The sequence below is a fragment of the Mobula birostris genome, chromosome 5 (assembly GCF_030028105.1).
Source record: "Mobula birostris isolate sMobBir1 chromosome 5, sMobBir1.hap1, whole genome shotgun sequence".
In the NCBI taxonomy this organism is placed as follows: Eukaryota; Metazoa; Chordata; class Chondrichthyes; order Myliobatiformes; family Myliobatidae; genus Mobula; species Mobula birostris.
In genome coordinates this window covers 201978271-202083889 of record NC_092374.1, presented here as the reverse complement: position 1 = coordinate 202083889, position 105619 = coordinate 201978271, and the positions used below count along the sequence as shown (strand labels likewise).

General features: G+C 45.7%; 3 protein-coding genes across 3 annotated transcripts in view; 1 reads left to right on the top strand and 2 right to left on the bottom strand.

The window, feature by feature from the left end:
* LOC140198280 (V-type proton ATPase subunit G 2-like) overlaps positions 1-10076 on the bottom strand; it is an 18420-nt gene extending 8344 nt beyond the window's left edge. Inside the window, exons 1-2 of the mRNA XM_072259338.1 lie at positions 9719-10076; positions 2381-2481 (exon numbers count right to left, since the gene is read on the bottom strand). Of these exons, the coding sequence (XP_072115439.1) occupies positions 2381-2481; positions 9719-9800 (183 nt within the window). The 5' untranslated portion in view covers positions 9801-10076. The remainder of the gene's footprint in view (positions 1-2380; positions 2482-9718) is intronic.
* Positions 10077-20043: 9967 nt separating this feature from the next.
* neu1 (neuraminidase 1) lies at positions 20044-76548 on the bottom strand. The gene is made up of 6 exons (XM_072259337.1): positions 76318-76548; positions 54905-55094; positions 44805-45067; positions 39388-39570; positions 27306-27525; positions 20044-20482 (listed from the first exon to the last, which is right to left on the bottom strand). The coding sequence occupies exons 1-6, from the start codon at positions 76426-76428 to the stop codon at positions 20280-20282; spliced, it is 1170 nt and encodes a 389-aa protein (XP_072115438.1). The 5' UTR covers positions 76429-76548; the 3' UTR covers positions 20044-20279.
* A 65-nt stretch (positions 76549-76613) lies between these two features.
* Positions 76614-99098, top strand: LOC140198278 (nuclear factor 7, brain-like). Its single transcript, XM_072259334.1, has 7 exons — positions 76614-76907; positions 86851-87502; positions 87581-87676; positions 90088-90321; positions 91514-91536; positions 91633-91751; positions 96852-99098. The coding sequence occupies exons 2-7, from the start codon at positions 87092-87094 to the stop codon at positions 97382-97384; spliced, it is 1416 nt and encodes a 471-aa protein (XP_072115435.1). The 5' UTR covers positions 76614-76907; positions 86851-87091; the 3' UTR covers positions 97385-99098.
* Positions 99099-105619: the final 6521 nt, after the last annotated feature.

The window sequence follows — 105619 nt, the reverse complement described above, 5'->3', positions numbered from 1 at the left end:
GGGTGGAGTGGTGGGGCAGGGGTGGTCACCCACCTCTTTGCAGGCTGTGCATGTGCGAAGAGGATCTGGAAGTGGATGCAAGTCCCCGTGTCACAGTTCATCCCTGCCAGCTGCCCCACAGAGGACTCTCCGATCTACGCACTGACACACAGGGACAGACGTCCAGTGCTGCCGGCAGATCATCAACTCAGTGACAGGCACCTTCGGGCTGCCCGAAACTTGCTGGTCTGCCAGCACTGCCAGATGTCCGCAGGAGGGTGTGCTGAACGACAGACTGAATCTCGGTGTGGCCAGTACAAAGACTCAGCAGGGAAGGATCCCAGTCAGGGCTCCTTCTGCCACTGCAGGTAGAGGGGCCTCTCACCCTCTAGAGATTAAAGGGTGTAATTATTAGCTTTATTGCCCACCCTACAACAACACGTACAGTGAAACGCACCGTTTGCATCAAATCAAATCAGAGAAGATTGTGCGGGCCAAGTGTTGCCACACATCTGGTGCCCACATAGCACGCCCACAACCCTAACCTGTACATCCTTGGAGTGTGGGAAGGAACCGGGGAGCCAAGCAGAACAGAGAGAACATACAGACTCCTTTCACTCAGAGGTGGGAGTCGAAACTCAACCTCCCGTTACAGTAAAGGAACGTGCTACCCGCTACACTGCTGTGCTGCCCTGAAAGAGTGTACTACCCCAGGAGGGCCACACGAGTCACAATGGTGCTATGGTTTTTAAATGAAGATAACACTACAACATTGACCACGAATGGAAAAGTTTTGAACTGTTTCTTCTTTTGTATCGATATATTTTTATTATGAATTAAATTTTGTTTTGAAATATAAGAAAATACTAATGCATTTTCCTTCAGGTTTCAGTCAAACCGGCACTCCAATGGACTAGATGGGCCGAGGGGCCTGTTTCTGTGTTGCACTTCTCTACGGCTCAACCCGAGAAGTTTCTGGAATACACCTTCATGCAATTACAATGACCAGGCCGGTTAATAACCACAGATCTCTTTCCCCAGGTGACACACACACAAAGTACTGGAGGAAATCAAAAGAAGGCGGAGCTTAGCGGGTTAATGCCACATAATGGTACCTCCTTTGCTTGCTCTATTTCTACCTTTAATATCTTTGTTTTCCCTTTCAGGGTCCTTTTGAAGACCCTGACCTGGAGTTACACACTGACTATGGCTCTTTGCAGGAATGGGACCCGCTCACGGGTTTCCATAACTGGCTGTTGATCTGCATGCCAAGGGCTTTTGGCCTAAGAGTCCAGCTTGAATTCTGAAGCCGAGGATGTCAGGGCTCTGGAGAAGGGCAGATCGAGGGTTGGTATCACAACAGGAGACCCGTGTGTCGTCGGGGGAATCGGGATATCTGCTGTGTGCCTGGAGACCCGGGATCTTTGTGATCTTCAGGCACAGAGCTTGAAAAGAAGCAACATAACGGACTTTTAACATCATAAACCAGTGAGTTCTTTGTTATGTCTCCCTGCCCGCTGGGAAAATGGTGACACCTCTTTCTCCGTTATTAGGGAGAGAGAGAACCTGCGGTATGTCGAATACCGGGTGAAACGCGAAGTCTTTGGGGTAACCGCAAGCTTGTGTCTTTGCTATTGCTTTGCTCATGCTTGAGTGCTTAGTGGTGGAGCTGATGCTGGCTTATTTTTTGCTGGTGGGGCAAGGGGGGATTTTTGCTCACTGCCGCTTACACGCTGGGGGGGGCTTTGGGGTTCTAACATTTGACTTTTCATTCTTTGGGGCACTCCTCTGTTTTTGTGGATGGTTGCAAAGAAAATGCATTTCAAGATGTATATTGTATACATTTCTCTGACATTAAATGTACCTTGGAACCCTCGTAATCAGCAGGTCAGGCAGAGTCTATGAAGGGGAGTAGACCATTGAGATACTTCATCAGGTCTGGAAAGGAAGAGGGAAGAAGCCAGATATATATGTACAATATCTGAAATACATCTTATGGAAGTGTTTGTTTGATGATGAACTTCAATAAGAAATAAATTACAAAAAAAAGATACATGGGGAGGGGTAGTATACAAGCTTCAGGTGACAGGTGAGACCAGGTGAGGGGGAAGGTGGTAGGTGGCAGAGAGGGGATGAAGCAAGAAGCCGGAATCGGATAAGTAGAAACAGAGTTGAATGAATTTTTTTTCTTGTGAATGTTGTCTCTGTCATCCGAGGTGACTGTGATACTGGTGTATGTTTTCCAGTGTTCCTTCTGCAAATGACAATACACTTGACTTTGGAAAATTGTGTTTTGAAAGTTTCTTTAGAAACCCCAACAATTACAAGGCGCACAGATGAAGCCATGTCAGCTTGCGACAAAGGCACATCCCTATGGCAGGCTTTGCCAACGGCTCCTTACCGCTTCCTGCTTATGCCGAAAGTCCTTCTCCCTCTCCAAACGGTACTGTTCGATCTCACCCTGTGCCTCTTCTTTCGCCTGCCTCAGCCTCCGGGCCTTTCCTGAAATTAGAATCAAGGCTGGTCATTTGCTTGAGCTCATCAATAGGAAGTAGGTGAACCCTGTCGAACGGATTGGGAGGATGGGGCCAATTGATCACACGGTGAATTTCATCTTGCCAGGCCCATTCATTGCTCCTACATTGTAAGTTGCCCAGTGCATACGTGAACCCACGAAAAGCATCTGGCTGATGGGGTACCTGGCCAAGTACTAAAGACCTGTGCTGGTCAAAGGGGGTAACTTCACTTGCCCCATCATTGAACTGTCCGCAACCAATGGACTCACTTTCAAGGACTCTTTATCTCATGTTCTTTATATTTATTTATTAATTATTATTATTTCTTCTTTTGTACTTGCACAGTTTGTTGTTTTCAGCACTCTGGTTGAATGCCCGATCTTTCACTGATTCTGTTATAGTTTTTTTTAATGGATTTATTGAGTCTTCTGACAAGAAAATGGACCTCAGAGTCATATATGTACTTTATAAAAACTTACTTTGAAGTTTTGAACATTTAGAATACAGAACATTAAACAGCACGGCACAGGCCCTCCGACCCACGTTGTTCTGAACCTTTAGCCTTTTCCAGGGTGAGTCTCACCCTCCTCTTCCACATAGCCCTCCATTTTTCTTTCATCCATGTTCTCTTAAATGTTCTTAATGAATCTGCCTCTCCCCCACCACCCTGGCAGGATGTTCCACACACTCACCACTCTTTTGCATACGAAAAGCTACCTCAAGCATCCCCAGTAAAATTACGTCCCCTCGTAGGAGTCACTGCTGTCACGGCAAAAGGGCACTGCTGACCACTCTACCTGCGTCTCTTGTCAACTTGTATGCCTCTATCAAGTCATCTCATATCCTCTTCACTCCAAAGAAAAAAGCCTGAACTTGCTCAACCTATCCTCATAAAACCTGCTCCGTAATCCAGGCGGCATCCTGGTAAATCTTCTCTGAACCCTCTCTGAAGCTTCTAAATCATTCCTGTAATGAGGCAACCAGAACTGAACACAATATTCCAAGTCTGGTCTAACCAGGGTTTTACTTACTTAGTAGCCATTTGATTTGGTATCTGCTTTAGATAATGAAGTGGCTACTAAGTGTATGTTTGTGGCCTTCTGCTACTGTAGCCTATTCACTTCAAGGTTCAATGTGTTGAGCGTTCACACATTGTAGCACATGGTTACTTCAGTTACCAAACTGAATTGACTTTATTTCTTACTTCCTTCATATACATGAGGAGTAAAACTATTTATGTTACGTCTCCATCTGAATGTGCAATGTGCAATTTATAGTAATTTGTAATAAACAGTATGTACAACAGGACAGTCAATGTAACATAGAAATACAATTGTATCAGTGTGAATTAATCAGTCTGATGGTCTGGTGAAAGAAGCTGTCCCGGAGCCTATCGGTCCTCGCTTTTATGCTGTGGTACTGCTTCCTGGATGGCAGCTGGAAGAGTTTGTGGTTGGGGTGACTCGGGTCCCCAATGATCCTCCGGGCCCTTTTTACGCACCTGTCTCTGTAAATGTCCTGAATAGTGGGAAGTTCACATCTACAGATGCACTGGGCTGTCCGCACCACTCTCTGCAGAGTTCTGTGATTGAGGGAGGTACAGTTCCCATACCAGGCAGTGATGCAGCCAGTCAGGATGCTCTCAATTGTGCCCCTGTAGAAAGTCATTAGGATTTGGGAACACATTCCAAACTTCTTCAACCGTTCCGATGTTTGGTCTGAACAACAACTTAACCTCTTGACCATGTCTGCACACTTTTGTACAGAGTTGCTACACCAGGAAGTGTGGTCACTGAGTGTATATGTATCCGAAATCAGAAATAAGGGATTTAGGTAGCAAATTAAAAATATTAAAACTAGCAAATGTTAAGCCCGGTAAGGACCCCTTGGAGTGTGCCAATTACCATCCAATCTCCTTGATAAATGCTGACCTCAAGATATTTTCCGAAGTCTTAGCCAGAAGACTTGAGACAGTAGTTGGGAAAATAATTAGCCCAGATCAAACGGGCTTTATCAGGGGGCGTCTCGCATCTGATAATATTCTCCGGCTCTTATACATACTGAGTGCAACACATAAAATCCCGCCTGCCTGTGGCCTGCTATTTCTAGATGCTGAAAAAGCATTCGATCGTCTTGACTGGCTATATCATTGGAGAGATCTAAAAGAATTTAAGTTCAGTGATAAATTTACCAATATGATTCAAACACTGTATGCTAATCTTTCAGCACGGGTATGTGTGGGAGAAGGTTTCTCAGAGTTATTTGACATAGGATGGGGCACACGACAAGGGGACCCTTTGGCTCCTTTAATTTTTACTATATCTATTGAACCACTTGCACATTTAATTAGAAACTCTCCTCAGATCTCCCCTATTATAATAGGTACAACATCACATTCAATATCACTTTACATGGATGACACGCTAGTTTATATGGCAAATGTTCAACAAACTCTCCCCTATGTTTTAAAAACACTAGAGCAATTTGGATTTCTTTCAGGACACAAAGTTAATTTGTCAAAATCAGCACTGATGCTGATTAATACAGATAAAAGTAAGGTGTCTCTCCCTCCCCAGGTTAAAGTTACAAATGAAGTCCTCTACTTGGGTATTAAAGTTAATACTTCCCTATCATCTGTGGCTAAAACAAATTACTCTTTTAATTTTGAAAAAAATAGAAGATATTAATAGATGGAGACTCCTGCCAGCATCAGTCCCAGCCCATATATTGGTCATTAAAATGAACATCTTACCCCGCATTAACTTTATCAGCTCAATAATCCCACTTGCACCTCCAGCAGGATATTGGCAAAAACTGGACTCCTTACTACGATGCTATATTTGGAATGGTAAACAACCTAATATAAAATGGTCAGCTCTACAATTCAAAAAGTCGGATGGGGGATTGGCATGTCCAAATTTTAAATTGTATCACTGGGCATTTGTATCAAAAAGTCTTAGCTATTGGATGGAGGAGGATAAAGTTTCGTCATGGAAAAATATAGAACAAGAGCTAATAGCACCAATAAGGTTGAAGGACTTTGTCCTTATAGGTATGTCTACCAAAAAATCTGATTTGTATTACAGTCCAATTTTAACCCATACACTACAAGTGTTTAGAGCAGCAGAAAAATTCCTAAAATTTAAAAGCGTATGGTGCAAATCATCTCCATTATGGAATAATAATCGTTTTCTATCTGGGGGAAACCATTCACTAACAGAACTTGGAAGGATAAAGGTATTACTATTCTTCAAGATATTACGGGGCAAGTACTATCCGTAGCTTTCAAGAACTGATATCTCGATATAATATTGATAAACACTCTCTTTTCTTCTATTTTCGAGTAAGATCAGCTTGTAAAGCCTACGGCGTTCCCTGGGGGTCAGATTTAAAGGACCATCCCATTTTAAGTTGGATACAGAGTGCTCCAGGACAGATAGTGTCACGTATCTATGATAAATTAGACTCCCAGAAATCTATGCCCACATCAGGAATGAAAGCCTGGGATAGGGACATATCTGAATTGGGACAAGATTTAGACTGGGATGCGATTTGGGATAATGCTGCCGGTGCTTCGAAAAACCCAAATCATCAGGATATACACTTGAAATTTTGTCATAGTGCATATTTAACACAGAGAATTAGACATCAAATGGGACTGGTTCCTGACCCATATTGCTCATTTTGCCCCCATGGAGCCATTGGCTCTTTTATACATGTTGTATGGGAATGTTCAGGGGTTTTTGATTTGAGGGGGAAGGTTGTCCTCTTACAGAACTAACGGGGGTACAATTACCAATGGACCCCGCTGTACATCTTCTAAATGATGACTCCCACCTTTCCCTTACGGAAAAAAACACGCCAAGTCTGGCTGGCAGGCCTGACTGCAGCTACGAAGATTGTAGTCCAGCGTTGGAAACCTCCCCATGATATTTCAAATACTCACTGGCTTCGGAGCTTTTTGGACATTTCTTACCTGGAACTTTCATCAACAAGAGTAAATGATGCACGACCAAACACAATCTTAATGTGGACAAATTTGATATCTAACTTAAAAGATCTTTTGTTAAAATAGGAATGCTTCGTCTGTGTATGCACAGTTGGTTGGTGGAGGGGAGAGGGATGGGGGGGAGAGGGGTGGAGGGGGGATGGTGATGAAGGTTGGGGAGTGACTGGGTTAAACAGTCAAAATGTAATTGGCAACTGGTTGTATTGAATGTAATTTGTTGGTGTTGCAATAAAAATCAGTAATAAAAAAAAAACTAGCAAATATAATAGTAGAAACACAGCAGACTCTTTCGCATTCACCACCCACTGTCTTATCTGGTGGCCGACATCTCCAGAAGAGCAAATCTCTTAATCCTGTTTTTTGCTTGGAAGGTGACACTGAAATGTATCAACAAGGGAACCGATGGCATTAGTTCTTAGGGCCCATATCTGTCCACAACAGATGTTTGCACACTAATAGTTAATTTGGACTGGTTTGCAACCAGATAGTTAATCGTCATCAGCGATCAGTCATAGTCGAGTACGAATCTCCTCCAGGTGGTTGGTCTGGTGACTTGTGGGTCTTTAGATGATCCAGTTTCCCAGTCCCACCTTACGTTGAAGCGTTTAGTCCCAGCGGCATGGTGGAGGTATTCTTTGAGCTGTGCAGTTCCCTCATAGACAGTCCTTCTCTAGCTTTCCCAGTCCTGGTTAATTTCTCCCATCCATTCAGGTAGATTGGCACTTCCTCAGGTCAACCTTGATATTGTCCTTGAACTGCTCTTTCTGCCCTCCAGGAGTGCACTTTGCATCCTTGAGTGGGCCGAACAGGAGTTGTTTCAGGATGCGGGAGTCAGGTATACAGATGATGAGGCTGACCCATTACAATTGGTGTTGAATCATGATTGTGGCTGTGGAGTTAATGTTTAGCTTCCTCCAGGAGGCTGGAGTTAGTATGCCTGTTGTTTCAGCTAACTCTCAGAATCTTTCAGAGGCATCTTTGATGGTAAATTTCTAGGGATGTTATGTGCCTGCTGTATGTTGTCCATGATTCCTCTCCACACAGCAAGGAAGGGAAGACTATAGTTTTATAGACCAGGAGCTTAGTGTTGGTGTTGATATCCCGATCTTCAAAAACCCTCTTTCTCAGCCTGGCAAAAGCTCCACTCATACAGCCTATTCTGCGATTTATTTCAGGGTCAGTATTGGCTTTTGAAGAAAAAAGGCTGCCAAGATATGGGGAATGATCAGAGTTCTCCAGAGGGATTTTGTCAGCTTGGATGGCTGGAGATTTAAAAGCTTGATCTGGAGCAGGTTGGTGCAGGACTTGGGTTTTCTTGATGTTTAGATCAAGTCCCAGGAGCTTGTATGCTCTGGCAAAAGCACCCATGATGCACTGCAGATCCTCTTCAGCATGAGCTATGATGGCATTGTCGTCTGCATATCGGCACTCCATGGTGGAAGTAGTTGACACCTTGCTCTTTGCCTTGAGCCTGTATATAGAGAATCTGGACTCCTTGTGGGAGGTCTTGGCCTGTGAGATGAAGTATGGTTGCGATGAGAATGGCAAACAGAGTTGGGGCAATGATGCACCCTGTTTGATTTGAAAGGTGCTGTTTTAGAGCCGCCGGTTGCTGATGACTGTTGCACTCGTATCATTGTGCAAGAGCTGCAGGACCTTGAGGTATTTCTCCAGGCACCCGATTTTGGACAGTACCTGCCAGAGGGCAGGATGATTTACTGAGTCAAATGCTTTTGTAAGGTCTATGAAGGCCACATTAAGTGGGAGATTTTGTTCCTGGGCTTTCTCCTGCAATTGACGTGCTGTAAAAATCATGTCAGATGTTCTTCTGGTTGGAGGGAAGCCACAGTGAGACTCACACAGGAAATCTTCTGCCAGAGGAGGAAGCCAGCCACATACCCTGCACCCTGATAGATAATACAGACTGGGTTTCACACCTGATAGTTAATATAGACTGGTTTATACCCTGATCATTGATCAAGACTGGTTTGATACCAGCAGTTAATGTAGACTGGTTTGCACACTTGACTGTTAATACACACTGATAGTTCATATAGACTGGTGTGACATTGACAATTAATACACACTAGTTTGCACATTGATAATTAATACAGGCTGGTTTGCACACCTGATAGCTAATACAGGCTGGTTTGCGCACCTGATCGTTAATACAGGCTGGTTTGCACACCTGATCATTAATACAGGCTGGTTTGCACATTGATAGTTACTACAGACCAGGTTGCACACTGACAATTAATAGAGACTGGTGTGCACACACACCAGACAGTTAATTCACACTGGTTTGCAAACTGATAGTTAAAACAAATTGGTTTGCACACTGACAGTTAATGTAGACTGGTTTGCACCCCGATCAATGAATCATATTAGGTTTTATTCCATAAGACATGGGAACCGAATTAGGCCACTCGGCCCATCGAGTCTGTTCTGTCATTCCATCATGGCTGATTTATTTTCCCTCTCAACCCCATTCTCCTGCTTTCTCCCTGTAACCTTCGATGCCCTTATAATCGGCGACCTATTAATCCCCGTTTTAAACAGACCCAAATGCCTTGCAAACACAACTATTTGTGGTAATGAATGCCACAGATTCATCCCCCTCTGGCGAACGAAATTCCTCTTCATCTCAGTTCTAAAGGGAATTCCCTCTGTTCTGAGGCTGTGCCCTCTGGTCCCAGACCCCCCCCCCCATCATAGGGGGCATCCTCTCCACAGCCACTTTATCTATAGGTTTCCATGAGATTCTCCACCCACCCCCACACTCATTCTTCTAAGCTCCAGTGGCCCGGGACCCTCAAACGCTTCTCATATATTAATCCTTTTATTCCCAGGAATCATTCTCCCTTATCCCTCTCCAATGTCAGCACATCCTTTCTGAGCTATGGGGTCCAAAACTGCTCACAATACTCCAAATGCGGCCTAACCAATGACTCATAAATCCTCTGCATCACGACCTTACATTAGATGCGCAGCCCTCGATTCGCCCTGATTATTCCATGTGGAAAATTCATTGTTACGTTTGATTTTTTTTTTGTTAATTCATCTGCCCTGTGCCACGGGCACGAAACAAGGCTTTTGCTGTCTGGTGAGATAATATATGGTTGAAGAATACCAACTAAAGCAAAAGGCAGAGATGCCATTTTCATAATGACCGTCTATTTTACAGCGCCAGCCAGAATAATTATAAAAAGCTTACGTTTCCTAGCCTCGGCAACTTTCTCCGCGGCTCGTTTTTCGGCATGAAGGAGTTGCTGTATTCCTTGCGACTGACTGGCCATTTTATTTTTCTCTCAGAATCCCTTCTTCCCCTCCGGATCAGGTACCAGCCGGTGCAGAAAGACCAGGATTCCTCCTGGTCCTAGCGCGCATCGGATTGTGTCAGCCAGCTGCTGTTGCCCATTACAGTCAGGCCGTGAAATTTACGTTTTTTTTTGCAAATTAGTAATAGCACTTTATGTCACAGGTATAATGGATGTGCCAATATAAATTTGTATTCCTTCGACAGTAAACGTCAGGTTTGCAGAGCAATAGGATCTGGTGATAGATGGGAACAAACTGGGGAAGACCAAAGCAGGAGCGAGAGCAGGGTGTTCAGGAGTGACGTCAGGAAATGCAATGCATATTAATACCGTTTGTGTTAGGAGTCCAAAGCATTTCCACAAAATTTTATCAGGCTAAAAGCCCACGATAAGGTTTCAAAGTTCAAAGTTGATATATACATCATCATATACAACCCTGAGATTCATTTTCTTATGAGCATTCTTAGTAAATACAAAGAAACGCTACAGAATTAATGAAAAGACTACACACAATAAGACGTACAAGTAACCAATGCGCAAAAGACAACAACTGCAAATACAGAAAAGGCTCAACACCAGTAAGAGGAAAGAGCTGATTGTGGACTTCAGGAAGGGTAAGACGAAGGAACACATATCAATCCTCATAGAGGGATCAGAAGTGGAGAGAGTGAGCGGCTTCAGGTTCCTGGGTGTCAAGATCTCGGAGGATCCAACCTGCTCCCAACATATCGATGTAGTTATAGAGAAGGCAAGACAGCGGCTATACTTTATTAGGAGCTTGAAGAGATTTGGCAATCAACAAATACACTCAAAAACTTCCATAGTTGTACCATGGAGAGCATTCTGACAGGCTGCATCACTGTCTGGTATGGAGGGGCACAGGACCGAAAGAAGCTGCAGAAGGTTGTAAATCTAGTCAGCTTCATTTTGGGCCCTAGCCTACAAAGTACCCAGGACATCTTTATGGAGCGGTATCTCAGAAAGGCAGCGTCCGTTATTAAAGACCTCCAGCACCCAGGGCATGCCCTTTTCTCACTGTTACCATCAGGCAGGAGGTACAGAAGCCTGAAGGCACACACTCAGCGATTCAGGAACAGCTTCTTCCCCTCTGCCGTCCGATTCCTGAATGGACATTGAAGCTTTGGACTTTTTAAAATATACAGTATTTCTGTTTTGCACATTTTAAATAATATATTCAATATATATAATTTATTTACTTGTTTAGTTATTATATTTTATTTTTATTTATTATTATCTCTCTCTGTTATGTATTGCATTGAACTGCTGCTGCTAAGTTAACAAATTTCAAGTCATATGCCAGTGATAATAAATCTGATTCTGAAGAAAATAAAAACAGACAAAATAATAATAATAATAAATAATAAGCAATAAAGATCAAGAACATGTGATGAAGACTCCTTGAAAGTGAATCCATCAGTTGTGGAAACGATTCGGTGATGGGAGTGAGTGAAGTTGCGTGAAGCTATATCCTCTGGTTCAAGAGCCTGATGGCTGAGGTGTAATAACTGTGCCTGAACCAGGTGATGTGCGTCCTGATGCTCCTGTACCAACTTCCTGATGGCAGCAGGGAGAAGAGAGCATGGCCTGGATGGTGGGGGTCCTTAATGATGGATGTTGCTCTCCTGCAACAGCATTCCATGTAGATATTCTCAATGGTGGGTAACCTGTGATGTATCCACTATTTTTTGTAGGATTTTCCATTCAAGAGCATTGGTGTTTCCATACCAGTCAATATACTCTCCACCACGCATATATAGAAGTCACACTAGTGTCTCTAATAGAAATCAAAGTTTGTAGAATCAGTGGATGAGCCAGACTACAAATCACTTGTGATCAAAATGAGTGGTAGAACAAGCTGGAGGTCTGTCTTGATGAAGACAAGACCCCATGTTTGCAAATCTACAAGTCTGCTAGAGACTAAAGACGGTCTGTCCTGGGGTGAGAGGACGATGTACGTGTATGGGTGGCAGGGAGGAATAAGGCTTGATTTGCTGCTGTCGTTTTGTTGCTTGTTGTGATCTGTGCTGTTCAGCTGAACATTGTGGACATGCTTGGTTGGCACCAGAACACGTGGCGACATTTGCTGGCTGCCCCCAGCACATCATTAAGTTGTTTTGGTTGTTAACACATTTCCCTGTATGTTTCAATGTACAGGTGATAAATAAATGAACCTGAATAGCTTGTTTTCCTGAGTCACAAGGATGTACTGTACAGAAGTAGGCTCTTATTGACTATTACTTATCTGTTGTGTATTTAATATTTCAGTAATATTTAATTAATACTATTCTTTGTTTGCATAATCCTTTACTGGTTATATGTAAAAGTACTTGTGTCTGTATGCCACTATGTTATAAGGGCATAACTCACTGCACATCTCTCGGGCTCTAGTATTTTCCTTTCAACTAGTTTTATGTTTTGAAGTTATGAAACATAAGAGCGATGACAAGGAAGTTTTAAAACAAACCTGACAAAACTACCTACCTGTTGAAGTGCAGCTAGACTTCTGAGTTTAAAAAAAGCACAGCATGTTTTATTTCTTCAGAAAGGGGAGAGAAAGTCATTTGAGTTTTTAAAAAAGGCAGAAAACAGATGAAATTCATGGGTTCATAAACAGTGAGCAGCAGGTAATACAAATAATAAATAAATAAAAAGCAGAAATAGCTGGCTACATCTGAAAAAATAGATGTGTTCAATTGCCCAACATATAACTGGGTCATGTATACTGAGCAAATAGAGCAGTACGTTAAAGCAAATGGTATAGCCAATGAGAAATGAAAGCCAGTTTTACTATTGCAATAGGTGGAAAAGCATACAGTTACAACTCAGCTTGGCTGGAGATCCATTCCATATTTGCATGCAACAGAATGTGCATTTCCTCCTTTTTTTTTAAACCAGCGCTGGGATGAACTTGCCCTTGACGGGAATTGTCTTAACTGGGGATTGAGAGTTTTCTGTATCATCCAAGCTGAGAGCTAGGTGCGGTCAAAATGAAAGCACTGTCTTGAAGTTTGTCTGGTGGCCTGGGATTGATCAGCAGATCAAGCAGCTTGCCATGCACTGTTTGGGATGCCAACACATCCGGAAGGAAGGTGTCCAGAGCTGTTGGTACCACTTCCTGGAGTCCCTGAGTCGACACCAGCAGCCACCGCAGAGGAGGCTCCTGAATCTGTGGTTGTTCCACAGCCACAAGTCTCACCTCCCAAGCGGATTGACCCCCGCTTGCCAGGAAAGATGTTATCCCACAAGAGTGAGAAATTAAATCTTTAGGCCTGAATGGGACTATTTAAAATTTATAATGCTGTAGTTGTATTATATGTAGTACTCTGTATCTCTATGAATGAATATAGAAACATAGAAAATAGGTGCAGGAGTAGGCCATTCGGCCCTTCGAGCCTGCACTGCCATTCAGTATGATCATGGCTGATCATCCAAATCAGAACCCTGTACCAGCCTTCCCTCCATACCCCCTGATCCCTTTAGCCACAAGGGCCATATCTAACTCCCTCTTAAATATAGCCAATGAACTGGCCTCAACTGTTTCCTGTGGCAGAGAATTCCACAGATTCACCACTCTCTGTGTGAAGAAGTTTTTCCTAATCTCGGTCCCAAAAGGCTTCCCCTTTATCCTCAAACTGTGCCCCCTCATTCTGGACTTCCCCAACATCGGGAACAATCTTCCTGCATCTAGCCTGTCCAATCCCTTTAGGATTTTATACGTTTCAATCAGATCCCCCCCTCAATCTTCTAAATTCCAACCAGTACAAGCCTAGTCGATCCAGTCTTTCATCATATGAAAGTCCTGCCATCCCAGGAATCAATCTGGTGAACCTTCTTTGTACTCCCTCTATGGCAAGGATGTCTTTCCTCAGATTAGGGGACCAAAACTGCAAACAATACTCCAGGTGTGGTCTCACCAAGGCCTTGTACAACTGCAGTAGTACCTCCCTGCTCCTGTACTCGAATCCTCTTGCTATGACTGCCAGCATACCATTCGCCTTTTTCACCGCTTGCTGTACCTGCATGCCCACTTTCAATGACTGGTATATAATGACACCCAGGTCTCATTGCACCTCCCCTTTTCCTAATCAGCCACCATTCAGATAATAATCTGTTTTCCTGTTTTTGCCACCAAAGTGGATAACCTCACATTTGACCACATTAAATTGCATCTGCCATGAATTTGCCCACTCACCTAACCTATCCAAGTCACCCTGCATCCTCTTCACAGCTAACACTGCCGCCCAGCTTCGTGTCATCCGCAAACTTGGAGATGCTGCATTTAATTCCCTCATCTAAGTCATTAATATATATTGTAAACAACTGGGGTCCCAGCACTGGGCCTTGCGGTACCCCAGTAGTCACTGTCTGCCATTCTGAAAAGGTCCCGTTTATTCCCACTCTTTGCTTCCTGTCCGCCAACCAATTCTCCATCCACATCAATACCTTACCCCCAATACTGTGTGCTTTAAGTTTGCATACTAATCTCCTGTGTGGGACCTTGTCAAAAGCCTTTTGAAAATCCAAATATAGCACATCCACTGGTTCTCCCCTATCCACTCTACTAGTTACATCCTCAAAAAATTCTATGAGATTCGTCAGACATGATTTTCCTTTCACAAATCCATGGTGACTTTGTCCGATGATTTCACCACTTTCTTAATGTGCTGTTATCACATCTTTGATAACTGACTCTAGCATTTTCCCCACCACCGATGTTAGGCTAACCGGTCTATAATTCCCCGATTTCTCTCTCCCTCCTTTTTTAAAAAGTGGGGTTACATTAGCCACCCTCCAATCCTCAAGAACTAATCCAGAATCTAAAGAGTTTTGAAAAATTATCACTAATGCATCCACTATTTTTTGGGCTACTTCCTTAAGCACTCTGGGATGCAGACCATCTGGCCCAGGGGATTTATCTGCCTTTAATCCCTTCAATTTACCTAACACCACTTCCCTACTAACATGCATTTCCCTCAGTTCCTCCATCTCACTGGACCCTCTGTTCCCTACTATTTCCTGAAGATTATTTATGTCCTCCTTAGTGAAGACAGAACCAAAGTAATTATTCAATTGGTCTGCCATGTCCTTGCTCCCCATAATCAATTCACCTGTTTCTGTCTGTAGGGGACCTACATTTGTCTTAACCATATATGACTAGAGAGCAATACATACCGACCAACAACCAATGTGCAAAAGATGACAAATTGTGCAAATAAAATAATACTAAAGAGTGTGAAAAGTAGAGTCCTGGAAACTGAGACCGAGTTACATATGCCTGTTTGGAGGCCTGTTAGCCGTAGGGAAATCCCTGTTCCTGTTTTCATCTCAGGTTTCTAGCATCTGCAGCTGTTGACTTTCGTAAACATTGACAAAGGGCATCAACGATGAGAGGCCGTACAGAAAGGAGATGAAGTAGCTCGAGGCCTGGTGCCAGGCAAATAACCTCTTTCTGAATGTTGTCAACAAGATTGTTATCAACTTCAGGATGACTCACAACACTCCTCCTTTATTACCAGTGGCACAGCAGTGGAAGGAGCGAGCGGTTTCAATCTCCCGGGAGTGCACATCACACAACCCTCGTGGTCCCAGATCTCATCCTCCACAGCCAAGAAAGTTCACCAACACCTCTGCTTTCTGGACGTTGAAGGGAGCTGAACTTTGCACAACCATACTCAGGTCATTCTACAGATGCACAGTGGAGAGCATCCTGATGAGCTCCATCTCTGCTTGGTACAGAACCTGCATGGCGGCAGACAGGAAGGCCCTAAAACAGATAGTCAAAGCTGCTCAACTCTTCAGATGAAGAAACGAGATCCCTGGGCACAACTCAGCGCATCACAGGAACCAGTCTCCCCTCGTGGACTTGGTTTACATTTCCGACTTCCTCAGTAAAGCAGATAAGATAATCAAAGACCCTGCTACCTTGACATCTCTCCCAAACACAAAATAATCTGCAGATGCTGGGATCAAAGCAACACTCACAACACACTGGAGGAACTCAGCAGGTCAGGCAGCATCCGTGGAAATGATGAGTCGACATTTCGGGCTGGAACCCTTCGTCAGGACTGAAGAGGGAAGGGGCAAAGGCCCTATAAAGAAGGTGGGGGGAGGGTGGGAAGGAGAACCTTCCCCCTTCAGTCCTGACGAAGGGTTCCGGCCCGAAACGTTGACTGATCGTTTCCACGGATGCTGCCCGACCTGCTGAGTTCCTCCAGCGTGTTGTGAGTGTTGACATCTCTCCCATCAGGTAGAAGATACAAAAGCCTGAAAGGATGCACCACCAGGCTCAAGGACAGATTCCACGCTGCTGTTATCAGAATATTAAATGGTCCCCTAGATGGACTCTTGGCCTCACGATATACCTCATTATGGCCCTGCACCTTATTGCCTGCAGTTTCTCTGTTGTTTTCCCCTGTACTACCTCAATGCACTGTCATAATAAAATGATCTGTATGGACGGGATGCAAGAATAAGTATAAATTTTTCTCAGTAAATGTCATAATAATATTAATAATGATAAAATCAGGCATGTTGAACATGCCAGGGATGGCAGGGAAAACATACAATAATTGTGTTTAAGAGGCTTTTAGAAAGGCATGAATGTGCAAAGTTCAAAGTACATTTATTATCAAAGTATGTATACTTTATACAACCTTCAGGTTCGTCTCCTTACAGGCAGCTACAGAACAAAGAAACCCAATAGAACCCATTAAAAAAAAGTGACAAACGCCCAATGTGCATTAAAAAAAAACAACAAATTGTGTAATCACTGTGTAAGCAGAGCTGAAGTTCATGAAAGCGAGTCCACAGCCACGAAGTCGGTCGTCACTGCACCCAATCCAGGAGCCCGGTAGTTGTAGGCCACAGCCTCAGTTGAGCACAGAGACAAGTAAACAACATGGAGCAGCGAGCTGAACCCGCCCATCCTTGCCTCATACCGTGCCTTCTCGCTGCTGTCACACGGAAACTGAACACCTTTCGGACTCGGACTGAACGACAGAGGACGGGGAGGAGGTCTGGCCCCTGCACACGTAGCACGCAGGCCCAGCGGTGTGTGGACACGCCCTGGTGCTCGTGAGCTGGGTCCCCAGCTATGGGTAAATAACCCCACTGCCTCGGGGGAGAGACGAAGGCTAGGGGAGTAAACCCGGATAGAGTGGAGCTGCTAAGGTGGCCGGACGTCACTGAAGATCCTGCAGGCCAGCTGGTGCCAGACGTATTGCTTCACTTTCCTTTACACTACACCGGTGAGACCGAGAGGGGATCTTGTTGACCGGACATCCGGGATCGCCATACTTCCCACTCCCAGGTCTGTTCCCTGGAGAGGACACTGCAGTGCTGCTTTTTGAAACAGACGGACGCGATCATCAATTGCCAATGCCAGTTGCAGTCGATTTCACTGGGCAGCCAGAGCAAGTTAGCCTGTAATTGCTCTCAGCAGGGACTGACTCCCAATTTTACATGTGCAAGAAGGTAAAGGTGAAGAAAATCTTCAGTGCTCACGTGAACATCATACAGCGAAATGGGTCATTTGCGTCAACAACCAACACAGCCCGAGGATGTGCCGGGAACAGCCTGCAAGTTCTGCCGTGCTTCTGGCATCAATGTAGAATGTCCATAACTCACTAACCCTAACCCGTACGTCTTTGGAATGTGAGAGGGAACCACAGCACCTGGAAAAATCCCATGTGGTCACAGGGACCATGTACAAACTCCTTACAGGGAATCCAACCCCAACCACCATTTTTTTTTTAGGAATATATGGGTCAGCCCAACATTGAGGGTCAAAGGGCCTGTGCTGTGCTGTAGTATTCCAGTGTCTAGTGACCATGCCACATAGATTTTTAATATATTATTAAATTACTGTAACTTATAGTAATTTCCTAACATGAAATTGAAATAAATTACAGCTTGGGGTGTCAGAGTTTGGAGTTCAATTCCAACATCCTCTGTACAAAGGTTTGTGCAGTCTCACCATGAGCACAGGGATTCCCCCCACATTACACAAATGAACTGTTGAGTAGGTTAACTGGTTAGTGAAATTTGTCCCGTGATTAGGCTGGGGTTTGGGTAGGTAGGTAAGTGGGCAGTTGGGCATCTGATTCTGCATTACTTGAGGCTTATTCATGTTGAAAAGAGGATAACCAGCAGGCCTGAGCCAGTAACATTGTGAAGAGGAGACTAAACTGCAAATATTGTGGTTGTGGCTTGCAAATATCAAACTGTACAAGATGCTATGAACAAGAACACTGAAAAATGACATTGTACAAATTATTTAGCAGAAGTAAAATGCCATGAAGCCAATAATTATGGTAGTCAGACTCCCATTTTATTCTGAGGTAACCCCATTCTGAGGTAACTGCGCATAGTTTAAGTCATAATCACAATGAGTGATCCGTAATTATGTTAGCACCACTGGGTAAAGGAAATCAATTTTTTTTTGTACTGGGAAACGTTCCTTATCCCAATCTTATTGCTGAGATTCAGATGTTTTCTCTGTGGAGGGAAATTTACCTTAACCATAAGATATAGGAGAAGAATTAAGCCCAATGAGCATGCTCCGCCATTTCATCACGGCTGATCCATTTTCCCTCTCGGCCCCAGTCTCCTGCCTTAAACCTGTGACCCTTCATGGCCTGACTAATCAAGAATCTATCAACCTCTGCCTAAATGCACCTAATGACTTGCCCTCCACAGCCATTTCTGGCAAAGAATTCCACAGATTCACCAACCTCTGGCTAAAGAAATTCATCCTCATTTGTTCTAAATCGACATCCCTTTATTTTGAGTCTGTGTCCCCTGGTCATCAAACACCCCCCCCCCCCCCGCCACCCCACTATAGGAAACGTCCTGCCCATATCCACTGTACTGAGGCCTTTTAACCCCTGGAACAATAATGCCCATCACCTTTGTAAAACTTGTTAAAAATATTGACTCAACAAATGTTATTTGCTTTTCCCTCTAGATGTATTTTTGTCCTCTCTTCTCGTCAACTGCTCAAAAAGAACCTTACTCCATTTGAATGTATTGTCATCAAGGCAATGGTTATCAAGTCATAGAATTCTATAGCATATTCGACTCATATAGTCCATGCCTATTATTCTGCCTAGACCCATCAGCCTGCACTTGGACCATAAGCCCCCGATCCCCCTCCCATTCCATGAATCTGTCAAACGTTGAAATTGAATGCACGTCCACCATGCATGCTGTGACCACCCTCTGCGAAGAAGTTCCCCCATGTTCCCCTTAAACATTTCACTCATCTCCTCTTAACCCATGACCTCTGGAAAAAGCCAGCTTACGCTTTCCTTCTCTATGTCACAATGCTAAGATCTTGTTGGCAAAAGTGGGGACCAAACCTTGATGACCACTTTGGCAGTTTTATTCAGGATGTCCGCAGCAGAGGCTTACTGTCATGTCACTTGGGCCTCCGAATGTGCTCAGCTCTGGATAAGGCAAATCACCAAAGCTTTGAGCAAAATCCACAACTGTTTTTGTGAACCCTCAGCTGCCCGAGAATGCTGTCGCCATTCATTGAGCCTCGATTATTTCTCATTTCCCATGGAGAATGTGCATTTTGTACCAGCACCTGATTCATCAGCCAGAGTCCCTGAGATTTCATCATGTAAAGATTTTATTTTGATGACTCTGTCTGCTCAGCAGACGCCACTTTGAGGAGCACCACCTGAGATCTACAGACTATAATAAAATAACTAAGGGCACTTTATTCAACTTTTTTTTTTTAAAAGTCACATAAAATAGCAGCTCCCAGTGTCTTCATTTTCTGCCAACATCTCTTAAAAGAATCTGTCTTCTTAGTGGGTTTTCCTGCACTATTCCCAAAGCTCTTCCCTACTGGAAAATACCGACTCTAGTGTCAATAGCTAGGAATAGGTCCCAGCGGACAAATTTGGTCTTGCCAAATTTGGGTGGCAGATGGAACTCTCTCTCTATGCACACGTTGACGCAGGGGATCCCAACCCTTTGCTTAACGGTATTGGTCCATGGCATTAAAAAAAAAGGATTAGGAACCACTGCATTGAAGACATACTGATGGGTATTCACATCAATAGCCTTCCCATCAAGCTCTTGACCCAAGTAAAACATCGAAAGCAACAGATTCGTTAACTATCTCCTTGTAGACCCGAAGATGCTGTCAAAAGGACCAAGCTCTCATCAGAGGACAAAATGCAGCACAGCCTTGAGAGGAATGGATCTGATTGGTTACAGAGATTAGTAAAAGGAAATTTAAAGTTTTACCACATTGATTTCATCTTCAAAGAGGGAAAACCCATTTTGCTATCAGGCAATGAAAATCAATCAACTTGGGCAAAGTTGAAAGAAAATTTCTTTCTGGTAACGAGCATTGATTAAGACTCATTGAGATTGCAAACTCTTTCCCCACAAGGTGACAAGAAGCGACATGGGGACTCTCTGTCAAACGAGTCCAATCTTCATGAATGAAATGGATTCCCTGGTGTCCACCTTCCCCTTCTCGAACACCAGGAAGATGTACTTATCATTGCTCGAATTGCTGAAGGTCGTCATGCAGGAATAACCACTCGCACCACTCCAGATCAACATCTTATCTTCCCACGTCTTCCCGTGATCATAACTCCATCTGAGGGTCAGATTTACACCTGAGAGGAAAAATTAATTGAAAGGTTAGGTACACAATTAGTACATATTTCGTCATGTGTGTTGGAAAGGAGTGTGAGACATCCATTTTTATTTTATAATTTATTTATTTAGACATACAACGCAGAGTTGGCCCTTCCTGCCGAAGAGCCACACTGCCCAGCAACCTCGATTTAACCCTAAACTAATCACAGGACTATTTACACTGACAAGTTAGGCTACTCGGTTCACCTTTGGACTGTGGGAAGAAACCAGAGGACCTGGAAGAAAGCCCACGCATTGCACAGGGAGAATGTACAAACTCCTTATGGAACTCTGAGCTCTGACACCGCAGACTGTAACAGCGTCATGCTGCCAGGCTACTGTGGCACCTCTCAAGCCCGCAGCACAGCAGAGGAGGGGTTATGATGCGAGTCGGACGGCCTTCACTTTTGGCAATGTCAACTGGTAATTGGCACCCCACTATTGACCACTGTCGCAGGCGAGCGGCAACCATCAAGCACCCCACTCTTTGAGCCCTAGTTCACAAAGCCAGTAAAACTTGCAGAGCAGCAAGCTGAACACTGGCCTGTCCCTGACATCCTGATCTTTTTAATCTGGCCAGGTATTTCAACCGTCCAAATCTTGGGTCATTCCTCGCACTCAGGGCTGGACCCCACCACTTCAATATACTGCCTTGATTTGGCCCGTACCAACCTTTCCAATTTGGCCCGGAGCTTAAATTGATCAAACCACGGGTCTTTCCACTCTCTCAGGCCCCACCATCTCGAATTTGATTCGATACATCAGAACCAAGGCGCCACATATCCATGTCTGCTCCAGCAAGGGCCGTACATTGGTTCAATATCCTGTTCCTAGGCCCAGACCCCACTGCCTCGATTCGGCCTACTCATGTCCGCTCCAGCAAGGGCCGAACATTGGTTCAATTCCCGTTCCTAGGCCCCAGGCCCCACTACCTTGATTCGGCCTACTCATGTCCACTCCAGCAAGGGCCGAATATTGCTTCAATTCCCGTTCCTAGGCCCCAGGCCCCACTACCTTGATTCGGCCTACTCATGTCCACTCCAGCAAGGGCCAAACATTGGCTCAATTCCCGTTCCTAGGCCCTGGACCCCACTGCCTCGATTCGGCCTACTCATGCTACACAGCGACTGTCCTACACTTTCAAGACTGCAGTTCACACCACTAAAATGCCAGGTCATTCAACAGCTCAGCTCCAAAAGGGAAGTTACAAGCTATTGATTGCAGTGTTCCTATCCAAGAAAAGTGTGATTAATACAGTAATTTTATTTTGTTTTGTTTGCTGCCAGCAAGTCGCCCCTGTGCTTCACCAGCGCCACTTTAAACTGCAATGCCCATAAAAAAATGAATCTTAGGGTGCTATTTGGTGACACATATCTAATTTGATAATAAATTTGCTTTGAAACTTATTGACAACCAAACCTACCTTTTCGCTGCATGACATCTCGACAGAGCATTCTATACACAAGTACATCGAGGTAGTTCAAATGGAGAAAAGAAACTCGCAGAATATCAAAGTCAAAGTAATGCATTATCAAAGTACATACATACATGTCACCATATACCAACTTGAGATTCATTTCCAGAAGACCATGAGGCACAGGAGCAGCAGTAAGCCATTCGGCCCATCGAGTCTGCTCTGTCATTCGATCATAGCTGATATATTATCCCGCTCAACCCCATTCTTCTGCCTTTTCCCCATAATCTCTGACGCCTTCCTAATCAAGAATATATACTCAATGACTTGGCCTGCACAGCCATCTGTGGTAATGAATTCCACAGATTCACCACCTCCTGGCTAAAGAAATTCCTCATTTCTGTTCTAAATGGATGCCCCTCAATATGTGCCCTCTGGTCCTGGTCTCCCCCATGATAGGAAACATCCTCTGCACATCCACTCTATCAAGAGCTTTTAAGATTCGATAGGTTTCAATGAGATCTCCCCCCCCCCCCCAAATTCTTCTAACCTCTAGCGAATACAGCCCTAGCGCCATCAAACACCCCTTATGAGCTCTTTCATTCTTGGGATCAATCTCATGAACCTCCTGTGGGCCCTCTCCAAATCCAGCACATCTTTTCTTTGATAAGGGGCCCAAAACAACTGCAGTCTGACCAATGCCTTTTAAAGAGATCCCGTTCAATTAATAAATAAAATCGAAAGTATAATGAAAGACAGAACAAAGGAAATCTTTCACGTTTCGTAAACTTTTGCTGGCTGCATCCAGTTGAAGCTGTGCGGCAACAAAGGCTATGTGCGTGGGAGCTTTTCATAGGGGTGGAGGGGACAGTGCTTATAGAAGTGGGATAAAAGCGATGCTTTCCCCGAAGGATTGCAGGAAAGAGGGTAGCGGGAAAATGAAAGACTTGAGATCTGTGTGGCACCAACTTTGCACCTCTTTAATAACTTAATGTTGAAATCGTGAAAGAGTGACAACAAACAGAGAAGGAAATCAGCTCAATGAGAATTTGGGTACGGGGGAAAGAAAAAGAGGAGGAAGAAATAGACGAGGACACGATAAAACAATAAAGTTAATCTCACTACTTGCAGGTATAGGCCTCCTTTGTTTAAATTGCCCCCACCGAACTAAATGCGTATCAACTATTACATCGCAAACATGAGGAAATCTGCAGATGCTGGAATTTCAAGCAACACACATAAAAGTTGCTGGTGAACGCAGCAGGCCAGGCAGCATCTCTAGGAAGAGGTACAGTCGACGTTTCGGGCCGAGACCCTTCGTCAGGACTAAGTGAAAGAAGAGCTAGTAAGAAATTTGAAAGTGGGAGGGGGAGGCGGAGATCCAAAATGATAGAAGACAGGAGGGGGAGGGATGGAGCCAAGAGCTGGACAGGTGATTGGCAAAAGGGATATGAGAGGATCATGGGACAGGAGGCCTATGGAGAAAGATAACGGGGGGGGGCAGAGGATGGGCAAGGGATATAGTGAGAGGGACAGAGGGAGAAAAAGGAAAGAGAGAAAAAGAATGTGTGTATATAAATAAATAACAGATGGGGTACAAGGGGGAGGTGGGGCATTAGCGGAAGTTTGAGAAGACTCTCGCAGCTATCCGGACTATTCCTCTTCTCACCCTGTCTCTTGCAAAAATGCCATCCCCTTCTCGCAATTCCTCCGTCTCTGCCGCATCTGTTCTCAGGATGAGGCTTTTCATTCCAGGATGAGGGAGATGTCCTCCTTTTTTAAAGAAAGGGGCTTCCAGTCCTCCACCATCAACTCTGCTCTCAAACACATCTCCCCCATTTCACGCACATCTGCTCTCACTCCATCCTCCCGTCACCCCACTAGCAATAGGGTTCCCCTTGTCCTCACCCACCACCCCACCAGCCTCCAGGTCCAACATATAATTGGCTTGTCTCCACAGGGGACTGTCTTGTCTCCCTTTCTCTTCACCATTTACACCTTGGACTTCAACTACTGCACAGAGTCTTGTCATCTTCAGAAGTTTTCGGATGACTCTGCCATAGTTGGATGTATCAGTAAGGGAGATGAGGCTGAGTACAGGGCTACGGTAGGAAACTCTGTCACATGGTGTGAGCAGAATTATCTGCAGCTTAATCTGAAAAAGACTAAGGAGCTGGTGGTAGACCTGAGGAGAGCTAAGGTACCGGTGACCCCTGTTTCCATCCAGGGTGTCAGTGTGGACATTGTGGAGGATTACAAATACCTGGGGATACGAACTGACAATAAACTGGACTGGTCAAAGAACACTGAGGCTGTCTACAAGAAGGGCCAGAGCCGTCTCTATTTCCCGAGGAGACTGAGGTCCTTTAACATCTGCCGGAGGATGCTGAGGATGTTCTACGAGTCTGTGGTGGCCAGTGCTATCATGTTTGCTGTTGTGTGCTGGGGCAGCAGGCTGAGGGTGGCAGACACCAACAGAATCAACAAACTCATTCGTAAGGCCAGTGATGTTGTGGGGATGGAACTCGACTCTCTCATGGTGGTGTCTGAAAAGAGGATGCTGTCCAAGTTGCATGCCATCTTGGTCAATGTCTCCCATCCACTACATAATGTACTGGGTGGGCACAGGAGTACATTCAGCCAGAGACTCATTCCACCGAGATGCAGTACTGAGTATCATAGGAAGTCATTCCTGCCTGTGGCCATCAAACTTTACAACTCCCCACTTGGAGGGTCAGACACCCTGAGCCAATAGGCTGGTCCTGGACTTATTTCATAATTTACTGGCATAATTTACATATTACTATTTAACTATTTATGGTTCTATTACTATTTATTATTTATGGAGCAACTGTAACGAAAACCAATTTTCCCCGGGATTAATAAAGTATGACTATTTCTCCGTAACTTCCACCACCTCCAACAGGATCCCACCATTAAGCATATCTTTCCCTCCCCCCACTTTCCACAGGGATTGCTCCCTACGCGACTCCCTTGTCCATTCGTCCCTCCATCCCTCCCAACCAATCTCCCTCCTGGCACTTATCCTTTTAAGTGGAACAAATACTACACATGCCCTTACACTTCCTCCCTCGCCACCATTCAGGGCCCCAGACAGTCCTTCCAGGTGAGGCAACACTTCATCTGTGAGTCGGCTGGGGTGATATACTGCGTCCGGTGCTCCCGATGTGGCCTTTTATATATTGGCGAGACCCGACGCAGACTGGGAGATAGTTTTGCTGAACACCTACGCTCTGTCTGCCAGAGAAGGCAGGATCTCCCAGTGGCCACACATTTTAGTTCCACGTCCCATTCCCATTCTGATATGTCTATCCATGGCCTCCTCCACTGTAAGAAGCCACACTCAGGTTGGAGGAACAACACCTTATATTCCGTCTGGGTAGCCACCAACCTGATGGCATGAACAATTGACTTCTCTAACTTCTGCTAATGCCCCACCTCCCCCTCGTATCCCATCCGTTATTTATATACACACCACACATTCTTTTTCTCTCTCTCCTTTTTCTCCCTCTGTCCCTCTCACTATACCCCTTGCCCATCCTCTGGGTTCCCCACCCTCCCCCTTTTCCTTCTCCCTGGGCCTCCTGTCCCATGATCCTCACATACCCCTTTTGCCAATCACCTGTCCAGCTCTTGGCTCCATCCCTCCTCCTCCTGTCTTCTCCTATCATTTTGGATCTCCCCCTCCCACTTTCAAATGTCTTACTAGCTCTTCCTTCAGTTAGTCCTGACAAAGGGTCTCGGCCTGAAACGTCAACTGTACCCCTTCCTAGAGATGCTGCCTGGCCTGCTGCGTTCACCAGCAACTTTTTCACCAGCAACTTTGATGTGTGTTGCTTGACTATTACATCATTGCTTCTGGGACCTCGCTGCAGAAGTTAGGACGTAGCAGTTAGAACATAACACTTTACGTTAGCAATCATGGTTCAATTCGTGACACTATCTGTAAGGAAGTTGTACTTTCTCCCCCGTGACCGCGTGGATTTCCTCCAGGTGCTCTGGTTTCCTCCCACATTCCAAAGATGTACAGGTTAGGGATAGTAAATTGAGGACCTTCTATTTTGGCACTGGAAGCATGGTGACATCTATGGTCTGCCCCAGTTGATTTAAACGACGTATTTCACTGTATGTTTCAATGTATATGTGACAAATAAAGCTAATCGTTAATCTTTACATTACAGACTCCACTTCAAAAATACCTGATTGATTTGGTGCTTTGGGATATCTTAAGATTTTTGTATCACCATGCACATTCTACATTTCTGTTACTTTATTTTGATTTGGAGAGTGCGCAGAACAGACCTCCTTGGCCCAACGAGCCACACCATCCCATTAACCCTAGCCTAACCAGAGAACAACTTCCGATCTTAGAAATTAACCTACTACTGGGGGAAACTCACACTATCTTGGAAAGAACATACAAACTTTCATACGGAGGATGCTGGGATTGAACTCTGACACCTTGATTTGTAATAGCGTTGTGCTAATCGTGATGATACCGTGGCACTAAATATACCTGTCTTTTGCATTGACACAAGGAAGCAGAGTTTGTCATTTTGGATCTTTACACAAAATTTGAGGCAGTAAATATGTGGATCTGATGTCAGCTGGAGCAAGTCCAGCTACTGACTGTGTTGCCCAGCAAGCCAGTCGCATCTGCCCACCTCTGACCCTCTCCCATGCATGCCTTTATCGACATGGCTTCTTAATGTTCACTGCTATGCCCACCCCAACCACTGTTAATGGCAGCTCATTCCAAATGCACTGGGTGTGAAGAAGCCGCCCCAGGTCCCTGCCTGGGGGAGAAAAAAAGACCATGGGCTTTCAGCTTGTCTTTGCCACTTACGATCTTAGATCACAAGACAAAGGAGCAAAATTAGGCCATTCGGCCCATCAAGCCTGCTCCACCATTCCATCATGGCTGATTTATTATCCTTCTCGACCCCATTTTCCTGCCTTCTCCTTGTAATCTAGACTAATAAAGAACCTATCAACCTCCGTTTTAAATATACCCAGTGACTTGGCCTCCACAGCCATCTATGGCAATGAATCCCACAGAATCCCTCTAGATTCCCTGCTCCTAGATTCCTCCACTACTGGAAACATCCTCTTCACATCCCCTCTTTCTAGGCCTTTCAATATTCAACAGGTTTCAGTGAGATTCCTCCCTTCATTATTCGAACTCCAGCATGTACAGGGGGGCCAGAACCGTCAAATACTCCGCATGCATTAGCTGAGTCTGTCGTAATGTCTTGGCCATCCTGTCTACCGCAGTTTGGACTCTATCGCTGCTGGTTACGATTTAATCCATTCCACGGTACTGTGTACATGATAACACTGTTCAGGAGCATAGCTATGAAACTCACGTTCAGAAGGGTTGGCGGGATTGCTGAAGAAAACGACGTTGTTTTTGATCAAGGCTCCTGCCGCTACGGCCGGGTCAATCAGGGTCTCATCGAAGAACACGCTTTCCACGGGAAGCGTCTCGCAGCCATCATAGCTCTTCACTATTATTCGACAGTGACAGTGGTAGAAATTCTGGTTCCTTGCGTTGATCACCACGGAGCCATCTGGAAGTTCATAGGGCTTAAGAACAAACACATTCATTGGACAGTAATATCTAAACTTCAAAGTAACATTTATTTCCAGAGTACAACCCTGAGATTCTTTTTTTTTCCTGCAGGCGTACTTAGCAAATCTAGAGGACAGTAACGGTAAACAGGATCAATGAACAACAAACAGTACAAATGCAAATATAAATAAAGAGAGCATGAAATAACAAGATGAAGGGTCTTAAAGTGAGATAGTCAGTTGTGGCAACACTAGAAACAGAATGAGGTTAGCAGTCCTCATTGTTCAAAGATGGTTAAAGGGTAGTAACTGTTCAAGAACCCAATGGTGAGAGGTCCTGAGGCCCCCTGTGCCTTCTACTTGATGGCAGCAGCGAGAAGAGCATAGCCTGGGGGGAGAGGATCTTTGATGGTGGATGCTGCTTTCCTACACCAACGTTTCATGTCGATGTGCTCAGTGGTTGGGAGGGCTTTATATGTTCAAAGATTCAAAAAACTTTATTGTCATTCTAACCATACCTCAGCTCTGCAGGGCAGAATGCGTTTCTCAGGGGCAGTGCAATCCTAACATAACAAACGCAACACTAAATAATAAATATAACAATAAATAGTAAAACACAACAGTCACGTGTCAGTTAAAATCAGTTATAAGGGTCCAGTGCAAGTTAAAAGTGTCCAAAGCAGAGTCAGGTGGAGCAGCTATTTAGCAGTCTGACTGCCTGTGGGAGGAAGCTGTTTAGTAGCCTTGTGGTTTTAGTTTTGATGCTCCTGTAATGTTTGCCTGATGGCAGAAGAACAAACAGTTCATGGAGAGGGTGTGAGGCGTCTTTAATGATGTACCATGTCTTCTGGAGGCATCAACTCTGAAAGAGGTCTTGGACAGAAGGCAGGGAGACCCCAATAACCTTCTCTGCTCCCCTAACCACCCTCTGCAAGGCTTTTTTGTCGACAGCACTGCAGCTGGAGTACCAGGTTGTGATGCAAAAGGTCATCACACTCTCTACCACGCCTCTGTAGAATGTAGTTAAGATGTTAGTGGGGAGTGATGCTTGTTTAAGCTTCCTCAGAAAGTGCAATCTCTGCTGGGCCCGTTTCACAATCCCAGTGGTGTTCCTGGACCAGGTGAGGTTGTCCGCGATCTGCACCTTAAGTGATGCACTTGGCCAAATCCACTACCTTTTGAAGGGATTTTCCACTCAAAGGCGTTGGTGTTCCTACACCAGGCCGTAATGCAGCCAGTCAGCACACTTTCCACCACATCTATAGAAGATTGTTAAGATGTTTGATGACATGCTGAATCTCTGCAGAATCCTGAGGAAGTAAAGGTGCTGTCATGGTTTCTTTGCCATTACATTTATATGATGGGTCCAGGACAGGTCCTCCGAGACACCCAGGAATTTAAAGTTACTGACCCTCTCCATCCCTGACCCTCCAATGATTACTGGCTCATGAATCTCTGGTTTCCTTCTCCCGAGATCTACAACCATTTTCTTGGTTTTACTGACATTGAGCAAGAGGTCGTTATTACTACAGCAGCCGCCCAAATTTTCAGTCTCCTTCCTGTATCCTGATTCATCAGCACAGCGACGTCACTAGCAAACGTGGAGCTGGATTTCAGACCACAAAGAACAGAGAACAAAACCAAATTAAGTCCTCTGAGGGACTGGGCAACTTCAAATTGTGTGGGTCGGAGTCAGAGAAGTACTTATTTCCCTTTGCACATGGAATCCACTGCCTGAGGTACAAGGCAGAGTAGCAAATAGTTTAACACTATTACAGCACCAGTGGGGAAGTTACGTCAGGGGGCGGGAAGGGTTGTATGTGGCGAGGGGGAGGGGCGTACGGGGCGAGGGGGTTTGACTTGGCCTCCACAGCCGTCTGTGGCAACAAATTCCACAGATTCACCACCTTGTGGCTAACAAAATCCTTCATCTCTGTTGTAAAGGGGCATCCTTCTATTCTGAGGCGGTGCCCTCTGATCCTAGACACCCCTCCTCTATAGGAAACATCCTCTCCACATCCACTCTATCTATGCCTTTCAATATTCAGTGGTTTCAATAAGACTGCTCCCCCCCTCCCCCACCATTCTTCTGTCCTCCAGTGAGTACAGGCTCAGAGCCATCAAACACTCATTTGTTAACCCGTTCATTCCCAGGGTCATTCTCATGAACCTCCTCATTTACGAGAACTTTTAAGAGCGTTTGTTTTCTTCTGATAGCTCCATAAACAAACAGATCAAAATAGATGTCATCTACGAATGGCACTGCATCCTTTCTTAGATACAGAACCCCCTACGCTTCACACGAGCAAAAGGAATTTCATTGCACCCTAGTGTATATGAGAACCAACTAACTGGAATCCAATTCTGAAACTAAGGAAGTTCTCCCTCACGTTCTGTCCATAGTTCCTTTTCAACTAACACCACTCAGAACATGCGTACGTCACACTTCTCCTTGTGAAACCATCGAAACCAACGAGATAGCGAGGTTGCTTCCTATATCCTCAACACAAATGACCCCCAGAGGTACGGAAACTGCCAGACACAGTAGTGAAACCTGATCATATGCTGAGTTGTTCACAAGTCAGAATATATTCTGAGAGTTCCTCCAGCACTTTGTGTGCCTCAACATTTTCATCATCTGCAGTTACACATGCTTATTTATTTTCTTATGTTTAACAAATTGTATATGAATTTTTTATTCTCTACCCCAGGTTGTTTTTTTTTTTTAAAAGCAGTGAGTTGTGATTTTGCAAGGGGGAGTGTCAAGATGGTGGTGGATGTCGGTAGCTTGGGTTGGAGCTTTTGAAGTTACGGTGTTCGCCGACCTTGGCAAATCTCTCGCAGACGTTTCATCACCAGTCGACATGACACATCCTCAGTGCTGGGAATAGCCTCCCCCCACCCCGTTCTCTTGCCTCAGTCCTGGCTGGCTACCTCTTCAGACGGCTAAAGATTCTCATGCCTGCTTCGTGTTTGCCTGTGCCAGAACCTCAGCAGCGTCCCAGATTAAAGTGGTGTCCCACTCGGTCTTCATTTACGAGAATCTTTAGGAGCGTTTGTTTTCTTCTGATAGCTCCGTAAACAAACGCATCTAAATAGATGTCATCTACGAACCCGTAAGAGCCACACAAATGCGAGCTAACAGAATTCATAGGTCAGCTGAAGGGGGTAGTTAATCTGGGCAGAGGCAAGCAAATCGGTGGGGGGGGTGGTGCGGGCACTCCCAGAAAGACCAACTGAGGATGTCACCTCAACTGGTGACGAGTGTCGGCAAGCTAATTGCCAAGCTCGGCGAAGACCGCAACGTCAAGGGGGAGTGTGTTACCCAAAACTGCTGTAACACAGAGACCACCACTACTTATCATTTAAACTGCTTTAAATTCCTACAATTAATGTAAAAGCACAAATATAAGTCCTCAGACAAACATCCTACTGCAACTGCTCATGGACTGATTGTCCCACTGCACCTGCGTAGCATCCAGACCAGGACCACCAGACTCAAAAAGAGTTACTTTCCCCAAGCAGTAAGGCTGATCAGTGTTGGCGCGTGGCCCAGTGGTTAAGGCGTTCGTCTAGTGATCTGAAGGTCGCTAGTTCAAGCCTCGGCTGAGGCAGCGTGTTGTGTCCTTGAGCAAGGCACTTAACCACACATCGCTCTGCGACGACACCGGTTCCAAGCTGTATGGGTCCTAATGCCCTTCCCTTGGACAACATCAGTGGCATGGAGAGGGGAGACTTGCAGCATGGGCAACTGCTGGTCTTCCATACAATCTTGCCCAGGCCTGTGCCCTGGAAACTGCCGGTCTTCCATACAACTTTGCCCAGGCCGGCGCCCTGGAAACCATCCAAGGCGCAAACCCATGGTCTCACGAGACTAACGGATGCCTATAATGCTGATGAATACCTCCACTCACTAACCCAACCCTCTGCGACCCCAAACCCGCCAGACACCAGTACTTCATCATTTCCTGTTAGTCACGTTATGTACAGACACTCCCGTGCCTAGCATCACTATGGACATACAATCAATTGATGTATAGTATATAAGCTAACTAACCCACAACATGAAGGCAAAAGAACACTCTAAGCAACTCCATGAAAAGGTCATTGAAAAGCAGAAGTCAGGAGATGAATAAAAGTAAATTTCCAAGTCACTGACTATCTCTTGGAGCACAGTTAAGTCAATCATCAAGAAATGGAAAGGTGGTATAGCTGTAAATCTGCCCAGAGGAGGCCATTCTCAAAATTGAGTGCGCCAAAAGGGGACTAGCGAGAGAGGCCACAAAGAGACCTATGACAGCTCTGGAGGGGTTGCAAGCTTCAGTGGCTGAGATGGGAGAGACTGTGCACACAACAACTGTTGCCTGGGTGCTTCACCTGTCGCAGCTTTATGGGAGAGTGGCAAAGTGAAAGCCACTGTTGAAATAAACTCACATGAAATCTCATCTAAAGTTTGCTACAGGCACGTGGGATACTCTGAAGCTAGTTGAAAAAAGGTTCTATGGTCTGATGAAACCAAAATTGAGTCTTTTGGCCATCAAACTAAAAGCTATGTTTGGCGTAAGCCAAACACCGCACATAATCAAAACCACACCGTCCCTACCATGAAGCATGGTGGTGACTGCATCCTGCTGTGGGGTGCTTCACTGCAGCAGGCCCTGGAAGGCTTGTGAAGGTAGAAGGTAAAATGAACGCAGCAAAATACAGGGAAATCCTGGAGGAAAACCTAATGCAGACTGAAGACAATTGCAGCTTAGGGGAAGATTTGTTTACCAGCAAGACAATGACCCCAAAGCTACACAGGAATGGCTTAAAAACAACAAAGTTAATATCCTGGAGTGGCCAAGTCAGAGTCCAGACCTCAATACAATTGAGAATTTGTGGCTGGACTTGAAAAGGGCTGTTCACTCACAATCCCCATGCAATCTTACAGAGCTTGGGAATAGAGAAAAACTGCAGTGTCCAGATGTGCAAAGCTGATAAGACACTTATCCAAACAGACTCAAGGCTGTAATTGCTGCCAAAGGTGCAGCTACAAAATACTGACTTGAAGGGGGTTAATACTTATGCAATCAATCATTTTGTGTTTTATATTTATGATTAATTTAGATCACTTTATAGAGATCTGTATTTCACTTTGACACAAAAGAGTCATTTTCTGTTGATCAGTGTCAAAAAAAAAAGCCACATTAAATCCGATGTTGTAAAACAATAAAACATGAAAACTTCCGAGGGTGGGGGGGGGGGGAGGGGGTCGGTGAATACTTTGTATAGCCTCTGTACATAACAAAACAATGTCTTCCGGACCATGGAGCACCCAACAAACATATAAACCAAACAGTATACTATAAATAAGTTAACAAAAGAAAAAACATAGAAACCATGGAAACTACAGCACAGAAACAGGCCTCTTGGCCCTTCTTGGCTGTGCTGAACCATTTTCTGCCTAGTCCCACTGACCTGCACACGGACCATATCCCTCCATACACCTCCCATTCATGTATCTGTCCAATTTATGCTTAAATGTTAAAAAAAGAACCCGAATTTACCACCTCATCTGGCAGCTCATTCCATACTCCCACCACTCTCTGTGTGAAGAAGCCCCCCCTAATGTTCCCTTTAAACTTTTCCCCCCCTCACCCTTAACCCATGTCCTCTGGTTTTTTTCTCCCCTTGCCTCAGTGGAAAAAGCCTGCTTGCATTCACTCTATCTATACCCATCATAATTTTATATACCTCCATCAAATCTCCCCTCATTCTTCTACACTCCAGGGAATAAAGTCCTAACCTATTCAACCTTTCTCTGTAACTGAGCTTCTCAAGTCCCAGCAACATCCTTGTAAACCTTCTCTGCACTCTTTCAACCTTATTAATATCCTTCCTGTAATTTGGTGACCAAAACTGAACACAATACTCCAGATTCGGCCTCACCAATGCCTTATACAACCTCATCATAACATTCCAGCTCTTATACTCAATACTTTGATTAATAAAGGCCAATGTACCAAAAGCTCTCTTTACGACCCTATCTACCTGTGACGCCACTTTTTGGGAATTTTGTATCTATATTCCCAGATCCCTCTGTTTTACTGCACTCCTCAGTGCCTTACCATTAACCCTGTACGTTCTACCTTGGTTTGTCCTTCCAAAGTGTAATACCTCACACTTGTCTGTATTAAACTCCATCTGCCATTTTTCAGCCCACTTTTCCAGCTGGTCCAAGTCCCTCTGCAAGCTTTGAAAACCTTCCTCACTGTCTACTACACCTCCAATCTTTGTATCATCAGCAAATTTGCCAATCGAATTACCACATTATCATCCAGATCATTGATACAGGTGACAAATAAGAATGGACCCAGCACTGATCCCTGTGGCACACCACTAGACACAGGCCTCCACTCTGAGAAGCAATCCTCTACTACCACTCTTTGGCTTCTTCCATTGAGCCAATGTCTAATCCAATTTACCACCTCTCCATGTATACCTAGCGACTGAATTTTCCTAACTAACCTCCCATGCGGGACCTTGTCAAAGGCCTTACTGAAATCCATGTAGACAACATCCACTGCCTTCCCTTCACCCACTTTCCTGGTAACCTCCTCGAAAAACTCCAACAGATTGGTCAAACATGACCTATCACGCACAAAGCCATGTTGACTCTTCCTAATAAGTCCCTGTCTATCCAAATGCTTGTAGATTCTGTCTCTCAGTACTCCCTCCAATAACTTACCCATTACCAACGTCAAACTTACCGGCCTATAATTTCCCAGATTACTTTTTGATCCTTTTTCAAACAACGGAACAACATGAGCCATTCTCCAATCCTCCGGCACCTCACCCATAGACACCAACATTGTAAATATATCTGCCAGGGCGCCTGCAATTTCAACACTAGTCTCCTTCAAGGTCCGAGGGGAATACCCTGTCAGGTCCTGGGGATTTATCCATTTTAATTTGCCTCAAGATAGCAAGCACCTCCTCCTTTTCAATCTGTACAGTTTCCATGATCTCACTACTTGATTCCCTCAATTCCATAGACTTCATGCCAGTTTCCTTAGTAAATACAGACGCAAAAAAACCATTTAAGATCTCCCCCATTTCTTTTGGTTCCACACATAGCCGACCACTCTGATCTTCAAGAGGACCAATTTTATCCCTTACAATCCTTTTGCTCTTAATGTACCTGTAAAAGCTCTTTCGATTATCCTTCACTTTGACTGCCAAGGGAACCTCATGTCTTCTTTTAGCCATCCTGATTTCTTTCTTAAGTCTTTTCTTGCACTTTTTATACTCCTCAAGCACCTTATTTACTCCCTGTTTCCTATACATGTCATACAACTCTCTCTTCTTCTTTATCAGAGTTGCAATATCCTTTGAGAACCAAGGTTCCTTATTCCTATTCACTTTGCCTTTAATCCTGACAGGAACATACAAGCTCTGCACTCTCAAAATTTCTCCTTTGAAGGCTTCCCACTTACCAATCACATCGTTGCCGGAGAACAACCTGTCCCAATCCACGCTTTTTAGATCCTTTCTCATTTCTTCAAATTTGGCCTTCTTCCAGTTCAGAATCTCAACCCTACGACCAGATCTATCCTTGTCCATGATCAAGTTGAAACTAATGGTGTTACGATCACTAGAACCAAAGTGCTCCCCTACACACACTTCCGTCACTTGTCCTAACTTGTTTCCTAACAGGAGATCCAATATTGCATCCCCTTTAGTTGGTACCTCAATATATTGATTTAGAAAAGTTTCCTGAACACATTTTACAAACCCTAACCCATCTAGACCCCTAACAGTATGGGAGTCCCAATCTATATGTGGAAAATTAAAATCCCATATCACCACAACTTTATGTTTCCTGCAGTTGCCTGCTATCTCTCTGCAGATTTGCTCCTCCAATTCTCACTGTCTATTGGGTGGTTTATAATACAACCCCACTAATGTGGCCATACCTTTCCTGTTTCTCAGCTCCACCCATAAGGACTCAGTAGACAAGCCCTCTAGTCCTGCCTGAGCACTGCTGTAATATTTTCCCTGACAAGCAATGCTACTCCCCCACCTTTCATTCCTCTGCCTCGATCACATCTGAAACATCGGAACCTTGGAATATTAGGCTGCCAGTCCAGCCCCTCCTGTAGCCAAGTTTCACTAATTGCTATAACATCATAATTCCACGCGTCAATCCACGCCCTCAACTCGTCTGCCTTCCCCGCAATACTCTTAACATTGAAATATATACACCTCAGAAGATTTTTACCACCACTCACAACCTATTTGCGGCTTTGCTTGAACTCTTAACATAATTTATTTTCACCCCAGCCACACTGTCAGCTCTGGCACCCTGGTTCCCATTCTCCTGCAAATCTAGTTTAAAGCCTCCCCAATAGCACTAACAAACCTCCCTGAAAGGATACTGGTCCCCCTGTAGTTCAAGTGTAACCCATCTCTCTTGTACAGGTCCCACCTGCCCCAGAAGAGGTCCCAATGATCTTGAAATCTGAAACCCTGCCCCCTACACCAGTTCCTCAGCCACTTGTTCATCCTCCAGAGCATCCTATTCTTACCCTCACTGGCACCTAGCACAGGTAGCAATCCTGAGATTACCACCCTCAGGGTCCTGCTTTTCAGCTTCCTACCAAGCTCTCTATACTCACTCTCCAGGACCTCCTCACTCTTCCTTGCTATGTCATTGGTACCGATGTGCACCACGACATCTGGCTGGTCACCCTCCCACTTCAGAATGTCATGCAAGCGATCAGAGACATCCTTGACCCTGGCACCCGGGAGGCAACAAACCATCCTGGATTCTCTGTCACGACCGCAGAACCTCCTATCTGCACCTCTAACTATCGAGTACCCTATCACCACCACTCTCCTCTTTTTCCACCCTCCCTGCTGCACTGCAGAGCCAGACTCAGTGCCAGAGATCCGGCTACTGCAGCTTGTCCCAGATAAGTCATCCCCCCAACGGTATCCAATGCGGTATACTTGTTGTTGAGGTGAATGGCCACAGGGGAACCCTGTTCTGCCTGCCCTTTCCTCTTCCCTCGCCTGACAGTGACCCAATTTCCTGTGCTCTGCTCCTTTGGCATAACTACTTCCCTGTAGCTACTATCTATAATCTCCTCATTCTCCCGAATGATCCGCAGGTCATCCAGCTCCTGCTCCAGTTCCCTAACGTGGTTTGTTAGGAGCTGCAGCTGGATGCACTTCTTGCAGGTTCAAAATGTGTGCAGTAAAGTGCAGCACGGGTAAGCAGTAAACAGCTCGCTGTCCCAGTGACAAGACTTCGGTGGTGGCAGAGTATTCATTCATCTCAGAGCCCAAGGGAAAAGCTGTCGCCCGGTCTAGCAGTGCTAGTCCTGATGCTCCTGTACCTCCTTCCTGATGCTAGTGGGTCAAAGAGATTGTGGAACGTGTGGTAAGGATCCTCAACTAGGCTTTAGATCCTTCATCTGCAACGCTCCTGGTAAGTGTCACAAATAAGCGGGGAGGGAGACCCCAAAGGTCCTCGTGGAGCTTTTCACTGCCCTCTGTAGGGTCCTGTGGTCCGATGCCTTCCAGTTTCCTTACTATACAATGATGCATCCAGACAAGACCCTCTCCATGGTGGTCCTGTAGAAAGGGGACGTAGGGAGCTCTGCATGGCTCAGTATCTTCAGAAAGTGTAGACTCTTCCACGCCTTCTTGACTAGTGAGGGGTTAGTCCAGGTTAGATCATCCATTATGTGCACACCGAGCAACTTCGTACAGCAGATCCATTGATGTGCAATGGGGAGCGGTCGACCTGTGCCTTCCTGAAGTCCACAGACATCTCTTTTGTCTCGTCCATGTCGAGGTTCAGGTTGTTACTCTTGCACCACTTGACAAGGAGCTCTACCTCCTCTCTGTATGCTGACTCATCATTGTTGCTGGTAAGGCCATCACTGTCGTATCATCAGCAAACTTGACGACGCGGTTGGACCTGAATCTGGCAGCAGTGAGTCTGCAGCAGACTTTGTTCGCCTTTACACAGGAGAACAGGAAATAAGACTAAACAACTTTGTTATGAACAGCCCTTTGTAACTCAAGCATTCACTGTCAGACAGTAGATGCAGAACGACCTGAAAGGGATTTGGTGCAGCCCAAGAATAATAGGGGAGAAATCAGCCAGGATTTAAATACTGGCCCATGTTATTGCTTCATTGATGGACACGTGGCCAAGTGGTTAAGGCATTGGACTAGCGACCTGAAGGTCGTGAGTTCAAGCCCCAGCTGAGGCAACGTGTTGTGTCCTTGAGCAAAGGACTTAATCACTCATTGCTCTGCGACAACACTGGTGCCAAGCTGTATGGGTCCTAATGCCCTTCCCTTGGACAACATTGGTATCATGGAGAGGGGAGACTTGCAGCATGGGCAACTGCTGGTCTTCCATACAACCTTGCCCAAGCCTGCGCCCTGGAGAGTGAAGACTTTCCAGGCGCAGATCCATGGTCTCGCAAGTCTAACAGATGCCTGATGGACAAGGGCTCAATGTCACAGTGTCCATTGTAGAGTCTAACCAGACACAGAAACAGTACCTTTGGCACATCTGGCTCGTGTTGATCAAGATTCACACTTGCCTGCGTTTAGCCCATTTTCCTCAAAACCTTTCCAATACACTGACCCTGTCCAAGAACCTTTTAAATGTTGTTTATTTTCAAATGGTTTCATTTATCAGAAATTGTACATAGCATACAACCTGAAATGTTTGTCTTTACAGACATCCACAACAATCAGAACCCCACAGAATAAACGGTAGAAAAAGGTTAGAATTCCAGTCCCCTCTCCCCCCACCCCACAAACAGTAGCATCAACCTCCGCCCCCCACCCGTTTCAGCAAAAAAGCAACAAACACACTCATGATCTGTAGTCAACAAAAAAAAGACTTGTTTACCTGACACTTGGACCTCTCCCTCTCCCAAACATGGACAGAGAGTTATCACCTGTTTTTCATGTCGAATGGGGAGACGACAGTCGCTGTTTTGGTGTTACAGGTGTCGTACCGCTCTTTTATTCGGAGATTCCTGATGCAACAAACTCTCCCCCAGTCAAGAGGAAAAGGGTGGGAATGTGACCGCTCGACTACAAAGACCGCTATCCATACATCCGCCACAGTGAAATCCCGATGTTCCTCCTCCCGCGACACTTCAGTGTGAGCTGGCATTGGTTGCCCACAGGGCTGCACCCCAGAGGCGCCATCTTCCAAGCCGCGTACCTGCTTCAACCACTCGCTCCAGCAGCTTGTTTCATGCCATGACCATCAGGGTGGAAGCGTTGCCATTCCATTAAATCTCTTCCCTCTCACCTTAAATCTATTCCCCTCAGATCTTGATTCCCAAACCCTGGGGAAAAAGCCCACCTATGCCTCTGCGAACTTGATATAACGCTACAGGGATACAGCAAGGTAATAGTCTGTCTGCACCAGTCCACGTCTGCACTACCCAATTAACCTACCAACCCGTACGTGTTTGGACTGCAGGAGGAAGCCGGTGCACCCGGAGAAAACCTACAAGCTTCTTACAGACAGCGGCAAGGACTGAACCTGGGTCACTGCCATTATACTAACTGCTAATTTACCATGCTTGCTCAAACTCTCTGCATAATTCAACCACACAAGACGCAGCAACATCTTTGTGGATCTTCTCTGCACTTTTCCCAGCATCTTTCCTTTAGCACGGTGGTCAAATCTGAACGATTTAGCATCACCAACAAACTGCATCCGAAGTTCAGCCTAAACCAACCCCTCTCACATCCCCAAGCCCACCATTTGAAAACTCCAACACCACGGCTCATCTGCCTCGTTTTCCCCTCTGCAGCCCCCACACAAACCACGCAGCCCGGCATTAGTACCTGGTTCTCGTCCGGGTTGAAGTCGCTGCGTCTCTTCGGCTGATTGTATGGAATTCCCTTCAGGCTCCCGCCATTCCTCCAAGTCTTGCCATGGTCGTCGCTCAGAATGCAGAATATCCCATCTTCCTTGATTGTTCCGTGCCCGCAGGCGATCAAGCGGCCCTTGTTCGGCGGGTACTTTTTCTGTAGGAAGCCATCATTGGAAAGTTTGAGAAAGTGCCCAGAGCTGTCAACTTGTGTGAACTTACTTAGTGAGAAAGGAATTTGGTTCCAGCAGGAAGAGTTGCCTAATTTGTGCTGGGAATGTGTTTAATTTTAATCAATACCCTATGGCGGGGATGATGGAAAAGCTCAGACAGTAAGTGCCTTTACCACTCATTCAAGTACCATATGAACTCTACAACCTTTGAGACAACACTCAGCAATTGATTCTTTTACCTTGTTCTACCTCAATGCACAGTGTAATGAATTGGTCTGTACAACCAGTGTGCAAGCCAAGCTTTTCACCGTACATGTGGCAATCAGAACATTTTTGGATCACAGAAACAGAGTCTGAGAGGCATAACAGAAAAGCAGGTCCACCATGTCTATATCAAACCCACTTACCTGCAGTACATGGTGAGGAAGGCAAACACAATGTTAGCATTAATTCACGAGGACTACAATATAGAAACAAGGTTGTAATGTTTTATAAGGCATTGCTCAGACCGCACTTAGAGTGTTAGTAGTTTTGGGCCCGACATCTAAGAAAATATGTGCAGGGACTGGAGAGGGCCCAGAGGAGGTTCATGAGATTGATTCTGGGAATGAAATGGTTAATGTACGAGGAGGGTTTGATGGCTCTGGGCCTACACTCCCTGGAGTTCAGAAGAGTGAGGGGGGAATCTCATTGAAACGTACCAATATTGAAAAGCCTGGATAGAGTGGATGTGGAGAGGATGTTTTCTGTAGCGGTGGAGTCTAGGACAGAGGTGGTCCATTTAGAACAGGGATGAGGACACAGGATACTGAACACGTGGAAATCAATGCCACAAGTGGCTGTGGAGGACAATTCATCAGGTACTTGAAGCAGAGGTTTACAGATTTTTGGTTAGTAAGGGTGTCAAAGATTACAGGGGTAAGGTGGGAGAATGGGGTTGGGGGGGGATACTAAATTAGCAATGATGGAATGGCAGAGCAGACTCGATGGGCTGAATGGCCTAATTCTGCTCCTACATTATGGTCAAACATGAAGTCCTAAAGCATGGAAAGAGGGTTTTTGGGTCAACTGGTCCACATTGACTCTGCAGCCCATGGAGTGATCAGATCTGCTCACATTGGGAACATACTTCAGGAAACATCTCCTATGCACTTAGCTCCATGGCTTTCAAAAGTTCCTAATACGTCCAACTCTAAATATACACCACCCCTTGTGTGAGGAAGCTGCCCCTGATATCCCTTTTAAATCTCTCACCTCTGATCCTACACCGATAACCACTCGGTTTAATCACCTTCTCATTGGGAAGTAAAAGACTACGTGCTTTCGCGCTCTCTGTGACCCTCATGATCTTCAATCCCTCCATCAACTCAGGAGGGGGAAGAGGAAGAGTCAGGTATTGGAGAGTACCCCTGTGGCTGTATCCCTTGACAATAAGTACTCCTGTTTGAGTACTGTTGGGGGGACAGCCTACCTGGGGGAAGTAACAGTGGCCGTGCCTCTGGCACAGAGTCTGGCCCTGTGGATCAGAAGGGTAGGGGAAGGAAGAGGAAGGCAGCAGTGATAGGGGACTCTACAGTTAGGGGAGTCAGACAGGCGATTCTGTGGACGCAGGAAAGAAACTCGGATGGTAGTTTACCTCCCAGGTGCCAGGGTCCGGGATGTTTCAGATCGTGTCCACAATATCCTGCAGTGGGAGGGAGAACAGCCAGAGGTCATGGTACATATTGGTACCAATGATATAGGTAGGAAAAGGGAAGAGGTCCTGAAAATAGACTACAGGGGATTAGGAAGGAAGTTGAGAAGCAGGACTGCAAAGGTAGTAATCTTGGGATTACTGCCTGTGCCATGTGACAGTGAGTATAGGAATAGAGTGAGGTGGAGGATAAATGCGTGGTTGAGGGATTGGAGCAGGGGGCAAGGATTCAGATATCTGGATCATCGGGAACACTTTTCGGGCAGGTATGACCTGTATAAAAAGGACAGGTTGCACTTGAATCCCAGGGGGACCAATATCCTGGCAGGGAGGTTTGCTAAGTCGACTGGGCAGAGTTTAAAATAGAATTGTTGGGGGGTGGGAACCGAAATGAAGAGACTGGGGAAGAGGCGGTTGGCTCACAAATAGAGAAAGCTTGTAGACAGTGCGAGAGGGAGGATAGGCAGGTGATAGAGAAGGGACTCGCTCAGATGGACGGTTTGAGATGTGTCTGCTTTAACACAAAGTGTATTATGAACAAAGCGGATGAACTTAGAGCGTGGATCAGTACTTGGAGATATGATGTGGTGGCCATTACAGAGACTTGGATGGCTCAGGGACAGGAATGGTTACTTCAAGTGCCAGGCTTTAGATGTTTCAGAAAGGACAGGGAGGGAGGCAAAAGAGGTGGGGGCATGGCACTGAGGATCAGAGATAGTGTCATGGCTGCAGAAAAGGTGGACATCATGGAGGGATTGTCTACGGAGTCTCTGTGGGTGGAGCTTAGGAACAGGAAGGGGTCAATAACTCCACTGGGTGTTTTTTTTATAGGCCGCCCAATAGTAACAGGGATATCGAGGAGCAGATAGGAAAACAGATCTTGGAAAGGTGTAATAATAAGAGTTGTTGTGATGGGAGATTTTAATTTCCCAAATATCGATTGGCATCTCCCTAGAGCGAGGGGTTTAGATGGGTGTTAGGCGGTTTCTGGAAGGTTTCTTCACACAGTTAGAGTAAAGGGAATTATGATGCTATCAGGCAGGAAATTGGAAGCTTAAATTGGGAACAGATGTCCTCAGGGAAAAGTATAGAAGAAATGTGGCAAATGTCAGGGATTAGTTGTGTGGAGTTCCGCATAGGTATGTTCCAGTGAGACAGGGAAGTTATGGTAGGGTACAGGAACCGTGGCGTACAAGGGCTATAATAAATTTAGTCAAGAAGAAAAGATTACAAAAAGTTTCAGAGAGATTGGTATTGTTAGAGATCTAGAAGATTATAAGGCTAACAGGAAGGAGTTTAAGAAGGAAATTAGGAGAGCCAGAAGGGGCCATGAGAAGGCCTTGGAGAGCAGGATTAAGGAAAACCCCAAGGCATTCTACAAGTATGTGAAGAGCAAGAGGATAAGACGTGAAAGAATAGGTCCTATCAAGTGTGACAGTGGGAAAGTGTGTTTGGAACCGGAGGAAATAGCAGAGGTACTTAATGGATACTTTACTTCAGTATTCACTATGGAAAAGGATCTTGGTGATTGTAGTGATGACTTGCAGCAGACTGAAAAGCTTGAGCATGTTGATATTAAGAAAGAGGATGTGCTGGAGATTTTGGAAAGCATCAAGTTGGTTAAGTCGCCGGTACCGGACAAGATGTACCCCAGGCTACTGTGGGAGCGTGGGAGGAGACTGCTGAGCCTCTGGCGATGATCTTTGCATCATCAATGGGGATGGGAGAGGTTCCGGAGGACTGGAGGGTTGCGGATGTTGTTCCTTTATTCAAGATAGGGAGTAGAGATAGCCCAGGAAATTATAGACCAGTGAGTCTTACTTCAGTGGTTGGTAAGTTGATGGAGAAGATCTGACAGGCAGTATTTATGAACATTTGGAGAGGAATAATATGATTAGGAATAGTCGCATGGCTTTGTCAAGGGCAGCTCGTGCCCTACGAGCCTGATTGAATTTTTTGAGGATGCGACTGAACACATTGATGAAGGAAGAGTTGTAGATGTAGTGTATGTGGATTTCAGCAAGACATTTGATAAGGTTACCCCATACAAGGCTTATTGAGAATGTCAGGAGGCATGGGATCCAAGGGGACATTGCTTTGTGGATCCAAAATTGGCTTGTCCACAGAAGGCGAAGAGTGGTTGTAGATGGGTCATATTATGCATGGAGGTCGGTGACCAGTGGTGTGCCTCAGGGATCTGTTCTGGGACCCTTACTCTTTGTGATTTTTATAAATGACCTGGATGAGGAAGTGGAGCGATGGGTTAGTACGTTTGCTGATGACACAAAAGTTGGAGATGTTGTGGATAGTGTGGAGGGCTGTCAGAGGTTACAGCGAGACATTGATAGGATGCAAAACTGGGCTGAGAAGTGGCAAATGGAGTTCAACCCAGGTAAGTTTGAAGTGGTTCATTTTGGTAGGTCAAATATGATGACAAAATATAGCATTAATGGTAAGACTCTCAGCAGTGTGGAGAATCAGAGGGATCTTGGGGTCAAAGTCCATAGGACACTCAAAGCAGCTGCGCAGGTTGACTGTGGTTAAGAAGGCACACGGTGTATTGGCCTTCATCAATCGTGGAATTGAATTTAGGAGTCGAGAGGTAATGTTGCAGCTATATAGGACCCTGGTCAGACCCCATTTGGAGTATTGTGCTCAGTTCTGGTCGCCTCACTACAGGAAGGACGTGGAAACCATAGAAAGGGTGCAGAGGAGATATACAAGGATGTTGCCTGGATTGGGGAGCATGCCTTATGAAAACAAGCTTAGTGAACTCGGTCTCTTCTCCTTGGAGCGACGGAGGATGAGAGGTGATCTGATAGTGGTGTGTAAGATGATGAGAGGCACTGATCGTGTGGATGGTCAGAGGCTTTTTCCCAGGGCTGAAATGGTTGCCACAAGAGGACACAGGTTTAAGGTGCTGGGGGTAGGTACAGAGGAGATGCCAGGGGTAAGTTTGTTTTTTTTTTAATATATACACAGAGAGTGGTGAGTGCGTGGAATGGGCTGCCGGTAACAGTGGTGGAGGCGGATACAATAGGGTCTTTTAAGGGACTTTTGGATAGGTACATGGAGCTTAGAAAAATAGAGGGCTATGGGTAAGCCTAGTAATTTCTAAGGTAGGGACATGTTCGGCACAACTTTGTGGGCCGAAGGGCCTGTATTGTGCTGTAGGTTTTCTATGTTTCTACTCCAAACCCCAGTACACCCTGAGGTGCAATAATAACCATCAGAGTTATTAACCATCTTCCCCATCAGAGTTCTGAACTGTGCACGAACCTGGAAACATTACTGTACTATTATTGGTCCCTTTTTTTTTTGCACTCATTTCTTATTAATGATACATTTTATGTATTTCACTTGTACTGCTGCCACAAAAGAACAAAATTCACAGCGTATGCTGCTGATAATATTCTGGTTCTGGGGATTTACAGAAGTGGGCATTTGATGGCGACGTGGGCCTAATAGGACTAAGAGCCTGTTTCTCTGCTATCTCCCTCCCTCTCACACACACACACAGCTCACCTGGATCCCATATCCGGGGCCTGGCATGAACACCTTCATCCCGATCACATGTGACAGGTTTCTGGGTTTGCTCCACGTCCGCCCGTCGTCGCAGCTCTCGATCAGGAGCGTGCTGGAGACATTGCAACGGTAGTAGTGGGCACACATCGTGAAGACGATAAAGATGCGGCCCACCTCCTCGTCGACCAGTATCACCCCCAGGTTCAGGCCGTCGATCTTTGAGCCGTCGTTGTCCAGGAAGGTGGTTGGACTCCAGGTGACACCTGGTGGAGACACCAAGAGATGTGTTGGGAAATGGAATCTTTCAGCAAAGCAGTTCAGCACAGTACAGGTCCTACCAAGGAGAAGATGGCGGCGCGACGCAGCGCGCGCAGCCACTCTGGGGAATGATATCTGTAATCTGTCAAGTAGGGTGCCGTGCACAATCCTGATTTGATGGAGACAGACGTGAGCGTACGGAGGAACATCTGGAGAAACTTCTGAAATGCCTGTTTTGCTGCCACTTCTACTGTGTGATCCAGAATCTCCGGAGGAGAAGGCCCCGAGTCCTCGGCTTTGCTTGTTGCTCAGCGGCCGGGACGGAGTCGAAGCGCTTGGCAGAGATGGTGCCCGGTGTTGAAGGGCTGGTCGGAGGCTCGAAGTTTTCGGACGGACTCAGAGTCGGCTGGGGTCGGGTGCTTCCAATGCATCGACAGTTGTCGGTGCCTGGAGGTTTATGGCAGAGAGGGTTTCTCCCTTCTGCCGCCTGCTATCCAGACTATCGGGAGCCGATGGGAACTTTGAGACTTCTTTTTTACCATTCCCGTGGCCTGCTCTTTATCAAATTATGGTATTGTTTTGCACTGCTGTAACTATATGTAACTATAAACAGATGTTCCTCTATTCTGACACTGTGTCCTCTGATCCTAGACTGCCCCGCCATAGGAAACGTCCTTTCCACATTCACTCTATTGAGGTCTTTCAATATTTAATAAGTTTCAATGAGGTCACCTCTCCTTCTAAATTCCAGGGAGTACAGAACTGGAGCCATCCGATGCTCCTCATATGATCGCAAACACGAGGAATTCTGCAGATGCTGGAATTTCAAGCAACACACATAAGAGTTGCTGGTGAACACAGCAGACCAGGCAGCGTCTCTAGGAAGAGGTACAGTCGACGTTTTGGGCCCAGACCCTTCGTCAGGACTAAGTGAAGGAAGAGCTGGTAAGAGATTTGAAAGTGGGAGGGGGAGGGGGAGATCCGAAATGATAGGAGAAGACAGGAGGGGAATGGATGGAGCCAAGAGCTGGACAGGTGATTGGCAAAAGGGATATAAGAGGATCATGGGACAGGAGGCCTAGGGAGAAAGAGAGGGGGAGGGGAGAAGCCCAGAGAATGGGCAAGGGGTACAGAGAGAGGGACAGAGGGAGGAAAAAGGAGAGAGAGAGAGAGAGAAAAAGAATGTGTACACATAAATAAATTCACGATGGGTACGAGGGGGAGGTGGGGCATTAGCAGAAGTTTGAGGAGTCAATGTTCATGCCATCAGGTTGGAGGCTACCCAGACGGAATATAAGGTGTTGTTCCTCCAACCTGAGTGTGGCTTCTGTCCGCCAGAGAAAGCAGGATCTCCCAGTGGCCACACATTTTAATTCCATCTCCCATTCCCATTCTGATATGTCTATCCATGGCCTCCTCTACTGTAAAGATGAAGCCTCTTGAAATGAATGCTGAGATTAGATTTGCTTTCTTTACCACTGACTCAACCTACAAATTAACCTTCAGGTAGTCCTGTATAAGGACTCCTAGGTGACTTACAACACCACTGGTCACTGACCTCCAGACAGAATATGCTCCATCTACTGCCCCCACAAAGAACACAGACTTCAAAAAACATCTCCAATTTCTCAGTGCCCATTAAAGACAGGCAGGCTTTCATCAATTTGGCCCATTCCCAGTCTTTTTAGGACTGCCCACTTTGCAACAGAAACTGATACGCAATAGGCAAGCAGATGCCAACCAGATTGGAGTGTGGTTCCAAACTGGGCTGTTTAAGGACCAGTTTTGGAGAGCAGGACTATCAAAGCAGAGTTTGAATATCACCATGACAACCCAGTCCTGCATCTTTCCCCATCAACAGGCCACTGGTTCTCTTCTGATAACACACCGTCATTCAAACGAATGCACTCAGCGGGGAGACATGCCAATGGCTTGATTGCAATGCAGAAACAGACCCAAGCACTATTGCAACACCGCATTGCAAGGACAAGACCCAATGCTTTTCACCTTGCATCACTGCAGAATGTTAGTTCATGCAATTCAGGAAGAAATGCTTAACATTGCTAATGGTTACCACAGAACCCTAACTGGTCGACTAACGTCTTTAAGGGAAGAATATCAGCCATCCTTGCACACACACGTGACGGTCGAACCTCGAGAACTTGGTTCATTTTTAACCACGTCTGAGATGGCTCTGCAGCTGATTCAGTCTGGACATTCAAGAAAGTGTAATCCATGGCCTTGCTTTTTGCAACACTATCTCCCAAAGATCAAAGTACTAAAGATTAGCTTTATTTGACAAGTTCACTCATGCTGAGTTGAGCATCGAACTAGCAACTCGACCTCATCAAACAGACAAACGCTAAAAAAAAATTTAGCGAAGTTGCCGCCCAATACCCCTTAGTGAGGGGAGGAGCATTTTATTTGCCACATACAGTGAAATTTGACATTTTGCATCAACGGCCAACGTAGCACGCCCACAAATTAGTAACCGAATCCTGTACGTGAGGGGAAACTTGAAGCATCCCGAGGCAACTCACTCGGCCACATGAAGAACATATAGGTTCCTTACGGACAGTAGCAGGAAGTGAACTGCCATCTCTGACGCTGTAAGAGCGTCACGCTAACGACTACACGGCCGTGCTGCCCTCCACAATTACCCGGTGGAGGAGAATAAAGGACGATTACATTTTTTTGAGTTGACTAAGAAAATGCTCGAGGGCTGAGTGGGTGAAACACAGTCTTATCTTGATGGCATGAAGGTGCAATTTGTACTTTTGTTTCTACAGCAGCGGAGGCGCTGTTTACAATACTTACTAAAGTATCCAGAGGACAGAAGAAATTCCCCTTTGGCTACACCAGTGACCAGTGAGGTAGACATCACCGTCCACTCAGCGCACGTTTCCCTTTCAAAATGTCACAACGTCGCTCCCGATCAGATTCAGATTTGCTTATCACACCGAAACAAGGTGAAACGTGGTACAACTGTCGCCACACATTCTGGCGCCAACGTAGCATACACACCATGTTCGGCAGAACAACAACAACACACCAACAGAAATCAACGAGAAAATCTGCAGATTCTGGAAACCCAGAGCAATACACACACAAAATGCTAGAGGAACTCAGCAGTCAGGCAGCATCTATGGAAGTGAGCAAACAGTTAAAACTTCCCCCTTCGAGTACATCGGGCTTCAGATTTCCACACCCCATGACACAAGTGCCTCGGTTTCTTGACTTGCCAACTTCACTCTTCAACCTTCGCTATCAACCCCAGGACTCGCCGTTCACGGGACTTTGAACTCTGAGCCTCGAGTTCCGGACTCGTGTGGGTTTCTGACCCTGGGGCTTGCTGACGTTGGGGGAAAGTCCGCCCCAAGTCCGCTTGGGCTCGTAGAGTCGCAGACATGTGGCCTCCAAGTACTGGGCTCACCAACTCTGGTCTTTGACCACATGGACCTTCAGTCCTGGGACTCGTTAACCTGGGGGGGCGGGGGGGGCTTACCAACCTGACCAATGTGGTAGACCAGCGGTCCCCAACCACCGGGCCGCAAAGCATGCGTTACCAGGCCGTGAGGAAACAATACGATTTGGCCATACGAGTCAGCTGCACCTTTCCTCATTCCCGGTCACGCACTGTTGAGCCATTACGCATGCGAGGTCATTACCCGCGCATCATGCGTGTCAGCGTGGGAAGGAGATCAACTCCTCGAGCTTGCAAATGACGACGGGCTGAAAAGTATGTTTGACATAACATCTCTGCCAGCATTCTGGATCAAAGTCAAGGCTAAATATCCTGAGACAGCCACGAAAGCACTGAAAACGTTGCTTCCAACATATTTCTGCGAAGCGGAGCTTTCTGCAATGAATGCAACGAGAATTAAATTGCGGAATAGGCTGGACATAAGGAACCCCCTTCGAGTATCGCTGTCTCCCATCACCCTTCAACGGGACCGTCATGTTGCAGGGAAACAAGCCCAGGGCTCCCACTGATTCAGCGATATCGGTGTGTTGCAATGAATTTATATGTTCATACGGGGAAAATATGCGCTGTGTGTTTAATATCCAAACGTTACTTAAAATGTTATGATGCTATTGACTTATATAACCGTATAACAATTACAGCACGAAAACAGGCCATCTCTGCCCTTCTAGTCCCACCGACCTGCACCCAGCCCATAACCCTACATTCATTTCCTGTCCATATACCTATCCAATTTTTCTTTAAATGATAATATCGAACCTGTTTCTGCCACTTCTACTGGAAGTTCGTTCAACACTTACTTCAAGCCCCCCTGTCCTCCCCTGATAATTGACTTATCGCTATATTCATGCGAGGAAAATATGCGCTGTGTTTTTAATATTGAATTCGTTAGATAAACCCTTTTAGAAACGAAACTGAGTGTATTAGCCACTTATCACCTATATTCCGGTCGTGATTAACACCCCCCCGCCCCCCCCGCCGAACAGAATCGCCACAAGCGATTTGCAGGAAAAAGAAAATCAGCAGCCGCACGCATACACAGGTTACGCATGCGCACTGGTGCCCGCGCAACGCTTCATGGTCATTGTAGTCTTTCTCAGAGTAAACAACGTATTTGACTGCTACTCTTGTCCGTTGGCAACCCTACCCACCGCCCCCCCCCCCACCCACCGGGTCGGCCGGTCCACAAGAATATTGTCCATATTAAACCGGTCCACAGTGCAAAAAAGGTTGGGGACCCCTGTGGTAGACACTCAACTAGTCTTATAGCCTGTGCACATTTCCCCTTCAAAGTGTTCGAACTTTTCTCCAGATCAAAGACTAACATCATTTTAACTAAAACACTGAGTAAGGACATGATTAAGGAGCATTTGGTGGCTCTGGGCCCTATACTCGCTGAAGGTTACAGTGCCTTGTAAAAGCATTCAGCCCCCAACCCCTGGTTCACAGAAGTGAATTTGGATTTGGATGAGCAGAGTGAGGGTTTTGTGGCCAGGTTTGCAGGCGATACAAAGATAGGTGGAGGGGCAGATAGTGCTGAGGAGGCAGGGAGTCTGCAGAAGCATACAGACAGACTGAGAATGGGGAAAGAAGTGGCCTATGGAATATAATGTAGGGAAATGTATGGTCATGCATTTTGGTAGAAGGTACGAAGGTGTAGACTGTTTTCTAAATGGGGAATAAAATTCAGAAATCTGAGATGCAAGGATACTTGGGAGCCCTTATGCATTATTCTACAAGGGTTAACCTGCAGGTTGAGTCAGGGGTGAAGAAAACAAATGCAATGTTAGCATTCATTTCAAGGGTCCAGAGTATTGCAGCAAGGTATAAAGCGGAGGCTTTATAAGTCATTGGTTAGGCTACATTCGGAGTATTCTGAAATGTTTTGACCCTTTATCTAAGATGTGCTGGCAGGGTCCAGAGGAGGTTCACGAGGATGATTCTGCGAATGAAAGCGTTAACGTATGAAGAGCATTTGATGGCTCTGGTCCTGTATTCACTTACGTTTAGCAGAATGGAAGGGGGGGATTTCATTGAAATCGATCGAGTTTGAAAGGCCTAGATAGAGAGCACGTGGAGAGGATGTCTCCTCTCGTAGCTGGGTCAAGGACCAGAGGGCACAGCCTCAGAATACTGTTCAGAACAGAGATGAGGAGGAATTTCTTCAGCCAGAGGGTGGTGAATCTGTGGAATTCATTGCCGCAGACGGCTGAGGAGGTCACGTCATTGAGTACATTTAAAGCGGAGGTTGCTAGGTTCTTGTTTCGTCAGAGGGTCAAAGTTTACGGGGAGAATGGGATTAAGAGGGATAATCAGCTATGTTGGAATGTCAGAGCAGACTCGATGGGCCAAATGGTCTAATTCTGCTCCTATGACTTATAGACACATGCCAATGATGCGTTGGAGCAGTTCAGCACAGTACAGACCCTTCGGCCCATAATGTTGTACCAACAGGCAAAGGCAAGGCAAGTAGGCAAGTAGGCAAGCTCATTCCTTATTTAACTATTGAGATAATAGGGTGCAAGTCTACAGGGCCAGTGCTCTGTTCTGGGTATCAGATGTAGGATTTCCAGGAGACTATCAGCCTTCCTGATGGCCACATCTGCACCAAGTGCATCAAGATGCAGCTCCTTAGAGACTGTGTTAGGGAACTGGAGCTACAGCAGGGGTAGGGGTAATGGCGGGGGTAGACAACCGTGGCTGACAAGGGAAGTTAAGGACTGCAGAAAAGCGAAGGGAAGGGCAAATAAGGTAGCAAAAGTGAGTGGGAAGTTGGATGATTGGGAAATTTTCAGAGGGCAACTAAAAAGCTATAAGAAGTGAAAAGATGAAATATGACAGCAAGCTAGCTAATAATATAAAGCAGGATACCAAAAGTTTCTTTCAGTCATATGAAGAGTAACAGAGGTGAGTGTTGATATTGGACCACTGGAAAGTGATGCAGGTGAGGTAGTAATGAGGGACCAAGAAATGGCAGATGAGCTTAATGGGTACTTTGCATCGGTCTTCACTGTGGAAGACACTAGCAGTGCGCCAGAGGTCCGCGAGTGTCAGGGAGAAGCAGTGAGTGCTATCGCTATTACAAAGGAGTAAGTGCCAGGGAACTCGAAGGTCTTAAGGTGGATAAGTCACCTGGACAAGATGGAGTCCATCCCAGACTCCTGAGAGGGGTTGCTGAAGAGATAACTGATGCATTGGTCATGATCTTTCAAGAATCATTCGAATCTGGCATGGTCCCAGAGGATTGGAAGATTGCAAATGTCACTCCACTCTTTAAGACGAGAGGAAGGAAATAAAAAAAAATGAAATTATGGACCAGTTAGCCTAACCGCCGAGGTTGGGAAATTGTTGGAGTCATTATTAAGGATAAGGTTTCAGGATACTTGGATTTCGATACTGGAATTGATGGCTTTGTGGCAAAATTTGTGGATGATATGAAGATAAGGGGAGGGGTAGATAGTGCTGAGGAAGCAATGCGATTGCAGTAAGACCATAAGACAAAGGAGCAGAAGTAGGCCATTCAGCCCATCGAGTCTGCTCCTCCATTTTATCATGAGCTGATCCATTTTCTCCTATTTAGTCCCACTCCCCTGCCTTCTCACCATAACCTTTGATGCCCTGGCTACTCAGATACCTATCAATCTCTGCCTTAAATACACCCAATGACTTGGCTTCCACTGCTGCCTGTGGCAACAAATTCCATAGATTCACCACCCTCTGACTAAAAAAATTTCTTTGCATTTCTGTTCTGAATGGGCGCCCTTCAATCCTTAAGTCATGCCCTCTCGTACTAGACTCCCCCACCATGGGAAACAACTTTGCCACATCCACTCTGTCCATGCCTTTCAACATTCGAAATGTTTCTATGAGGTCTCCCCTCATTCTTCTAAACTCCAAGGAATACAGTCCAAGAGCGGACAAACGTTCCTCATATGTTAACCCTCTCATTCCCGGAATCATTCTAGTGAATCTTCTCTGTACCCTCTCAAACATCAGCACATCATAGACAAATTGGAAGAATGGACAAGAAAGTGGCAGATAGAATACTGTGTTGGGAAATGTATGATCATGCATTTTAGTAAAAGGAACAATAGTGCGGACTATTATCTAAATTGGAAGAAGGTTCAAACATCAGAGGTGCAGAGTGTCTCAGCAGTCCTTGGGCAAGACTCCCAGAAGGTTAATTTACAGGTTGAGTCTGTGGTAAAAAATGGGAAATGAATGTTGGCATTTATTTCAAGGGGAACAGAACATAAAAGTAAGGAAATAATGCTGAGCCTTTATAAGACACTAGACAGGCCGCACTTGGAATACCGTCAACAGTTTTGGGCCCAATATCCCAGAAAGGCTGTGTTGTCATTGGAGAGAGTCCAGAGGAAGTTCACGAGGATGATTCCGGGGTTCAACGGGTTAACATATGAGGAGCATTTGTCAGCTTTGGGACTGTGCTGACTGGAATTTTGAAGAATGCAGGGAATCTCATTGAAAGAACAAGATAGAATGGATATGGAGAAGATGTTTCCTATGGTAGGGCATCCAGAAGCAGAGGGCACAGCCTCAAAATTGAAGGGTGACCTTTAAAACCAGAAATATTGAGGAATTTTTTTTAGCCAGAGAATATTGAATCTGTGAAGTACTCTGCCACAGACTGTGGCGTAGGGAAAGTCCATGGGTATATTTAAGGCGGAAGTTGATAGTTTCCTGATTGGTCAGGGCATCAAAGGATGTGGCAAGGCAGCAGATGTATGGGCATGAGGGGGATCCTAGATCCGGATGATACAAAGGCAGAGCAGACTTGATGGGTTGGATGGCCTAATTTTGCTTCTATGCGTATGGTCTAAACTTTTAATTTGTTCCAAGTTTAATCTGATCTCCCCCCTCCCTCCACAGTGCCCTCCATTTTTCTATCATCCATATGCCTATCCAAGAGTGTCTTAAATGTCCCGAATGTATCTGCCTCTACCACACCTGGCAGCACATTCCACACATCCACCACTCCGTAAAAAGAAACATACCTCTTGCATCTCTCCTCCCTATACTCCAAACACCTGAAGTTTATGTGCCCTTGCTGTAGTGGTAGTTGATAGTGTTAGCCACTCCCACAAGGGAGGAGTTCACATACTGTACAAGCAGGGTTCTCAGTAAAAGTTCAGCTGAGTATCCTGCATGCTGATGTCCAGGTGTGCTCTGCACTATCCCTCAATATTAACACAATGCTTACCGCCCTGGGAGAAAGTCTGTGGCTATCCACTCAATCTAAGCTTCTTCTCATCTTCTACATCTCTATCAAGGGGCCTCTCATCTTCCAAAGAGAAAAGCCCCATCTCAATCAACCTTTCCTCATAAGACATACTCTCTATTAAGGCAGCATCCTGGTAAATCTTTCCTGCACACACTCTAAAGGTTGACATCCTTCCTATAATGAGGTGACCAGAACTGAATACAATACTCCGAGTTTAATCTAGTCCAACCAGAGTTTTATTGAGCTGCATCATTACTTCGTGGCTCTTGAACTAAATCCGCCAAATAAACAGCCAACGCACCATTCTCCTTCTTAACCACCCTATCACCTTGCACTGCACCTTTGAAGGATCCATGTACGTGCACCTCAAAATCCCTCTGTCCCTCCAAAGGTCTCAGATTCCTGCCATGAATCCCGTGCTCTGCCGTCAAGTTTAACCCTCCAAACTCAATCACTTTTCCAAAGCATTGAAATAGACTATACGACATAGGAGCAGAATTAGGCCATTTGGCCCATTGTATCTGTTCCTCAGGCACGTGGATGGGAAAAGGTTAAGAGGGACAGGGCCCAAATGGGACGAGTGCAGGAGGACAACTTCGTCAACATATATGAGTGACACCATATGACCAATTTTCATGCTGCAGAATTCTACGATGACTGACTCCAAGGCTGTCAGGGTATTTCAATAACACACAAGCACAAGCCCCAGTAGCCATGAGGCATTTTGGGTCAAGAATAAGGCTCTCTGATTGAGATCTACCCTCCATACCCAGTTGGGCTCATTTGTAACCACAGAACCATCAGTGACATTACCTTTAAGCAACCACTTTGAAATGGCTACCTAACCTGGGAAAATCTCTGTTGGATCGACAATACGAACATTTTTGAAAATGAATTTTTGAAAAGTGGTCCATTCACTAAGGCCATCACTGAGGCAAAGATCTCTCACAGAATCCTTTAGCACAATCTCCCGTCATTCTCCTCTGCTCTGGGGATTGAGGTGCTAACCTAGTCAACTTTTGCCAATAACTCAGGTCCTCAAGTCCTGGCAATATCAGTAGGAAGACAGAAGCAGGACCTTCATTCCTTACTGAAGGACAATGTTTACCCATTCACCTTTATCAGTGGATGTGCGGATGGCAATGAACTTGGCACCAATGTCAGCTGACGAATATTTTCTTGCCTCGGCCACGGCAATGAGTTTATTAGAGGGGGTGATCGCGATGAGTGGGATCCTGAAGGTGTTGACTTCGCCAATAACACCCCTGATCCACAGCAGCTGCTCATCTTCAATGAGTGGGCGGATCTGGAAGAAAAGGTGGAAGGATAGTTACACTGGACAACGAAGATTTTGCCTCCTGAATACTTTTGCATGTATCTTATGGACTTTACCCTGCCGATCACCATGAAATTTCCCTATCGCACATCATTTTTTGAAATTGCCTATATTTGTATTACAATTCATAACTCAAGTCAGTTAAAATGTTGCCCACAATGTAAGCTGAAAAGTTTTCTACCGTGCCCTGGTATGCTTAGGCAGGGTGGATGCTACAGGGCAGGACAGATTTTAGAAAGACTGCACATTTCCCTGAAGGATTTTGCTACTTGAGGCAGACTTTCCTCAGAATATCCGATACCAAGATTAAGGAAGCAACACACACAAAACGCTGGAGGAACCCAGCAGACCAGGCAGCATCTATGGAAAAAAGTACAGTCGACGTTTCAGCTCAACATTTTGTGAGTTGCTTGGACTTTCAACATCTGCAGATTTTCTGTTTGTGCCAAGATTAAGTAAGGCATTTTTGTTGGTCAACAATTCAAACACGTCATCAGTGACAGGCAATTCAAAGTAGTTCTAGTGGGGTCTGGTATAATCACATAGAAGACATTCAAGGATGTTGTTGAAAATCTTCTTGGCAACTACCGAGCTTCAAACTACATGCAGCTGGTTAACAACATGCTTCAAGCATACAAAACCATCAAGTGCAACATGTCACCAAAGATTCATTTTCTGCATTCCCATTCAGACATCTTCTCTTTGTGCAATGCTGGCCGATTATTGTTCGACACTAAGGGAGAGCCTCAGACACCGAGTACGAATGAAAATCATCAACAAATCATTTTAAATTAGTTGGACGACTGCAAAGCATCAGCACCTTTATGCAATTAAACTTATATTCAATAAAAGTTAATATCTTGTTTCTCCAAATTCCTACGTTCAACAAGTAGTTGAAAATTATATTGTGTTCAGTTTCAACTGGTCTATCATAAGCGGGCTGTGTGAAATGGGAAGCACAGTGACACAGCTACCAGTCAGACAGCACTACATCACAAAACAGGCCCTTTGGCCCATCTAGTCCATGATAGACCGTTATTCTGCCTAGTCTCATAGCCCTCCTCTCCCTTCACATCCATGCACCTATCAACAATTCTCTTAAATGTTGCAATCAAACCTGCATCCACCACCTCCGCTGGCAGCTCGTTCCACACTTGCATCACCCTCTGAGTGAACTTGTTCCCCTTAAAAATGTCACCTTTCACCCTTAACCTATGACCTTTTGCTCCAGTCTGACGCAATCTCTGCCACTGTTCTGAATGCACAGCAAGATCTTGTGATCATTAGTTTTAGTAGAATGGTAGTACCTTTTGTTGAGCCCAGACACGCCACCATCTTACAGGAAGAAATTTGATACAGGTACACAAAATTATGAGGGGTAAATGCATGCAGGCTTTTCCGACTGAGGCTGGGTGGGACTACAACCAGAGGTCATGGGTTGAGGGTGAAAGCTGAAATGTCTAATGGGAACGTGAGGGGGAATTTCTTCACTCAGGGGATTGAGAGAGTGTGGACGTGCTGCCAGCACAAGTACTGCAAGCAAGCTCGATTTCAACGTTTAAGAGAAGTTTGGATAGGTACTGTACATGGATGGTAGTGGAATGGAGGGCTCTGGACCAAGTCCAGGTAGATGGAAGTAGGTAGTTTAAGTGGTTCTGCATGGACTATATGGGCCAAAGGGCCTGTTTCTGTGTTGTACTTTTCTATGACGGTTCAGGAGCAACCTCCATAGATGCATCTTGACCTCCAGCAAGAGAGCGCTAGTGATAGGGGACTCGATAGTTAGAGGTGCAGATAGGAGGTTCTGTAGCCGTGACAGAGAATCCAGGATGGTTTGTTGCCTCCCAGGTGCCGGGGTCAAGGATGTCTCTGATCACTTGCATGACATTCTGAAGTGGGAGGGTGACCAGCCAGATGTCGTGCTGCACATCGGTACCAATGACATAGCAAGGAAGAGTGAAGAGGTCCTGGAGAGTGAGTATAGAGAGCTTGGTAGGAAGTTGAAAAGCAGGACCTCGAGGGTGGTAATCTCAGGATTGCTACCTGTGCTAGGTGCCAGTGAGGGTAGGAATAGGATGCTCTGGAGGAGGAACAAGTGGCTGAGGAACTGGTGTAGGGGCAGGGTTTCAGATTTCAAGATCATTGGGACCTCTTCTGGGACAGGTGGGACCTGTACAAGAGAGACGGGTTACACTTGAACTACAAGGGGACCAATATCTTTTCAGGGAGGTTTGTTAGTGCTATTGGGGAGGCTTTAAACTAGATTTGCAGGGGGATAGGAACCAGAGTGCCAGAGCTGACAGTGGGGCTGGGGTGAAAATAAATGATGTTAAAAGTTCAAGCAAAGCTGCAAATAGAAAGGTTGTGAGTGGTGGTAAAATTCTTCTGAGGTGTATATATTTCAATGCTAGGAGTATTGCGAGTTGAGGGCGTGGATTGACACGTGGAATTATGACGTTATAGCAATTAGTGAAACTTGGCTACAGGAGGGGCAAGACTGGCAGCTTAATATTCCAGGGTTCCGATGTTTCAGATGTGATCGAGGCAGAGGAATGAAAGGTGGGGGAGTAGCATTACTTGTTAGGGAAAATATTACAGCAGTGCTCAGGCAGGACAGATTAGAGGGCTTGTCTACTGAGTCCTTATGGGTGGAGCTGAGAAACAGGAAAGGTATGGCCACATTAGTGGGGTTGTATTATAGACCACCCAATAGTCAGCAAGACTTGGAAGAGCAAATCTGCAGAGAGATAGCAGGCAACTGCAGGAAACAAAGTTGTGGTGGTAGGGGATTTTAATTTTCCATACATTGATTGGGACTCCCATACTGTTAGGGGTCTAGATGGGTTAGAGTTTGTAAAATGTAATCAGGAAAGTTTTCTAAATCAATATATTGAGGTATCAACTAGAGGGGATGCAATATTAGATCTCCTATTAGGAAACGAGTTAGGACAAGTGACGAAAGTGTGTGTACGGGAGCACTTTGGTTCCAGTGATCATAACACCATTAGTTTCAACTTGCTCATGGACAAGGATAGATCTGATCCTAAGGTTGAGGTTCTGAACTGGAAGAAGGCCAAATTTGAAGAAATGAGAAAGGATCTAAAAAGCGTGGATTAGGACAGGTTGTTCTCTGGCAAGGATGTGATCGGTAAGTGGGAAGCCTTCAAAGGAGAAATTTTGAGAGTGCAGAGCTTGTATGTTCCTGTCAGGATTAAAGGCAAAGTGAATAGGAATAAGGAACCTTGGATCTCAAGGGATATTGCAACTCTGATAAAGAAGAAGGGGGAGTTGTATGACATGTATAGGAAACAGGGAGTAAATAAGGTGCTTGAGGAGTATAAGAAGTGCAAGAAAAGACTTAAGAAAGAAATCAGGAGGGCTAAAAGAAGGCATGAGGTTGCCTTGGCAGTCAAAGTGAAGGATAATCCAAAGAGCTTTTACAGGTATATTAAGAGTAAAAGGATTGTAAGGAATAAAACTGGTCCTCTTGAAGATCAGAGTGGTCGGCTATGTGCGAAACCAAAAGAAATGGGGGAGATCTTAAATGTTTTTTTTGCATCTGTATTTACTAAGGAAACTGGCATGACATCTATGGAATTAAGGGAAACAAGCAGTGAGATCATGGAAACTGTACAGATTGAAACGGAGGAGGTGCTTGCTATCTTGAGGCAAATTAAATTGGATAACTCCCCAGGACCTGACAGGGTATTCCCTCGGACCTTGAAGGAGACTAGTGTTGAAATTGCAGGGGCCTTGGCAGATATGTTTAAAATGTTGGTGTCTACGGGTGAGGAGCCGGAGGATTGGAGAATGGCTCATGTTGTTCCGTTGTTTAAAAAAGATCAAAAAGTAATCCGGGAAATTATAGGCCGGTAAGTTTGACGTCGGTAGTGGGTAAGTTATTGGAGGTAGTACTAAGAGGCAGAATCTACAAGCATTTGGATAGACAGGGACTTACTAGGGAGAGTCAACATGGCTTTGTGCGTGGTAGGTCATGTCTGACCGATCTATTGGAGTTTTTCGAGGAGGTTACCACGAAAGTGGATGAAGGGAAGGCAGTGCACGTTGTCTACATGGACTTCAGTAAGGCCTTTGACAAGGTCCCGCATGGGAGGTTAGTTAGGAACATTCAGTCGCTAGGTATATATGGAGAGGTGGTAAATTGGATTAGACATTGGCTCAATGGAAGAAGCCAAAGAGTGGTGGTAGAGAATTGCTTCTCAGAGTGGAGGCCTGTGACTAGTGGTGTGCCACAGGGATCAGTGCTGGGTCCATTGTTATTTGTCATCTATATCAATGATCTGGATGATTATGTGGTAAACTGGATCAGCAAATTTGCTGATGATACAAAGATTGGAGGTGCAGTGGACAGTGAGGAAGGTTTTCAAAGCTTGCAGAGGGATTTGGACCAGCTGGAAAAATGGGCTGAAAAATGGCAGATGGAGTTTAATACAGACAAGTGTGAGGTATTGCACTTTGGAAGGACAAACCAAGATAGAACTTACAGGGTAAATGGTAAGGCACTGAGGATTGGAGTAGAACAGAGGGATCTGGGAATACAGATACAAAATTCCCTAAAAAAGGTGTCACAGGTAGATAGGGTCATAAAAAGAGCTTTTGGTACATTGGCCTTTATTAATCAAAGTATTGAGTATAAGAGCTGGAATGTTATGATGAGGTTGTAGAAGCCATTGGTGAGGCCGAATCTGGAGTATTGTGTTCAGTTTTGGTCACCAAATTACAGGAAGGATATTAATAAGGTTAAAAGAGTGCAGAGAAGGTTTACAAGGATGTTGCCGGGACTTGAGAAACTCAGTTACAGAGAAAGGTTGAATAGGTTAGGACTTTATTCCCTGGAGCGTAGGAGAATGAGGGGAGATTTGATAGAGGTATATAAAATTATGAGAGGGATAGATAGATTTGACGTGGATAGGCTTTTTCCATTGAGAGTGGGGGAGATTCAAACAAGAGGACATAAGTTGAGAGTTAAAGGGCAAAAGATTAGGGGTAACATGAGGGGGAACTTCTTTACTCAGAGAGTGGTGGCTGTGTGGAACGAGCTTCCAGCAGAAGTGGTTGAGGCAGGTTCAATGTTGTCGTTTAAAATTAAACTAGACAACTATATGGACAGGAAAGGAACAGAGGGTTATGGTCTGAGTGTGGGTCGGTGGGACTAGGTGAGAGTAAGAGTTCGGCACGGACTAGAAGGGCTCAGATGGCCTGTTTCCATGCTGTAATTGTTATATGTTATATGGAGCTTAGGAAGGGGCTGAGAAGAGCAAGAAGGGGGCATGAGAAGGCCTTGGCGAGTAGCGTAAAGGAAAACACCAAGGCATTCTTCAATTATGTGAAGAACAAAAGGACGACAGGAGTGAAGGTAGGACCGATTAGAGATAAAGGTGGGAAGATGTGCCTGGAGGCTGCGGAAGTGAGCGAGGTCCTCAATAAATACTTCTCTTCGGTATTCACCAGAGGGAACTTGATGACAGTGAGGACAGTATGAGTGAGTTTGATGTTCTGGATCCTGTTGATACCCATGCCTTCTGACTTTCTGTACAAGCCTACCATGTGGAACCTTGCCAAATGCCTTACTAAAATCCATAGATCACATCCACTGCACTACCCTCATCTATATGCCTGGTCACCTCCTCAAAGAACTCTATCAGGCTTGTTAGACACAATCTGCCTTTCACAAAGCCATGCTGACTGTCCCTGATCAGACCATGATTCTCTAAATGCCCAGAGATCCTATCTCTAAGAATCTTTTCCAACAGCTTTCCCACTACAGACGTAAGGCTCACTGGTCTATAATTACCCGGACTATCCCTACTACCTTTTTTGAACAAGGGGACAACATTCACCTCTCTCCAATCCTCCGGTACCATTCCCGTGGACAACGAGGACATAAAGATCCTAGCCAGAGGCTCAGAAATCTCTTCCCTCGCCTCATGGAGAAGCTTGGGGAATCTTCCGTCAGGCCCCGGGGACTTATCCATCATAATGTATTTTAACAACTCCAACACCTCCTCTGCCTTAATATCAACATGCTCCAGAACATCAACCTCACTCATATTGTCCTCACTGTCATCAAGTTCCCTCTCATTCGTGAATACCGAAGAGAAGTATTCATTGAGGACTTCACTCACTTCCACAGCCACCAGGCACATCTTCCCACCTTTATCTCTAATTGGTCCTACCTTCACTCCTGTCATCCTTTTTTTCTTCACATAATTGAAGAATGCCTTGGGGTTTTCCTTTACCCTACTCGCCAAGGCCTTCTCATGCCCCCTTCTTGCTCTTCTCAGCCCCTTCTTAAGCTCCTTTCTTGCTGCCCTATGTTCTTCAATAGACCCATCTGATCCTTGCTTCCTAAACCTCATGTATGCTGCCTTCTTCCACCTGACTAGATTTTCCACCTCACTTGTCACCCATGGTTCCTTCATCCTACCATTCTTTATCTTCCTCACCGGGACAAATTTATCCCTAACATCCTGCAAGAGATCTCTAAACATTGACCACATGTCCATAGTACATTTTCCGGCAAAAACATCATCCCAATTCACACCTGCAAGTTCTAGCCTGATAGCCTCAGAATTTGCCCTTCCCCAATTAAAAATGTTCCTGTCCCCTCTGATTCTATCCTTTTCCATGATAATGCTGAAGGCCAGGGAGAGGTGGTCACTGTCCCCCAGATGCTCACCCACTGAGAGACCTGTGACCTGACCTGGTTCGTTACCTAATACTAGATCTAGTATGGCATTCCCCCTAGTTAGCCTGGCAACATACCGTGACAGGAATCCGTCCTGGACACACTTAAACTCTGCCCCGTCCAACTTTCTGTAGCTTCTTTCATCCTGTGCAGTTGTTCCCCACCCCCCATACCAGACAGTGATGCAGTCTGTCAGAATGCTCTCCACAGTACATCTGTAGAAGTTTGAGTGTTTTTGTTGTCAAACCAAACCTCTTCAACCTCCTAATGAAATATAGCCGCTGTCTTGCCTCCTTTCTAACTACATCGATACGTTGGAATCAGGTTAGATCCTCAGAGACCTTAACACCCAGGATCTTGAAATTGCTCACTCTCTTCATTTCTGATCCCTCTATGAGGAATGGTTCGGATTCCCTTGTCTTAACCTTCCTCAAGTCCACAATCAGCTCCTTCATCTTACTGAGGTTGAGTGCCAGGCTGTGTTATGCAAAAAAAAAACTCTGACCAAAGAGATAACAATCTATGATAAAAATTAACCAACTAAGTAGCTAGATTAAAGTGGGTGACACCAGCTGCAGAAATACTAAGAAGCTTCTGGAAAAGTAGTGAAAAACAATTATACTACAATTAGTGCACAATACCTTGAAGAATTACACATATCCACTCAGTTGCCACTTTATTAGGTACAGGAGTGGAACCTGGTGTCACACTGACTGCTGTAGCCAATCCACTTCATGGTGCGACATGCTCAGAGACAATCTCTGTACAGCACTGCTGTAACGTGTGGGTATTTGAATTGCCTTCCTGTCAGCTTGAAGCACTGCCGGCATTCTCCTGACGCTCCCATTAACGAGGCAATTTCACCCACAGAGCTGCTATTCACTGCATGCTTTCTGTTTTTCACACCATCCTCTGTAAACTCTCTCACAAATTCCTACAACTGTACCGTGGAGAACATGTTAACTGGTTACATCACCATCTGGTATGGGGGAGGGGGGCTAACACACAGGATCAATGTAAGCTGCAGAGAGTGGCAAACTTGGTCAGCTCCATCACGGGCACTAACCTCTGTGGTGTCCAGGACAACTTCAATGAGCGATGCCTCAAAAAGACGGCATTCATCATTAAGGACCTCCTCCACCCAGGTCGTGCCTGATTCTGATTGCTACCGTCAGGCCATCCGATTTCTGAATGGACATTGAACCCATGAACACCACCTCACTACTTTTTAAATTTCAATTTTTGCACTACTCAGTTAACTATTCAATATACGAGCGGTGATCGATAAGTTCGTGGCCCAAGATAGAAAGAGCGGTTATTAACTTCAAACTTACTGCATTTTCACTCAAAGGGTTGACGCACGTGCATGTAAGGAGAGCTGCATAACTCATCTCCTTCTTTCTAAGGCCACTAACTTAGTAATCACCCCTACTGTGGACCACCTGGAGGTCCAAGATGCTCTCGTTACCTGCACGTGCAGTTCAACTCTTTCAGTGATAATGCAGAAAGATGGAAGTTAATAACTCATCTCTTTCTACCTTAGGCCACAAACTCATCAATCACCCCTGCTGTGGACCACTTCTACAAAGAAGGGATCCGTATGCTCCACGACCGCTGGACTAAGTGTGTGCATTTAGGAGGGGACTATGTTGAAAAATAAATAAATATGCTAGGTTTTCTAAAATTGACTCCTTCTACCCTAGGCCATGAACTTATCAATCACCCCTTGTATACTTACTGTAATGCAGTTCTTTTCTATTACGTATTGTTTTGAATTGCTGCCAGCAAGAAACAAATTTCATGACATGTGGTAGTGGTATTAAATTGGATTTTGAACTGTAGAGACTGTTGTGCTCAAACACCCCTACTAGCACCAACAATCATTTCACATTCACTGAGTCAGCAAAGTCACTGGGATCATCCCCAGTCTGATGTTTGGTCTGAATAACAACCGAACCTCGTGACCATGTCCGCATGCTTTTACGCATCGAGTTGCGACCACATGATTGGTCAATAAGATATTTGCATTAACGAGCAGGTGTACAGATGTATCTAATAAAGTGGTCACTGAATCTCTTGCTTACAGACAATTATATAAAAATACTAATATAGGAAAGTTAAACTGCAAAGAAAAATAACAATTCTACAGCCTAATCCAACAAGCCAATGCATCACACAGCAAGCAGTGACAGCTGTGGTCACACTATTGTTTTGCAAGCTTCAAACATTTTATTACTTTACTTGCTTTTACTAGGAGGCAATAAACGATACATTCTGGACAATCTTATCAGGCTGTGATGCTGTTTTAGGGGTCACTCAGTCCAAATTGTGATTGTTTTTTTTCTGTACTCCTCTGTTATCTACAAATTATCATGTTTTTGTAATAAACATAACCTCATACCTCTCTGGAGTGAATCCCATTTGTCAGATTTCTGCCCAGCTCAACAGACCACTGACATACCCTCACAGTTATCAGGAAGAAAACTGTATGACCAGCTTCGGTACAGATTGCAAACTCCTTTGTCAGGTCTAAAATTTCATCATCATGCATGGATGGATGGATGCACCATTAAAAGCAATGGACTCAGCACTAAACCTCATGACCAACAGCCTTGCAATTAAGACTCCCCTTGTCCAGCCTATTCAATGGCCCACGTTTAGTGAGATTGCAAATAACACATGACCTCGGTAACATTTTCCTGTGATTCTCAACGTGTATTAATGACAGAGTCTCCACAAGCCTCTTGCATCAAGTATTATAAAACCTGGGTGAGCAAATATCTCACAGAGCAAAACACCGTGGATGAATGATTCTGTTGTATTTCTGTATTTTTCTGTAAATGCCCACAAGCAAATGAATATGACGGTGGCATATGGTAACATGATAGTAAATTACTTCAAACTGTTAAACTTTGGACACAAATTCTTCAGTCTAACCCTGGCGTGCACGACCCTGGTGCTCGCCCAGCTAATCCCAATTTCCTGCATTCGGCCCATATCCCTCAATTCCTGCCCCTCCACCTACTGCCCAAGTGCTTTTTCAATGGCATTGTTACCTGCTCCAAACACTCCCCTGGCAGCTCGTTCCATACACTCACATCCCAGTCCTGTCTGGCCAGCCCCTGATGTGGGCACGGCCGGAGGAAACAACCACCCCATCTCTACTCTGTTAAGCCCCATCCAAAACTCATGCACTTCAAAAAGATCTCCTGAACCGAAGAACATGGGCCCCATTTGCTAAATCTCTCCTCAAACTTGCCAAGTCCGTCGCCAGCACAGTTCGGCCTCAAAGTCACCTACACTCAGTAGCCACGTTATTAGGTACCCCTGCTCATGTGGCAGCAGCTCAATGTGTAAAAGCATGCAGGAGTGGCCAGAAACAGGTTGAATGCCACCAACACACGCCATGAGATTTGTTAACTTTACAGCAGGACAGTAAAATACATGATAAATAGAGAAAAACTATTGTAGTATGTCTATCTCTACACACATACACACATATAAATTAGTGCCATGACATAACAGACAGTACAGTTGCCTGGATTGGGGAGCATGCCTTGTGAGAATAGGTTGAGTGAACTCAGCCTTTTCTCCTTGGAGCGACGGAGGATGAGAGGAGACCTGACAGAGGTGTACAAGATGATGAGAGGCATTGATCGTGTGGATAGTCAGGGCTGAAATGGTTGCCACAAGACGACACAGGTTTTAAGTGCTGGGGAGTAGGTATGGAGGAGATGTCAGGAGTAAGTTTTTGACCGAGAGAGTGGTAAGTGCGTGGAATGGGCTGCCGGTAACGGTGGTGGAGGCGGATACGATAGGGTCTTTTAAAAGACTTTTGGATAGGTACATGGAGCTTAGAAAAATAGAGGGCTATGGGTAACCCTAGTAATTTCTAAGGTAGGGACATGTTCGGCTCAACTTTGTGGGCCAAAGGGCCTGTATTGTGATGTAGGTTTTCTATGCATATGGTTCAAGGAATTATATTTATGAATCTTAACTAAAGGTTTGGTGAAGAATAACAAAAAAGGGCCCATTTTAATTAAACTATCAAATGTGCTGAAGCTGGAGTTCATCTTGAACTTCTCTGTCACTATCACACTGGGCCCTCAGTCAGCGTGAATGCACACAACACCTTCTGACCGTCGCTCGCAATCCATCTCGAACCAACGGGTCTCCCAGCAGATCGTACGCTACGACCGGTTCTCCTCAGTGCCTTCTCTCTCCAGCTCCCGCCAAACAAAAAACCCAAGCACAACCTTAGCGTTCCTCACTAGAGAAACCTTCCCAACAATTCGACCATCCTAAATGGATGGCACACATTTCTCCTCATCTCTTATCTTCAACAATAACCCAAACAAGCTGAAAACAGAACAGGCTGCTCTGACAGAACTGCCAGAATGAAACACATACAGCAGAACAGTAAAAATATGAACCAGGGCATTACATATATATGTCCTTTAAATAGTTCAGTTAAAATCAGTAGCCCAAAACAAAAACAGAAATTTAAAAGGTGGTGAGGTAGTGTTCATGAGTTCAATCGATTTAGAAATCGTATGGCAGAGGGGAAGAAACTGTTCCTGAACAATTGAGTGTGTGCCTTCAGGCCTCCATACCCCCTGCCTGATGGTAACAATGGGAAGAAGGCATGTCCTGGGTACAGCGCCAAGGGAGTGATGGTCAAGAGGTTCAGTTGCTGTTCAGATCAGTCATCAGAATAGAGAAGAAATGTGATCTAAGTGACTTTGACCTTGGAGTGCTTGTCAGTGCCAGATGGGGTGTTTGTGCATCTCAGAAACTGCTGATCTCCAGGGGTGTTCATGCACAACAGTCTCTGTTTTAGAGAAAATGGTGTAAAAAGTCCAGAGTGGCCATCATGTGGACAAAAACACTTTATTAATGAGAGAGGTCCGACTGGTTTAAGTTTACAGGAAGGCAATAGTAACTCAAATAACCACATATTACAAAAACAGTGATGTGCAGAAGAGCATCTCTGAACGCATATGTTGACCCTTGAAGACCACAAACATACATTCAGTGGCCACTTTATTGGAGGTAGCAAATAAAATGGCCATTTAGTGTATTCATGCACCATTAGTTATGGTCCTTTACTGCAGAACACAAGCAACACAATCACACTCTGTTGGAGGAGCTCAGCAGCGATGGAGGGGAATAAGCAGTCTATGCTTTGGGCCAAAACCCTTTCCTGCAACGTCATCTTTTTTCCCCCTTCCCAGACTTGCTACCTGACCTGTTGAGTTCAACCAAAAAGCACTGCAGGACTGCACAGTACACTATTGGTACACATCTATTGGATCTGGAAACCATCTACACTTCACAATGTCTATGGCGGGCTTGCAAATTCGTGATAGACTCATCTGACCACAGCAATCACCTATTCAATCTCCTGTTGCCCAGCAGGAGATACAGAAACATCTGCACACAGACATCCAGACTGAGAAGCACATTTTCTCCAGGGTTGTCGTGCAACTGAACAATGCACCCCACCCACCCATAGCCCATAGGTACCATGGACAACCTCCAAGTGCAACACATGGGCATAATTATTCATACTATATTTTATGTACAATCATTCCTTTTTTTACACATGTGCAACACTTGTCTGGGGCAGCCCCTGTTTTTTTTTATATAATTTTTTAAGAGTTTTTGTTGTTAATTCAGTTATAATTTAGATGTCACTAAGTAACTCAGACATTATTTTAAAATTTAAATGCCGTCATTGCCGTCATTGTGTTTTAGTCATTGAATTGCCAGTGTGCTGTTTTGCTTGGAATGGAGCAGCATTGCAATCTCATCCTCAGCACTGACAATAAAACTCTAACCCAGTTCCTCCCGCATTTTGTGTGTGTTGCTCTGGATTTGCAGCATTTACAGAAACACTGGTTTCTCTTTCTGTAGCACATGATGTGCGCCTGCTTTTATCACGAGTTCTTTGGTCACCAAGATATGCAGATGCTTCAGAATTATCTGGTCACTACTCTCTAACCAACAGCCATGTTGTTCAGAATACGAGAGGAGATCTCATCCCACAACCATCTGACTCTCTCTGCACCCATGTGTGTGGGGCTAGGCACAGCTCAAATCCCATCTATAAATTTGCTGACGATACAACTATTGTCAGCAGAACATCAGATGGTGGTGAGGAGACATATTGGAGAGAGACAGATCAGCTGGTAGAGTGGTGTCACAGCAACAACCTTACACTCCACATCAGTGAGACCACAGAATTGATTGTGGACTTCAGAAAGAGTCAGACGAGGGAACACAGTCCTCATCGAGAGATCAGAAATGGAAAGGGTGAGCAATTTCAAGTTCCTGGAGGTCAGCATCTCCAAGGATATACTCTGGCCCCAAAAATATGGCGGGGTGTTGGGGTATGCACGGCACAGGATCAAAATAAGCTGCTGGAAGTTGTAAACTCAATCAGCCCCATCATGGTCACCAGCCTCCGTAGCATCCAGGATATCCTCTCGGAGCAATGCTTCAGAAAGGTGGCATCCTTCATTAAAGACCTCCATCACCCAGGACATGCCTTCTTCTCATTGCTGCCGTCAGCATGGAGGTACAGGAGCCTGAACACACAAACTCAGTGATTCAGGAACAGCTTCTTCCCCTCTGCCATCAGAATTGTGAATGGTCAATGAACCCATCAACATAAACTCACTACTCTTCTTTTCTTTTTGCACTACTCATTTAATTTTTAAAATGTTTTTACATATTCTTCTCACTATAATTTACAGTTTTCATTACATATTGCAATGTACTGTTGGATAAACTTCAGGTCATAAGACAGTGATTTTAAACTGAACTAAACATTCATTCCTACTAACCCTACTTTATTTGCTCCAATAACCCATCGAAGTTCAAAGTAAACTTTTTTATCAAAGTACGTATACATCACCATGTACAACCCTGGGATTTGTTTTCTTGCGGGTGTACTCACTAAATCCAATAACCATCATGGAATCAATGAAAGACAGCACCCAACAGGACAGACAAATAACCCACGTGCAAAAGTCAACAGACTGCGCAAATACAAACACAAACAACAAATATTGAGAACATGGGATGAAGAGACCTTGAAAGTGAGTTTATAGCTTGTGGGAACAGTTCAATGATGGGGCGAGTAAAGATATCATCTCTGGTTGAAGAGCCTGCTGGTTGAGGGGCAATAACTGTTCCTGAACCTGGTGGTGTGGGTCCTGAGGGTCCTGTACCTTTTTCCTGATGGCAGCAGTGAGAAGAGAGCATGGCCTGGACAATGCCCCTCAGACAGAGCTAGAGGGACCGGATTACTGAGGAGGTTGTATAGGTTAGGACTTTATAGTTTGGAGTATAGGAGATCGTACATTGCTGTATAAAATCATGAAGAATAGAGACAGGGTGAATGAATACAGTTCTTTTCTCAAGATTAAGAAATGAAGAACTGGAGAGTACAGGTTTAAGGTGAGAGGGAAATGATTTAATAGGAAAGCAGTGGAGAGGGCTGCGGAGTGGGTAGTCCGTATATAGAATGAGCCATCAGAGAAAATGTTTGAGGAGAACACAATATTAACAGTGGTAAGAGTACACGGAGGAGACAGAGAGCTGAGTGATATGGTGGCACGGATCTTTCCCCCAAAGTCAGCAAAATTTAAGAGCTAATCATTGACTGTAGGAAGTGGGGAGGGGCGGTTGTGAGATGGTGCACATCCTGCTATTTGCAGCGTGTTACAGACGTTGAGTTCATAGGAGTGAATATCACCAGTAGCCCGTCCTTTCTAACCACACACGCCACAGGCAAGAACGCTCATCAGTGCTTCTACTTCCTCAGGCTGCTAGTGAAATTTGGCTAGTCCCATTTCACCCTTACACCATTGTTATAAAAGATAACACACCAGAGAAAGCACCCTATCCAATACATTACAGCTTGCTACAGAAACTACTCTGTCCAGGACAGCAAGAAACTGGACAGGTTTGTGGATGCTGCTCAGCACATCACGGAAAATAGCCTTTCCTCCAAGGACTCTGTCTGCAGTGAACAGAATCAAAGACCCCAACCACCTGAGACATCCGCTCTCCACCCTCTCCCATTGCTCTGAAGATACAAAATCCTGAAAGCACATACTACCAGACCCAAAGACAGCTTCTATCCCTCTGTTATAACTGAACAGTCCCCGAGAACGATAACTAACTTACTACCTGTTACGCTGCTGGAGTTTTAGGGCAGCAATGAAGGTCCTCCATCTCCAGCTGTGCCCAGGGCTTCCTTCACCATGCCAGCAGCTTCCTCCTGGTTTTCACTGCAGTCAGCCCTGCAAGTCCCGGGTGGAGACTCAGGAATACCATCACACACAAAGTAGGATTCTTCATTGCTGTTTTCATAACTTCTGTTTGACAGTCAGGGTTATTAGCCGAACCACCCCCTGCCGCCAAACTTGGAAGGCTGGTGGATCCCTCTTAGTCTGGCATCTACCCTTTGACCTGTTTGACATGGGTAACCCTTCCAAGAGCCAAAGCACAAAGCCCTGAATCCAGCCAACTCAGCTCTCCGGGTCACTGAGGCACACCGGCCTCCAAACCACGACAAAGCTGTGGTCCTCTCGGAGGCTAGCATGATAAGATCTAGTCTTAACCTCACCATCTATCTTGCTATGGCCTTCCACCTTATTGTTTGCCTGCACTACACTTTATTCTGCATTGTTAACCGCTTCTCCCTTGTAACAGCGACGCACCGATGTGATGACATTATCTGTACAGATGGTATACAAAACAAAGGCTTTCACTTTGCCTCAGAGACAATAATAAACCATTTACGATGTAGGCCACCAAATCACTTGCCTTCTCAATGCTGAGAAGCTGGTGCACAGACATACCCTGGTCCTGCAGAACACCGATGTGGTTGTATCGCGGCCTGGTCTGGAAACACCAATGCCTAGGAACAGACAAGTCTACAGAAAGTGGAGGACACAGCCCAGACCATCACAGGAACAGCTCCCCCCACCACCACTGAGCATATCTACCAGGAGCACTGCCGCAAGAAAGCAGCATCAATGACCCCCCCCCCCCCCTTCCTCCCACCATCCAGGCCATGCTCTCTTCTTGCTAGACGTATAAAATCCTTCGGCCCCTCACCACCAGGTTCATCAACAATTATCACCCTACACCCATCAAGCTCCTGAATGAGTGTTGATAACTTCACTCACCTCAACACTGAACTGACTCCACAACCTATGCACTCTACAACTCAGTATTATTTATTTATTTTTAAACAGCATGATTTCTCTTCTCAGTGTTGGTTGTTCATCAGTCTCTATTTATAGTTTTTCATAAATTTTGCTGTATTTCTTTTTTCCTGTAAATGCCTGCAGGAAAATGAATCTTAAGGTAGCACATGGTCTCAGACTTTGAACTTTGACATCATTCACTCGCTCATCAGTTTAAAAATATTTCTCATTTCTATCACATTCCGTCTGCCATATGGGAAGGATGGCAGAGTGGAGACAGGTCTCTACCAAAGGAGGTGTAAGGTGCTCCTTCCTTCCGCCAGCCTGCAGGTCACCCTAGGCCAAGGTGCAGCACCTGCTTAGCCCCCTGATCAGGGTCACGTGAAGCCATGAAAGCAGGTAATGTATGGTCCAGACCCAGAAATTTACCATCCCTTCACAGTCCAGGGTAGATTTCATCCAGGCCCAGAAATTTACCATCCCTTCACAACCCAGGGCAGATCTTATCCAGGCCCAGAAATTTACCATCCCTTCAAAATGCAGGGTAGAGTTTATCCAGGCCCAGAAATTTACCATCCCTTCACAACGCATGGTATATTTTAGCCAAGCCCAGAAATTTACCATCCCTTCACAGCCCAGGGTAGATTTTATCCGGGAAGGTAAAGCAATGAGGTCCTGAAGGTAGAGAGCTGAGATGCAGGACCTCCAGGGCAGTACTTTTGCGATTGCTACCTATGCCACGCACCAGTGATAGCAGAAACAGGTCGACTTGGCAGATGAATGTGTGGCTGAGAAGCTGGTGCAGGGGGCAGGGCTTCAGGTTCTTGGGTCACTGGGATCCCTTCTGGGGGAGGTATGACCTGTTCAAAAGGGATGGGTTGCACCTGAACCCGAGGGGGACCAATATTCTCGCAGGCAGCTTTGATAGAGCTGTTCGGGACGGTTTAAACTAATTTGGTACCGGGGTGGGAACTGGACTGAAGGGACTCAAGATAGGACGGATGTTAAAAATGCAAAGATAGCATGCAGTCAGACTGTTAGCAAGGGCAGGCAGATGATAGGACATAATTGCAGCCAGCAGGGTGAGTACCAGTGCATTGAGAATGCAGAATCAAAAAGGGTAGCAAATACAGTACTCAAAGTGTTATATCTCAATGCACAGAGGATAAGAAATCAGCTGGATGATCTTGTTGCACTGTTACAGATTGTCAGGTATCATGGTTTCATGTTGTGGCCATCACTGAATCATGACTGAAGGATAGTTTAGTTGGGAGCTAAATCTCCAAGGTTACATGTTGCATTGGAAGGATAGGAAGGTAGGCAGAGAGGGTAGCATGCCTCTGCTGGTGAAGAATGGCATCAAATCAGTAGAAACATATGACATAGGATCAGAAGATATTAGAACATAGAAATTTACAGCACATTGCAGGCCCTCTGGCCCACAATGCTGTGCTGACCATGTAACCTACTCTGGAGACTGTCTGGAATTTCCCTAGTGCATAGTCCTAGGGTTGAGTGAAACAACTGCAAGGGTAAAAGGACCCTGATGGCAGTTACATACAGGCCTCCCAACAGTAGGTGGGATGTGAACCACAGATTACAACAGCACATCAAAAAGACGTGTCAAAAGGACAATGTTATGATAGTCATGGGAGATTTTAACATGCAGATCCATTGGCAAAATCAGGTTGGAAATAGATCACAAGAGAGTGAGTTAGTTGAATGCCTATGAGATGGCTTTTTAAGTGCAGTTTGTTGTTGTATTACTCAGGGATCAGCTGTACTGGATTGGGTGTTATGTAATAAACTGGAGGAGATTAGGGAGCTGAAGGGGAAAGAGCCCTTAGGAGACAATGAAAACATGATTGAGTTCAAACTGAAATTTGATAGGGAGAAAGTAAGGTCAGACGTAGCAGTATTCCAGTGGAGTAAATAAAATTATAGTGGTATGAGAGAGGAGCTGGCCATAGTAAATTCGAAGGAGATGTTGGCATGGATGACAGCAGAGCAGCAATGGTCTGAGTTTCTGTGAAAAATGAGGAAGGTGCAGGTTAGATGTATCCCAAAAACAAAGAAATACTCAAATGGCAAAATAGTACAACCGTGGATGATAAAGGAAGTCAAAGCTAATGTAAAAGCAAAAGGGAGGGCATAGAACAATGCAAAAATTAGCAGGAAGACACAGGATTGGGAAACTTTTAAAAAACCTACAGAAAGCAACTAAAAGAATCAGAAGGGAAAAGAGGAAATATGAAAGCAAGCTCGTAAAAAAAGATCAAAGTGGATGGAAAAACTTCAAGTATCTAAAAAATAAAACAAATGAGAATGGATATAGGTCCGCTGGAAAATTAGGCCAGAAAAATACTAGCAAAGGAGGTGCAGGTAACATTGAAGAAGCAGGGAGTCCGGAGAAGGGCCCAAGAAAGATTGGGAGAATAGGCAAAGAAGTGGCAGCTGGAATACAGATTGGAGAAGTGCATGGTTAAGCACTTTGCAAGAAGGAATAAAGCCACAGACTCTTTCCTAAATGGGGAGAAAATTCAAAATCAGGTGCAAAAGGACTTGGGAGTCCTTGTGCAGAATTCCCAAAAGATTAACTTGTAGGTTGAGACGGTGGTAAAGAAGGAAAATACAATGCTAGCATTCATTTTTAAAGGCCTAAAATATAAAAGCAAGGATGTAATGTTGATGCTTTATAAAAAGCACTGGTGAGGCCTCACTAGGAGTTTTGGGCCCCTTAAGTGATAAAAGATGAGCTGGCATCAGAAAGGCTCCAAATGAGGTCCATGAGAAAAAATTCTGGGACTGGAAAGGTTACCATATGAGGTACATTTCACGGCCCTGGGCCTGTACTCACTGAAGTTTAGAAGAATGAAGTGGATCTCATTGAAACCTATTGAATATGGAAAGGCCTCGATAGAGTGGGTGTACAGAGTATGTTTCCTGTAGCGGAGGAGTCCAGGACCAGAGGGCACTGCTTCAGAATATAGGAACTTTTATGTTCCAAGGGATTAAGTCCTAACCTATTCAATCTTTCTTGTAACTCAAGTCCTCCAGCACTGGCAACATCCTTGAAAAAAAAAGCATCTTTCTCTTTACTCTTTCAACCTTCCTCCAAGGGGACGACAACCTTGTCACGGATTGGAAGCTGGCGTGCCTCAATGACCTGGACAACTATGCAGGCTGGAGTCAGGGCATTAAACTTTGGCTCTTGGTTAGGGTCACACATGCCAAATAGGTCAAAGGGTAGAGGCCAGACTAAAGCTGGTCCGCGGTCCACCAGGTTCAGGGGTTCAGCTCAGGGCTACCTGGAAAACCAAAATTGTTACAGAAACAGCAATGAAAAGCTCTTCTACATCAGAGTGTGACGGTATTCCCGAGTCTCCAAGCAGGACTTGTGTGATTGACAGTAGTGAAAACAGAGAAGAAACTACTGACACAATGAAGGAAGTTCTGAACACAGCCAGAGATGGAGGCCCTTCATTGCTGCCCTGAAAGCTAGCGGCTGTAACGGGCAGCAAGTACGTCTTTCAACCTTATTTCATCTTTCCTGTAGGCAGGTGACCAAAGTTGCACACAATGCTCCAAATAAGGCCTTACCAGTGTGTCAGACAACTTCAACATAACGTCCCATCTCCTGCGCTCAAAAACTTCGATTTCTGGCACATAGGCCTTCATAAACTTTGTTTACGACTCTATCTACCTGTGACACCACTTTCAGTGAATTATGGACCTGCATTCTGAGATCCCTTTGTACTCCCACACATCTCAGGGCCCTACAGTTCATTGTGAAATACCTCGCACTTCTCCTTAAAATTCCATCTGTCATTTTTCAGCTGATGGAGATCCTGCTCTAAGCCATGATAGCCTTCTTCACTATCCACTAAACCCTCAATCTTTGTGTTATTGACAGCTTTGCTGATCCAGTTAACATCATCAGCCAGCTCATGGATAGAGATGGCAAACAACAACATACCCAGCACTGATCCCCACGGCACACCACTAGTCACAGGGCTCCAGTCAGTTGTAACTGTGACATTATGATCACTGGTTGCAAAGTATTCCCCGACACAAACTTCTGCCATCTGCCCTACATGGATATCCCTTTATTGTGAGGCTGTTTCCTCTGGTCCTAGATCCTCACGTTATTGGAAACACCCTCTGCAGGTTTAACTGTACAGCCTTGCCATTCCTCTGTAACTTCAGGACTGTCCTGATGCAACTTTCAACCTGAAACGTCAACAGTTCCTTCCGACCCACTGAGTTCCACTGAACTGTGGGGTGGCTAAGCTATGTTGAGTATGTCTGTTGCTTCAGATTCCAGCGACTCCAGTCTCCCACGCTCCAGGGAATAACCTATTCAATAACCTATTCAATCTTTCCCTCTAACTCGGGTCTTCAATTCCCTGCAAGTTTTCTGTACACCTTTAATCTTACTGACATTTCCTGTAAAAACGTCCTCAAAATTCCCGATTTAAATTAGGCCAGGCCTCCATGATAAGCAGCTGACAGTTGTAGGGTGGCTGAACTGTGAGAGTGTGTCTGTCTATCAACAGGGCCAAATGTCACCTGCTGTATCACAACCACTCCTCTCGTTCTCGTCTCACCTCACTGGGCAAAACCTGCTTGCATTTAACCTATTGATAGCCCTCATCATTTTGCACACCTCTATCAAAACTCTATCCAAACTTCTCTTAAACATTGAAATCGAGCTTGCATCCATAACTTGTGTCGCCCACCACAAAGCTGACGGTATCAGAACCACCCCACTTTCCTGAAGCCTTCTGCAAATTACTCACAATTCATATTCATTTCGCTCTCCAAGCAGATCATTTCTTTTACTCCCAATCACCTCTTAACTTGCTGAATTCTTGCTGAAACATATTTAAAACTCCCTTTACTTGCCATCAGCGTTTTAACCCTTTCTTTTCCTTCTAACTTTTTTCTCCCCCACCCCACCCTGCCCTCTGTATTCCCCACCCCTCCGTACTCCCCGTACCAGAACTAAACCACCTCACACTTATCTCCCACCCTCTGTACTCCTTTGGATCTTCTGTAATCTTTTGGCGGTCACCGTTTGAACCGAACTTAACCGTTTGACACTTTCCCTTACGTGTCCAATTAAGGGAACACATGCTCCCTCCCTGCGGTTTGTCCCAGCCCCTCAACTCGACCCCAGAACCCACCCTTATAATCCTCCAGCTCTCCGACACCTCTCGCCCTCCCACAGCCAGTCCCTGTCACCCACCCAGGCCCTCACCTGAACCTGCAGCACCGCGCCGGGTAAGAGCACCAAGCAGGCAGCGGCCAACAAATGCAGCCCCCGGCCGGCTCCCGATGCGCTGTGACTGTCCGGCCGCCCCTGGGCCATACTCCACGGCGGTGAAAGGCCGGTCAACGGGCGGACGGGTTTCACCAGCCCGATTCTGTCAGTGGTTCTGCGACACCGCGGCGTCGCTGTCTTAACTCATTATTACGTGCGGTGACCGCCTCTCGTGGGCGGGACGGGACGGCAGAGGAGGGAACGTCTCACAACCCCCCCCCCCCCCCCGCAGGAAGGCCACTCAGCCACCGGTACGCTCGCACCCGAAGCCCAAGCTCGTCCACGCAGTCTGTATATATTTTGAAAGATTCAACTACACCGTCTCCAAAGCAAAAAGAGGCATAAGAGACCGCAGCCGCTGGAATCCGGAGCCACACACACACAAAGCTGGAGTATCAGTATGCGATGGGAAGACTCAAAAAGTTACCTTCCCCAAACAGTCAAGATGGAGGGTTTCGGCCCGAAACGTCGGATGTTGACTCCTTTCCCCAGCTGCTGCCTGGCCTGCTGCGTTCCTCCAGCATTTTGTGAGTGTTTCTTTACCCCAAACACTAAGGCCGATCAACAACTCCCTCCACTAACCCACATTTCCTGTCACTCACCTCGTGCAAATAGACCTGTGCCTCGTGTCACTTTATAGACATACAAGCAATGTATATAAACTAGCTTATGAATTTACATTTATTGTGTTTTTATAACCTTGTTCTTTATTTTTTTTTGTGTTATTTGTGTGTGTGCTGCATTGGATGCAGAGTAAAAATAATGTTCTCTTTTACACTTTGTGCTGGAAATGACGAACTTGGAGGCCCCACACAGTGCCCTTTATCCTCAGTGTTTACAGCCGCTGCACCAAGTGTCACAGCAGCCTGGTGTGCTGAGATAAAGAGGCGGTGTGGCCACTGATGGGCTCAGGAAATCTGAAAGCTCGTTTGCGCAGAGCTCCTATTACCAGCAGTCCATTGACAGGGTATTGTTTCAGGGCCATCTCAGTATAGGGTTTAATACTGGTATAGATCATGAAATTTGTTGTTCTGAGGCAGCAGTACCTTGCAATACATAATAAAATCTATAAATTATAAGACATATTAAATTGTCTAGGGTAAATATTGCGTATCACAACACAAAATTTTGAGTGCCCCTTTAAGGGAAAGTGAGGCCATCACTTGCATGAACACCGACACACCTGTGAAAATTTACTTATCACGAGGAAGCAATAGTGTAACTCACACCAGTGTAAATTTAAACTGTATTGACAAAATGCTGAAAACGCAGTCCAACTGAAACACAAATAAATAAACGTGCAACATCCAAGGACAAGGTATTGAACACTCTCCAAGGTTGTGTGATAAGCAGCTAATTAAAAGTTATCTGTATATTCTCTGTGAGACCATTGTCTGCATGAGGATTTTCCGACAGCGGTATCTGACCTTCCAAATGGGTTCTGTGAGCGTATCACCGTGTTCTTCACTCCTGTTTGTCGTCTCACTCCTTCTTCCTCCAGAAAATGGAGACCCTGATCCTGCCAGAATGTTCCAGGGCATCTTATTGGCCAAGTGTTAACAAGACAAATCCAGCTAGCTAATTCAACTTATCAATGAACTGAATTACTCGATTGTGTAATGTAATTAAAGGAACGCGTTGGATTTTCAGAAAATCTGCAGAAAATAAAATACTCAACAGCATAACTGTATTAATAAAACAAAGCATGGTATTAAGGTAACGATATTACATATACAATTAAATAACCCACCCCTCCACACCCTTAATGCAACTTTATTGTGTTCTTTATGTTACTGTGTTTTTTTCAGTGCTGTGTCATATCCGAAGATTATTCTGTTGTTCTTTACACTTGTGCACTGGACATGACATGAAACAGTCTGGAATCTTTGATTCTAGTGCAAAAAAAGAAGAGAAAAGAGTGAGATAGTGTTCATAGGTTCATTGCCTATTCAGAAATCTGATGGTAGAGGGGAAGAAGATGTTCCTGAAACATTTAACGTCAGTCTTCAGGCTCCAGTGCTGCCTCCTTGATGGTTGTAATGAGAAAAGGAAATGTCCCTGGTGATGGGGATACTTAATGATGGAGCCCCTTTTGAAGGCATCCGCGAGGCTGGTGCGCAGGATGGATCTGCATGGGACAATTTTCAAACTAATGCTGGCATATATTGTTTACCAGAGAGAGCAGATGTCCAGCCAACTAAGACATAATGCGGAGAAAGAGGCTCTACTGGGCCTACGCCATCCACACCCTTTCACATTGACTCGTTGTTAAATGTTCCACCTTCCCATCCATGCCTCCGACCCTACCACGCAACCTGCACACTACTGCAGAGGCAGTACTATCGAGTACAGGAGGAAGAACCCGGAGGTCCATGAGCCAGTCCTCATTAAGGGATCAGTGGTGGTGAGAGCTATGTAGGAGGGAAGGATTAAATTGATCTTAGAGTAGGTGAAAAGGTCTGCACAATATAGTTGGCCAAAGGGCCTGTACTAATAAATCATCTGTTTTTATAAATATCTTCATGAAAATGCATTTTCTAATCCACGTGAACTGGAAGCCAAACCTTCTCTGCCGAGAATTGCTCAATAATGACATCAGCGCCCTCTCCTGTTCACTCTGCTACATGACTATTTTCCTGGTAGCACAGCGGTCAGCATAGTAGTGACCTAGGTTCAATTCCCACTTCTGCCTGTAACGTGTTTGTACATTCTCCCCGTGACCACGTGGGTTTCCTCCGGGTGCTCCGGTTTCCTCCCACAGTCCAGCTGGTAGGTTAATTGGTCATTGTAAATTATCCCTTGATTAGGCTAGGATCAAATCGGGGGGATTGCTGGGCAGCGAGGTTCGAAGAACCTACTGTGTTATTTCCCAGCGGGTAAACAAATAATGAATGACAAATCTTACGCATGTCTCACGATGTCACTCGCTGCGGCTGTTTAATGAACTTGGAACAGTACTAGCCCTTCAGTCCACAATCTGTGCCAACCTTTTAACCTGCTCTAAGTTCAACCAAACCCTTCTTTCCAAGATAGGCCTCTCTGTTTCTTTCATCCACATGCCTATCTCAGATTCTCGTAACTGTCCCTGAAGCATTTGCCCCTACCATCACTCACAGCAGCACGTTTCACTCTCTGTGGGAATAAAACCAGCTCTACATTCCCCCACATATTTTCCTCTAATCACCTTAACATTATGCACACTGGCAAAAGCTGTTTCTGCCCTGGGGAAATGTCTCTGGCTATCCACTTGATCTAAATCTCTCATCTATCGCCATCTCTCATCCTCCTTAATGCCAAAGACGAAAGCCCTGGTTCACTGAACCTGAAAGACATTCTTTCTAATTCAGGCAGCATCCTGCTAAATATCTTCTGCACCCTCCCTGAAGATTCCCCATCAGGTTCAAGTTCAATTGTCACTCAAAACCCATGAATACAACCGAAGGAGACAACGTTAACCCAGGGCCAAGGTGCTAATACAGTCCCAACAGTCACACCCAGCACCAGGCTCATACACGAGATCAGTAAAATACAGTCACACAAAAAGCACATCGTCCCTGACCCTGAGTCCATCATGCTGCAGAAATCTGCAGTCGATCAGAATACAGCTTGTCTTCTAAACACGAGGAATTCTGCAGATGCTGGAAATCCAAAGCAACACACGCAAAATGCTGGAGGAACCCAACAGATCAGGCAGCATCCATGGAAATGACTAAACAGTCGACATTTCAGAAAGAAGGGTTTCGGTCTGAAATGTCGACTGTTTATTCATTTGCAAAGAATGCTGCCTGGCCTGTTGAGTTCCTCCAGCATTTTGTGTGTGATAGTTTGCCTTCTGCTGAGTGAACGCGGGGGGGGGGGGGGCAGCACTGACTCCAGCTTGGGCGCCTGCTCTGAGAGCTTTCTGCTCACTCTGCTTAATGACATTTTACCCCCTGGGGTGCTGCTGTACCATAATGGTTAGCACAGTATAGTGTAACAAACAGAACTGAACACAATAATACAAATTTAGTCTAACCAGTGTTTGTAAAGCTGCAACCAGCACTAGCTCGCAGCTCTTGAAGTCAATCTGGCAACTAATGAACATCAATACACCACACGCCCATCTTAATCACCCTGTTAACTTCTGCAGCGACTTTGAGGGATCGATGGACTTGGACATCAAGATCCCTCTGTTCCTCCGCACTGCTAAGAATCCTTCCATTAACCCGTATTCTATCTCTAGAGAATGATTCAGAGATCAGCGATCAACTTTATTCACCAAATACATTTACATATATTAGGAATTTGCTGTGGTGTGTTGGTCAGGGCAAGACATACAACAACAACAAAAATAACAGCATTCAGCAATTCTGAGGAATAAAGAATTGTTTACTGGAAAATTGCAAATGTCATTCCATTCTTTAAGTAGGGAGGGAGGCTTAACAAAGGAAATTGTAGGCCAGTTAGCCAGACTTCAGGGATTGGGAAGATGTTGGAGTTGATTGTTAAGGATGTTGTTTCAGGGTACTTGGAGGCACACGATGAAAAATGTCAGTGTGGTTTCCATGAGGGGAAATGTTTCCGGACAAATCTGTTGCTTGGAGGAAATAAGACAAGGTGGACAAAGGAGAGTCTGTGGATATTATTTATTTCAATTTTCAGGATGCCTTTAACAAGGTGGCACACATGGGGCTGCTTAACAAGATTGATCAGAGACGATGGTGTGACAGGAAATATACTAGCATGGATGGAAGATTGGCTGACTGGCAGGAGGCAGAGGGTGGTAAAAGGGGGCCTTTTCTGGTTGGCTGCTGGTGACAAGTGGTTTTCCACAGGGGCCTGTGTTGGGACCGCTTCTTTTCACCTTATATGTTCATATTTTGGATGATAGAATTGATGGCTTTGCAGCCATGTTTACAGATGATACAAAGATAAGTGGAGGGGCAGAAGGACTTAGATTGATGAGAGGAGTGAGCAAAGACGTGGCAGATGGAATACAGTGCAGGGAAGTGTATGGTCATGCACTTTGGTAGAAGCAATAAAGGCATAGATTATTTTCTAAACAGGGAGAAATTTCAAAAATCAGAGCTGCAAAGGAACTTGAAATCCTTGTGCAGGATTCCCTAAAGGTTAACTTGCAGGTTGAATTGGTATTAAGAAAAGTCTATTGTCCCCGTGATACATTGTGTACAAAGCTAGGCAGGAAGTTAAACACCTTCTCAAAAATCACCCAAGCTGGAAGCTTTCCTCAGGGTTTTTAAAATGAGAAAACTTTGTGAAACTGCAGAAAGTTAAGTAAAACATGTATTAGATTCAATACAGAATTGTTGTCCTCCTGAATATACTAATAGTATTGATTCTTCCTCACAATCAGTGATACACAAATGCAACATTCTGCAACTATACTGTGGACTAGAGTGAACTTGTGGTGGAATGGTAGCTCAATAACGATGAACAATAAATATAATACTTCCTCCAAAGTACATTGACTAAATTTACCAATATTAAGAAAACTCAAGAACTCAAGACTCAAGGGCAAATATAGAGCAGATGGAGATAGATGTCTTTCTACCATGTGTGTTCCAAGTTGAAATCCAAATTAACCTGTGCCTGAAATATGTAAAAAAACAGTTTACAAACAGGAAGTAATGTTTGTGCAAAATGAACGCGATACAGAATAACCCGTGCCTCGAGAGACAGAACAATCCTCACCTGAAATCCATGATGTCAAACGTAGCTGCTAAAATTAAAAGTTATACGATCCTGTCATTAAGTATTTAGCAAAAGAAGGACAGTCTCAGAGACTCGTCTTGAAGACAGTCTTAATGCACAATCTTTAACAGTTCTCACTTCAAAAATGTCACCCTTGTAGACATACTTGCTCGTGGTAATGTCTGCTGAACAGACTGGTGACACAGTGCTCACGCAGAATGACAGTTGGGCGATGTACCTCTGAAGTGAGTTGTGCTTCTTAAAATGTCCTCCAACTTGCTGTAGATCCTCAGAATCAAGAAAGGGACACAGCTCACTAAGGTGACTTTGGATTGGGAGAGGTTCCTGCTTTGTGATGCACTACACCTCCTCCGCCTACCACCTGTCTTTGAACAACAAAGATTCTAACCTTAACCCGAATCAGTTCCTCTTCTCTGAGACCTTGCTTACAAATGTGTCAATCACTGTAAAGACTATCTTTGTCTACACCTACAATCCTCACTTTCATACAGATACTACTCTCAAAGGGACTGTAAAGAATAGGTTGCCCATTCTGCAGGGTATTAGACTTTAATGTGCCGATGAGCGCCATCGAGGCAGACATCACCATTATGACCCAATCCAGATCCAGCTGTAGGGCTTAAGGTACATCGTACTAACCATTGTGCTGTTCAGGTACCTTAAGTGCACAGATACTGTCTCTGCCAAGCAACAAGAGAATCTCAGCATTAGAGTTAGGTGGGGGCATCTTGTCAGCTATCTCAAGATGCGAACAACCATGTGCAGCTTCAGGAGTTGGGCTTTCATCTCTGTGTCTGCAAATATGGTCGCACTCAGTGAGAGTTACCAGGGGTAAGCAGATCGCCTCTTCTGTTGACAAATCCACTGGCTCTGCTTCTGGTAACTTCTGATGTTCCAGAACCTACTTTAGAGTGTCCAGGGTAGTATCCCAGCCGATGGACGGTCAGCTTGCTCCCTGCCCTGCTCTGCTACGGGTATGCTGGAACTAGGTGCTGCCCTGAATTAACAGCGGTATCTGGGTCTAATTCTTCTGAAGTGTCAATAGGTCCCTGGCTCAGTTTTCTGGAGAGCACTATTGCTTGCTGCACAGTGTGTCCATCTGTGTTCTACAGCATGTTATTCCTGTTTCTCTGGTTCTCCTTGCTACCCTCCCCAGGTTCTGCATCACTCTCTGGATGACTGTCTTGTCCACATTCGGACTGACTCTGCCTCAGGGCTTCTCTGGGCAGACTCAACGTCTCACTCAAACTGTTGTCCAATGGTGATTTACCACTGCATCCTCGAGCAGTGAGTGAGGATTGTGCAGTCGGGTTTGCAGTAACTTTTGTTGAAAGGTGAGCCATTGGTGCACTCGGAATGCTCTGGAGTTCGAGACCTGGATTCGGGGTCCCGTGATCGGTGAGTCTAGAGTTCAAGGACTGGACTCAGGGTCCTGTGGTTGGTGAGTCTGGAGTTGGAGGACTGGAATGTGGGTGTCCCGTGGTAGGTTAGTCTGGAGTTCTGGGGTTCCGTGGTCGGTGAGTCTGAAGTTCAAGGACTGGATTTGGGGTCACGTGGTCAGTGAGCTTGGAATTTGAGGACTGGAATGTGGGGGTTCCATCGTCGGTGAGTCTGGAGTTCGAAGCCTGAGACGTCGAGTGTTTATTCCCCTCTGTATATGCTGCCTCACCTGCCGAGTTTCTCCAGCACTTTTTTGTGTTGCTCTGAGCAGGTTTCCTCGAGGGAGGCTGATTTCTGTGACATGCTGAGTTGAGTCTAAAAATGCTGACGTGCTCACGTGCAACTCAACCTCCTCCCCCACCCGTCTGTACCTTTAATCATTTCTGACCACCTTCCATGTCTGTAACTGGGGTGTTATACAGATTGCCACTTCCCCGCTCCTTCGGTAAAGCTGATCAACACCCTTCTACACCTCACCACTACTTAATCATTTCCTGTCAGAGTCAGCTTAGGCACGGACACTCCTGTGCCTAGCGTCACTTTATGGACATACAGTTGACCTAAGTATATAAGTTATCTTATTTATACAGTATATAAAGATGATATAGGAAATGGCAAGCATTTTGTCAGCTCCAGCACCTAAAAAATTAGCACTGCACCCCTGGTTGAGGATGACTCATTTCCACTGAGGTGACCGATGAGACCAATATGGGATCTGCAGTGTAGGATTAGTGTAAGAGTGTGGATAACGGTTGATGAGATTCGGCCCGTATCTGAGCGGCATTTTGCATTTCAAATGTGCCTTTCATTCATAATAAAATATATACAAAATATTAAACACGATGTGAATAATGTTTTACATTCTGAGTGCCATTTGGTCAATCCAGTCGGTCATGTTTAAACCATTGCCACTCAGGTTGTCTCAGAGGTGATGCAACTTTTCAATGTTGGCAGCATTCCCTGACGGACATCTCACTGTGCTGGGAGACCAACAGGTTTTGAGCGGACCAAAGAGCGTCTCTCACTGAGCTGATGATCTTCCAGCAGCAGTTCCCGTGCTGAATGGAACATCAGCACTGAGGCCGGCAGGTCAAATGTCTCTTGTTTACAGAGGGACGATGAAATATTGCACCCTGCAGGAGACCTGGCCTGACTTGAGGGTCCTGCCGTCTGTGATATCTCACTGTTCTGGAGGGAAGGAGTTGTGTTTAGAGCTGTGTGTGTGTGTGTGTGTGTGTGTGTGTGTGTGTGTGTGTGTGTGTGTGTGTGTGTGTGTGTGTGTGTGTGTGTGTGCGCGCGCGCGTGTGCGGGGGGGTGATTCGTTGGGTGAACTGAGAGATTATGGGGTGTTGGGAAGGTTTTCACACACGATTGGGAGAGGTCAGATCAGACAGATCATTGGGCCTGAGTAATCTGCGGAAACAGAATCAGAGTCGGGTTTATTATCTCTGTTATATATGATGTGAAATGTGTTGCTTTGCAGCGACAGTGCAGTGCACAGACATAACATCACTATGAATTATAAAATAAATAGAGCAAGTGAAGGAATAATGGAGTAATCAGTGGGAATCAAAGAAGATGGTTGTGGTGTTTGGAGCTGATCATCTCAGCCACAGGACATCTCTGCAGGAACTCCCGAGGACAGAGTCGTCGGCCCAAACACCCTCAGCTGCTTCATCAACGACCTTCTGTCCATCGTAAGGTCAGAGGTCGGGATGGTCACTGATGACGACACAATGTTCAGCACCATCTACCACCTCTCAGATAATGAAGCAGCCCACAACACAAATGCATCAAGACCTGGGCAATATCCAGGCCTGGGCTGATAGGTGGCAAGTGACAATCACACCACACAGTGTCAGGCAGTGATATCTGAGGAAGGGATCTCCGGGAATCATGAGAATTGGGAAAATTGCAAAATATTGTAACTAGCTGCCTCACTGTTTGGGAAGTTATAGTAGTTAGGCCGAGGGAGAAGGTCACTGGGAGGTGACGATATGACAGTCAGTGCAGTGATTAGACTGTGGATGTGTTTAGTCAGCAAGGTGACGCTCACTGGATCAAAGGTAAACAGGTGGAGGTTGGATTGCAGACCACGGCAGGAGAGTTTATCATCAGATAATGAGAGTCAAGGCAGGAAACCAGGGTCAGAAATGAAGACAATGAATTACAGCGAGCATTGGGAAATGGAAGTCAGTCAGATCTAGAGAGACCAGATAGAAATAATCAATGGTCAAATACTACAGAGAAACACAGGTTTCTGATGAATTTTTATGAAATCACATGTCACCATTGTATAACAGGAACCCTTAAGATCATTGACTCAGTGGAGTATCTTTGCGATGACACTGGAAGTGTTCCCCGTTGTTCACTGTAACAGGGTCTGAATAAGCTGTCTTGTTCCTGAAACTCACCACTGCTGTCTGGCAGGTTCTTTCTGTGCTGTTCCATCTGAACTGTATTTAAGTGGGAGACTGGTCCCCACACTCACAACCCAACCCCCCATCCCTCGAGCTGCTGTTGTGGAAGCTGCTGATGAAGACTGTCAGAGAGCAACACACTCAAAACACTGGAGGAACTCTGGGGCTGTGGAGAGGAGAACAGTCGTCGTTTCAGACCGAGAACCTTCAACGCCGTTTATTCCTCTCCATATGCTGCCTGACCGGCTGAGTTCCTCCAGTATATTGTGTGTGTTGCTCTGGAATTCCAGCATCTGCAGAAGCTCTTGTGTTTGTGAGTGGAGATTCCAGCCCAGTGCCCCTGCTCTCTGGGGCTGACGGGGTTTAGAAGACAGGCAGGGGGGAAATCATTTCCACACGCGGGCCTGTTCAGAACAAGTGAGACCGGACCTTTGGAGACGGGCTGTATGTGGTGAAGTCAAGAAGGGAAATGGAAATCAGGAGTTGAATGTTTTCCATGCTGTGACGTACAATGTCCAGTCCTGTGGTGATTCCTGCAGCCACATCTTTGTCATCGCCACAGTATCAGTCTCCTCACAGCAGATTCTCTCCACATCCCGTGTTCCATACTATTAACTGATTTAATAGTTGCTATAAATTTACATTAATCACCGATTTTACACTTCAGTCTGACTATCTTCAGTCCTCGACCTAAACAAAACGAGCTTTTGGAGAAACATCGAGGGTCAGGCAACATCTGTGGAGAGAAATGGACAATCGACATTTCGGGTCGAGAACCTTCATCTGGACTGTCTCAACCCGGAATATCTTCTGACTATTTTTCTCCACAAATGCTGTCTGACTCACTTCGTTCTTTCCAGATTCTTGCGTTCACAGTCCCTTGTGTCTCTCTTTTCAGGACTTGCCCCTTTAGTTCTGCTGTAGACTGAACCAAGCTCTTCTCTCCGGCTTTATCTATGTTAGACTCGTTTAATGTGTTTCTGATCCCTGCTGTGGAAACGAACACGATTCCTGCTCACTGAAAAGGAACATTCATTCCCGAGACTGCAGCGCCCCTAGAGGACAATCGCGGTACCGCAGGAGTTCAGCAGCTCCCCGAAAGTGAAAGGATTCTGAACCAGGAAGTACCGAGAGTTAACATGGCTTCGAAAGGACAGGTCGAGAGTTTAACCGAGGAGGTAATTTGTCCCATCTGCCTGGATTTCTTTACTGATCCGGTGTCACTGGAGTGCGGACACAACTTTTGCCGCTCCTGTATCACACAGTGTTGGGAAAGGGAGGAGAGAAACTCCTGCCCGGAATGTAGAGAGGAGTTTGCAGACCGCACCCTCAGGGCCAGTCGGGCCTTGGCAAATCTGTCCGAGAAAGCTCGAAAACTAAACCTGAACCCGAAAGAGAAGGAAAGTAAACTTCACTGCAAGAAACATGAGGAAGAACTGAAGCTGTTTTGTGAGACGGACAAGACACTGATCTGCCTGATCTGTAGAGATGCGCGGGAACACAAGTCTCACAACTTCATGCCGGTTAACGAAGCCGTTGAAATCTACAAGGTAAAACTAACCAGGTTTTGATCAGCTGTTTATTTAGTTGCATATTTTGGTCTAATTTCTTACTTCTCTGATTCCCAGGCTCGGGTTAAATCTTCCTTAGACTCTCTCACAAAAAAGAAATCAGACTTCGAGGTAATGGAGCAACAACAGAAAAAGAAGATTTCCGGAGTTCGGGTGAGACTTCCAGAGCAGAATTTACAAATTCGCTGTGTAGTTTTGTTCCCTTTAACGCAGAATAGCAGAGTATCGCAGCTCCAGTAACCTGGGATCGATCCTGACCCCTGGAGCTGCCTGCGTGGAGTTTTAAACACAAAATAATCTGCAGATGCTGGGGTCAAAGCAACACTCACAACACGCTGGAGGAACTCAGCAGGTCGGGCAGCATCCGTGGAAAAGATCGGTGGACGTTTCGGGCCGGAACCCTTTGTCAGGACTGCAGAGAGTAGGGGCAGAGGCCCTATAAAGAAGGTGTGGGGAGGGTGGGAAGGAGAAGGCTGGTAGGTTCTAGGTGAACAACCAGTAAGGGGAAAGATAAAGGGATGGGGGAGGGGAAGCAGGGAGGTGATAGGCAGGAAAGGTGAAGAAGGAATAGGAGAAAACAATGGGTAGTAGATGGAGGCGGCACCATGAGGGAGGTGATAGGCAGCTGGGGGAGGGGCAGAGTGACATAGGGATAGAGCAAGGGAGGGGGAGGGAATTACTGGAAGTTGGAGAATTCTATGTTCATACCAAGGGGCTGGAGACTACCCAGATGGTATATGAGGTGTTGCTCCTCCAACCTGAGTTTAGACGCATCATGGCAATAGAGGAGGCCATGTATGGACATATCTGAATGAGAATGGGAAGCAGAGTTGAAGTGGGTGGCTACTGGGAGATCCTGTTGAGGCGGACGGAGTGGAGGTGCTCGACGAAGCGGTCCGCCAACCTGCGTTGGGTTTCACCGATGTAGATGAGGCTGCACCAAATTCACTTGGTCTATCTTGGACACTTCTCTCCCCTTTCTCAATCTCTCAGTCTCCATCTCTGGAGACAGGCTGTCCACTGACATCTTCTACAAGCCCACTGACTCTCATAACTACCAACAGTATACCTCTTCCCACCCCGCCACATGCAAAAATGCCATTCCCAATTCCTAGTTCCTCCGTCTCCGCCGCATCTGCTCGGAGGATGAGGTTTTCCATTCCAGGGCATCTCAAATGTCCTCTTTCTTTAAGGGTTGTGGTTTCCCTTCGGCTGTCATCAATGATGCCCTCACCCGCATCTCCTCCATTTCCCACACTTCAGCCCTCACCCCATCCTCCAGCAACCACAACAGGGACAGAGTTCCCCTTGTCCTCACCTACCACCCCACCAGCCCCCGGATCCAGCACATTATCCTCTGCAACTTCCGCCACCTTCAACAGGACCCCACCACAAAGCACATCTTTCCCTCTCCACCCCTCTCCGCTTTCCGCAGGGATCGGTCACTCCACGACTCCCTGGTCCACACGTACCTCCCCACGGATCTCCTACCCGGCACTTATCCCTGTAAGCACATGTTTTACACCTGTCCCTACACCTCCTCTCTTGCCACCATTCAGGGCCCCAAACAGTCCTTCCAGGTGAGGCAACACTTCACTTGTGAGTCTGTTGGGGTCATCTATTGCATCCGGTGCTCCCAGTGCGGCCTCCTCTACATCGGTGAAACCCGACACAGATTGGGGGACCGCTTCGTCGAGCACCTCCGCTCCGTCTGCCAAAACAGACAGGATCTCCCGGTAGCCACCCACTTCAACTCTGCTTCCCACTCCCATTCTGATATGTCCATACATGGCCTCCTCTACTGCCATGATGAGGCCAAACTCAGGTTGGAGGAGCAACACCTCATATACCGTCTAGGTAGTCTCCAGCCCCTTGGTATGAACATAGAATTCTCCAACTTTTGGTAATTCCCTCCCCCTCCTTTCCCCTATCCCTATGTCACTCTGCCCCTCCCCCAGCTGCCTATCACATTCCTCATGGTTCCACCTCCTTCTACTGCCCATTGTGTTTTCCCCTATTCCTCCTTCACCTTTCCTGCCTATCACCTCCCTGCTTCCCCTCCCCCACCCCTTTATCTTTCCCCTTACTGGTTTTTCACCTGGAACCTACCAGCCTTCTCCTTCCCACCCTCCCCCCACCTTCTTTATAGGGCCTCTGCCCCTTCCCTCTACAGTCCTGATGAAGGGTTCCGGTCCGAAACGTCGACCGATCTTTTCCACAGATGCTGCCCGAACTGCTGAGTTCCTCCAGCGTGTTGTGAGTGCTGCGTGGAGTTTGCATGTTTTTTCCGTAACCAGTACCTTCCTTTAGCCAACTTTGCGTGGTTGAACGGTAAATTGGCTACTGTAATTAACCTTGTGATTGTGGGTGGTCTGTGAATCAGGTTGGAGTTAGTGGGTCAGAGAAAGAGTATATGTTTCAGGGAGACGTGGGGGAATGTGATGGAGGGAATTGTTCTGAAAACCAGCTGAGACATTAATGGGCTGAATGGTTACCTTCCATGTCAGAAGGAAATACAAAAAATAGCCTCAAATGCTAAACTAACCTCTCCGTTCAATTGACAGGAACAGTCACACAGCCTTCAGTCCCAGATCACATCCCAGTTTGCTGAACTGCGCCGGATTATCACCGAGAAAGAGCAGCGCGCGCTCCGAGATCTCAGGGAAGAAGAGGAGAGGATTCTGAATCCAATGGAGAAAAATCTTCGAGAGATTCAAGAGAATTTAAATTCCATCCAGGAGGAAATCTCAAAGTTACAGGAACGGATGGATCAACAAGAAAATATCACATTCCTCATGGTGAGAGATTTCAGTTTGGATCTGTAAAAGTGCATTGTCAAAAAATGATGCATTTATCGCAATTACTGTAGTTGGAAACTGATTTCCACCATGTGGACATCCTGACTGTTCAGAGTTGTGATTGTCCCAAACCGGCCTCCCACAACATCTGTACATCACAGGACAGTCTGCAACCTTCTCGGGAATGAGTTATTCTGATCAGAGCGCTGAGCTGGTGATCGTTTCTGTGATTCCCACGTATAATATCCCTGATTCTCAGAGTAACACCCAGTTACAGTCACAGGCTGTGAGTGTGTTTCTGATATTCCCTTCACCACATTTCTTATGGCATTTATTAAAAACCAACTGATGTTTTATCTTTCACTTTTGGTCTCACACAAGGAGAAATATTTTCTCCACTCCCACCCCATGGACATACGCTTTTGAACAAGACTCCCTCGAGGTGGCGGGCCAGCACCACCTCGCAATGGTGAGCTTAAAAACTTGGCATCTGCCTCTCTCAGAGTCGTTGGTCACTTCCATCCAACAGATAGTCTGCTCTTCAGGTGTCTATGCAACTACTGAAGGGTTTTTAAACGTAAACAAAAGGAATTCTGCAGATGCTGGAAATTCAAGCAACACACATCAAAGTTGCTGGTGAACGCAGCAGGCCAGGCAGCATCTCTAGGAAGAGGTGCAGTCAACGTTTCAGGGTTTTGGCCTGAAACGTCGACTGCACCTCTTCCTAGAGATGCTGCCTGGCCTGCTGCGTTCACCAGCAACTTTGATGTGTGTTACTGAAGGGTTTGCAAGATATATATACACTGTCTGACTATCTGCCCCTCTGGACATACCTGGTCCACACTCTTGCTGATCCTTTCCCTGCTGCCTTAGCTACAGCCCTGCTGGTTGACTTGATCTCTCCTCTAGTGAAGCCAAGGTCTCACAGCCACTTCTGCAAAGTGAATGCAATAAATCCACGGCAGCCTACTTTGAATGGATAGCATGAGACCTTCCACCCTCTGTCTCTGCACTGATAATCATTCCTTGTACTTACTCCCATGGTTCTCTGTCCCTCTTTCTCCATTCGTTTCAGTGGGAGTGAGTTTAGTGGGAATTTTCAGCAGCTTGTAATAACTTGTCTCAGATTCCTGCTGTTCGGATGCCGACGGACAGTCTCAGTCAATTGAGATCTGTGTTTCATTTATTTCAGAAGGAAGCTCATCGGAAGAGCAGGTAGGACATGGTCTTGACTGAAACTCTGTATGGATTTGTAAAATAGTTCAAATATCACTGATGCTCAGTTTATAACCAGCTGCATAATATTTTCAGGATTAGTGATGGACAACAGACATTGTCAGTGACAGATGGTGCCCTACTGGTTGAAAAATTCTGTCACCCCTATCTGTTCGACACAGCATCGGGAGAAGCGTTGGACAGCATTAAGCGAGGTAAAACATACAGATTCATTCCAGCACCAACCTCACCTGCTGGGGCACATCACTGCCACATGGTCAGCTGGACATGTCAGACCCTTGAGCACACCAAACCAGGGGCAAAATACAACCAATTCACTGGTCTGTTAGGTGAATCATTGCATCCTGATCCCATTTGCACTGGACAAACAAGCCAATGCACCAGTTTGAATCCTGACATGGTAGCTCTGGGATTAATATTCCATTAATGACCTTAAAGGGGATAAAATCTGGTATCACTGCGGTGACAGGGATTGTCAGAAAAATACACCAGTCCTTCGTGCCACTCACCGTGTCTGACCTGTCCGTGACCGCAGTCTGATTGACTCAGCTCTGCCCCCTGCTGGACTCGCGAGTCTCACTGTTGTTATCAAACCACCGCATTGAAGACTGAGCCCGGACACACCAACCAGCATTAACACTGGTGAACACAGCATAACTGGTCCAGCAAATCTCCCTCACACACCTTCACAAGAAGGTTTTGCAGATTGTAGTCAGAACCTCAGCACTGCACATTGTTAGTCCCCTCAGTAACCTGGAAACTATCCTCTTCAGACACAGTGAATGGTTTCTATTTGAACAATTCACACATGTGTCACACATTGTCAACACACATTGGACATGTGAAGACACACTGTAACATACAAATAGTTCAATATACACCCTCACCTTCAATGTGTACACACACTCACTGATATTTACCACAACCAACACACACATACACATTGATACATTGATATACTGATAATATCCAAATACACCATCAGAGTGGGACACATCGTCAGAGACACAGACACATTTCCGTGTGTTTGTCCCATATCCTTCTAACCATTGCCTATCGTTGTACCTGTCTAAATTGATTTTATAATATTTTAATTATGCCTGTTTATACAGCTTCTTTGGCAGCAAATTCCACATGTACCTACTTCCCTCACAGTGAGAATGTTGCCCTGCAGATACCTTGAAAAACTTTCCCCTCTCACCTTCAATCTCTGCCCTCTAGCTCTGGACTCCCCTGGAGTTCCCTGGTGTGACCTTCCAGCCCTTCTTAAGGCACCACCTGAGCCACCCTCCAGTCTTCCAGCAGCTCACCTGTGGTGAAATGTGAAGCTAATATATCTGCCAGAATCTCTGCAAATTCATCCTCTGTCCTAATGAGGGGCTGTGGGGAGTGGGTTTGTGGGAAAGGAGACAAAGGGACTCTTATCACCCATATTCATCGTCTTTCACCTTCTGTTTCCATCTACACACACAGTTCACCCCAGGCTTTCCACCCCCTCCCCATCTGGTTCCGATTCCATCTGCCATTCATCTCTCCCCTCATGGTTCCCATGATCATAAACAGGAAAAAGTCTGCAGATGCTGGAAATCCAAATCAACACACACAAAATGCTCAGCAGGTCAGACAGCATCTATTGTAATCAATGAACAGTTGATGTTTTGGGCTGTGATCCTTCTTCAGGACTAGAATTGAAGTGGGGAGATGCCAGAATAAAAAGGTGGGGAGAGGGGAGAGAGGCTAGCTGGAAGGTGATAGGTGAAGCCAGGGGGGTGGGAAAGCTAAAGGGCTGGAGAAGAAGGAATCTGATCGGAGAGCAGAGTGGACCATAAGAGAAAGGGAAGGAGGAGGGGACCCAGGGAGTAGTGATAGGGAGGTCAGAAGAGGTTAAAGGCCAGAGAGGGGAATAGAAGAAGAGGGGAGGGAATGAGAAAAAATTTTACCTGAAGAGGAAATCAATATTCATGCCATCAGGTCAGAGGCTACCCGGGCAGAATATAAGGTGTTGCTCCTCCATCCTGAGGATGGCCTCATCTCGACGCAAGAGGCGGCCATGGACCGACATTTTGGAATGGGAATCAAAATGTTTGGCCACTGGGGAGTTCCCCTTTGGGCGGATAGAGTGGAACCTCCTTTACTGATAAGATTCCAGCACAGGTCAGCCTTTGTGCTCCTGTTTTTCACCCTCCCACAGCTGCCTCCCACCTTCCCATCTCCCAACCTTCCCCGCAACCTCGCTCTGACTAGCGATCAAAATATTCATTGTGTTGGTCTCCACCTGTCATTCACTTCCCAGTGTCCCCCAACTCCGGTCCACACTCCCCACCCTTCCGCTACCTGGAGCAACCTGCCTGCCATCTTTCACTAATCTTCAGTCCACAGTCACTTCAGACTCCTGTCTCATCACTCCCCTTCTCCTCTGCTCAGTTTACACCCCTCATAACCTTATATATTTCTGTCAGATCACCTCCCAGTCCATTTACCTGCATTTGGCCCGTATCCTTCTAAACCTTCCTTGTCATCATTTCTCTGTCCCAGGCCTCAACTCCTCTTCTGTGCCAGTTCCACGGGGCCCTCAATTCTCCCGTGTTACAGAAAATGATCAACCTCATTTTCTACCACATTACAGAAGCAAATGTGCTGCAGGTCCTGAAATGCATAAAGTTCGATAAATCCCCAGGTCCTGATCAAGTTTATCCCAGGACATTGTGGGAAGCTCAGGAAGAAATTGTGGGGCCCTTTTGGAGACATGTGTGTCATCGATAGCTAAGGGTGAGGGGCCAGGAGACTGGAGGGAGACCAGTGTTGAACATTTATTGAAGATCGGCTGTAGGGAAAAGCCTGGGAAGTACAGACCGGTGAGCCTAACGTCAGTGGTGGGTACATTAATGGAGGGGATTCTGAGAGACGGGATCTACATTCATTTAGAAAGGCGAGGACTAATCAGGGACACCCAGCTTGGTTTTCTGCATGGACAGTACGGTACAGTAGCATGGTGGTTAGCACAATGCTTTACAGTACCAGTGACCTGGGTGCATGTCCTGTCACCGCCTGTAAGGAGTTTGTACGTTCCCCATGACCACGTGGGTTTCTTCCAGGTGCTCCGGTTTCACAGTCCAAACCCGTACCGGTTGGCAGGTTAATTGGTCATTGTAACTTGTCCCATGGTCAGGCTCAGATTAAATCAGGGGTTGCGGGTGGTGGGGGTCAAAGGGCCGGAAGGGCCTATTCCGTGCTGTATCTCAATAAATAAATTACAGCTGATGAAAGTGCAGTAGTCATCGTCTCCATGGAGTTTAGCGAGGGATTTGACAAGGTAGCAGAGAGTTAGATCAGAGGGGATACAGTACGATCTGGAATAGGATACAGAATTGTCTGGGTGGAGTCCTGTGACCAGCGGTTGTGCTGCAGGGATCGGTGCTGGGTCCACTGTTTTTCATCATTCATATGAATGATTTGGAGAGAATGTAGGTGACGTGTTTAGTAGGTTTGTGAAGGACTCTAAAATTGGTGGTTTCATGGACAGTGAAGAGGTTATTTATTTATTTAGATACAGTGTGATACAGGGCATCCCAGACCAATGACCTGCTCCACCCAGCACCCCAACTATTTAAAACTAGCCTAATCATGGGGCAATGTACAGTGACCATTTAACCTACAAACCACTATGTCTTTGTCCGAGCGTCACAGAGTGATAGAAACTAACAGCACAGGCCCTTCAGCCCGCCTGGTCTGTACCGCAACATTTAAACTACCTGCTCCCATCGACCTGCACCGGGACCATCGTCCTCCAACTCCTGCCATCCATGTACCTGTCCAAACTTCTCTTAAATGTTTAAATCGAGCTTGCATGCACCACTTGCACTGGCAGCTTGTTCACAGTCTCACGACCCTCTGAATGAAGCAGTTTCCCCTCATATCCCCCTTAAACTTTTCATCTTTCACCCTTAACCCATGACCTCTGGTTGTAATCCCAGCCAAAGTCCGTGGAAAAAGCTCATTCACCATATTTCTACCCCTCATAATTTTGTATACCTCTATCAAATCTCCCCTTAGTCTTCTATGTTACAAGGAATAAAGTCCTAAACTATTCAATCTTTCATTTTGACTCAGGTCTTCCAGTCCCAGCTACATCCCTGTAAATTTTCTCTGTACTCTTTCCTGTAGGTACCCTTTCCTGTAGTTATTCAGAAAGTCAGAAGGCATGGGATCCAGGGAAGTTTGGCCAGGTGGATTCAGAATTAGCTTGCCTACAGAAGGCAGATGGTGGTGGTGGAGGGAGTACATTCAGATTGGAGGATTGTGACTAGTGGAACAGAGAGACCAGGAGGTGATTGTCTTCATCAGTCAGAATACTGAGTACAGGAGCTGCGACGTCGCGTTATGAGTGTACAAGACATTGGGAAGGCCAGATTTGGAGCAGAGTAACACACACAAACTGCTGGAGGAAATCAGCAGGTCAGGCAGCAGCTATAGATATGAATAAACAGTTGATGTTTTGGGCCAAGGTTGTGTGTGTGTTGCTTTGGATTTCCAGCATTCCCAGATTTTCTTGACTTTATGATTTGGATCACGCTGTCCAGTGCTGGTGATCTTTCTCCAGGAAGAACGTCATTAAACTGAGAGGGTACAAAACAGATTTACAAGGATATTACTGCTTTGGGTTATAAGGAGAGGCTGGATACTCTGGGTCTTTTTTCCTGAAGCTCAGGAGGCTGCCAAAGGAAACTGTAGAGGTTGGTACAGTTACAATGATTTAAAAGACATCTGGATCGGTACATGTGTAGGAGAGTTTTAAAGGAATAATGGGCAAATATAGACAAATGGATCTAGTTCATTAAAGTGAGTTGGTCAGCATGAATGAATTCTGCCTGACTTCCTCTTTAAATGCCTCCAGTGTTCACTCACCCCATCCTCATCTGGATCCAGTTGTTGCTCCTCCCCTTCCTCATACCCGTTTCCACTGCTCTCTCCCGTCTTTCTTTCCAATCTTGAGGAAAGGTCTCGGCTTGAAACATCGACTGCACATCTCCCATAACGCATGTTGTTTGACCCGCTGAGTTCCTGCAGAATTTTGTGTGTGTTGATCGGGGAAAATCCGCTCTCCATGTCGAGGAAAAACCTCGGGAAGATGCTGGTTGTCCATCCGCTGTGTTTGGTAAAACCCCGGGAAAGGGTCCTGTCGGCCCCCCGACTGAGCCTGAGGCCCAGCGGCCTCTCCCCCGGTCCCGGGTCCGCGCTGCCCGAGTTTCCCCCCGATCCCCGGGGACTCTCTAATTCTCTGCTTCTCCCCCCAGTCTCTGTCACCCTGGATGTGGAAACGGCGAGTCCGCTGCTCGAGGTGTCTGAGGATCGGAAGAGTGTGAGACTGACCCGGACCCGGAGGGATCTCCCTGACACCGGGAAGAGGTTCACAGTCTGGGCTTTTGTGCTGGGATCGGAGGGATTCACATCGGGGAGACATTACTGGGAGGTGGAGGTGACGGGGAATCGGTGGTGGGGTCTGGGAGTCGCCGCAGAGTCTGTGGAGAGGAAGAGATGGGTCAGACGGAGTCCGGAGACCGGATTCTGGATCATCGGGCGGTTTGATGACGAGATGAAGGTTCTCACCTCCCCTGAGTCCCGTCTCCCTGCCGGTCCCATCCCCGGGAGGGTGGGAGTTTATCTCAGTTACCAGTCCGGGACAGTTTCATTTTACAACGCGGAGACCAAGTCCCATCTCCACACCTTCACTGGGAATAAATTCACGGAGAAACTTTATCCTTTCTTCGGGCCTTGGGATGAAAACCAGTGGCTGAGAATCTGCTCCGGTTCCGCTCCGGGTCTGTAAACGGGTCGGGTCCGGGACCGGTGTCAGGAGTAAGTCAGTGTAAATATAAATGTGCGGCGTGTGAAATAAACACGATGTGAGAATTATCGATCCATTAATTTTAACTCGTTCACCGCATCCGTCAACGGAACAGAAACACTGCGGATTCAGCAGCAGCCGCGGGCGGTGGGTCCTGAGCTCCCCGGCTCCCCCGGGTGCTAAAGTCCACCGGGACTGACACGGTAACTGGGACAAGTGGTGGTGGTTCTATGTGGGAGAGGGAGGTCAGGCTGAGCAGGGATCTCTACATTGAATCAGATATTCATTTTAAGACCATAAGATATAGAAGCAGAGGTTGGCCATTCGGCCCATCAAGTCTGCTCCACCATTCAATCATGCGCTGATCCAATTCTTCCAGTCATCCCCATCCCCTGCCTTCTCCCCATACCCTCTGATGCCCTGGCTAATTCCACAGATTTACCACCCTCTGACAAAAGTAATTTCTCCGCATCTCAGTTCTAAAAGGACGTTCTTCAATCCTGAAGTCATGCCCTGTTGTCCTGGAGTCCCCTACCATGGGAAATAACTTTGCCAAATCCAATCTGTACAGGCCTTTTAACATTCAGAATGTTTCTATGAGGGCCCCCTCATTCTCCTGAACTCCAGGGAATACAGCCCAAGAGCTGCCAGACGTTTCTCGTACGGTAACCCTTTCATTCCTGGAATCATTCTTGTGAATCTTCTCTGAATCCTCTCCAATGTCAATATATCCTTTCTAAAATAAGAAGCTGCACACAATACTCCAAGTGTGGTCTCATGAGTGCCTCAGAGCCTCAACATCACATCCCTGCTCTTATATTCTCTACCTCTAGAAATGAATGTCAACATTGCATTTGCCTTCTTCACCACCGACTCAACCTGGAGGTTAAACTTTAGGGTATCCTGCACAAGGACTCCCAAGTCCCTTTGCATCTCTACATTTTGCATTCTCTCCCCATCTAAATAATAGTCTGCCCATTTATTTCTTCCACCAAAGTGCATGACCATACACTTTCCAACATTATAATTAATTTGCCACTTCTTTGCCCAATTCCCCTAAGCTATCTAAGTCTCTCTGCAGGCTCTCTGTTTCCTCAACACCGCCTGCTCCACCACCTATCTTTGTATCATCGGCAAATTTAGCCACAAATCCATTAATCCCATAGTCCAAATCATTGACATACATCATAAAAAGCAGTGGTCCCAACATTGACCCCTGTTGGTTAGTCAGGCAGGATTTTCAGGTGTAACCCGTATTTTTTATACAGGTCGTTCCTCCCCCAGTGATCCAGAAACCCGAAACTCTGCCCGCTACACCAGTCTCTCAGACACGCATTAATATGCCTGCTCATACTATTCTTGTGCTCGTTAGCACTTGGCACAGGCAGCAATCCTGAGATTACTACCCTGGAGGTCCTGCTTTTCAGCTCCCTACCCAACTCCCTGAACTCTCTCTTCAGGACCGCTTCCCTTTTCCTACCAGTGTCATTGGTACCAATGTGTACCAAGACTTCTGGTTAGTCACCCTGTCCCTTCAGACTACTCAGCACCCGATCTGAGACATCCCGTACGCTGGCACCTGGGAGGCAACACACCGTGCGGGTATCTCTATTAGGCTGACAGATCCTCCTGTCTGTTCCCCTCACTATGGAATCCCCTATGACTACCGCATTCCTCATCGTGTTTCCCTTCTGCACCACAGAACCAGGCTCAGTGCCAGAGACCCGATCGCTGTGGTTATCCTCCGTTGGGGTCACCCCCTCTACAGCATCCAAAACGGACCCAGTTCACACTCAGGAAATGCAGGAAAAACACAGCAGGTTGGTCAGGATCTGTGGAGAGATGAACAGGCTTCACGTTCCACGTCAGTGTTCTCTCAAGGAATTGATTCAAACACTATCTGCTCTGATGTGGGTTTCAGGTATTTTCTGTTTTGTTTTAGTTCTTCCAGCATCTGATTCAAGAAAAAGTGGGAGTGCAGTGTAATTTCCTCCGGAAGGGGGATGAAGAAGAGGGAATGTGCTCGGTGAGGGGAGTGGACCATTAGAGAAATCGATGCTCAGGTTGGATCTACCCGGAGAGGTACGGTGAAGGGTAGAGAGACTTGGACATGATATTTTGGAGCCGGAAGTGTGGCAACACATGCAGGCTGATCCCAGCACAATCCTCGGGCAGACTGTGTTGGTCATTGACGCAATGGAGAAATGTAAATGGTGACGCCCCCTGTGTGTATTTGTGTGTGGTGGAGACAGAGAGAGAGTCTGAGACTTGCTCCAGGCTCCCCAGGTAGATGCAGGGATGATGTTTCTGGTAACGGGAGTGTCAGGATGAGGAGGCACAGTGAGGGACCGACCATTCAGAGGTGAATAAACGTATTTACCCAGCTCATAATCTAACAGGGCTCTGCACATTTACACATCAACTATGTTGAAGAGAGATGTGGATGGAGTTTTGGATACAAAGTGAATCAGTCGAAACAGCATTAGCACAGGGAAGTGGTATTGATCATGTCTAATGGGAGAGCAGGTGTGAGGGGCTGAATAGCCTCCTTGCTTCGATTTCTGATGTTCTTCAGAGCAGGGTACAGACTGACCAGAGGGAGGATAGAAGGGTCTGGGGAATAAATAGAGGTGTAAAGCAGGAGTGTGAAAAGGTGATTAAATATCAATCATTTAAATTGTCAGGCAAATGTCTTTGACACTGAAATGGGGGATCTTGATGCAGCAGAAGATTGTGAGGCGTCGGATACACTGGGATTACTCAAACACGGATGCAGGAAAACTTCCTGACTTCACCCGTGTACAGCCCTGCTCTGATGTAAGGTCCCACTCTTCCTAATTAGACTGAAGGAGGTAGACAGCACGCACACCGGCCCTTCGGCGTAACATGTCCCTGAAAACCAAGGTGGCTTCCTCAGCACGTCCCATTTGACAGCATTTAGGCAGCATTCCTCTGAATATTTTCAATCAAGAACTTGTCTAAATGTCTTAAAAATGTTTCAGTTCTATCGGCCTTTACCATTTCCTCTGGCAGCTCATCCCATTTACCGACCACCGACTGTGTGGAAAATTTGCCACTCGGGTCCACTGCTGATCTTTACCCCCTGAGCTTAAATCGATATCCTCTAGTTTTAGACTTCCCTCCCTTGGGGAAAGACTGTGACCATCGGCCTCATCACTGCCCTGCAGGATTTCATAAGGCACAATAATATGTCAACCCTCAGCCTCCTTTGCTTCAGGGAAAACAGTCCAGGTTGATCCAGATTTTCCTGAAGCCCTTGAGCCCCGGTAACATTCCTGTGAATCTTGTCTGCACACATTCCAGCTGAATGTCATCCTTTCTACAGCTCGGTGACCAGAACTGCACCCAATACTCTGAGTGTGGTCTCACCAATGTCTTCTACAGCTGTAACACGACAAACCATCTCATGTACTTAATGCCCCGATCAATGAATGCCAGCGTACCATACACCTTCTTCACTACACTGTCTACCTGTGTCTCTACTCTCAGGAACTATGTACTTGTTCCCCTGGGTATTTCTATTCTGCAACACTCCATCCCCTGCCTGTTCATTTCCTGTTTAAATGTCTGTTAAACATCACAATCATATCTGCTTCCACCTCTCCCCATCCCGGCCGTGCATTCCAGGAAGATATCACTCATTGTGTCCAAAAACATTCCTTGAACATCCCGGTTCAACTTTGATGATCTTACTTTGAAGCTTTACCCTTCACGGGAGATTAGACTGACTGAGACTGTCTCATAATTCGAGGAGGTGGTCTCACTGGGTATTGACAGGGTAGAGGCAGGAATGATGCTTCCCCTGGATGGGGTGTGGAACCAGGGGTCACAGACTCACAATCAGAGGTCGCCTCAGCAGGACTGAGATGAGGAAAAATTCCTCACCGAGTGTGCAGTGAATATTTGGAATTCTCTACAAAATATTTCTGAATTTAAGGGGAAGAGTGATGATGCAATGATGCAGGAAATTGGCACTGATTTGAATGATCAGCCATGTTCTGAGGGAAGGGTAGAGCAAGCGCAAGGGGCCGAATGGCCACTCCCGCTCCTGTTTGTTACGTTCTTGAAAGACAAATCGATCTTTGTGTCTTTTAATTTGTTTTGTGTGTAGAGCATCCTCTGTAACCCGTGTTGACTGTATTCACTCCACTCTCTCCAGTGCATGTAACAGTCTGCAGAGTTAGTTGTATTCTTTGTCTTTGTATCCAGTGAGAAACACGTCTGTGTAAGCGCCCGGGACACTTTACTGCATTTTCACAGCGACTGTACCTAAATACCAGTTGTTGTTGTTGACTGCTGCGTCCACAACTGCTGAACATAGAACATTGAACAATACAGCACAGGAACAGGCCATTCGGCCCACAAGTTTATGCTGAACATTGTGCCAATTCAATCTCATCCCATCTGCTTGTACACGGTCCACAACCCTCCATTCCCTGTCTGTTCATGTGTCTGTCTAAATGCCACTGAAATGTTGTTGTTGTATCTGCTTCAACCTCCTGCCCTGACAGCACGTTCCAGGCACCGACCATTCTCTGTGTAAAGCAAACTTACCTCATCAATCTCCTTTAAAACTTCTCCTCTCACCTTATATTTACTCCCTGTAGTATTTGACATTCCCACGCTGAGGATAAAGAGACTCCGACTGTCTATCATGTCTGTGTCAGTTGGTGACTGTTTCCGCGACAGCTGCTGAAGCACCGTGTTCCCAGACTTCTGTCCCTTGTGATCCCCTCAGTCTGTGAGCCCCCTCCCTGGTAAGGAGACGGGGTGTGGACTCGACAAAGACTGCTGGGTGAACTCAGCGTGTCAAACAACGTCTGCAGCGGCAAAGGGATGGCGGAGATTCACGGTGCAGGATTGCCACCTGCTGCCCCAAATCGGTACTGCAGGGGGAACTGAGAGTCGGTTAAATTTATCATCAAAGTACATATATTGTATGTCACCATGTAGTGTCTTGAGATTCATTTTCTTTCAGGAAAAAATATACAATAGAATTTATGAAAAAAAAACTATGCTTGAACCAATGTGTAAATGAAGACAAATCGTGCAAATAATAACAACAATAAAAATATAAATAACACAGAGAACATGAGATGTAGAGACTTTGAAAGCGAGTCTTTAGATCGCGCAGTCAGTTCAGTGTTGTTGTGATCAGCTGTCCACGCTGGTTCACAAACCTGATTGTTGTAGTGTAATACCTACCTGAACTATGTCTCATGGAGAGGTGGGTTAATTGTAAACCGTGTATTGTTCCTTGTGTGTGTCTGTAGTAGAATCTGGAGAGAGTTTATGAGTTCACAGGGAGAATCTTTTCAAAATACGATCTATGTATTTATGTCGAATTAATGGAAATAGACAGCCAAGGACTCCTTGATATACTACTGGCTGTCACCAGGAATTCGAGAGTTAATACATATCTGCTGTCAGATCATCAATGCAGTTTCGTATGCTCAATAATTGCTGGTCTTCCAATGTAAGGAGATGTCCTTCAGTGAATGCTGATGACTGACACATAAGAACATAAGAAATAGGAGCAGGAGTCGGCCATCTGGCCCATCAAGCCTACCCCGCCATTCAATAAGCTCATGGCTGATCTGTCTGTAAACTCAGCTCCATCTACCTGCCTTTTCTCCATAACCCTTAATTCCCTTACTTTGTAAAAAAACTATCTCCCTGTATCTTAAATATATTTAGTGAAGAAGCCTCAACTGCTTCCCTGGGCAGAGAATTTCCACAGATTCACCGCTCTCTGGGAAAAAACAGTTTCTCCTCATCTCTGTCCTAAATCTTCTCCCCTGAATCTTGAGGCAATGTCCCCAGTTCTAGTCTCACCCACCAATAGAAACAAATTTCCTACTTCTATCTTATCTATTCCTTTCAAAATTTTGCTTGTTTCTATAAGATCCCCTCTCATTCTTCTGAGTTCCAGAGAATATGGTCCCAGGCGACTCAATCTCTCCTCATTGGTTAACCCCTTCATCTCTGGAATCAACCTCGTGAACCTCCTCTACACTGCCACCAAAGTCAGTACATCCTTCCTCAAGTTGGAGACCAGAACTGCACACAGTACCCTGTAGAGTTGCAGCAGGACCTCCCTGCTCTTGAATTCAATCCCTCGAGCAATGAAGGCCTATATTTTGTTTGCCTTCTTAATAACCTGTTGTACTTGCAAGCCAACTTCTAGCGATTCATGCACAAGCACTCCCAAGTCCCTCTGCACAACAGCATGCTGCAATCTCTCACCATTTAAATAATAATCTGCTCTTCTATTATTCCTTCCAAAGTGACAATAGACAATAGATAATAGGTGCAGGAGTAGGCCATTCGGCCCTTTGAGCCAGCACCACCATTCACTGTGATCATGGCTGATCATCCACTATCAGTATCTAGTTCCTGCCTTATCCCTATAACCTTTGATTCCACTGTCTTTAAGAGTTCTATCCATCTCTTTCTTGAAAGCATCCAGAGACTTGGCCTCCACAGCCTTCTGGGGCAGAGCATTCCATATATCCACCATTCTCTGGGTGAAAAAATTTTTCCTCAACTCTGTTCTAAATGGCCTACCCCTAATTCTTAAACTGTGGCCTCTGGTTCTGGACTCACCCATCAGCGGGAACATGCTTCCTGCCTGCAGCGTGTCCAATCTCTTAATAATCTTATATGTTTCAATAAGATCCCCTCTCAGTCTTCCAAATTCCAGAGTATACAAGCCCAGTCGCTCCAATCTTTTGACATATGACAGCCCCGCCATCCCGGGAATTAACCTTGTGAACCTACGCTGCACTCCCTCAATAGCAAGAATGTCCTTCATCAAATTTGGAGACCAAAACTGCACACAGCACTCCAGGTGTGCCATTAGCTTTCTTCACTGCCTGCTGTACTTGCATGCTTGCTTTCAGTGACTGATGTACAAGAACACCTAGATCTCGTTGTGCTTCACCTTTTCCTAACTTGACTCTATTGAGATAATAATCTGCCTTCCTGTTCTTACCAACAAAGTGGATAACCTCACATTTATCCACATTAAACTGCATCTGCCATGCATCCGCCCACTCACCCAGCCTGTCCAAGTCACCCTGCATTCTCATAACATCCTCTTCACATTTCACACTGCCACCCTGCTTTGTGTCATCGGCAAATTTGCTAATGTTACTTTTAATTCCCTCATCTAAATCATTAATATATATTGTAAACAGCTGCGGTCCCAGCACTGAACCCTGCGGTACCCCACTGGTCACTGCCTGCCATTCCAAAAGGGACCCGTTAATCGCTACCCTTAGTTTTCCGTCAGCCAGCCAGTTTTCAATCCATGTCAGTACTCTGCCCCCAATACCATCTGCCCTAATTTTGCCCACTAATCTCCTATGTGGGACTTTATCAAAGGCTTTCTGAAAGTCCAGGTGCACTACATCCAGTGGCTCTCCCTTGTCCATTTTCATAGTTACATCCTCAAAAAATTCCAGAAGATTAGTCAAGCACGATTTCCCCTTCGTATATCTATGCTGACTTCGACCAATCCTGTTACGGCTATCCAGATGTATCATAATTTCATCTTTTATAATTGGCTCCAGCATCTTTCCCACCACCAACGTCAGGCTAACCCGTCTATAATTCCCTGTTTTCTCTCTTCCTCCCTTCTTGAAGAGAGGGACAACATTAGCCACCCTCCAATCCACAGGAACTGATCCTGAATCTATAGAGCATTGGAATATGATTACCAATGCATCCACGATTTCTAAAGCCACCTCCTTAAGTACCCTGGGATGCAGACCATCAGGTCCCGGGGACTTATCAGCCCTCAGACCCAACAGCCTATCCAACACCATTCCCTGCCTGATATAAATTTCCCTTCAATTCATCCATTACCCTAGGTCCTTTGGGCACTATTACATCTAGGAGATTGTTTGTGTCTTCTTTAGTGAAGACAGATCCAAAGTACCTGTTCAACTCGTCTGCCATTTCCTTGTTCCCCATAATAAATTCACCCGCTTCTGTCTTCAAGGGCCCAATTTTGGTCTTAACTATGTTTTTCCTTTTCACATATCTAAAGAAGCTTTTCGTATCGTCCTTTATATTCTTGGCTAGTTTACCTTCGTACCTCATTTTTTTCTCCACGTATTACCTTTTTAGTTACCTTCTGTTGCTCTTTAAAAGTTTCCCAATCCTCCGGCTTCCCACTCGTCTTTGCTATGT

What these genes read in the sequence shown, in the direction of transcription:
- LOC140198278 (XM_072259334.1), top strand. Translation starts at nt 87,092, where the DNA reads ATGGCTTCGAAAGGACAGGTCGAGAGTTTAACCGAGGAGGTAATTTGT. An exon ending in AAGCCGTTGAAATCTACAAG is followed by an intron (nt 87,503 to 87,580) that starts GTAAAACTAACC and finishes TCTGATTCCCAG; the next exon opens with GCTCGGGTTAAATCTTCCTT. An exon ending in AAAATATCACATTCCTCATG is followed by an intron (nt 90,322 to 91,513) that starts GTGAGAGATTTC and finishes CATTTATTTCAG; the next exon opens with AAGGAAGCTCATCGGAAGAG.
- neu1 (XM_072259337.1), bottom strand. Translation starts at nt 76,428, where the DNA reads ATGGCCCAGGGGCGGCCGGACAGTCACAGCGCATCGGGAGCCGGCCGG. An exon ending in CCGCACATCCACTGATAAAG is followed by an intron (nt 45,068 to 54,904) that starts GTGAATGGGTAA and finishes TGTCTCCACCAG; the next exon opens with GTGTCACCTGGAGTCCAACC. An exon ending in GCCCCGGATATGGGATCCAG is followed by an intron (nt 39,571 to 44,804) that starts GTGAGCTGTGTG and finishes GGCTTCCTACAG; the next exon opens with AAAAAGTACCCGCCGAACAA.